This window comes from Barbatula barbatula (genome assembly GCF_947034865.1).
Source record: "Barbatula barbatula genome assembly, chromosome: 15".
In the NCBI taxonomy this organism is placed as follows: Eukaryota; Metazoa; Chordata; class Actinopteri; order Cypriniformes; family Nemacheilidae; genus Barbatula; species Barbatula barbatula.
Window position 1 is genome coordinate 21653510 of NC_136778.1, and position 144179 is coordinate 21797688.

Here is a 144179-nt window from a genome sequence, read left to right on the forward strand (position 1 = left end):
AATCATCCTCCGGTTGGTTTTTGTAACAAGTCATAGATGGGGGTAAAGGAGACAGAGGGGTTAAATCAATATACTCAGGCAAAACAGGGTACAATGGAGCATGCGGCGGTGGGGGTGTATGACACGGCGGTGGCAGTTCTTCCAAAGCCTTTTCTTTAAAAACATGGTCACGTCTATTAGCTTCCCTCTCCCATAACTCTAAACATTTACACGCTTCATCATATTTTTCCCTTTCTTTTTTGGACATTTTAAATATGTCTTTTTTCCCCATGTGTTCTCTTATTTTCTCTAATTTTGTGGTACTAAATGTACCGTTTTCTGGAAAGTTAGCTTTTTCTTTTAAATAGGGTACACCTTGTAAACTTCCCGTTCCCCACCTTTTCCTCATTTCTCTGTATGTTGGTTTATCCATATTCATATGGGACCTTCCTTGTCCCATTTTTAATTTAGAGTAGTCACTTCTCTTTTCAGACTCTTTAAAATCTATCTCGATTTAGAGTAGTCACTTCTCTTTTCAGACTCTTTAAAATCTATCTTGATTTAGAGTAGTCACTTCTCTTTTCAGACTCTTTAAAATCTATCTCGATTTAGAGTAGTCACTTCTCTTTAACCAGACTGTTTAGCGCTAAGTAGTCTCCCCTTTCCTTCAGACTGTTCAGAATATTTTCAACTCACCGTTTTTCACTTTTGTGCCTTGCAATGAGTTCTTTTGGGATCACGTCAGCTTGGAGTCCGGAGTAGAGTTCTCTCGTCCCTGTATGGGGTTAGAGCTGGATTTGCTATGTCCAGGATGATCAGTCAACTCTAGTCCGTTCTCCGTCAGCCTTGTGATCCCATACCTCGTCGCAAAATTGTTTTGGAATTTTCTTATTCCTTAATCAAGGTGAGTCAATTTTGACAAACGCAATATACAGAGACATCAGGTACTTTGCAAAGTATTTTATTGTCGTTTAATCTGCATCATAAGCAATGAGCATGGTGCAGAGCAAAGGCGCTCTTTCCTCCTACACCCAGAGTATATATATGATTACGTGAAACCCCCTCCCTTTGCCCCCTAGCCAGAATCCCGAGAAGTGATGCCCGTTATTCCAAACAGAACATATTGGCCTCTGCTCGAGGGCAAAGGCAGAGTGGTATGACGCGTATAGAGAAAAACATGATAACATAGAGAAGAAAACATAGATAAAAACTTCATAAACATCTAGATAGACACATCAAGAAGCTAGACTAGAAAATTTCCATTACACATGAATAAATGCTTCTTGAGAAACACAGTGTTGCTTCTTTGCATGCATCAAACGAATTGTTTCTGGCTATATGCATCCATGCATCAGTTTGAGAGGGGTGGAAATGGGACACTTGGGTGAAACAAAACTGCCCCAAAAGTACCCTCACCCACTTTAAAATTAATTTTTTTCTAACTCAATTTTGTACATTTCTCAGATCAGATTTGAAATTCTCAAAACTTCTTGTTCAATCCTTACATCATTGTGTCACTTGTGCACATCAAACAAGCATTTTCTCATTTCTTTGAACAAGTTGCAAATGCTTTGGTACATCCATGCAAATGATTATGACACAATTCTGTGCAGATTCCTACATTATCAATTGCTTATGTCATGTTGATCAAAATGCATTATAATGGGTCTCTGTTGAATAGTATAATCCCCCACAACATTTAAGCACTAGTTTTACAATATAAAGTAAGTATACCTTAAGTAAACAGTGGCATTTTATTTTACTCAATTTAGTGTTTTGCATTACTATATTCTTTCCACATAGGACTGCAAGACAACTTCACTGGGTTGCAGACGGCCCCTTTTCACACCTAAACAGTCTTTTGACACTCTCTACAGGGATCTCATCCCTGAACAACAGAGGGGTCAGATTGGAGATGACCTGCCAAAGTACATGTTAGTTTGGGACAATGGCAGTTTCCATCGCTCCAACATCATCAGACAATGGTTTGCGGCCCACAACAGGATGCTGGTGGAGTTCCTCTCACCCTACTCTCCATTCCTTAACCCCATTGAGGAATTTTTCTCAGCATGAAGACTAAAAGTATATGATCACCAGCCGCATACACAGATGACCTTTCTGGCTGCCATGGATGTAGCGTGTGATGAATTCAGAGCGGATGCCTGCAGTGGCTGGATTAGACACTCTGAAAGATGATTTTCACGCTGTATTGCAAGAGAAGATGTTCGTTGTGCCACAGACACTCTGTGTTCCACGCTTACATCCTGCTTGGACAACCTATGCCCTCTTACATCTGGACCAGCCCGTGCATCCCTGTCTGCCCCCTGGTTATCGGATATACCACGTGAGCATCGCACCAGCCTCTGGTCAGCTGAGAGAAAATGGCACAAGTCAAAAGACCATACTGACCTCTCTCTCTACCAGTCTCCTCTCTCTACTTTCTCCGTTGACGTCACCTCTGCAAAAACTGATTATAACCACTCGAAGATCAGCAACTCTCCTGACTCTCGCACACTCTTAAAAACCTTCTCTGCTCTCCTCTGTCCGCCAGCTCCCACACCTTCATCGGAGTTAACGACTGATGATTTTGCATCGTTCTTCGTGAAGAAAACTACCGCCATCAACAGCCAATTTCTACACCACCATCACCCGCCTTTTCTCCTGTCTGAAGATGATGTTTCCAAGGTCATTGGTTCCAACCACCCTACCACCTGCCCACTGGATCCCATCCCCACCCATCTCCTCCACGCCATCTCTCTAGCAGTTGTGCCTGGTCTGACCCACATCATTAACTCTTTGCTCACCACTGGGACATTTCCCACTGCTTTCAAAGAGGCCTGCATCACACCGCTACTGAAGAAACCCACTCTCAACCTTACACTGCCAGAACACTACAGGCCGGTGTAGTGTGTGAAAACGCATATCTTCCGTCAAAATGTAGATGACTGATTTTAACCTGTAATTCTTTTCTGTCTTCTTAAAAAAAATGTTTACTTACCTCACCATTCTTAGCTTTGTATACTGTGCTAGGCTTTAATGGACTGGATTTAATGCACTTATGCATTTTGTTGCCTATATTGTTATAATTGCTTCCAATGTTTCCTCGTCTGTAAGTCGCTTTGGATAAAAGCGTCTGCTAAATGACTAAATGTAAATTTAGTGAAATGTGTAATGTCATGTGTAATGTGTAGTGTGTGGCATTGAAATTTTAGAATGTCTATGTAATCATGAATAAATGCTTCTTGAGAAACACAGTGTTGCTTCTTTGCATGCATCAAACGAATTGTTTCTGGCTATATGCATCCATGCATTAGTTTGAGAGGGGTGGAAATGGGACACTTGGGTGAAACAAAACTGCCCCAAAAGTACCCCCACCCACTTTAAATACAGTTCCCTTTCTGTCGGTCTCTCGACGTTGTATCGACAGAATGGGGTTTGACTTGAGAACCTACCTTATCTGACTGACTTGAACAGGCCAATGAAAATTGGCGAAGGAAATTTGCATGCCGGACTCCGCCCCCGGATATCCGGTTATAAAAGGGAGCCGGCGTGCCGCATTCATTCACCTTTTGTTCTTCGGAGCCTTCGCATCCTGATGCTGACGACTTCGCAGATATTCTCTACGTGTTGCTGGTCTTACGACGTGGTGCAGCGGACTGTCCCTTTTCCTGTGACTTCCCCTGGGCGTCTCGGCAACTTCCAAAGCGTCTCTCTAAAGAGCGAGCCCTTTTCAGGCCTTAGTGTTTTTCAGCGCGGCATGTCCCGCTGTGCTCGTGGGTGCGGCGCACTCATCGAGGAAGGAGACGGACACGATGTCTGCCTCAGGTGTCTGGGACCCCAGCACGCTGAGGCAGCACTGCGGGCAGATGGTGATTCAGACGTTGCGGTCACGGGTAGCTGTGTTCTTGCGAGAATCAGCCGCCACCTCGAGTGCTTCCCGTTCTGCGGCAGCAGCGGCATCAGCCCTGCCGTCCGCTTCGGCGAGCACCGAGGGTGATCGGGGAATTACCGTGAGCCTCAATCCATCAGCCACCGGCTCGCGGACCGTTCACGCCCCGCCTCGCTCGTCTGACCGTCCCGGAAAAGGCGGTACGCCGCCTTGTTTCTCCGTCACGTACTCGGACACGGGGCGTGACGACGATGAGATGTCGCTCGCAGCATCGGAGGGCGACCTCTTGGCATCCGACCTCGACGATTCCATGGAGCTTCCTCCACCGGGGGGTCGAGCTCAGGATGAAGCGGACATCGAGATGTCAGCCATGCTTTCCTGGGCCGCCGCGAGTATTGGGCTGCAGTGCACCGCACCGCCTCTTCCCCAACGCTCGCGGTTGGATACGTGGTATCTTGGGGCCGGCCGTGACTCTAAGCCACGGTCGGCACCGGTACCATTCTTCCCGGAAGTGCATGAGGAGCTCAGTCGGACCTGGAACGCCCCCTTTTCGGCGCGTGCACGTCAGACTAGCTCGGTCGCCCTGACTTCCCTCGATGACGGGGCAGCTAAGGGCTATGTCAACATCCCACAGGTGGAACGTGCAGTCGCGGTGCACCTGTGCCCGCAGACAGCTGCCACCTGGAGGGATCGACCAAGGCTCCCTTGCAAGGCTTGTAAGTTTTCGGCATCGCTGGTGTCGAAGGCTTACAACGCTGCGGGTCAAGCTGCCTCGGCTCTTCACGCCATGGCCATCCTGCAGGTCCATCAGGCCAAGGCGTTGAAGGAGTTGCACGAGGGAAAGTCCGACCCGGGGCTAATGCAGGAGCTCCGCACTGCCACTGACCTTGCTCTTCGGGCGACGAAGGTGACGGCGCGAGCCCTGGGTCGTACGATGTCCACACTGGTGGTCCAGGAGAGACATCTTTGGTTAAACCTTGCGCAGATGCTGGACGCTGAGAAGGTTCGCTTTCTCGACGCTCCCATCGCGCAGGGTGGGCTGTTTGGTGATACGGTCGAGGACTTCTCCCAGCAGTTCTCGACTGTAAAGAAGCAGACGGAGGCGATTAAACATATCCTGCCCCGCCGCGACCCGGCCGCCTATCGTCCGTCGAGGTCCCGCGCGGCGTCTGCTTCCCAGCAGCCCCGCCCCTCTCCGACTCAGACTCCGGCCCCAGCGCCCCCTGCACAGGCGGCCTCCCAGAGAAGGACGTCGAAGAGGAGAGCACCATCCCGTCACCAGCCTCCGCGGAAGCAGAAGCTTTCCTGACGGGGTGAACCCAGGGAGATCGAGTTCACCGGGCCCGACCCAAGCAACTACATCGCTAGAGGGTCGGACTGGGACGGTGCCTGCCCCGTCCCAGCAACACCAGCCGGGCCCTTTTCAGGGCCTGGTGCCCACTTTCTCACAAAAAGAGCTTTCTCTCTCCCTGGGTCTTTTTCACAGCCGCTCTCACCTTCCGCAGGACGGTGCTCGGCAACCCCACGTTGTGTTTCGGCGAGACACACGGTTGGGTGTAACTCTCAGTGGCCACCAGCACCCTCAGTCAGACGGTGCGGTGTGCCGCGATATCGCCCGACAGGCACCTCGGCAGAGCCGCTCTCCTCCCCGGGGTCCCCCCCCCACGACGAGGGAGCCGTACTGCCAGCCATCTAACCACCCCCCACGGGGGCAATGAATCAGATCGAACCTCTGGTCCCCCTGTCTCGGTACCTGGGAGCCTGGTTGGCTCTTCCCAGACCAGCACGGTGGCTAGAGCGAACGATCCGTCTCGGCTATGCGATTCAGTTCGCCAAACGCCCACCCAAGTTTCGGGGCATTCTCTTCACCTCAGTGGGAGGGGTAGATGCTCCCGTGCTTCGGGCCGAGGTCGCTACCCTTCTGGCGAAGGGGGCGATCGAGCTCGTCTCTCTGGCCGAGATGTACTACGGGTTTTACAGCCCGTATTTCATTGTCCCCAAGAAAAGTGGCGGGCTGCGCCCCATCTTGGACCTGCGTACCCTGAACAAGCACCTACACAAGCTGCCGTTCAGGATGCTAACGCAGAAGCGCATTCTGACGTCCGTCAGGCGTCAGGATTGGTTCATGGCGATCGACCTGAAGGACGGGTACTTCCATGTGTCAATCCTCCCTCGTCACCGGCCGTTCCTACGGTTCGCTTTCGAGGGACAGGCATATCAGTATCGCGTCCTCCCATTTGGTCTGTCCCTGTCTCCTCGAGTCTTTACGAAGGTCGTGGAGGCCGCCCTCACTCCCCTCAGGGAGCAGGGGGTGCGCATACTCAACTATCTCGACGACTGGCTCATCTTGGCGCACTCGCGAGATCTGTTGTGTACACACAGGGACCTGGTGCTCCGGCACCTAGACCATTTGGGGTTACAGGTCAACCGAGAGAAGAGCAAGCTCTCCCCTGTGCAGAGCATCCTCTTCCTCGGTATGGAACTCGACTCTGTCTCCATGACTGCACGTCTTTCTTCCGAGCGTGCCCAGTCGGTGCTGACCTGCCTGAGGAACTTCAGGCAGCAGTAAGCGGTCCCACTGAAACTTTTTCAGAGGCTCCTGGGACACATGGCGTCCTCGGCGGGGGTGGTCCCCCTCGGGTTGATGCACATGAGACCGCTACAGCACTGGCTACAGAGCAGAGTTCCTTGGAGTGCGTGGCACACCGGCAACAGGCGCGTCACGATCACGCCCTTCTGCCGGCGCACCCTGACCCCATGGTCTTCAATGACCTTTCTGCGGACAGGGGTCCCTCTTGGGCAGGTTTCGAGGCGCGTCGTGGTGACGACAGACGCCTCCCTGCAGGGTTGGGGTGCTGTGTGCAACGGGCACGCAGTGTCGGGTCTCTGGACGGGCCCCCGCCTGCGCTGGCATATTAATCGCCTAGAGTTGTTGGCGGTGCTGCTTGCACTGAGGAGGTCCCTCCCCTCGTGCAGGACAAGCACGTGCTGGTCCGGTCGGACAGCACGACTGCCGTGGCATATATCAACCGACAGGGTGGTATTCGTTCACGGCAGCTATCGCAACTCGCCGACGCCTCCTCCTGTGGAGCCAGCAGGTGACCAAGTCTCTGTTAGCCACTCACATCCCGGGCGACCTGAACCAGACAGCCGATGCGCTCTCTCGTCAGTCGACGCCCCGCGGAGAGTGGCGGCTCCACCCCCGCGCAGTCCAGCTCATTTGGGTGCAGTTCGGGCAGGCACAGGTGGACCTGTCCCTGGACACCGCCCATTGCCCGCTTTGGTACTCCCTGACCGAGGCCCCCCTCGGCACGGATGCCTTGGCGCACAGCTGGCCGCGGGACAAGCGGAAGTACGCCTTCCCCCCAGTGAGCCTCATTGCACACGTCTTGTGCAAAGTCAGGGAAGAGGAGCATCAAGTGCTACTAGTTGCGCCTTACTGGCCCAACCGGACTTGGTTCTCGGAGCTAATGCTCCTGACGACAACTCCCCCCTGGCCGATTCCCCTGACGAAGGACCTTCCTTCTCAGGGGAAGGGCGCGTTATGGCATCCGAGACCAGACCTCTGGAACCTCCATGTCTGGCTCCTGGACGGGACGAGGAGATCCTGAGTGGTCTACCCACAGCGGTGGTGGAAACCATTACTCAGGCTAGGGCCCTGGCCACGAGGCGGTTATACGCATTGAAGTGGCGCCTCTTCTCGTCCTGGTGTTCTTCTCGTGGAGAAGACCCACGGATATGCTCTATCGGGAGCGTGCTGTCCTTCCTGCAGTCGAGACTCGAGAGCAATCTCTCCCCTTCCACGCTGAAGGTGTATGTAGCCGCTATTGCCGCTCATCACAAACCAGTTAGTGGGAAGTCTCTGGGACAGCACGACCTGGTCATTAGGTTCCTGAGGGGCGCGAGGAGGCTGAATCCAGCCCGTCCGCGCTCCGTTCCCTCTTGCGACCTCAATGTGGTCCTGGCGGGCCTCCAGAGGCCCCCCTTCGAGCCCCTCGGAGATGCCGCTCTTTCTCATCTCTCGATGAAGACGGCTCTCCTAGTGGCGCTCGCTTCCATCAAAAGGGTAGGGGATCTACAAGCATTTTTCGTGGCCACGGATTGCCTAGAGTTCGGGCCTGGTCAATCTCACGTTATCCTGAGACCCCGGCCTGGCTACATGCCCGAAGTTCCCACCACTCCCTTTCGGGACCAGGTGGTGAACCTGCAGGCGCTCCCTTCTGGGGAGGAAGACCCAACCCCTTCCGTGGTGTGTCCAGTGCGCGCGCTGCGCCTCTGCTTGGACCGCACGCAGAGCTTCAGGAGCTCTGAGCAGCTTTTTGTCTGTTTTGGGAGGTCAGCACAAGGGGAGGGCTGTCTCCAAACAGAGGTTGGCGCACTGGATCGTGGACACCATCAATGGCTTACCGATCACAGTCTCCCGTGCCCGCTTGCAGTGAGGGCACACTCCACCAGGGGTGTGGCCTCCTCGTGGGCACTGGCTCAGGGCGCCCCTCTGGCAGACGTATGTAGAGCTGCGGGTTGGGCTACGCCCAGCACCTTCGCGAGGTTCTACAGCCTCCGCGTGGAACCGGTATCAGCCAGAGTCTTACGAGAAACCGCCAAGAAAGTCCGGCAGCCGGTGGGCGTACGGCTGCGATAGCGCCCCTCCCTAGGTGAGACGCGGCGCTATCTAGCCTCCCCTCTTCCCCCCACGTGGGTGAAGAGTAGGCATTCCATCCATCACTAAGCACTCCTTGGCGGCGGGCCCTGCCTCCCTTGGCCTGTTTCTGAGCTCTAGCAGTGACTCAAACAAGGCCTAGTGCTCCACACGTAGTAACCCCCCCACAGGGCGGTGTCTTCTCATGAATGGCTCTCAATCGATGGCCCATGACCTCTCCCAGGTGTACTTCACCTGCTCGCGACACCCTCTCGTGTCTGCATGTCTCCCACGTGCTCTCCCCTATCCGGTGAGACCGTGTGTGAATCTCCACTAAAGCTCCTCCCTGCGGTAGGAAGTGGTCTCCGTAGCGAGTTCCCTCAGGGGGAATGACGCTTCCCAGTGGCCCTTACGGTGCCGGGCGGCTTCTCGCTGTTTAGAGAACTAGGCCGCCATCCGTGACGGCCGGTGGTAGGGGCTCCCATCTTTTTTAGAAAGCTCTGGACTCCTTCCCTTCCACTGGAAGGTTACAATTCTTGCTAGCGCTCACGTCTGACACGCCCAGGCCAGTCAGCGTCGCTTCGCGAGGAATTGTGACGCGGCACAGCGCTGTGGCGTTTTCCGAGGAACCCCATTCTGTCGACCCAACATCGAGAGACCGACAGAAAGGGAACGTCTCGGTTACGTATGTAACCTCCGTTCCCTGATGGAGGGAACGAGACGTTGTGTCCTTCATGCCACAACGCTGGCCGCCCGCTGCAGCAGTCGGGGCAAGATCCTCAGGCTCCTCAGCACAAAAGGTGAATGAATGCGGCACGCCGGCTCCCTTTTATACCCGGATATCCGGGGGCGGAGTCCGGCATGCAAATTCCATTCGCCAATTTTCATTGGCCTGTTCAAGTCAGTCAGAGAAGGTAGGTTCTCAAGTCAAACACCATTCTGTCGACACAACGTCTCGTTCCCTCCATCAGGGAACGGAGGTTACATACGTAACCAAGACGTTTTCTTTACGAAGAACGATGCAAAATCATCAGCCGTTAACTCCGATGAAGGTGTGGGAGCAGGCGGACAGAGGAGAGCAGAGAAGGTTTTTAAGGGTGTGCGAGAGTCAGGAGAGTTGCTGATCTTCGAGTGGTTATAATCAGTTTTTGCCGAGGTGACGTCAACGGAGAAAGTAGAGAGAAGAGACTGGTAGAGAGAGAGGTCAGTTTGGTCTTTTGACTTGTGCCATTTTCTCTCAGCTGACCGGAGGCTGGCGCGATGCTCGCGTGGTACATCCGATACCCAGGGGGCAGACAGGGATGCACGGGCTGGTCCAGATGTAAGAGGGCATAGGTTGTCTAAGCAGGATGTAAGCGTGGAACACAGAGTGTCTGTGGCACTGTTTGTATTCAAAAGAGAGAGTTCCTCAGAGGGGGGGAGTGCAGACAAGACAGCAGAGGAAAAGCAGGAGGGAGGGACCGTAGGTAGCGCCGGAAAGTGACCAGCAGTAAGACATCTCTGTCCTCTGTCCTATGAATTAGCACCAACCATCGCTCCAAAAGAAAGGCTCCAGCGTTTTTCAACTATAAAACAGGAAGATTTAATTCAACTTATCGCAACCTCTAAACCTACAACTTGCTTACTAGACCCCATACCAACTAAATTATTAAAAGAGTTACTACCTGTTGCAATTGAGCCCATCTATAACATTATTAACTCGTCAATTAATCTAGGCCATGTCCCAGGTCCCTTTAAGATGGCCGTCATTAAGCCTCTTATCAAGAAACCAAACTTAGATCCAAATGAACTAGGAAACTATAGACCGATTTCAAATCTCCCATACCTGTCTAAAATTCTAGAAAAAGTAGTGTGCACCCAGTTGTGCTCTTTCTTACAAAATAACGACATGCACGAAAAATTTCAGTCAGGCTTTAGATCTCATCATAGCACTGAAACTGCGCTCGTTAAAATTACAAACGACCTGCTTATAGCATCAGATAAAGGTCACATCTCACTCCTGGTCCTGCTTGACCTTAGTGCTGCGTTTGATACCGTAGACCATAACATACTTCTAGATCGCTTACACAATTATACCGGTATTGAGGGACAGGCACTACAATGGTTTAGATCTTACTTGTCAGACAGACATCAATTTGTCCATCTAAATGGGGAATCATCCTATTTAACGCAAGTAAATTATGGATTACCTCAGGGATCGGTTCTGGGACCCGTGCTGTTCTCCATATACATGCTTCCCCTTGGAAACATTATTAAAAAACATGGAATTAGCTTCCATTGCTATGCAGATGATACTCAGCTATATATCTCATCAAGACCAGATGATTCCTCCCAGCTACCCAAATTGGCAGAGTGCATTGAAGATATAAAACATTGGATGACCTGTAATTTCCTTCTTTTAAATTCTAATAAAACAGAAATATTACTTATCGGACCTAAGACACGCAAACCGAATATTTCTGATTATAAACTGCAAGTTGAAGGATGTACTGTTACTCCAACAAATACAGTAAAAGATCTAGGCGTTATATTAGACAGCAACCTGTCATTTCGAAATCACATCTCAAATGTCACAAAAACAGCCTTTTTCCACCTAAGAAATGTTGCCAAGTTACGAAATATTCTGTGTGTTGCTGACGCAGAGAAGCTTATTCATGCATTTATGACCTCAAGACTTGACTACTGTATTGCGCTACTTAGTGGTTGTCCTGCATCATCAATAAACAAACTACAGTTAGTTCAGAACGCAGCTGCCAGAGTTCTAACCAGGACCAGAAAATATGATCACATAACCCCAATTTTATCAACCCTTCACTGGCTACCCATTAAGTATCGTATTGACTTTAAAGTTCTTTTAATCACTTATAAAGCCTTAAAGGGTTTAGCCCCTACCTACCTAACAGAGCTTCTATCATACTACAACCCATCACGCTCTCTAAGATCTCAAAACGCAGGACTTTTGATAATACCTAGAATAACTAAATCCACCAAAGGGGGTCGAGCTTTCTCATATGTAGCACCTAAACTCTGGAATAGCCTTCCTGATATTATTCGAGGATCAGACACACTCGCCCAATTTAAATCTAGATTAAAAACGCATCTTTTCAGCCAAGCATTCACTTAATGCAAATATGCTAAATAAACCACCAGGAGATGCTGACATTAGATATTATTTTACTAGAATAATTGGATTTTTTATATAAAACACCATGTAGTGTGTTTTACCCTTTCTTGGGTTTTTCGTTTTTCCCCTGTAAAGCTGCTTTGGAACAATGCAAATTGTGAAAGGCGCTATATAAATAAAAATTGAATTGAATCTGCGTTGTCTGGAGCGGTGAGGTCGGGGTGACAAAGAAGTGATCAGACGTGTGCAGCGGAGTGACATGAGAGTGATGAGTGGAGCATTTCTCAAATCATCCTTGACATTTGCAAAACAGTAAGTGCATTTCTGGTTTTGATTGTTTGATTGCAAGATACGGCACATGATTCACGTTAACGCTTTTACTGTTTGTACAATAATTTATTGACAGACAGTGTCATTGCGATGCAGACAGGAAAAGACAGCACTGCATAGCACAAACAAATGTAGACATCTGAACATAAGACAATCTCCTTAGGGAAAACTGTACATGCAGTGCAGTGGAATTACAGTGCAGTCTTCCTACACCTCCTGACGTTCCTGTCTTTTGGGCAACGGATTCTCATCCACATCACAACAAATATCTTCTCTTGCGATACAGCGTGAAAATCATCTTTCAGAGTGTCTAATCCAGCCTCTGCAGGCATAAGCTGTGATTTCATCACACGTTACATCCATGGCAGCCAGAAGGGTCATCTGTGTATGCGGCTGGCGATCATATACTTTCAATCTTCATGCTGAGAAAAATTCCTCAACGGGGTTGAGTAGGGTGAGAGGAACTCCACCAGCATCCTGTTGTGGGCAGCACACCATTGCCTGATGATGTTGGAGCGATGGAAACTGACATTGTCCCAAACTAACACGTACTTTGGCAGGTCATCTCCAATCTGCCCCTCTCTCTTGTTCAGGGATAAGATCCCTGTAGAGAGTGTCAAAAGACTGTTTAGGTGTGAAAAGGGGCCGTCTGCAACACAGTGAAGTTGTCTTGCAGTCCTATGTGGAAAGAATATAGAAATGCAAAACACTAAATTGAGTAAAATAAAATGCCACTGTTTACTTAAAGTATACTTACTGTATATTGTAAAACTAGATCTTAAATGTCGTGGGGGATTATACTATTCAACAGAGACCCATTATAATGCATTTTGATCAACATGACATAAGCAATTGATTATGTAGGAATCTGCACAGAATTGTGTCATAATCATTTGCATGGATGTACCAAAGCATTTGCAACTTGTTCAAAGAAATGAGAAAATGCTTGTTTGATGTGCACAAGTGACAATGATGTAAGGATTGAACAAGAAGTTTTGAGAATTTCAAATCGGATCTGAGAAATGTACAAACTGACTTAGAAAAAAATGTATTTAAAGTGGATGGGGGTACTTTTGGGGCAATTTTGTTTCACCCAAGTGTCCCATTTCCACCCCTCTCAAACTGATGCATGGATGCATATAGCCAGAAACAATTCGTTTGATGCATGCAAAGAAGCAACACTGTGTGTCTCAAGAAGCATTTTTTCATGATTACGTACACATGCTAAAATTTCAAGGCCACACACTACACATTACACATTTCATAAAATTTACATTTAGTCATTTAGCAGACGCTTTTATCCAAAGCGACTTACAGACGAGGAAACATTGGAAGCAATTATAACAATATAGGCAAAAAACATGCATAAGTGTATTAAATCCAGTCCATTAAAGCCTAGCACAGTATACAAAGCTAAGAATAGTGAGGTAAGTAAAACATTTTTTTTAGGAAGACAGAAAAGAATTAGAGGTTAAAATCAGTCATCTACATTTTGACGCAAGATATGCGTTTTCACACACTAAACTGGCCTGTAGTGTTCTAGCAGTGTAAGGTTGAGAGTAGGTTTCTTCAGTAGCGGTGTGATGCAGGCCTCTTTGAACGCAGTGGGAAATGTCCCAGTGGTGAGCAAAGAGTTGATGATGTGGGTCAGACCAGGCACAACTGCTGGAGAGATTGCATGGAGGAGATGGGTGGGGATGGGATCCAGTGGGCAGGTGGTAGGGTGGTTGGAACCAATGACCTTGCAAACATCATCTTCAGACAGAGGAGAAAAGGCGGGTGATGGTGGTGTAGAAAATTGGCTGTTGATGGCGGTAGTTTTCTTTACGAAGAACGATGCAAAATCATCAGCCGTTAACTCCGATGAAGGTGTGGTAGCAGGCGGACAGAGTAGTGCAGAGAAAGTTTTTAAGAGTGTGCGAGAGTCAGGAGAGTTGCTGATCTTGGAGTGGTTAAAATCAGTTTTTGCAGAGGTGACGTCAACGGAGAAAGTAGAGAGAAGAGACTGGTAGAGAGAGAGGTCAGGATGGTCTTTTGACTTGTGCCATTTTCTCTCAGCTGACCGGAGGCTGGCGCGATGCTCACGTGGTACATCCGATAACCAGGGGCCAGACAGGGATGCACGGGCTGGTCCAGATGTAAGAGGGCATAGGTTGTCCAAGCAGGATGTAAGCGTGGAACACAGAGTGTCTGTGGCACTGTTGGATTTCAAAAGAGAGAGCTCCTCAGAGGGGGGGAGTGCAGACAAGACAGCAGAGGAAAAGCAGGAGGGAGGGACCGTAGGTAGCGCCGGAAAGTGACCAGCGGTAAGACATCTGCGTTGTCTGGAGCGGTGAGGTCGGGGGTAACAAAGAAGTGATCAGACGTGTGCAGCGGAGTGACCTGAGAGTAATGAGTCAGCATTTCTCGAATCATCCTTGACATTTGCAAAACAGTAAGTGCATTTCTGGTTTTGATTGTTTGATTGCAAGAGATGGCACATGATTCACGTTAACGCTTTTACTGTTTGTACAATCATTTATTGACAGACAGTGTCATTGCAATGCAGACAGGAAAAGACAGCACTGCATAGCACAAACAAATGTAGAAATCTGAACATAAGACAATCTCCTTAGGGAAAACTGTACATGCAGTGCAGTGGAATTACAGTGCAGTCTTCCTACACCTCCTGACGTTCCTGTCTTTTGGGCAACGGATTCTCATCCACATCACAACAAATATCTTCTCTTGCGATACAGCGTGAAAATCAGCTTTCAGAGTGTCTAATCCAGCCTCTGCAGGCATCAGCTGTGATGTCATCACACGTTACATCCATGGCAGCCAGAAGGGTCATCTGTGTATGTGGCTGGCGATCATTTACTTTTAATCTTCATGCTGAGAAAAATTCCTCAACGGCGTTGAGTAGGGTGAGAGGAACTCCACCAGCATCCTGTTGTGGGCAGCAAACCATTGCCTGATTTGATTTGATTTATTAATGACCACACAGCCAAGCTGGTGGAATTTGTTTTCAGTACAGCTCTTTGGTACAGGTTCCAACATTACATTAAACAAACAATAAGCCTATAAAATAACATACATATACATACAGACAAACACATAAATACACAATTACACATAAGTCGTCGTGCTCAATCCACAGTCCTCAGCGTTCAGAGTTCAAAAAGTTTATAGCAATTGGGATGAAACTGTTTTTGAAGCGAGTTGTTCTGGAGGCAATTTTCCTGTAACGCCTCCCAGAGGGCAGTAGCTGGAAGGCGTAGCGTGCAGGGTGGGTGGTATCAGAAATTATCTTGTGGGCTCTGCGTAGTATCCGTTTGTAGTAGAGTGATTCAAGGGATGGTAGTGGTGAACCAATGACTTTGGATGCTCTGTTGATGATGCGCTGTAATTTCTTCCGGGAAAGTGAGTCAAGACTGCCATACCAAACTGTGATGGATGAGGTGAGGACGCTTTCAACGATGGCCGTGTAGAAGCGGAGCAGGAGATGAAACCTTACTCTGAACTTCTTGAGCTGTCGGAGATGGAAAAGTCTTTGCTGGGCTTTTTTGTAGATATGATCTGTGTTGATTTTCCATTTGAGGTTGTTGCTGATATGGGTCCCAAGGAATTTGAATGTATCAGTGATAGAGATGGGTTCACCTTCAATGAGCACAGGAGTTTTGGGGGATGGTTGACGTCTTAGGTCTACGATGAGTTCTTTTGTTTTTGATGTATTGAGTAGGAGATCATGGTCTGTACACCAGGGGCCTCATGTATCAACCTTGCGTTCGCACAAAAACTTTGCGTACGTCAGCTTTCACGCTCACGGTCGGATGTACTAACGGTGAAATTAACGCGAGAATGTGCGTTCCTCCAAGCCAACTTCATGTCTGGCGTACGTACATTTCTCATTGTTTTTGTCCGTTGGCGACTCTTACAGGCAATGAAGTGAAGTTGTAAACATTACACAATAATTTGTTCTACAAGTCTATCACACCACCACCTGTGGGAAGCATTGCTATTAATTAGCAATTTATAAATAATTGACATATATTGTCACACAAGCCTTATGGGATTATATTAATTATATCAATTATGCAATTAAATAAGAACATATAAAAGCATACCGGTATGCAAATTGACACAACCCTTAGTCTATGGCAATGGCAGCTTTGGCTTTATTAGAGGACATTGCTAATGGCAGAATCCGAAGAGAACGAGTTTTTAGGGACCACAATGATTTCCTTGCTCAGGATGATGACTGGCTTATCAGCCGTTTCAGATTTCCAAGGGCTATCCTCTTGAAGCTCTGTGCTGAGTTGGGTCCGAATATAGAGAGAGAGACAGCAAGGAGCCACGCAATACCCGTTCCCTTGCAGGTGCTGACAACACTTGGTTTTCTGGCAACTGGTTCTTTCCAAAGGGAACTGGCAGACCGCTCAGGAATAAGCCAGTCGTCTTTGAGCCGCGCAATGCCAGCGGTATGGGACGGGATCATCCGCATGTCTACCAGGTATATAAGGTTCCCATATGATGCAGTTGACCAGCCAAACATTAAAACGCAATTTGCAGCGATAGCCGGTTTCCCTAATGTAATCGGAGCGATCGACTGCACACACATTGCTATAAAGGCGCCATCTGAAGAAGAATTTGCATATGTGAATCGGAAACATTTCCATTCAATAAATGTGCAGATAATATGTGATGCACAAATGCGCCTAACAAATATTGTGGCAAGGTGGCCTGGGTCAACCCATGATTCATACATCCTTACAAACAGCATGGTTGGGACGAGGCTCCAAACTGGCAGGGTGCGTGATGGGTGGATTCTTGGTAAGTGATGCATTTAAAGTTATGCTTTATATTATTGTATATTATATATATTTTTTGCATTTAATTATTGAATAACCCTTCAGGAGACCGCGGTTATCCACTAAAGACGTGGCTTTTAACCCCCCTCACCAACCCACAAACTGACCAAGAGCGCAGATACAATAATGCCCATTCTCGCACTCGGTCAGTTGTAGAGCGGGCGATTGGGCAGCTGAAATGTCGGTGGCGCTGCCTTGACAGGAGTGGGGGGATGCTGTTATACCGCCCTGACAAGGTGTGCCGCATTGTGCTGGCCTGTGGTGTGCTGCACAATGTCGCGCACAGGCATGGCATACCACTTGGTGAGGTGGCAGCACCGCCAGATGACCCTGACCCAGGACCAATGTATGTGCAGCCCAACCAACAAGCTATTCAGGCCCGTCAACATGTGATTGCAACAATATAAATGGTAATCGGAGTTCATTTTTTGACCAATTCCTTTAATGAGTGGCTTATGTCTGTGAGTGCGTCAGTGATATTTTTAAGGTGACTGTTGATTTCTCCGATGGCCATAACGATTTGCTGTTGTGACTCCAAAACAGCATGCGTCAAGACGCGGCCAGACGGACGGGCGTCAGCACTGGTGGGAGCACTGGAAACACTGGGCACAGTGGGCGCTGGCTGCTCAGGAGGGGAGGATTCCGAGTGCGTGCCAGTGGATGTTTCAGCTATTGCACCATATGAGTCTAAATAAACACAGGCACATGTTAACTTTGATTTGAGTCCGTTCCATTTTTAAGGGGCACACGCATTTGCCATAAATGCAATGGATATGTAAAATCTCTGGTGTAGTTTTGGTCAACTACATTGCATGCATTTGATAATGAAAAAGGCTATATATACCAAAGTAAAAACAAATGAGAAATTGTTACCTTCGTGGCAGTCCTGTAGTGAATCTGAGTCTCCCACAGCAGCAGATACCACTCCAGAGAGTAAAGTGTCACCTATAATTGAGGCAACTCTCTGCTCAAAGGGTGTTAGTTCATCGACCCCTTTACCACTGCCTGTTCTGCCCACACTTTGTCGGTGCGCAGCAGTTCTCCGTTTTACGTCCACCTTAATATCAGACCATTTCTTTTAAGGTCATTTACAGTGCGACTTTCAGATCCCACCGCATTGACGGCTCCAGCCAAACTCTCCCACTCATACTTTTTCCTTTTGTTGTTAATTCCGGAGGACAAAGTTCCAAATAAAATATTTTTTCTGGTTTCTACCTCCGATAGTAGCACCTCCAGTTCACTTTCCGTAAAGTTTCGTTTCTTGCCGCTTGCTTTAGCCATTTTCTTACTGCTATCGTTTGCCAAAGTGAACTCATTACCATATTTAAATTGATTTAATTAGGGGAGGAGACTGGGTGGGGAGTTGTGCTCAGGCATGTGCGCTCAATTCTACGTTAATTGGGATGTACAAAGAGAATATGCGTGGGATCCTTCGTACGCAGAGATTCATACATCTGTTTTTTTTTGTGCGTACGCACATTTACAGCTTTGTCCGTACGCAATGTTATAGTATAATTTCAACGCAAGTCTTTGTAAATGAGGCCCGAGGTCACTGCTTGGTTGATCTGTGCACGGTATTCGGTTTCTTGGTTGTTGGTGATGAATCCTATGATGGTGGTATCGTCTGCATATTTATATAGGCTGACAGAACTATAGTGTGATGTGAGCTGGTTTGTGTAGAGAGAGAATAGCCAGGGTGCGAGAACACAACCTTGGGGCGTGCGCCTGTACTGAGGAACAGAGGGGAGGGTGTATAATTGTTAATCTTTACCCTCTGTTGCCTGTTCCAGAGAAAACTGTAAATCTAGTGACAGATGCATGGGTCGATATTAATGTCCAGTAATATATTAAACAGTTTGGCCGGGTTTATTGTATTGAATGCAGAACTGAAATCCATAAACAGGATGCGGGCATATGTATTTGCGGACTCAAGGTGGTTCAGTATGTGATGAATTGCTAAATTGACGGTGTCCTCAACTGACCTGTTGGCTCTGTATGCAAATTGGAATGGGTCCATGAGGGGGGTGGTAACGGTTTTTTAGATGATGCACTCAAATGATTTCATGACTGCTGATGTCAAGGCAATGGGCCTGTAATCATTGAGGCAGGAGATGGTCTTGGTCTTGGGAACCGGGATGATAATGAATTCTTTGAAGCACTTGGGTACTAAGTTTTGACAGAGGGAGGTATTGAAAATGTCGGCGAAGACCCCAGCCAGTTCTGCAGCACAGTGGTGGAGAACGGTGGGGCTGATGTTGTCAGGACCAGGGGCTTTATTCCTCTTAATTCCCCTGAAGGTGCTCCTCACCTCCTCCTCGCAAATGGTAAGGGGGGGAGGGGAGACGGGGGGAGATGGTGGTTTGGCCGGCACCTGCTCAAACCTCCCATAAAAAAAAGTTGAGTGTATCACAAAGCTGATTATGACCGTCAGGTATGGGGGTGGGTTTCTGTTTGTAATTTGTCATGTTTTGAAGCTTTTTCCAGATAAAATGTGTATCATTAGAGGTGATTTGTTCTTCTAGTTTAGTAGCATAGTTGGATTTGGCTTTTCTTATTGCAGATCTCAGTTTGTATTTGGAAGCCATATATTGTTCTTTGTTTCCTAATAGATGAGCTGCATTTTTCTCCTTTCTTAACTGTTTAATGTCTTTGTTAAACCACGGTTTGTTGTTATTATAGCATTCAAATTTTTTTATTGGTATGCACAGGTCCACACAGTAATTTACATATGACGTTATTGCGTCGGTGACGTCATGGAGATCGCCTGCAGCATGGAAAACTTCCCAGTCTGTGCACGCGAAACAACCAAAAAGTTTTTCGATGGCCTCAGGGGACCAACACCGGACAAATTTAGATGGTGTCTTGGAGGATTTAACTTTTTGTCTGTATTGTTGAATTAGCAGCAAAATTGCATGGTCGGACCTCCCCAGCGGAGCCCTCAGGAAAGCACGGTAAGCCTCTTTAATGGTGATATAGCAGTGGTCCAGAGTGTTGGTCCCTCTGCTGGGGCAAACTACCTGCTGATGGTAGCCAGGGAGCTCAGACGACAGATTAGTATGGTTAAAGTCTTCGAGGACAATGACTGCTGTGTCCGAGTGTATATTTTCCACTGAGGAGACGTAGTTGGCTAACTCGGCTATGGTGGTGATAGCGTTAGCCTCAGGTGAAATGTACACACAGATCATGATTACTGACGTGAACTCCCGTGGGAGAAATGATGGTCTACATTTGACAGTGAGGTATTCCAGGTGAGGTGAGCATACATGTGTGAGTTCTGTAGAATTTGTACACCAACGTTGATTGATCATTATGCAAATACCACCACCTCTGCACGACTTGTGCGATAGTTTGGGTGATCTATCGGGACGGTGTAATGTGAAACCTGAAAGTGTTACCGCTTGGTCAGGTACTGATTGATCCAGCCAGGTCTCTGTCAGGCAGATGGCAGAGCAGTCACTGTAGTCTTTATTGGTTTGTTACATAAGTTGGAGTTCATCCATTTTGTGCCGGAGGGATCTAACGTTTGACAGCAAAAGGGCTGGGAGCGGTGGCCGGTGAGGGCGTCTCCTGAACCTAGCAAGGGTTCCTGAGCGACGGCCTTTTTTGGTCGGCAGCCATGGTGTTGAGTGGCTTGATATGTTTAATTCCTGTAATTTCTCCAGCAAGGATGTAGAAGGACCTAGATCACTGTGAGAAGTGTGTCTTCGGTTTAGGAGCTCCGATCGGGTGTACTGGATTAAGCATGACACTTCACAAACAAGTAAAGCAAATATTAGATTGACAAACAGGAACACTGCTGGTACTGTGGCAAGCCTCACGGCGGCCATCTTGAAGTTTTACGGCGGCCAATGGTGATGATGTTGGAGCGATGGAAACTGACATTGTCCCAAACTAACACGTACTTTGGCAGGTCATCTCCAATCTGCCCCCTCTCTTGTTCAGGGATGAGATCCCTGTAGAGAGTGTCAAAAGACTGTTTAGGTGTGAAAAGGGGCCGTCTGCAACACAGTGAAGTTGTCTTGCAGTCCTATGTGGAAAGAATATAGTAATGCAAAACACTAAATTGAGTAAAATAAAATGCCACTGTTTACTTAAAGTATACTTACTGTATATTGTAAAACTAGTGCTTAAATGTCGTGGGGGATTATACTATTCAACAGAGACCCATTATAATGCATTTTGATCAACATGACATAAGCAATTGATAATGTAGGAATCTGCACAGAATTGTGTCATAATCATTTGCATGGATGTACCAAAGCATTTGCAACATGTTCAAATAAATGATAAAATGCTTGTTTGACGTGCACAAGTGACACAAGGATGTAAGGATTGAACAAGAAGTTTTGAGAATTTCAAATCGGATCTGAGAAATGTATCAAATTGACTTAGAAAAAACTGTATTTAAAGTGGGTGGGGGTACTTTTGGGGCAGTTTTGTTTCACCCAAGTGTCCCGTTTCCACCCCTCTCAAACTGATGCATGGATGCATATAGCCAGAAACAGTTCGTTTGATGCATGCAAAGAAGCAACACTGTGTGTCTCAAGAAGCAGTTATTCATGATTACGTAGACATGCTAAAATTTCAAGGCCACACACTACACATTACACATGACATTGCACATTTCATTAAATTTACATTTAGTCATTTAGCAGACGCTTTTATCCAAAGCGACTTACAGACGAGGAAACATTGGAAACAATTATAACAATATAGGCAACAAAATGCATAGGTATATTTAATCCAGTCCATTAAAGCCTAGCACAGTATACAAAGTTAAGAATAGTGAGGTAGGTAAAACAAATTTTTTTAAGAAGACAGAAAAGAATTAGAGATTAAAATCAGTCATCTACATTTTGACGGAAGATATGCATTTTCACACACTACACCGGCCTGTAGTGTTCTAGCAGTGTAAGGTTGAGAGTGGGTTTCTTCAGTAGTGGTGTGATCCAGGACTCTTTGAACGCAGTGGGAAATGTCCCAGTGGTGAGCAAAGAGTTGATGATGTGGGTCAGACCAGGCTAAACTGCTGGAGAGATGGCATGGAGGAGATGGGTGATGATGGGATCCAGTGGGCAGGTGGTAGGGTGGTTGGAACCAATGACCTTGGAAACATCATCTTCAGACAGAGGAGAAAAGGCGGGTGATGGTGGTGTAGAAAATTGGCTGTTGATGGCGGTAGTTTTCTTTACGAAGAACGATGCAAAATCATCAGCCGTTAACTCCGATGAAGGTGTGCGAGCAGGCGGACTGAGGAGAGCAGAGAAGGTTTTTAAGAGTGTGCGAGAGTCAGGAGAGTTGCTGATCTTCGAGTGGTTATATTCAGTTTTTGCAGAGGTGACGTCAATGGAGAAAGTAGAGAGGAGAGACTGGTTGAGAGAGAGGTCAGTTTGGTCTTTTGACTTGTGCCATTTTCTCTCAGCTGACCGGAGGCTGGTGCAATGCTCACGTGGTACATCCGATAACCAGGGGGCAGACAAGGATGCACGGGCTGGTCCAGATGTAAGAGGGCATAGGTTGTCCAAGCAGGATGTAAGCGTGGAACACAGAGTGTCTGTGGCACTATTGGTATTCAAAAGAGAGAGCGACTCAGAGAGGGGGGAGTGCAGACAAGACAGCAGAGGAAAAGCAGGAGGTAGGGACCGTAGGTAGCGCCGGAAAGTGACCAGCGGTAAGACATCTGCGTTGTCTGGAGCGGAGAGGTCGGGGGTGACAAAGAAGTGATCAGACGTGTGCAGCGGAGTGACCTGAGAGTGATGAGTGGAGCATTTCTCGAATCATCCTTGACATTTGCAAAACAGTAAGTGCATTTCTGGTTTTGATTGTTTGATTGCAAGAGACGGCACATGATTCACGTTAACGCTTTTACTGTTTGTACAATAATTTATTGACAGACAGTGTCATTGCGATGGAGACAGGAAAAGACAGCAGTGCATAGCACAAACAAATGTAGAAATCTGAACATAAGACAATCTCCTTATGGAAAACTGTACATGCAGTGCAGTGGAATTACAGTGCAGTCTTCCTACACCTCCTGACGTTCCTGTCTTTTTTTGGCAACGGATTCTCATTCACATCACAACAAATATCTTCTCTTGCGATACAGCGTGAAAATCATCTTTCAGAGTGTCTAATCCAGCGTCTGCAGGCATCAGCTGTGATGTCATCACACGTTACATCCATGGCAGCCATAAGGGTCATCTGTGTATGCGGCTGGCGATCATATACTTTTAATCTTCATGCTGAGAAAAATTCCTCAACGGGGTTGAGTAGGGTGAGAGGAACTCCACCAGCATCCTGTTGTGGGCCGCAAACAATTGCCCGATGATGTTGGAGCGATGGAAACTGACATTGTCCCAAACTAACAAGTACTTTGGCAGGTCATCTCCAATCTGCCCCCTCTCTTGTTCAGGGATGAGATCCCTGTAGAGAGTGTCAAAAGACTGTTTAGGTGTGAAAAGGGGCCGTCTGCAACCCAGTGAAGTTGTCTTGCAGTCCTATGTGGAGAGAATATAGTAATGCAAAACACTAAATTGAGTAAAATAAAATGCCACTGTTTATTCAAAGTATACTTACTGTATATTGTAAAACTAGTGCTTAAATGTCGTGGGGGATTATACTATTCAACAGAGACCCATTATAATGCATTTTGATCAACATGACATAAGCAGTTGATAATGTAGGAATCTGCACAGAATTGTGTCATAATCATTTGCATGGATGTACCAAAGCATTTGCAACTTGTTCAAAGAAATGAGAAAATGCTTGTTTGATGTGCACAAGTGACACAATGATGTAAGAATTGAACAAGAAGTTTTGAGAATTTCAAATCGGATCTGAGAAATGTACCAAATTGACTTAGAAAAAACTGTATTTAAAGTGGGTGGGGGTACTTTTGGGGCAGTTTTGTTTCACCCAAGTTTCCCATTTCCACCCCTCTCAAACTGATGCATGGATGCATATAGCCAGAAACAATTCGTTTGATGCATGCAAAGAAGCAACACTGTGTGTCTCAAGAAGCATTTATTCATGATTACGTAGACATGCTAAAATTTCAAGGCCACACACTACACACTACACATGACATTTCACATTTCATAAAATTTACATTTAGTAATTTAGCAGACGTTTTTATCCAAAGCGACTTACAGACGAGGAAACATTGGAAGCAATTATAACAAAATAGGCTACAAAATGCATAAGTGCATTAAATCCAGTCCATTAAAGCCTAGCACAGTATACAAAGCTAAGAATAGTGAGGTAAGTAAAACAAATTTTTTTAAGAATACAGAAAAGAATTTAGGTTAAAATCAGTCATCTACATTTTGACGGAAGATATGCGTTTTTACACACTACACCGGCCTGTAGTGTTCTAGCAGTGTAAGGTTGAGAGTGGGTTTCTTCAGTAGCGGTGTGATGCAGGCCTCTTTGAACGCAGTGGGAAATGTCCCAGTGGTGAGCAAAGAGTTGATGATGTGGGTCAGACCAGGCACAACTGCTGGAGAGATGGCGTGGAGGAGATGGGTGGCGATGGGATCCAGTGGGCAGGTGGTAGGGTGGTTGGAACCAATGACCTCGGAAACATCAACTTCAGACAGAGGAGAAAAGGCGGGGGGTGGTGGTGTAGAAATTTGCCTGTTGATGGCGGTAGTTTTCTTTACGAAGAACGATGCAAAATCATCAGCCGTTAACTCCGATGAAGATGTGGGAGCAGGCGGACAGAGGAGAGCAGAGACGGTTTTTAAGAGTGTGCGAGAGTTAGGAGAGTTGCTGATCTTCGAGTGGTTATAATCATTTTTTTCAGAGGTGACGTCAACGGAGAAAGTAGAGAGAAGAGACTGGTAGAGAGAGAGGTCAGTTTGGTCTTTTGACTTGTGCCATTTTCTCTCAGCTGACCGGAGGCTGGCGCGACGCTCACGTGGTACATCCGATAACCAGGGGGCAGACAGGGATGCACGGGCTGGTCCAGATGTAAGAGGGCAGAAGTTGTCCAAGCAGGATGTAAGCGTGGAACACAGAGTGTCTGTGGCACTGTTGGTATTCAAAAGAGAGAGCTCCTCAGAGGGGGGGAGTGTATACAAGACAGCAGAGGAAAAGCAGGAGGGAGGGACCGTAGGTAGCGCCGGAAAGTGACCAGCGGTAAGACATCTGCGTTGTCTGGAGCGGTGAGGTCGGGGGTGACAAAGAAGTGATCAGACGTGTGCAGCGGAGTGACCTGAGAGTGATGAGTGAAGCATTTCTCGAATCATCCTTGACATTTCCGCCCGGCACCCTACACGGCCGGGCAGAAGTGCTCGTCGGCGGCGTCGAGATCGTAAACAAAGGCAGGGGAAGCGCAGAGGTCTAGGAGCTAGGCTAAAGCTAACACCACACCGGCTCTCTTTACCCAGCATTTTCCTTGCTAATGTTCGATCATTAGTGAACAAAATGGATGAGATTCGACTCCGCATCATCAACAGCAAAAGACTTTTGAACTGCAATGTCATAATCTTCACGGAAACATGGCTACACAGCGGTATACCGGACAACGCTATTGAGTTAGCGGGCTACAATACACACCGGGCGGATAGATGGGCAGAGGAATCCGGTAAGACAAGATGAGGTGGATTGTGCATTTACATCAACAAAGCTTGGTGCACGAACTCTGTTATTGTCGGGAGACACTACTCGGCTAACCTTGAGTTTCTCATGGTTAAATGTAGACCGTTTTATATGCCACGGGAATTCACTTCCACCATTATAACGGCAGTTTATATTCCACCGGATGCTGATGCCAAGCTTGCTATGAAAGAACTTCATGCAGCCATCAGTAAACAACAGACTGCTCACCCGGAGGCTGCATTTATTGTTTTTAATCACTAAAAAAACTTAAAGACAGTGCTCCCTAAATTTCATCAGCATGTTTCCTGCCACACAAGAGGAAACAAAACTTTGGATCATGTTTACACAAACATGGCTGAAGCTTACGCCGCGACCCCCCTCCCCCACCTGGGTCAATCTGATCACCTTTCTTTGTTCCTCACCCCCAAGTACATTAATCTCATTAATCGTGTGAAGCCATCAGTGAAGACCATCAAGGTGTGGCCTGCGGGGGCAGAGTTTTCACTCCAGGAAAGGTTTCTACACACAGACTGGAGTATGTTTGCTTCTCAGGCCACCAGTGGCTCTCACACGGACATCGACAGTTACACCTCCTCTGTATTGGACTACATAAATTCCACCATTGATAGTGTCACAACCCAGAAGCAGATCACCACGTACCCTAATCAGAAGCCATGGATAAACAAGGAAGTGCGCCTCCTGTTGAAAGCACGTAACACTGCCTTCCGATCTGATGATGCACAGGCCTACAGTACTTCTAGGGCAAATCTGAAGAGGGGCATCAAAAAGGCCAAGCACTGCTATAAGCTGAAGCTAGAGGAGCATTTTTCTAATTCTGACCCTCGACGCATGTGGCAGGGCATCCAGGCCATCAGTGACTACAAACCCAAACACTCCACCCCCATAGCCACAGATGCCGTCTTCCTGAACAAGCTTAATGACTTTTATGCTCGCTTTGAGAGAGACAATAAGGAAACAGCTACCAAGCTGACACCCTCTGCTGACCACCCAATCATCACACTTACCTCCATTGATGTTCACACTGCACTAAGCCCGATCAACGCGCGCAAGGCTGCTGGCCCAGACGGCATCCCTGGTCGTGTACTCAAGGCATGTGCGGAACAGCTTAGTGGGGTCTTCACGGACATCTTCAACCTGTCCCTCGCCCAAGCAGTGGTTCCAGCATGTCTTAAATCCACCTCCATTGTGCCCATCCCAAAACATTCGAACCCGACATGCCTTAACGACTACCGCCCTGTAGCACTCACACCCATTGTTATGAAGTGCTTTGAGCGGCTGGTCCTGGCACACCTAAAGGTCTCCCTACCACCCACACTGGACCCATACCAATGGACCCATACCAATCGCAACAATAGTAGCACGGATGATGCAGTGTCCATGCCGCTGCACTCTGTGCTCACACATCTGGACAATAAGGACACTTACGCATGCATGTTGTTTGTAGACTTCAGCTCTGCTTTCAATACCGTCATCCCTTCCAAGCTAATCGTCAAACTTGGAAACCTAGGCATCAACAACCCTACCTGCAACTGGATTATGGACTTCCTGACGAACAGGCCTCAGCTTGTTAGGTTAGGCCACATCTGCTCCACCACCACCACCCTCAACACTGGTGTACCACAGGGCTGCGTACTGAGCCCCTTTCTCTACTCCCTTTTCACCCTCGACTGCAGGCCTGTGAACGGATCTAACCCCTTCATCAAGTTTGCAGACGATACAACGGTGATTGGCCTCATCAGCAACAACGATGAGACTGCATACAGGGAGGAGGTCCGGCACCTAGCCACATGGTGCTCAGACAACAACCTGCTCCTTAACACCTCCAAGACAAAGGAGATCATCGTGGACTTCAGGAAGGTGAAAGGAGGCACACACGACCCCATCAACATTAATGGGATGGCTGTTGAACGTGTTTCCAGTTTTAAGTTCCTGGGGACTCACATTTCGGAGGACCTGTCCTGGACCACCAACACCTCATGCCTGGTCAAGAAGGCTCTTCTTTCTGAGGACACTAAAGAAGAACCAACTGTCTTCAACTATCCTGGTGAACTTCTATCGCTGCACGATAGAGAGCATCCTGACCAACTGTGTCACAGTCTGGTACGGGATCTGTTCTGTTGCTGAGCGCAAGGCACTGCAGCGGGTGGTGAAAACAGCCCAGCGCATCACAGGGACTACACTTTCTCCAATTGAGGACATCCAGAAGAAACGCTGTCTGCGTCGAGCTCGCAGCATTCTCAAGGACTCCTCTCACCCCGCTCATAGACTGTTTACTCTCCTGCCTTCTGGAAGGCGCTTCCGGTGCCTCCGTACAAGAACCAGCAGACTAAGAAACAGCTTTTTTCCCAGAGCTGTTTCATTATTGAACTCTGCCCCCCCACCGATTCCACTACCTCTCTTACCTTGAACTCCAAGCTGCTATAACATTGTTTATACTGCACTACAGGGCTGCATGCATGACTGAACTGTACACACCAGTACTTCATGTTATCTGCTCTACTGGACTGTTTACACACGCACAGCATCATTTGCAATCTATACCGCTCACTTGCACATCTGAAATATGCTCATTTGCACTAATGGACCACTTTCATAACTGCACTAACTTATCTACTGTCTGTAACTCTATTAACTGCATCTACTCATCTATTGCACTGTAACCTCAATAACTGCATTAACTAATCTACTGCACTGTAACCTAATTAACTGCATCTAATCTAATCTAATCTAAACATTTGAAAAACAGTAAGTGCATTTCTGGTTTTGATTGTTTGATTGCAAGAGACGCACATGATTCACGTTAACGCTTTTACTGTTTGTACAATACTTTATTGACAGACAGTGTCATTGCGATGCAGACAGGAAAAGACAGCAGTGCATAGCACAAACAAATGTAGACATCTGAACATAAGACAATCTCCTTAGGGAAAACTGTACATGCAGTGCAGTGGAATTACAGTGCAGTGTTCCTACACCTCCTGACGTTCCTGTCTTTTGGGGAACGGATCACAACAAATATCTTCTCTTGCTATACAGCGTGAAAATCATCTTTCAGAGTGTCTAATCCAGCCTATGCAGGCATCAGCTGTGATGTCATCACACGTTACATCCCTGGCAGCCAGAAGAGTCATCTGTGTATGCGGCTGGCGATCATATACTTTTAATCTTCATGCTGAGAAAAATTCCTCAACGGGGTTGAGTAGGGTGAGAGGAACTCCACCAGCAACCTGTTGTGGGCCGCAAACCATTGCCTGATGATGTTGGAGCGATGGAAACTGACATTGTCCCAAACTAACACGTACTTTGGCAGGTCATCTCCAATCTGCCCCTCTCTCTTGTTCAGGGATAAGATCCCTGTAGAGAGTGTCAAAAGACTGTTTAGGTGTGAAAAGGGGCCGTCTGCAACCCAGTGAAGTTGTCTTGCAGTCCTATGTGGAAAGAATATAGTAATGCAAAACACTAAATTGAGTAAAATAAAATGCCACTGTTTACTTAAAGTATACTTACTGTATATTGTAAAACTAGTGCTTAAATGTCGTGGGGGATTATACTATTCAACAGAGACCCATTATAATGCATTTTGATCAACATGACATAAGCAATTGATAATGTAGGAATCTGCACAGAATTGTGTCATAATCATTTGCATGGATGTACCACAGCATTTGCAACTTGTTCAAAGAAATGAGAAAATGCTTGTTTGATGTGCACAAGTGACACAAGGATGTAAGGATTGAACAAGAAGTTTTGAGAATTTCAAATCGGATCTGAGAAATGTACCAAATTGACTTAGAAAAAACTGTATTTAAAGTGGGTGGGGGTACTTTTGGGGCAGTTTTATTTCACCCAAGTGTCCCATTTCCACCCCTCTCAAACTGATGCATGGATGCATATAGCCAGAAACAATTTGTTTGATGCATGCAAAGAAGCAACACTGTGTGTCTCAAGAAGCATTTATTCATGATTACGTAGACATGCAAAAATTTCAAGGCCACACACTACACATTACACATGACATTGCACATTTCATTAAATTTACATTTAGTCATTTAGCAGACGCTTTTATCCAAAGCGACTTACAGACGAGGAAACATTGGAAGCAATTATAATAATATAGGCAACAAAATGCATAAGTGCATTAAATCCAGTCCATTAAAGCCTAGCACAGTATACAAAGCTAAGAATAGTGAGGTAAGTAAAAACATTTTTTTAAGAAGACAGAAAAGAATTAGAGGTTAAAATCAGTCATCTACATTTTGACGGAAGATATGCTTTTTCACACACTACACCGGCCTGTAGTGTTCTAGCATTGTAAGGTTGAGAGTGGGTTTCTTCAGTAGCGGTGTGATGCAGGCCTCTTTGAACGCAGTGGGAAATGTCCCAGTGGTGAGCAAAGAGTTAATGATGTGGGTCAGACCAGGCTAAACTGCTGGAGAGATGGCGTGGAGGAGATGGGTGATGATGGGATCCAGTGGGCAGGTGGTAGGGTGGTTGGAACCAATGACCTCGGAAACATCAGCTTCAGACAGAGGAGAAAAGGCGGGGGGTGGTGGTGTAGAAATTTGCCTGTTGATGGCGGTAGTTTTCTTTACGAAGCACGATGCAAAATCATCAGCCGTTAACTCCGATGAAGGTGTGGGAGCAGGCGGACAGAGGAGAGCAGAGAAGGTTTTTAAGAGTGTGCGAGAGTCAGGAGAGTTGCTGATCTTAGAGTGGTTATAATCAGATTTAGCAGAGGTGACGTCAACGGAGAAAGTAGAGAAAAGAGACTGGTAGAGAGAGAGGTCAGTTTGGTCTTTTGACTTGTGCCCTTTTCTCTCAGCTGACCGCAGGCTGGCGCGATGCTCACGTGGTACATCCGATAACCAGGGGGCAGACAGTGATGCACAGGCTACCGCCATCAACAGCCAATTTTCTACACCACCATCACCTGCCTTTTCTCCTCTGTCTGAAGCTGATGTTTCCAAGGTCATTGGTCCCAACCACCCTACCACCTGCCCACTGGATCCCATCCCCACCCATCTCCTCCACGCCATCTCTCCAGCAGTTGTGCCTGGTCTGACCCACATCATCAACTCTTTGCTCACCACTGGGACATTTCCCACTGCGTTCAAAGTGGCCTGCATCACACCGCTACTGAAGAAACCCACTCTCAACCTTACACTGCTAGAACACTACAGGCCGGTGTAGTGTGTGAAAACGCATATCTTCCGTCAAAATGTAGATGACTGATTTCAACCTCTAATTCTTTTCTGTCATCTTAGAAAAAATTGTACTTACCTCACTATTCTTAGCTTTTTATACTGTGCTAGGCTTTAATGGACTGGATTTGATGCACTTATGCATTTTGTTGCCTATGTTGCTACATTGGCTTCATCCTGGCAGCTGTAACGCATTCAATCTAAAGCCCAGTTTTTACTTATGCGTGGAGCAGCCTACCCTACGACGCAGAAGTGTAAATGAAAACCGGCATGAAGCCTACGGCCTAGAGGCTGCGTCGGACCTACGCCTGTACCAAACAAGTATAAACTCGGCTTAGAACAGTAAATGGCTTTTTTGATAGGTAAGGTTCTCCAAGGGGGCACAGCTATGGTTCCACAGGTAGATGAGACATCAGCCACTCTTCGAAGTATCTTTCAAATTTTACACCAGAATGGGTAAACTAAAGGACATTCAGAGGTCATGCGTAAATAAATCCCTTCTTCTTGTTGCTTTTCCAGCATAAATGATTTATACCAATCCCTTTCCTTTAGAGCCTGTATGATGTTATAGCATTTTGTAATGAGTAAATCTCCGATAAATGTGAAATGTTTAAATGTATTATTGTAAATGTTCAAAGTTTGAATAAAATACATGAAAAAAAATAATGGTAAATTAATTATTTATTTTATATAATAATAATGATTGACAACAATACAGAAAACTAATGCTTTTTTGCACGCATAAAATATATATTTTAATAATAAAATAGCACACAATAACATGAAAGGGGCACAGGTCGTTTCCAGGTTTTTATTTTATATACTTAGGCTATTTCTTATCTAAAAAAGGGCATGCAGCTTTGCCATAACAAACATACAATAGCGATGACATTTCAGACATTTTAGTGATTTTGAAGGCCCCGTGTTCGAGGTCATCACTATATAGTATTGAAGAATAAAATGTTAAACGGCCTACACAAGAAGAATCCATTGAACAACTTGTTGAAAACTCTAGCTGCAATGTAGTTTTTCACCACCAAACGTGTCTTTTACAGAAATGCTGATACGATTTTAAATTCCCCGTTCTCTCCCCAATTTACATTTATTTATTAAGCAGATGCTTACATCGCATTTTTGATTCTCAGAATGTGCAATCTTTGGAATTGACCCCATGACTCTGGCGTTGCTAGCACCGTGCTCTGTTAATACATGTGAGCAGTCATGAGTTGAAATATGTAACAGTAAATAAAAAGCTCCATGTAATGATAATGCACATGTAGAATTATTGTTTTTTTAGTTGTCAAAGTTTGAATCAGTGCGAGACTTAACCTCTGATGAATGTGTAAAGTATACTTGTATAAGCATGTTACCATTGCAATTTCTATTCAAGAACATTACTACAGCAGGGGGCAGTGCTTCTTCAGTTTTAGATATAATCCATTACTCTGAGTGAGCTGGATAACATGAACCACTTTCCTAATAATATCTAAACAATTAAAATGTTTGAATTATATATCAATTTACACGTGAGGATCATGACAGCCTTTGAAATAAGGCTCCTAATAAAAATCACAGTTTTACGGACCTCGTGCCATTCAAATCAATAATTCATTTATAGGTTAATATAACCTTCTTTTTATACACTCAAAGGCTAACTTCCACACTATAAATAAACAGGCTAATATCTGACAATCTACTATATAGAATGGTATGTGCCTAAGCTTTAATAAACAAAATAAAGGTTAAATATATTTTGAAACACTATTAATGTATTTAAAATATGCCAAAAATACTGAATCACAAACTCAGCAAAAATGTGTTGTTGTTAGTAGAAGTTCTCAATGGCTGGTAATTTACACATTAAATAGCCAAATTTCAAACCCTGATAAGAATATTGTTATTATTTCATACATAAATGCTTAGCATGCATACTGTATATCGCCCACCGGGGGTCATGGTCGATCAACACTCCAACTAGAATTTGTAATCTCTTTGGGTAATATATAGATTCGGATTAGGATGAATTAATTTCATTAGGGCTTTTTCAAGCGAATTTAAGGAAATCGAAGAAAACCCAGTAGACTAAGATTTCAAGAGTTATATCTCAATATTACGGTTCATACACTAGCCGACTGTATAGTATAGTGGTTGGGTTCTCCGGTGATAGACCCGGGCCGAGACCGGCGCGCGTGTTCTCACTGAGTCTGCGCGTGCCCGAGGCCTGTAGGAGGCGGTTCAGAGAATAACGGAGCCGAGATCATCATCACCATCCCGGAGCTGAGGCCCAGCGAGCACACGCTTCAATCGAAACAGAAAGATGAGCTCATGAGTCTGATCGCAAGCGTGTGCTGCGTTCGATTCGGGGATTTGAGATCAGATCCAGACGTTCGGCCGAGTGACTCCAGCGGTAACGGCGGCGGCATGAGCGCGTGAGCTGAAGCGTATGCATCCGGACAGGACGCGCGTTCTCGGAGCCGAGACCGATCTAAAGCTCACGGGTTCACCGACCATCTTTCGCTACATGTGACCGAACCGAACCGCCCGAATCCATCGGCAGCTTCACCAGCGGGCTGCGCATTAGCACGGTGAGAAAACACCACATTTCACACGAAGAGCAGACGGGTTACGTTAATAACGAGACTTCCGTGCTGATGTCATAGGAGCCGCTTTTACAAAATCTGGATTTGTGTTCGGATCCGGTTCGGGTGTGTAACGGGTCCGTCAAGGACTTAAGTCCAAATCTCATTAATAACCCGCATCAACCGGACTCCGGTCACTTTACGTGCAGGACAGATTGTGGAAACTGATTTAAATATCAATATCCACAACCAGCAAACCAATCACTGAAATACATCGACTGTAAACGAATTAAAGAACGATGAGGTGACCGTTAAACGGAATTAATGACTGGAGTTCGCCTTAGCTTAGCATGCTAGCACATCAGCGCGCGACCGAAAGATTTCAACCTTTTATTATTCAGCAAGATCTTTATTGTCATATTTTGTTTATTCGTATGTGTGTATTGTGAACGTTAAACGTGGTAATGTGTTGAGGAGATTGGCAATGCTGAGAAAGCAGCCGTTGAAACGGCACGTAACGGTAGCATGTTAGCCGCGTTAGCGCTTTATTCAGTCTCCCGTTTGAAACATTTGACCCTTTATTGATAGGATCTATTTATAGTTTCATTATAAGACCGATGAGTACAAGTCATGCAGACAGAAGTGACTTTGTTTGGGTGCGTTAAACTCTATCGGGACCGGTTAGCATGCGATCAAACCGTATTTGTATTAAATGCGATCGGATGTAAGGTATGACACGTATTATCGCTATGCCTGTAAATTAACCTCTTGAATCCAGACATATGCAGCGTTTATCCTGGTAATCTGTAATGAAATGCTGTATATTGGTCACGGTTCCCTAAAGTAGTTCCTCCTCACATGCCATGCCCATCAGGCAATAGACTTTCATTTCTACCAAGAGTTGGTCATTGTTTGCGTTTCATGATTTACAGATATCAAAGTCTAACTTGATGTCAGTGTGGGCAGGCACATTCATATTTGAGTTCTGTTCGTAAAGCAGCGCACAGGCGTTTATATCGCCATTCATTATTTCTAGTCAACATCTGTCCTTTGGGCAACTTCATGTCTTGTGATCATTGGCTTGACATAAACGTGCTCCTTTGCTTTCTTTCCCACAGCCAGGACAGTTCAGAATGGCTCCTCACCTGGACGCGGCCCGCAAACTGGCCTGGATCTTGCTGAAGTCGCTGCTGCGTTTCATCTTCATGTTTGTCAATAACTGTGTCGCGATCCCGTCCTACTGCCTCTACCTGATAGTACTGCAGCCGTTGAGACTTCTGGATGCCCCCACGTTTTGGTACATCGAGGGGGTCATGTTCAGATGGTTGCTGGCCATGGTGGCTTCATGGGGCTGGTGTGCAGGTTACACCGGTAAGACCGGATTTATTTTTAATAAAAAAATCGTATTATTCAAAGTTGAACTTTAATTTAGAAAGCTGAGGAGCGTTGTGCAGTGGTCAGGGCTTTGTGTGAAGAGTATCTCTCCTAACAGTGCTGCTAAATTCCAGTTTGAGGTGTGAAACGTCTTTGATTTGTGGTTCGGGGGAGCCTTGGACTGGGCCAGCATCTCACCCAAATTTGACTTTTGAGTGTACTTCTATTGACCGTTCGTGAGTCTTTATTGACTTGCACAGCTTAGTGTTTACTGTTTTTGTATTTGAATGAAATAATAATGTTCCTCTTTTGCTTTTATGAAGTGTACACGCTATTACCAGCCAGAACCAGGGTCGGGTTTAGGAAGGGCATTGCCTCCCCAGATCTTTCTCGTGCCCCAAAATTTCCAGCTGACAATTAAAATGATGAAATACCTACTATGTTCTTGTTTGTATTAGATATATTAAATAATGATCTGTCAATTTAATCACAGAGAAATGTAAGAAATATGCATGCAATGAACTATGTTGTATATCTCTCCAACCAGAATATATGATTGACCCTAGTTGAGTAAGCCTAGAGCCTGGCGAGAACCTCATGGCACACGGGTGGTCCTTTTTATAAAAGAAAGGAACAACCTACCTTTAGAAATTACGATTACACTTTATTTACTACTGTTAATTCTGCATCACTTTTTGTACACATTGTTCTTCACCTATCAAAAGATGAATTGTGTAAAGAGTAGGGATTGGGGTGGGCGATATAGCCTCAAAAATTATATTATCACAATAGTTCAAGAGTAGTTGCAGTAATGATATGTATGACGATATAGAAAATATATGGAACAACGTCGTATTGGTGATTGCCGCTGGCAGGCAGCAGTATTTATTAGCGCAAATAAAATAAATGCCTTTTTACATCCTTTTATCATAATGTGCCAGCAGAAGCATTATAGTGCAAAAGTAGTGACTGGATGTCCTGATCACACTTTTTGTGCCCCCGATCAGAGTCCTTTTATTTTGAGGATCTGCCGATCCAAATCCGATACTTGTATTTTCCTAATGCTATGTGCTTGTCTGGGTATATTAAAGGTTATTAAAGGGGAGATAACATGGCTAAAACTAATAGTACCGTTTGTTGCAATTTGTATACACAACTTAAGGTTTAAAAAACGCTGTATTTTCCACACACCGTGCATGTTCGTATCTCCTCTTTGCTCCGCCTCTCTGAAACGTACAGATTCTTTAGAAAGCTCATCGCTCTGAAAAGCAAGGTGTGCTATGATTGGCTAGTTAACCGGTGCGTAGTGATTGGTCGAATACCGCAAGCGTGTGATGGAAATGTAACGTCTCTTAACATATTCGGAACATCAGGTCCCAAAGCAATTGTACCGAAAGGTACGCCCACCCAACTTGCATAAACATTTGGGCGATCTTAGTCAAATCATACCATTAACTGACATATATTTGTGGGGGTGTGGTTAGACGAGGCGTTTCAGGCACATCTGGGTGAGCATTCGCTTTTAGATAGAATGAATCTTTTGTTCCAACACTTACATTTTTGCAATTTTATGTGTCTAATACATGCATGGACAATTTATAACACAACACAAAGATAAAAAAAATTTGGTGCCATATGACCCCTTTAAAATATTACTATTTAACAGTTCAGTATTCTTTAAATGACCCCAAACATAATGACAGAATTCGTCTTTTCAACTAATTCAAATAACAGGATTAGATTAAACATTAAAATGGCCTTCTTTATCAATAAAGTATAAGGTAAGGTAAACTTTATTGTCCCTGAGGGAAATTTGTCTTTGGCTTCACCACATGCTGCACTATACAAAAACTCACAATCACATATACACATAATATACATCATAAATAATAATTTATGAAAAGAAGAGACTAAAAGCATACATTTATGCTTTATATGCTTTTATTGCAGCTGGACAGGAGTTTGTCCTCATCAGGAGTCAGAATAACAGAGCTTCATTTGACACTACCTCACAACTAAACACTGCACTCTGTGGTTCTCGCATATATATCTTTGAAATAAAGTGAAAACCGCATCTCTGTCGTGTTAGGGGACAGCCAACAGGCAAATACAGCAGATCCCGATCGGGTAAACTATGCCTCGATCGGCCCCCGAACTTTGCGATCAACTCAGGACATCCCTAGTGACACGGTCACTAATTTCCGTCCACCATTCAACAATGACGAATCATTTCATTTAGTTATAGCCTATAATTTCCTCTGGTTGAACAACTTCAGCTGCACAAATTAAGTCTCAGAAAATGTTATATTAATATTCAGATACTGTATATCGGCCAATATATATATGTTATCGGCTGCCAATGTATAAGAATTATCAGTTGTCGGTTCGATCAAAATTGACATATTGGTGCATCCCTAGTACAGATCACGGATTATGTTTTACCGAATTTTATTGGTCGGTCAAGGATAAAGTAGTTAAACTGGTTAGCATTCAGCTGCCGTAAGGTTCATACCTCTGAAATGCCTATAAAGAACATTGCTTCAATTCATTCTTATCTGTCATAATTAATGCCAGATAAACGTCAGAGTAACATTGCTGTGAGTTGAACATGTGGTGATTAAGATAACAAATAACATTTGCACATGGAAAGTGAAGAATGCAGTGCTTTGAAGAGCGATCGCCCCGATGCCATGATAACAGTTTTAGGGGTGATAACGGGATTGATAGCCACTGTCTGAGCTGGAAAGAAATGTGGATGCTAAACCTGTTTGGTGTAGCTGTTTTTTTGCTGAGCAGTTATTCGTCGGCGATTGATGTATTGTCTTTTCTTTATTCTTCATACAGCAAGCAATCAAGGCAATACATGAACTCACACTTCACTTTTCTAATGTACGTTGCCATTACTTCATCCATCCATATATTTTCTCTCTAAGTCTTTAATAAAAATATATTGACTTGTTCTTCCGCCGCAATGATGTCTCTTTGCTGATGTATGCGAGTCTGCGTTGAAAATAGACGTAACCCCACCCTTCCAACCACCTGTCATTTAAAAGCCACATTAAAGTAGCGTAACAGCAGCAAACACAGGGAACGAATCGATTCACAATGGATGAAATAAATTATTTTGAGTCTGGTTTCAGGTTTACCTAATGCTGATTGGATGCGTGTCTCATGTAAACACTCCCTACGAACTCATCGCAATAGTATATAATGCAGAAGTCTGAAGATGCAGTTGTAACTTCTTAACTTGATACGGCGTCTTAATGCAAAGCCTTGTTTGGGATGCTTTAAAGCATCGCACACAAATCAGTTGGTTGGAATATTATAATGAAAAACATTTTGATCTTTGTAGTTTAAGATGAAAGCAGTTATCGAAGCCAATGGTCTCATCATCAATGTGGCGACAATACACATACCGTGACCCGTGCTTGATTCCCGGCTCGAGGCCTTTGCCAAACCCGTCCCCTCTCTCCACCCTGTTCTTTCCAGTCCTCTCATCTTAAAAAGAGCTGTTTTATATACATTCTAAGGCCATGCAAAAGCGCTGTTTATAAACCCTTTGTCGCCGTGAATAAGCGTAAGATTTTGCTGTAGGTCTCCGCTGGTGGTTAATGCCCGAGTGTAGTAAATCTACACTTTGCTGGAAAAGTGTTAACAAACTATTGCGCAGCGCAAAAAAACCCATGTAATCCGCCATTGATGTATTTATTTCTCCTTCGTTGTGTTTGCTACACCTAATACACATGCGCACAATGTCGTTTTCTTCTCCTTGCGTACTTCTGGGTTTACACGGAAATGAGAACGCTGTGGTTTTCAAAAACTTGCACTTTGAAACACGTTTTAAAAAGTTTGCATTATCAGTCCCCTAAGACGCCGTTTCCGTACATAAACATAAACTGTTTTGTGTAAACGGCCCCTAAATCATAAACAGCTTACAGACATCTTCTAGACACCAGACGTATCGCAGTTGAGCGTAGAATCAAAAAATGTCTTGCAGATGAAGAGGTGTATGTGTGAACACACTGTTCTGTCAAAATTGTAAATCTCTTATGAAAAAGTTACATGTAATTCATTTCCCCTTGGAGTTTTCGATTCGTATGTAATTGTATGTGCTAATTTTGCTGTAGTATTGGTTATTCTGTTTGGTGTGGACTGCAGCTTTGCATTTTGTTTGCATGACTTCTTACCACATGGTCTCCATGACCAAGCTCCTGTATTACATGCAAAATCATGCAGATTTGCGTAGAAAATATGTTTTGCTGATACGAGAGAATTACAGCTCGATCACTGTGCATCCAGTCTTGTTTTAAGCAGTTTCAGTAAATAAACTGCACAGCGCTGTGCTGTTCTTGTAGATCTGAGTTTTGCACTAACTGGCTGCAAATTAGATTATGAGAGAGACGATGTGGCTCAGCGGCTTGATCTTGTGAGCCGGTCTGCTTTGATGTCCTGATCTGTCTGAGGTCCAACTTTCATCTTCTAAATAGCACATTGCTGTTGTTGTCGTAGGGGGCAAATAAACTGTCTAAAAAGTGATCGCATGAGCCATTGTGAGGCAATGCGTTTTATCTAGTACTTTTCATTTTTTCTTAAACGATTTGCCGCGATTAATCACATCCAGAACAGAAGTATGTGTTTACATAACATGACATATGTCTGTGCAAGGGATGAATTTCCCTAACGGAGAACCGACGCTCATTATCCGAACATTAAAGGTAAACTGATAAGATTTTAACTTTATATTTGAATTAATCTCATTTTGAGGGCTACGTCCTCCGGAGGTCGTGTTTGTCAGCAGCATACGCCTTCGCATGCGACGTCCATAGGAAACAGACTTCGAAATGAGACGCAGCTACAGTCTACGAGGGTCTGTGACACGTTCAAAATTGCACAGAAAAGAAAATGTAATGACATCACGGCGTAAAATACAAACATTATTTATTACTTATTCATATTTCACATTTGTTTTTTTACATCATGTCTACAAGAAGGCAGGGAAAATGACATTTGCTTTTATTATACACAGCCCTTATGAAACGATGCTAAAAATCGAAAACCAAACGAATATAAAAAACCTTAACGTCAGATAGGTTGATAAGAGACATATTCATTTGCGCTCCTGTGTACATCTTCTGAACGTGCATTCAGTGCAGCTGTACACATCTTAACAATTTCAACATGTTAGTTTTCCATCAACGAGTGGGAAAAAGTAAAAAGATTATGGCAATCTGAATAGGAAAGCCAAGGTAGGTTTGAACCGTTTGTTTCAAATGGAGTGGTTAAGGATAATACACAACTGACTGAAGTTATAACTGCAACAAGAGCTTTCTTTTATATTTAACTTTCTTATATTTTTTAAGTTTTCATCATTTACTGTTGTTTATTTAATGTAGTGTGCCGTTTCACTGATGTCGTTTTCACAAATCGCGCATTAAACATGGACGGATGTTTCATCCTCAATATTTCAGATATCCTATTTCAAAAAAAGTATTTAAATAAGGTCAATAATTCTCTTCCACTTGTGATGGGGTTGCTACACGCAAATATAATAATATAAATATTATTTATATAAATAATATATATTTGCCAACCACCACACTACCACTAAAAAGCTGCCACCGTCAAAGCCCTGATCTATAAAGATATAGTCCTGGGTACATGCATTTCTGTCACTTGAGTTTTTCAGTTTGTGTGGCAGCACTTTACAACGTCCAGTGTGTAATCGTAAGAGCCCTGCTTGATGTCCTGAAGTCTGTAAGCAAATACTCTTTGTTTATAGAAGGTCTAGGGGTTCTTTTTAAGCAAACATCGTATCTGGTCATGTCAGGTGCCCTCAATCGTTTGTGATCTTTGACTCTGGTAACATCAGGCCATCCGTGCCAAGACTCAGCATGACCTCTCGGAAAGTGCGGTTGAGTTTCCGTATCTTCACAGGCTTCTTTAAAAACAGTGCAAAGTACAGAAGAAAAGTGGAACGAGGATCTTTGACCTGCTAACCAGCAATCTTCTGTCTTTTATTCTAGTGTTGCTTAATTTTATTGTGTTTTTTGATGATATGAATGTCTCAGTAATGTTTGTTTCTGTTGGCTGTAGTAACAGAATGGGGGGATGATGTCGGGCCGATGTCTGAAGAAGAAGCCATGGTCATAGTCAACCATCAAGCCACGGGTGATGTGTGCACTTTGATGATGTGCTTGCAGGACAAGGGCACGGTAAGCGCTCCTCCAGTTGGGCTGGGGTTTGGGGTATTGCTTTCACTAAGGTTATGTTGTAAATATCATTTTTTGTCACATATTTGTAATCAGGTGTTGAACTCTTTCTTGTCCAGGTTGTACGAAAGATGATGTGGTTGATGGACCACGTTTTTAAATATACCAATTTTGGAATTGTGTCCCTGATTCATGGAGATTTCTTCATCAGACAGGTAAGTTGTCACTAATATCCGTCACTTTTAATGAAGACCCAGACAAGCTTTGTGGCTCTTCTTAGTGCAAAGACAATTTATTAGACACACACTTACACCTACAGGGCAAAGCATATCGAGAAAAACAGCTGGTTTACCTGAAGGAACACCTGGAAAAGTATTACTACAGCAGAGACAGGAAGTGGATCGTGCTGTTTCCTGAGGGCGGTTTCCTGAGAAAGAGGCGAGAAACAAGTCAGGCCTTCGCCAAAAAGAATGACTTGCCTCACCTGACTCATGTTACACTGCCACGGTTGGGTGCCACACAGGTCATTTTGAAGATCCTGGGACCACAGCAGGAGAATGGCATTCTGGGAACAGAGGGAAGTCCACCGAGTCAAAGTAAGAAATCGCATAATCGTATGTTTTGTTTTGTTTTAGCTCAAGCAGCTTTATCCGGCTTTGTTTCCCAGGCTTCTCTGCTTGCAAAAAACTAATTTGGTTTGACAATTGTAGTGCTTTACTCATACAAAACCTTTGTGTTTCTGACACACAATTTTCGTTATTATATGTCTGTGTACTGTACATATTTGCTTTGTATGTATAAACACATACACGTATATATTTAGTAGGGCTGTGCGATATTAATGAAAAATGTGATATGCAATAGCATGCAAAAAAATGGGATTAGGTATGCAACGATTATAGATTTTGTGAGTTACCATAAAACTATAAGCCTAACAGCTCTTTCATAATAGTCAATCACTTAGTAATAAAATTAGAACAAATTATGAAATTATGAGCAATAGCACAAATAAATGTAATAAAGCAACACACAAATAAAACTAACAGTGCTTTTTAGATGTTTCAGGTTGGTCTTACTGTTGTTATTAGAAACAGAATAAAGTAGTCAAATGTTAAATAACACTTCATAGTCTTCACATTGTACTGAAATATAGATCAAACCACATTAAAGTTATCAAAGTTGATCAGTCAGGAGCAGTGAGTCCGTTCTTTCTTTGTTTATTGTTGTTTGCTGAGCATTAAAAGGATATATTTATTATGCTGCTGTCCCTTTAAGAGCTAGCGCAACACGGATCACACGGTTCCACTGTTCATTTACAGCACTACGTAGGGCAACACCGGTATTCGGTATGAACCGGTATACCTCCCCAGCACTTATGTACTTGTACGTTTATATAAATACAAAATAAATATGCCCAGTTCTGACATGTATTGTGTGCAAACAAAATTTGATCTGGGTGCGATTAATCGCTTAACAGCCCTAGTTCACATTAACTTGCATTGCAACACATGTGTATATTCACAATTTGATACATGATCGCATTTTTACTGTAAATAAAGATGTGACTTCCTTTAATTGATGAATAGCCATTGAACAATTTTGATACTTCACTTTATTATTGATTCATTGTTCCGATGTTTGTTGTACTTCCCAAACAACTTGGCTTTCTACATTAAACTTCCTTAATGGCGCTTATGTGTCATTGTCAAATAATGAAGCCTGAATTCTGGCAGGCTTAAATAACCTAATACAAGATAAGATCATATAAATAAATACATGCAAATGACTAAATGCTAATGTAAATATAATGACATGTAGTTATTACTAATATCTCCCATTTAATATGCGGAGACAGGCATTATAATCTCAGAATATATTTAAAGTCGTGCTCACATACTTGAAAAAAATGTTTAAATGTCTGAGATTATGTTGCATCTATTGTGTGTTTCTTTGGTTTTGTTGTGTGTCTGTTTTCACCTGAGCTTCATCATAAGCGTTTCAGTGGCCAGGTGACTAAATGTAAACTCCAATGACAAATGAACTGAACTCTTCGTATATAGAATAGATCAGCAATAAAAGTTAAAATGGTTACCGTTCGGTTGAAATTGCAAGTGGTTTATACGATTTTAGTAACCGAGCGTATCAAAGGGCAACTGAGAATGTATTGTGGAACAAGTTTAATGTTTATTTACAGAAAATCATAGGAACATTGATGTGTCTCCCTTCAGGTAACAAACCTAAAGGAATCCAGTGGGTTATAGATATGACTATAGCCTACCCTAATGCTAGACCAATCGATATTCAGACATGGATATTTGGTTATAGAGATCCAACAGTCACACACGTGCACTACAGGTAAGAAACATTTCCTCATAAAGCAGGTAGTGTTGTGTTTGTAGCCTACAAGTATATATTCTCTGACTACTTGTTTTGTAACCATGTCAATCGTTTATCGGATGTATTAAATTACGACAAAACACCTATAAATACAGGAGTAATATATTTAAAACATACAAAATCTGCCATGTTTTTATTGACAGACGTTAGGTCACCTAGGGCTGATAAACGTTTAACTGTGATTAATCGCATCTGGAAGGAAAGTTTGTGTTTGGATAATATATATCTGTTTACTGTGCATATTCATTTTGTATTTATAAACGCATAAAAATATATAAAAATCAATGAATGGTTTTATAATTGAAATAAGATCATATAAATACATACATGCAAATATTGATTGCAAAGATGATTTACTCGGCCATTGTTAAACAAGTACAGTGCTTAAAGGAATACTTTTCCTGGTGCTCTTGAAAACCTTTGGTCGCATATGAGAGAAAAGTGTTTCCTCCTTCCTGAAAACTCATGGAAGCAGTAGAATGGTCGTATTGACCCGTCGAGTATAGATTGACAAATTCTGGATGTGAAACGTGGATCAACGCGACTGGGGTCCCATCTGATGTGCACATGGGCTAAAGGCTGCGTCAGAATCGGTCAGACAGTGCACCAGTATTAACTTCTCTTTCGTGTTTGAATGAACAGAAACACACAAGATTTTGTAGTATTTTTGCCAGCACAGTCTTCAATGAGATAAATAATGTCTTAAATGTGTGCAAAGAGTAGTGAAAATAGGAAGCGCTTTACACCTGCTTAGAGTTCCAGCTCTTAAAGGGGCCGCGTTCTTAAACATGCTGCTGTGACTCCTGTCACTAATGTTAATCAAAGAAGAAAAGATCAATGTGATTTTGTAGCTTAAATGAGTCGTCTTCTGTATTTCATGTATTTAAGACTGTAAAGTGTTTGAGAACTTTATTTTGTATATTTCCTACCTGTTAGACCTGTTTTTTTAGGGCACACTTATAATGATTTTGATTAGAAGAAATGTATTTTATATATAAAGACATCAATTGCAAAATTCTGGCTTTCATTCATAAAACGATGCTGTTGAAGAAATGTGTTGTTTCTACGTTCATTTGTAGAAGTAAATGTACACAATGTTAAAGTATATTTAAAACATCAAAGCTGTGTGTGGTTAGTTAGTTAATAGATTGACAGCACTAAAATAAACTTGTTAAACAAAATAAATAGTGTATGTTTAAGTTCATTACACGTGTGCGATTAATCGCAATTAATCACATGAAAAGGATGCAATTAATCACGAATAAAGCCCTAATTTTAAAACAACTTAGTGGCCAGTAAGGTCATTTTCATTGATGTGTTCTGCCGTCAGACATTAAAACAAGTACATAATAGTCATTAAACGCGACTCATTAGCGCTGTATGTTCAACAGCAGTAACTAACGAATTGCCACATTGTATGACAAAATAATCATAGACACATGCATTAAAAGAGTGGTTATTTTACCAAATATAACAGGCTAACACACTGTGCATATTTACAGAAGTATGATCATGTTTTTAAGTCTAAGCATTGACAGGTTTGGGGAAACGCCATTTTGTACTTACTGACAAGTGATCTGCGGTATAGTAAATGAGGGATGCACCGAATGTTCGGCAACTGAAAATATTTGGCCGAAAACCGCAACAAAATAACCATGTTCGGTATTCGGACGAATAAGTGAAATGGCGTGCGACGTTATCAGGCAGCAACCAGCACTGAGAGAGAGAGGGGGAGAGCGCAGCAAACATGTCGGCAGCATTTTTAAATGTCAGAGAAAGACACAGCACGGAACTTGCCGAGCCGGAGTAAATCTCCGAATGAAAGCGTCTTTACCGGTCGGTAACTTGAGTACTTCAGACTGGAGCGGGCGGTCCGACAGTGTAGCCCCTTTGCCCGCGAAGAAATACGACAAGCCATGTGGGGTATTTGGCAAAGTGTTTCATTTTTATTCGGCTTCAGCCAAGAAGTTTTATTCGGGTGCATCCCTATTGTAACTTGAATGTGCTGTTTCTCCCTGCCACTCATTCTCTGCACAAAGCATATTCAGTTTGGTTTATCTTGCAGTGCTCAAATGTATTTGGTTTTCTCTACATCTCCGCTCTGTTTGCGTGTGCACTCCGTAAAAGGTCATAAGCTCTTGCACATTTGTCATGTTATTATATTTATTAACGTTTAAAATCGATTCGAACAATTTATTTTCCTCACGCTCTAGTCACTAACACACTGCCTTTTGTGTTGTGATGGGTCTGGGATTGACCCAGAACATTCCTTCAAGCATTCCTGTGAGTTTATCGGCAGGTGGGAGGGTGGTCACACAGGGTCAACAAACTGACTTTTTTTTACACGTCAACAGAGATCTTTTGTCCATGCTTTTGTTCTGCTGTATGCTGATTCAGTGGGAGTCCAGACGGCAGAGCTGTGATTTATGAGCTCTTATACTCTCATCAGCTCACTGGCTGCAGTTTTATCTCCACCGCTGCCTTACAACAGCTTCACAGAGAAACACAAGTGTCGAGTTAATGATGGTTGGCAGAGTAAGCAAATTTACCCAGCTCTTCATTTGATGCGTTTTGTTGGTTGACCAACATGAAAGAAGGTTCCTTGTGTCTGTCGTTTACGTTCCAGATTCATTTTTGCACACACATCCAGGCTTTATTACACCAAAGCAGTTTTAAAGGAACAGTTCACCCAAAAATGTAAATTGTGTTATCATTTACTCGCCCTCTGTTTCTTCCAAACCTCTATAAATGTCTTTGTTCTGCAAATCATGAAGGAAGATATTTGTCAGTAACAGATCTTGTCCCCCATTGACTCCCATAGCGTTTATTTTCACATCTATGGCTCTAAATGTGAGAGGATGTGTTACTGGCATTCTTCCAAATATATTTCTCTGTGTTCTTCTGAACAAAGAAATGTATACAGTGTTGGAACAACCCGAGGGTGAGTAAATGATTAAAACAGAGTTTTTCTTTTTTGGGTTAACTGTTCCTCAACGCAGCCAAAACTGGCAGCGGCTCTTCTATAAAATGGCAGCTTTGTGATTCGTTCAACTGTCAAGATGCTCGTATGTCTGAGCCGATAGCATTAACCTGTTTCCCTCTCTCCGCCATGTTCTTTCCCGTCCAATAAACGCATCAAAAGGCCAGATAATATTGTAAGAAGATGCTAGTATAATCTAGCCATAGTTCTGATACACTTCAAGGTCATGATCACCTTGACACCACTTGAGTCGCAGCTCATTTTGGCGACTCTGATTGGTCATTTTGAACAGTGACTCTCGCCAAAGTGCTGAATGGCTACTGTTGCTCTTTCACACTTTGTGGCCTGGGGGAAAGCGCCAAGGGTGATGTATATCCGTCGTCACTAACTTTAGTCTGATTTGAATTCTGAGTGACTTTGAAATGGCCTGAACAGTGAACCGTCTGCTATGTGTAGTCTGGATTGATGCAAGAACACTTCTTGTTCATTTGAGAGCTGAGACAGCTTGGTTCTTTTACTCCGATATTTTCATGGCAGATCAAACACAATGAGCTCATACATGTTCAAACAATGTGTTTGCTCTTTATCTTTAGTTCGTGGCACCTTGGTTTGCATAGGAACATAGGTAAGAGTTGACTCCTTAGTAATGATAGGGTTGGGTCGATCTTTGTTTAATACCGTTGACCGATTGTACAAAGATTGTAGTGTTTATAGCACAGTTTTGCGAAATGCTGTTGTAAACTTATTTGGTTTTGGTTTTTAGTAGATAACATAATGGTGTGACAATTTCGTCAATGAATGGCTACATAGTAGTGTAAAGCTGTTTTCAACTTTTGGTTGAATTATGGAGTGTCACGTTTGTACCTGTAGTAACTCAATCTGCTCTCTGTATCTTTATAAACTCTGCATGCATTTAAATGATATTACATTTCAACCCTGGTGATAAACTCATGGGGGTCATTCCTACTGTTCGGTGCCATTTGAATCCCCAAAACAATATGGTATATTTGATATTAAAATGGGATTATAATATTATAATTACTCACATTTTAGTGCATTAACGGTCATGTCCTCAGTCATGCTTAACTTCAGTTACAAATAAAGAAATGAAAAAAATGCTACACTTTTTATTGCCGTTGTATAGCCATTAGGAGTGTCCTTGACTACGGATTACCATAGTCGAATCAGAAGAGTCACGTCTTGCCTATAGTCGAATAATAAGTCGAGTTGCGCGTATGTGGGGTCAACACCAGGTGGTTAACAAGGGTACAGCGCACAGTGCACATCTATAATTTGTTCGTTGAAAAGTTTGAAAGTTAAGTAATCTTTAACTATTGAAAAGTAGGTTTGGTACATGATTTTCAGAGGAAAAAAAGAGAAGTAATCATTACCTTGTTTTCTGCAGTGAATGTTTTCATATACAAGCAGATGTCCTCTTTTTGCCTTTTGTTTCAGTCTTAGGAAATGTTATATTAATATCTAGATAATTTATATCTGCCAATATATTGGTTTTGGGGTAAGTTGTGGCCTGGTGGTTAGATCGTTGGGCTTGTGATCAGAAGGTTGCCTGTTCTAATCTCAGTGCCAGCAGGTCATGACTGAAGTGCCCTTGAGCAAGGTACTTACCCCTGATTGCTCTGCAGTAATGTGCCACTGTAAGAAAACTACTTGTAAGTCGCTTTGGATAAAAGCGTCTGCCAAATGAATAAATGTAAATGTAAATGTAAATGTTTTCAGCTTCCGATGTTAAAGAATCATCGGTTATCGGCCAAATTTGGCTTATCGTTGCTTCCCTTCGTCTGTTATTGTCCAAGCTGTTATGTCACATCCACCCCGAGTTAGAGAGAGAGAGAGCTGTGCTGGTCTCAGGGAAGGTGCACTTCCCGACCTCAAGAGGTGCTCTAGCGGCAGGGCACCAGACTCTCATGCCGGAACGATGCAGGTTTGAGGTCCCCGAGTAGCAGCCGTGTATCAGGATGTTTCCTGCACTCTCAATGCCGGGAATAAGCGCCCGCACGTCTCGGCAGAAAACTCTGTTACGCTTGTTATTGACACAATGTGCACATGCTGTGACCGATTTGAATGAGCCTGAGGATGAACAATGGGATGTTTGAGACGTTTAAAAGAATCTAATTGTGGATAAGTTCAGGGAATATATCTGCTATAAGACACCGCTGGATCATTTAAAATCCATTCACACAGCAAGAATGAACGACAGGCGAATTCTCTTGTTAAGTTTTATTTGAAGCTGTCTTTACGTTGTTTTGTAAACGTGCGGCAAAGTGTCATTATTACAAACTAAAATCAACAAAATGACTTAAAGGCCTTTCGTTTGGCTTTAAACTCTACAAACAATAAAATATATACTTTTTCTCACAGTATAATATATAAATAGTCTTGACATGCACATTTTCTGTTAGTTCAAATGAATTCAGTGTATTTTGCTCTGTTGTATTCAGAGTTTAAAGACGTCTTGGCATCAGTCAATAACAACACTTCTCTGCCAAATCTGCTGTCCTCTGCATTTAAACGCACAAGCAGCATTTTAAGACTTTTCTTTAGATTTATTTCACACATATTTGTGTACAAACGTAAACGCATTAAAAACTGTTCTGCAGATTTTCCCAAATTTTAGGGTGGAATTAACAAAAATGGTCCTGCTTATGAGGGAATACAACTTGGGGCAAAACCTATGAGAGGGAAGATTTACACGCGACAGGATAACTAAAAGAATGTGATATAAAGATGAAAGTTAGTGTTACGTGACACATTTGTCTGGAGCCCTGTTATACATGTTTTCTGGTTACCTGCAAGGAGGGAATTGGCAAAATGGAGGCTCTTAACAATTAGACTTATTGCTTTAAAATTTCCTTTTGTTATACAAAATGAATAACAATGTGTAATAAACAAAACATGACTTTTTTGGATAATACTAGTTTAGTAATACTTCTGAAATACAGTTGCAGGATAAAGTGAGGTACATTTTAGCATTTTGAAATTGTAAATATTGCATTAGCTATTATTAATTCTAAACACGATAATGTTCTGTTACAGGAGGGACATTTGGCCTGTTTTATATAGTAAAAATATCAAAATGATGTTTGAGCTAAACCAGTTATTTATCTGACAGTTTAACAAGCCCTCATTCAACTGAAATGATAAAATCATGGAAAGCTTAGCATTTCTTATGGAAAGTTATTGCTTTGAAATGACACCGAATAGAAGGAATGACCCACGATATCAATTCATATAAAAGATATCATGTGTATTTATATGGCGTCGCTCAAATTATGATGATCAACATCAGAAAAATGAAATGAGTGTCAGTAAAGGGAGCTGGTGGTGTGAAGGCGATGTTTAATGGGAGATCTTGTGAAGGAGTCTTGAGAGAACCAGCTGCGATCTGCACTGTAAGCACATTTACAATACGCGTGAGCTTCCCGAAGTCTCGCAGATCTCTGGCTAGGTCTTTGGTTATGTATAATATGACACAAATGTGTTTTGACATCATTATTCACTGACCTGCGCTATAAAGCTTACAACTCGCAAAAAACGCCTAATAATGTTGAGGTCGAGAAAAACTGGGAGTGTGTGATCATCTTTATGGTGTTAAATGATAGTAGTGTGAACACACGACCCAGCCTATAGATCTGTGCCATGCGTGTATCTCAGGTGACTTGCATTCCCCTGGCGCGTATCTCATGCTATTGCCTGCCATTTTCTGGAATTTGTCCCCTAGGGCCTTATTACTCCACACCTATTGATTTGTGTGTGGTAGATGGAAAACGGGTGGGGATAAACAAGTCAAAAGAGAGATAAGATGTAGTCAGAGATGAATGTGCAGGTTCCTTTTTGTTTCTATCAGAGATATGGAAATATTATCATTATCAGCTTATCAACAACTTTGTAAGGTTAAATTAAATTAAATATGAGTACCATACTAAGCCAGCATTGTGTTTATGTGACACTTATTTGTAAATAAGTAAGTGGACATGAAATATTGATTTTAAGAATGATTTATATTGTGTCCGTTTCACCGTAATGATCGACTAACTGTAATTTACTTATAAAAAGTGTATTTAACCCTTATAACAGCGTCCCGTCTCCACGTAGCGTTAGTGATGCAGTATTAAGTGAAAGCTCTTATTTATTTACACTCCGGAGAGTTCATAATTCGTCATTATTTTGTAATAATTTGTCAGTTTCCTCCTTTCAGTACTGTTTGTTGGTAAGAGATGTTTACGTTTTGGGGTTTGCACAGGCAGCGTTTCAGGGTGTTGTTAAACTGCTAGTGGCAGTTCATATCAGCAAAAAAGCTAAGCCTGTCAGTGTGTTCAGCAAGGTAAATAGCTGAGCTCTTCACTTCATCATGCTATCTGTGGGAGATCCGAGGAAGATTGATGAAGACTCCTCTTTAGTGCTTGCATTTTCATTTCTTAGGTCTTCTTTGCCTTTTTCAGGGGGGTTTGGATGTTGCAAGTTGTAATTGAACATGTTGACCCCGCATGAGCACCGTAATGTGTCGGAGAACACATTTGAACTGTAACGCCATATTAGGGTGAAGAAGACAAAATATGCAGGAGCAATATGAAAACCCGATTTTAAAGAATAGTCATACAAGCTCCGTGTGTTTATTTATTCTGTCCAAAACAAATTGAGGCTGACGAGGAAAGCTTTCCAGGGTTCTTATCCATATAATGCACTTAAACGGGGGCTGTTGGTTACAGTCCAAATCATATTCACAATAAGGGTGTCGTCTAGCGAAACGAATGGTCATTTTCCAAGAAAACTAAATTATTCTATACTTTGTTAACATTAAAATGTAAATGTCATGATAAAGTTAACTATTCCTTTTAAGAGCTGACTGTCTTTTTGATAGTAGCTCTAGAATGCACGTATCGAACCGGTCTGTTTGTCAGATTGTATAGCTTATTTAAAATGTCAAATTAAAACATGATCTTGTTTGTAGACAATTCAGTCTTTCCTCATTAAATTCCATCCTTTCAATAGAACACGATTTTCTAAACTAAAGTCAATAGTAGGAAAGATACAATACACGATATGGGGTTTACAATACAATAGTATCGCAATATATTGATCAGAAGTCTTTTTTTCACAATTTCCAATAACACACAACTATTTATAAAATTGACAACATTCAGGGTTTAAACGAATCTTTATGAACTTTAAAAACAATAATCACTGAATAATAAAACAATTTTAACAAAGAATTCCAGCTGTGCGAATGTGACATTTTAATGTCAAACTTGTAAATGTAAATGTATTTATTCTCAATATATTGAATCATGAGTTTATATTTTAATGATATAATTTTAATCAAATGATAGAGTCCAGACATGTCCAAACTGTCTCAGTTTTCGGTTTTAACGGATGGAAAAATTGGACTTGAAAACTTAATGGATGTGAGAAAAAAAAGGATGCAGGTTTTTGATAGACGACATACTTTATTGGATTGCTGGGAATTTAAATGTACAAACCAGAAGCAATTATACCCAACTAATGGAGAAGCGATGGCTTTTCATCGGCCATAAAGTAGGTTTTCTTGTTGCCCATTTATGAGGAAAATGGGCCGTTATGGATGTGACAATTCACTTACATGACTAAGAAAAACAATAAGAGTGATTCACCATATTGACATGATCTGACCTATCAGTATGGATAAAAACTTTGGTTAAAACTTGATTGATTTTCATCTTACGATTGACGTTTGCATGAAATTGCCCCAGAATTAAAAGGAAGAGTCAATCTTTCCAAACACATTGACAGGTCACATGCGCAGCTCAACCAATAGGATATCGCCACAGGGCTACAATACAATTTGACAGCTTCTGAAAACACAAACGTATGTTTTTACTTTCTAAGTTTCTTATTCATCTGTAATGCATTAACCATAATTAAATGTACGTTTTAGGACATACGCTATAAAGGATGTGCCAGAAGAAACAGCTGCTCTGACAGATTGGCTGTATCAGCGATTTGTGGAAAAGGAGAAACTTCTGGATCACTTCTACAAGACAGGTAGCTCGACAAAACCAAAGTGACTGAAATCTGTTAGCTGTAAATATTCATCATGCGCTCAAACTCTCTGTCCATCCGTTATCTCGCAGGAACTTTCCCTCCAATGGACGGCCAAAAGGAGACGGTCTCCCGAAATATGACCCTCGACAACGTCTGGCTGCTTCTGGTCCAAACGTTCGCCTTCGCCTCAGGCTACATGTGGTACAGCATTCTACTTCACGTCTACTGCTGGTTCTTCTAACGGCTCTGTGGAGATCCCAACGTGCTGGACGGAGGAGGAAAAGCCAGAGACCACGAGTCCAGATCGCCGTTCTCCTCTGCCGGACGCTTGAATGTACCCGCAGAACGTTTCGAGCTGCTGTTTTCGATCACGGCCCACCCCATCCTTACTACGGACAGACATATCCACCCGATCCCATCTGCCCGTGCAGACATGCGTTTATCCTTTAGATTTGCATAGAACCAGTACAACATGTTTACACATGCGCGCTCACATGCAGAGAGAAAATGATGCACATCTAATTGTTTACTCATGCACATGTGGTTTCGTTTTTACTTACAATCAAAATTAGGCTCAGGAAAAAGTCAGAGATAGATCTCTCACGTCTTTCATTTCCACGTATCGCCGCGTGAGCTCCCCCACCCCTTCTGAGACAAACACCAAACGGGATGACAGATTTTTGTTCCAGAGACTTCTTTCCTGTTTGGAAGAGCCTCCTCTGGCTTTCTTTGCACTATGAATCCTCGTCCCCTCTTCGGTGTGAGCCGACCCCTTATCGTTTCTCCTTCATGGCTCTTTTGTCTCGTGTCGACTGGACGCTGTTTTTCGCGTGTATTGTCAGTATTGAGAGATGGTAGAGCGATTGTGAAATTGTTTACACTGACCGAGCACCTGGTTTGGACGTTGTCGTTGATGATGACGGGGAAGTCATTGAAAAAAAAGGAACCTGGTTCTCGTTTTAATGTGTTTAAAACATTACGGAGCCATGATAAGAGTCATTTGATAAGAGTCAAGTGTCATTTCTGGACTGTACACAATAGACGCCATACAGACACGTCTACGTGCACCCCACGACTGCCACACAAAAGACATCCAATAGGAAAATCGCAGCCCCTCATCTCCAAAGTTTTACAAATATTTAAGCCATATGCTTATATCTTCGGGTTGAAGGGGGGCTGACATTCTACTGACTGAACTTCATTGTCCTGAAAAAAAGATTTTAATTTTGTTCACTTTTCTGTTCGTTTAGGTCGCATTTCTGTAAACGTGACAGCGTAACCTGCCTGTGTGATTGTGTGACTGCCCTTTTCCTTCCTGTGTTTTAGATGCACATACTGTCTGGTTGCTTCATGTTCTATCAGAGTGTTGGCAAATATCTGTTTTAACAGTCGAGATTTTATTTAGTTGAATTCTTCTTTAACCTCGTTGTGTGTTTAATCTTGTACAGAATGGAGTCCAAGCTGTAACGTCGTTGAGTTTAAGCTTTTTTACTTTTGAATGTTCAAGAATGAAGGCAGACGGTCTCTTCTCGAGCGATCGTGTGACCCTTATTTTATGTTCATCAGAACAAACGGCGTTTCTGCTGCCGGACGGAAGGAACTAAATTTTTTTGTGTCAAGGCACAAAATGTTTTAGACTAGGTTTTGACTATCTTGAGGAAAATGGATCCGAGCTCATGGAGCTGAAAGGAAACGTTTTCCGCAAGCTTGAGACAAAATTGCTAAAAGCATCATGTTTTCCATGCGTGAAATCGGACCTGTTTGTGTGCGTGTACTGGGAGAATGCCACGAACGAGTCATATTTGTGCGCTCCTCGTATCGAAAGAGAATATGGGTGGTCCAGCAATAATGTACTAAAAAAATGCCCATGTTGTGGCGCTTTAAGGGATCGAGGCTTAGATGTACAAATTAGATATTTGTAGTTGAAAACGTCGCACCGTTTTATCACGTCCCCCTCGACCTAAGCCATGTCACCTGTGAAAGTGATCTTTGATTCCATAGCTTGCCAGACTGAAATGTGAATGACGCCACGAGACTTAAGCGAAAGCCAAGTTAGATGCAGACTGCATTGGGAGCAAGCTACGTCACAGTGAACCTCACCGCCAGGAGCTCCCTTCAGACGTAAGAGACATTGGGTCCCTCGCCTCCTCCGCGGTGTCTGTCCAATGGAGATGTAACATTGTTTTATTAAGTATGGTTTTATGTTGAAAAAAAAGTGAGATATCTATATATTAGCAATTTAACCAAATTACGATAGAATGGTCCATACATTTCATTTTGTACTCCCGTTTCTCTTCCTAGCTACCCAGCCATTTTACAACACAAATTAATTGTGCTGGAATAAAAATCATGAGCAGCAGTGACCCACAGACTCTTCTCTAAGTGTTATTGATCCGAAGCATTAGCGTTTGTTTAGCGCTGTTGGTGTTCGTAGACGTGGCATCATTCGCTTCGGCTTTCTACAGAAAGAGCTGTTGACTTTCGCTGTTGAAAATAACATTTTTCATTTGATTCATGTGAAATGCGTTTTTTTTAAATCGGACTAAAAATGTTTAGGTTACTGTAAATGTTCAGCCCTGTGAATCTTTAGATTGATTATAATTCCAATGAATGTTTTAATGTGTTATACTGTACTTTTAGGGTTTAAAACCATTAAGACTTGTTATTTGGTTTGGGAACAGGGTTATGAAACTCAAAAGAAATGCTTAATGAAATGGGCTTTGTAACATTCTGAGGTGGACAAATAACAGTTCCTTAAGGTTAAGCACCTTTTCTCCAACTAAAAGGATGAGAATAAACGAAATATTCTTAAAGACTTTACTGAATTTGAAAAACAAAGTGCAAAGATGTGGCAGGAGGGAGTCGCCTGAAACAATACTGAACTGAAGCATTAGTGTCTAGGTGTATAAATATAAGAAAACATGACTGCAAACTAGACATACCACACAGATATTAGTCCAATAATGATCAAAACTCTTCCACTCTGACTTTGAACAACAGGGCTTTTGGTTTTTTGTCTCAACGAAGCTCATCCATGAAGGGGTGGCATGGTTATAAACCGGGGCAGTTTTCTGGCCGTCTCACTGACAAGGTTCACCTCCAAAGCCATACAGGCCAAAGCAGAACATACTTAAGCTGCGAGCCAACCACGAGGTCCAGAGAGTCCCAGGGCACATATAATAAAAGCTGAGCAACAGAGCCCCTCAGCACACGTGGTACAAGGTGACTACTAGGCCCTCCGTGTACTACTAAGTTGTCTCATGTTGGCCTTCCATTTCATACCTTTTCTTGATTTGTTTAGCCAAATAAAATTTGACATGTTTGTATTAGTCTGTCTAGACTTCTGGGCATTGGCTGTATGAATGGGACCTGTAGGAATGCCATAAACCAGAACAAATCCCTGGTATACACGGGCACACCTGGCCAATAAAGCTTTTAATGCTATTCTACATTTTTTACGTTGAATATGAAGTCTGCTTGTATAAATTGTGCCGTAGCTGAAGTTGGTGATCCGACCTTGCTCAAATATTAAATGTATAACTTTGTATTAAACTAGTGTTCGTGTATATAGTACTAAAGTACCATAGTAGAAAAAGAAGATATTTTGAAGAATGTAGGACAGCAAACATGGGTACAACCAAGTCAATGGGATCCAAGAACTGTTCGGTTACAAGCATTCGTCAGAATATCCTCGTGTGGTCAACCGAACAAAGACATTTATACAGATTTGGAATAACTAGAGAGTGAGTAATTCAAGTAATTCATTTTTGGGGCCAACTATCCCCTTTAATGTGACGTTGTCGAGCTCTAAGATGATGTCAGTAAATACGTAATGGCTGGTTTGTAGCTTTCCAAATGTTGTAATTGTTATGAGGGAGATTTTGAAACTAAATTGCAAATAAAAGCACTTTTACAGGTCGACTGTATACAAACAACGGTGTTTGTCCCTTCGCAAGATGCGAGCTTCATGTCAACTTTGACCCGGCCACACCCGATCACAACTGTTAACTCTCTGCTGGCACCGCGTGGACCAGAATGCAACGCGCAGCGTGAGTTTAAAAACCAAAAACATTACAAATAAACGAATGGCGGGTCTGCGTTTGGGGGTTTTAATTACACGTGTTAAATAAGCACACTTTATTAATGTGTCTATAGAAAAGCAACGTCGGGGTCTGTGTTAAATCTGAAAATCTATTTTGATTTAAAACTTTAAGGTGAAGTGTGCCTTTAAAGCGCTCCGCCGCTGTTCCCGGGTTTTCTCGCGGTTCTTCGATGCTTGGCAACGTGCAAGCGGTGTAGTTACGTCGACCAATGAAATCAGCGCCAGCGACAGAGCTCAGCCAATCAGAACCCAGACTTTCAGCGCACGTTTGAAATCCGGTGGTTTGTTTCTCCTCAACACAAACACGGAACTGCGGCGCATTTAATTGCGAAACACGTGTAAACAACTTCACGAAAGTTCAACGGTGAGTAGCGTTAGATTCACGTATGTGCCCTTCCGTGTTTGTAATAAGTGAACGTGTGAAATGATTGAGTTGTGTTTGTGTGTAAGATGCCATCGAGGACTGAAGACTATGAAGTGATGGTCACGATAGGATGCGGCTCTTATGGAAAATGCCAGAAAATCAAGAGGAAATCAGATGGAAAGGTCTTAACAGTTCTGGTTAAACTTACCTTCCCAGTGCACGTGGCACGGTTGATTGTTGTGACAATAACCGGATGTTATAAAACATCAAAGTGTGCTCTTAAATAAAATATGTAAATATAAGTTATTATGGTAAATGTTGGCATTAGCATAGGCTTAAAAGGCTTATGGCATTACATTGGAAAGCATGATACCAGTTAGGGTTTATTGGTTGATTGTAATTTTCAACCTTTTCTAATCTATATGTAATTTAAGATGTCATTAACTTAATAAGTTATTCTTAAATAAATGCATGATGATGGACTTTTCTTTCCTTCTGGGTAAACCATCTCTTTAACATTGTAGCCAATGACGTGCAGCCAGTTATCCCATGTGATCTTTCTAGATTCTAGTATGGAAGGTGTTGGACTACGGCACCATGGCTGAGGCGGAGAAACAGATGCTGGTGTCGGAGGTCAATCTGCTCCGTGAGCTGAAGCACCCAAATATTGTCCGATACTATGACCGAATTATAGACCGGACAAACACCACGTTATACATAGTAATGGAATACTGCGAGGGCGGAGACCTCGCCAGCCTCATCAACAGAAACGTTAAAGAGAGGTACACAAAGATATAACTTATGATAATGAATGCCACGGTCACGGGTTCCCATCCCAGGGCATGTACATACTGATCTGCTTAAAACATAATTGTGTTTTCTCTTCTACGCTTTTTTTTGTAGGCGTTACCTGGAGGAAGAATTCATTCTGCGAGTTTTGTCCCAGCTGTCCCTGGCATTAAAGGAGTGTCACGGTAGAAACAACGGTAGCAGCACAGTTCTGCACCGTGACCTGAAACCCGCAAACATCTTCTTGGATGTGAAACAGAACGTGAAGCTTGGTGATTTTGGTTTAGCTCGGATACTCAACCATGACACCAGTTTTGCTAAAACATTTGTAGGGACTCCATACTACATGTCACCGGTGAGTATACTTTCATCTCTTGCTGTTGTCACTTATAAGCGGTTTATTAAGTTCATCGCAGATATATGAAGAGTTTTTAAACAGGTTTTCCACACACTGTCTTCTCTAGGAAAAAGTAATAAAGACGATTTAGAGGAACTGGATAAAATATTACCACAGGGAGTCTGATAAGGAGACTTTTTTGGGTTCCCAGGAAAAGCATATGTGCTCAAGGGTCAAGATCACATGGAATGATGTTATTATAGTCATCAGTGGCATAATGTTCTTTTCAAGATGTGGTGCTGGAATAAGTCCCAAATTTCCAAGCAAAATCTCCTGAAGCTTTAACATAAATAGATGTTCATGTCTTGACATACATAGAAAATAAAAAAATGGATCTAGCACTATTTCTTCATAATTTTTTATTATATAATTAAGATTGTACTCTTTTATTAACAGGAACAGATCAATTGCATGTCCTACAATGAAAAATCGGATATATGGTCTTTGGGATGTTTACTTTATGAACTATGCGCTTTATCGTGAGTATATATATATTATTATTATATGTTTTATAATGTGCATTTATGACTTAAAAAAGCTCAAAATTGGATTATAAACAGTCACAAATATTTAGAAACGTTTAGTTTTGGTGTGCACACTGAGTTCTGAGTCTGTTTCACAGTCCCCCGTTCACGGCATACAACCAAACAGAGCTGGCTGGAAAAATCAGAGAAGGAAAGTTTCGCAGAATCCCGTACCGATACTCTGAGGATCTGAACACACTTTTGACGAAAATGCTCAACTTAAAGGTAAGTTCACTCCTGGCTGGAAAAGTTCTGATGTCTAAAGGAGAGAAAGGGTAGTAACTTGTGTCTGAAGGTCAAACTTCATGGCCAGTAGATCTAAAATCCATCAAAGAATGTTTTTATGACCGAACAGTCGTTGCTGTTTTCAGGACTACCTGAGGCCTTCGGTGGAATCCATCCTGCAGAACAGCTTGATCTCTGCTTACGTGGCTCTGGAGCGCAGAAGACTTCAGGAGAAACAGCGGCGCAGGTCGGCGGACGCAGAGCAGCCCGGACAGACGGAGGCGGAGCTGCGACTAAAGGAGCAGGTCCTGCGTGAACGTGAGCAATCACTTAAAGAGAGAGAGCTGCGACTGGAACGTGAGTGACTGTTTTTATTTGTGCATTACAGGCCCTTTGATAAATAAGATTAAATCATTTAGCCGACCCTTTCTATACGCTCCAGCTATGCACTTTTATTAGAATGCATGTGCTGCTAATCGAACCCCTGACCTTTCCATTGTGAGCGCAATGCTCTATTGATTGAGCTACAGGAACTTAACGTCCATAGGGTCTTTTGTAACTATCACTTATTGGCAAAATCTCTTTTTTTTTCAGAGAGGGAACAGGAGCTGTGTGTCAGAGAGCAGCAAACGAATGAAAAGCTGGCCAGGTAAATATACACCCTCCTTTACTGAGCCGGTCATGTCACGCATAAATGACAGAATTTGTTGTCTCTGCACTTCCAATGCAAATATAATTCAAGTTGTATAAAAAAGTATTTCATTTGTACTACTCGGCTTTCATTTTGTCTTAACAGAGCCGAGAGCTTGTTGAGAGCCTGTAACCTGGTGCGCCAGCAGAGGGCGCCATCTGTACTCGTTGCCAGTGATGCAGGTATGCCATTGTTTTCGTATGAGAAAAGTTCAGGCAACATTTTAAATTCTCTCAGACATTTAGACTTTCAGGAACTCTTTTTTTCAGCTGAACCCAAACCAAGTTTTCTGTTTAGATATCCTGACACCGTGCGTCCTTATAATTTCCAACATATTGGAGCACATGCATCATAAAAGTACTTTCAATGACTCCAGCAAGTTAATAAATGTCTTCGGAAGTGAAACAATAGCTGTGTATGAGAACGCTTATTAAACGTTACTTGTACCCAAATACCCAGGTACGAGGGTTCAAGTCAAACATGGCACGACAACACTTCAATAACTTAAAATCTCATTGATTCTCGAGCATCTCGTGACTAGATGTCATCGGATATTTGTTGTTTTGCTCGCTTTTAATGCCTCAAGTGCTCACAATTATTGGTCTCTCTAAAACTACCCAACAATATCTGTTAAAGCTGATAGGTGCAGTGTGCAAAGAAGAACAAGGAAAGCATGACTCAGCTGAAATGTAATAGCCTAACCTTATTTGGGTGATGCAACAAATTCCGTAATGAATACAGACGTTTAGGTTTTTATTATTTTCTGTCAGTTTCACTTTGAATGATATTTATTGTTATTCTGTCCGTCAACAGAAAATGAAGAGAACGTGTCTCCAGGAAAGAAACGAGTCCACTTTGCAGGTGATGGTAAAGAAAACGGCAAACCTGTTAAGTCTCTAGAACATTGTCACGTGAAGAGGCATCAGTGGGCTAACATGCGAGTCCAGGCTGAAGAGGATCGGCTCCACCCAACAAAGCCCAGAGAAATGCAGGGCATTCGCTAACCTCGCATACGTAACAAAAGAGCAATTTACTACTGATAGAAAAGAGGCTTTTTAGCAATGTACATTACCGCTTGTATTTATTGTGTATAGTGCAAAGTTAACTGTCTTAACTTTTATTTAATGAGTTTTAGATGGATGATTGTATTAAATAATGTACTGTATTTCTGCGCTCAATAAAAACTCCATACGTTGAAATAAAAGAGGTTTTCATTTCGATCAAAATAACAATAAAGATTCGAGATTAACACCCCAGTCAAGGGACATCCAAAATATAGCGGCTTGGTTCTTTTTTTATAAAGGGTGGTAATTCTCTCTCGGTCCCTGGATCTCAACCAATCGTGGGCGGGAAGGGGCGTGGACACGACGAAACTGGTTCCGTGTGGAAAGTTCGCCGGTCCGAGTGCAAAGTTTCAACCGTCTGCAGACGAGCAGCAGCGTCGGGTAATAAAACCGAACCGGTCCCATTCACGCGACACACGAGCATCAACCGAGCGAGTCCAGCGATGGCATTTTAACGCCGTTTATAGATTACGCGTTGTTGTTTTGTGTTCGGATAACGGAGAAATCATGGCCTGCGCTCCGAACCGGGTCCGCCTGCTCTGCATGCTGTCGCTCACCTTTGGATTTTTCATCGTGGAGGTTGTGGTCAGCCGGCTCACGTCGTCTCTTGCGATGCTGTCGGACTCTTTTCATATGCTGTCGGACGTGATCGCGCTGCTCGTGGCGCTGGTAGCGGTGCGCTTCGCCGAGAAGACCGAGTCCACCAACAAGAACACGTTCGGCTGGATCCGGGCCGAGGTGATGGGCGCGCTGGTAAACGCCGTCTTCCTCACCGCGCTCTGTTTCACCATCATCCTGGAGGCCCTCGAGCGCTTTACCGGGCCCCACGAGATCGAGAAGCCCTGGGTGGTGATCGGGGTGGGCGCCGCGGGGCTGCTAATCAACCTTCTCGGGCTCTGTCTCTTTCACGGACACAGCGGAGGCGGCGGACACGGCCATTCTCACGGGGGACACGGCCACAGCCACGGGGGAAACAAAAAACACAAACACGGAAAAGCCCGTAGGTCCGAAAAGCTGGAAGACTGTCAGTCCGCGGGAGAAGAGACCAATAATCTGGTCGGGAATCACAATTGCAGCCCAAACGGCGTTAATCCGGAGCGGAGGACACCCGGTAAGATCGGTTTTGTTCTTCGTGAAAGCCCGAGCGGTGGTCAAATTAAACCCTTCCGAGACTGAGCCATGGGCGCCACAAATTTTGTTTAATGTTATTCCGTAGTGACCAAAGATTTGCTTCGGTCTGCACACAATACCCATAGCTTAACCATGGTATTTGCAGCAAAACATGGTTAATACACTAACCGTATCAAAACCACTGTTCATTTTCTTTAAGGTAGGCCTGTTCACACCAAGAAACCCCCTTTTAAATGCACGAAATTACCGGGGTCCATTCCACAACCATATTGATTAAGATACAAAGGAAAAGATCACTTTCAGATCAATAAAGTCCCAGTGAAATAGAAAAACGACAATTCTTATTTTTTCATAAAATATAGCAGCGTTTATAGTAAATAGCTTATCAGTGTGACACATTCCTTTTAAAACCCATCTACCCTCATAATCTTCAAAAAGAATCTGAAAACGCATTTCCGCCCTGAAATTACTATCCATCTCAAATGACGTAATTTAGACGGCTTGGGTGGAGCATCCGTTAACTCCTCCCCTTCAACTGTCAGCCTGCTGCCAGTTTCATTTCAGAAGGGATACAGCTTTAGATGGAATGATTTTCCATCAGACGGACATGATGGAAAATACATATAATACAATTACAACAAATTACATCAGCTATCGCCTACACCTACCCCAAACCTAACCTTGCAATGATAAAAAAATATGAATCAACAGTTTTTAGCGTGACAAAAACGATGCGGTATTGAATTGCACATGCCCAGTGAAGGTAGCTGTATCCCTTCTTGTTATAAGCATTCGCGGGGCTATAAAGCTGATGAACGATGAAACATTGGCATTTGGCAGCCAATTATACATTAAAAGGGGCTCGCACATTCCTTCAATGCCGTTTTAATTCGTAAGGATTTTGACATTTGACATATTACTGTAATTACAGTAAATAAATGACATATACAAAATAAAGGTTAATTTTATTTTAACCGATTTTCTATAACATGCTTAGTTATTAGCGCTTAGCTTAGCATCAAAACACACTTGAAAACGGTACACATTATTATGAACCATCAACTGTTTACGATTAAAACTACTACAAATTCTTTCCTGTAGCTTGTTTTGGCTCTAATTTGTAGGATTTAATGGTGTTGCAGTTACAACTCTCATTAAATCCATTGGAAGGTTCTGACGGTTTGTGTTGGTTTTCAGCAGAGTCACAATAACTGTAGTAATTATGTATGTAGGTGGAAAGTACCACGGCTCATTTCTGTATAGGGATGGTCAAAAATCAGTCTAACCAGTTCAGTCTCTGGTCAGCTGGCAGACAACACATTGTTTGTTTGATTTATCCGAGTGTTTATTTTGTTCAAGTATGTGCAACAGTGTACAACCTGAGCTTTTGCATAATTACATCAACTTTTTCTTATTTCCATGGATTCAAAACAATGTGTTGGCATAGCAATCAATTGCCAGTAAAGTACGAATTTCTTTCTGTGCTCGTATCTGCTTTTACTTGATAGCAGTCACTCCATCATTACATCTTTTAAAGAACAACAGCAGATTATTACAAATGCTTGTCAAAACAGCTGCTGTGCTTATCTGGAGGAATTTCAGCTGAAGCCGTGTCTGCTTGTTCAGGACAGCGTGAGATGAGCAGATGGGTTACATCACCCCCAGATATCAGTGAATGATCAACTCACCATAGATGTATCACATGGATTTCTTTTATTAATTAACACAATCTTAGGTTAACGTGGGAAAAGTGCAGCTTTAGTTGCACGAGTCTGAGGTCAAATGTGCTGTTTCTAAACACTAATCGTCATTTTTGGTAAACTTAGAAAAACCTGCTCGCATTGAAAAACTTAGTAGTAAATTGTGGTACACACTTTAGAATGTTATAGTTCACAGCACTATTACTACGTTATAAAGTACTACAGTGTTTTATATTGACTAGAGTGAATTGATGAATTGTAATACATACATACTTAAACATTTACTAACGGAGGGGTCCAAAACATGTCTACAAAATGTACTGCAGCTTACTATAGTAAAGTCTACTAGTGGTTTATTTTGTATGATAAAACAGATAGTTGTTGATGCTGATTCCTTATCAATATATAACGTGTATCAATGCACAACACCCATTACTGATAGCAAACGTTCTGTTACTGTATGGTGTCGGTTATTTTGCTTATTGCTTTACATTGACAAACGTGTTATTTATTTAAAATAGTGATAGGCCTTTTATTTGGGATCGTTTCCATTATTTGTATAATCTGCCGATACTTTTTTCGTCATACAGCAGTAGTATTTTGTTCATAAAAACAGCACTTTGATTTAAGAACAGCATTAGACAGAGATGTGATGTGGATGAGATACAAATATAGTTTCGTAAGTTAAAAATGCCTTAAAAATTCCTTTTTTAAAGCTATATTTAGCTGTCGAAGATTAATGTCATGCGTGCATCTTTTCTTGTGTTTAGGTCTGTATTGATCATTAACTAATCAATTTATTTTCGAATATATTAATTCATTTTGTAATATAATACATTTTTTCAAATTTATCGGCATTTGCGTCGTCGTCCAATAAAAAAACTCATATCGGTCAACCACATTTAGAGTTGTATCGTGAATGACGCATTCCATATCTATTTCCGTCTGTTTTTCAGAGGTATGTCATAGCCACAGCCTGGATTTGCAGATCAACGGCAGCGCTCCGTATGAAGAGCTCAGCCAGGACGCCGCCTCCCAGCTCAACATGCGCGGCGTTTTCCTGCACGTCCTGGGCGACGCTCTCGGCTCGGTGATCGTGGTGGTCAACGCCCTCATCTTCACCTTCGTGTGGAAGCCGTGTGAGCCCGGCGCGCCCTGCGAGAACCCTTGTGTCAGTTTACATTGTGCGGACCTCTCGCTTGCCCAGAATACCAGCAGTCTAGGAACCAATCACACGAACGTAGCAGGGCCCTGCTGGGTGCTTTATCTAGACCCTACCCTGTGCGTCATCATGGTCTGCATCCTCCTGTACACTACGTACCCACTGCTGAAGGAGTCCGCGCTCATCCTGCTGCAGACCGTGCCCAAGCAAGTCGACATGCATCGGCTCAACGCCGGCCTGCGCGACCTGGAGGGCATCCTGGCGGTGCACGAGCTGCACATCTGGCAGCTGGCAGGCAGCCGCATTATTGCCACCGCCCACATCAAATGCCACGACCCCACCTCCTACATGGACGTAGCCAAGCGCATCAAGGACTTTTTCCACAACGAGGGCATCCACGCCACCACCATTCAGCCGGAGTTCGTCACCATGAACTCCGGGTCTCGTGCCTCACTCTGCGAGCTATCCTGCAGGACGCAGTGCGCCCCCAAGCTGTGCTGCGGCGCCGCGGATAGCTCGAAGCAACTCGCGGGAGTGTCGGAGCAAAAGAATGCTACCGAGTCCAAAACCCCAACGGCGACCTCCGTTTCTGTCACAACGTCTCTGGAGATAATCAGCGAGGCCGTGGAGAACACAATCAGGCCTGACGGTGCGGTGATGAGCACTAGAGATATGGAGTCATCTTTGTGAGACAGTTTATTGTCTCGGTCATGGATGCCGTGATAGACTGGTCTCTACTGTGCTGTGAGAAGACCTGAGCCCAAACACACTCATTGAAGATCACACACACACACTTCACAGGCATACAGACACTGTCAATAGGCTGGAGAGGAAGGCCTTCTGCATGTGTGTTTATCGCATCGTCTGATTGGTGTGTCCGTGCCAAAGCTTCTCTGTATACACGGTGTCAGACACTCACTTCTTTCCTGTGGATGTAATGCAACAACATGCAATTTTAAAGTCCAGCTCTCGGACCAAGTAGAAATGCCTGGACCAGTATTTTTTTCTACTCATCTTTTATCTTTCTCGTTCTATTGTTTGTTTTTTTAGTCGTCATAATCAGCCTTTCCATTTTGTGAGAGATGTCATAATTTATGTATTTAAGTTATTGGTAATTAGAATTTTTTCAATATTCTTTTTTGGTAATATTAAAAGGTGAATTTTATTTTGCCTCTCTCAGAACGAATGATCTATGCTCAGAGTATTTTTAGATGTGAAGTTTTTAAAGATTGCTGTTAAATCTTTCACTCTTTTAGACAAACTGTTTTATTGGACATCAGAAAAGGTGTCAACAGTATTGCACCAGGCCTATAATTCCAACTGCTGTGTGTTAGCACTGAACCTAGTCAGAGTAGGAGCTAGACAACCCTCTATTGTTGTTTTTATATTCAGTTTGTGTTCTGTTGTTCTGTCAATCAAAACAAGAGGTGAAAATGCTGTCAAACATTTCAATGAGTGCAGGGGGTTGATGAGGTTTTGTTCACGCTGTTGTAAAAGTACAGGGACCTCCTCGGATTTGTGGCGACTGTGCATGACCAAATATAATTTTTATAATAATGAAAGCTTTGATGGAGAAACCAAGCAATTTTGTGAACCTTGAGACAAGGGAGTTTGTTTTTGAAATAGGGAACGGGCACTGGGCGTTCCTTTAGGGTGTCGCACAATCTTCTCAGTGGCCTTTATTGGAAAAACGGCGGAATTTGAACTCTTCACTACACTATTTATACCTGCAAACTTAAGCATTTGGTAATATATGGGAGAAAATATGCAATTTATGAAACACGTGGAAATGTACTTTATTATTTTAGTTATTTAGTCACTTTCTTAGAAACTCTAGAGGAAATGTAAGCTTACAATATGTATGTGCAAACAGAGTGTACCACTGGGGACTTCAAATGTACTATGCCAGCTGAAATGTTTTTGATATGTTCCTGTCAAATGTGTTCTTGTGAATTAAACATTCTTGTTTGGTAATATTCAACTCGCTCGTCTTGTCTCTTTTTGAAGCAATTTTGATTTTAAAAATAGTTATCAAATATTTACTGCCTTTAGAAAGAAGTAGAACGATTTAATGAATAAAGCATCTGCGTTGAAGTGTTCATTTAGGCCTTGTGAACTTTAGCATATAAAAGCTATTTAGTGGCCCAGTACTGATCCCTGCGGGACACCAGACTTAACTAGAGCAATTAGACTAAAGCTAACAAAATGCCAAAGATCAGACACGTACAACTATTTTTGAAAAAAATATGAAATTATAACTTTGTATGAAAATAATGGTGAGTAGCTGAAAAGTAATTTTTTGTTAAAAGTGATGTGATCGAGATAGAAGCAAAACTTTTACTTTCCAAATGTATATCCTAAAATTTTGTTTTCTGCTTTCGGTTGTAAAATTATTAGTTGTTATATATAATATTGTGATAAATATTTACTTTCAGCAAATCTTTTACCCTAGGTTTTCAACACCACCCCCCTGGGGAACCTCTAACACTTACTGTCAAATCCTCTATGACTCATTAACTCTGTATGATAGCTCCTGTCGGTAAATTTATAGCAATAGTGAAACTCAAAACACTTCAGCCTGGATGGATTATACTCTTGTTTATTGTTAAAGTGATAGTTCACCCAAAAATAAAAATGCTGTCATCATTAACTCACCTTGGAGTTGTTCCAAACCTGTATCGATGTATTAGTTCTGTTGAATGCAGAAAACGATAGTTGGAAGAATGTTCACATTTTCAGTTCTGGGACATCATTCACTACCATAGTAGAATAAAAATATTGTATATTATTTATTCTGTTGAACACAAAATTTGATATTTTCAAGTATTTAGTAAAGCAAACTTTCTTTTGATCTTTGACTATACCATTTAATTTAATTAAACTATGTTAATGATGCCCCAGAAATAAACATTCTTACAAATATCTTTTTATTTGTTCATTAGAAAAAATGTATACAGGTTTGGAACAACTTGATGGTGAGTAAATGATGACAGCATTTTCATTTTTGGGTGACCTATCCCTTTAAGGCTAGATATTGTTTTACTGTTGCCTTCCTCAAAAATTTTCCCATCATTTTTCTTTACTGGTGTAAGGTCCATTTACCAGATGGCTTAAACACATTGCACAGTGGAACTCTTTTCAAAGCTAGGCCATAGTGACATTTTTTAGGTTTGCAATAAACTAAGCGAATAAAGCTGAAGAAGACACCAGTAAGAAATGTCTCTTTGTCAAATCTGGTTCTGTTTTAAGTAAAAGACCAGAGAACATGAAGCCAGTTGCTGCAGAGTTATGATTGAAATTCAAAGAACAATAGAGAGAGAGAAACAGGTTTTACCACTGCTAGATTAAAGCCATATGCACCCAATAATCCCTAACAGCAACATTAAAGCCCTGTCACATGACAGGACCTCCATCCCTGCTCATATAGCCATATCACTTTCTTCTCAATTCAAATCTAAAGAACAAAAACAATCTGTGAAATCCCAGAAACCACCGCAAGCTGAAGTGCAGAATGATTCATTCCATATTTGATAAATAAATAAATATGTACTGGACCTAAAATGTACATAAAATGGATATTCACACCATTTTAAAAACATGGTCATGTTCATGCGACCTAGGTCCTGTAATAACTATTAAAAATGTACTGTATCTCACAGGAATTTGTCACTATTTTACAAGGTGGCTAATTCAAATTCTTATTCTTACGTTTCCTTACAGTGTCCCTCGGCACCAGTGATGAGGAGACGGGCTTCAGTGTTGCTTTTTCTATCTTTATTAATCATACATTTTGGACGACCCGCATTGCATCAACTCAAAGTTAGCCACTTTGTAAAATAGTCAGATATGCCAGCGTGTGATTGTGATTTTCATATCCGCATAAAAGCTGACATCGAAAGTAGGCATCAGGAAAAAATATTTCATTACTTACTGTAAATAATGAGAATTGTAAATGAAACGCTAAATCTAAGAAATTGCTAAGTGTACATTTGTGATATTTTTAGTGGCAGCAAAATCGCATCTTAGATATTACGAATATGTTGATAGCTGTAAACCACCTAAATCTCTTTTCCAGATAAATAGCCTAACAAGACATTTACATTTAGGCATTTGGCAGACCCTTTTATCCAAAGCGACTAACATTGCATTATGCTATACATTTATACAGAGGTATGTGCAATCCCCTGGGATCCAACACACAACCTTGCGTTGTTAACACAATGCTCTTACCACTGAGAGACACTTTATTCTAAAAATGATGTACGTGTTTGTGTTAGCGGTCTGTGTATCTGATCTGTCCTGTGTTGCCGAGGAATAGTTTGTAACTAAGAAGATAAGGGGTGTGGCCTCTGGTACAGTAGAAGTCCAGATCAAAAGAGAGATTAGACTTCACCACCAGCAGAAATCCTCAGTCACCTGCAGACTTTGATCACACGCTGAGTTCAATAAGTACAACATATTGTATAGCAGGTAACGGAGGTGTCGTAACATCAGTTTTCACGTGCTGTTATGTACCATACGTAAATTCCTGCGATTCCTAAGCACTAAATGTACAATGACTTGAGGAGCCAAGACAGAAATCCCTACAGTATAGATGCATACAGTATACATTTATACACATGTGCAAACACCAATATAGTTTTTCTAGTGCTTAAACAATCCAATAATTTAGACTATAATTCGACTGTTCACAGAACGATAAAGTCATAGATTTGTTACATATATATGGAAACAGCTTATTCTGTTGTACTTTAAAACACACAGCTGCAAAAAAGGCCATGTCAACATTTATTTCAGTTTTTCAGAATTGACTATTTATTGGTGTGTCTTTAGGTAAAATGATCATTTTTGTTTCATTCCTTGAACTACTAACAATATTTCAACCAAATTTCACATTTATTTTCAGAAAATGAAAACTGGAGAAACAGGTGAAAATATTTCTACATGTATTTTGAACAGTTTTCAGTCTTTCACATTGCTGTTGGAGGACTTAATGTCACTCCTGAGGTTTGATTTTGTTGAAATTCAACAGACGCTGGAATTTACATTAGAAAATGCAGATTAAATAAAAATTTGACTTTAACTTTTCTGAGGCGGTATTTTGTCCTTTATATGATAAGATCCACGCAGGTCACAGGAGAAACATCTAGCTACAGAACCTCGCCCAAACCTCACGCGTTTCTCTCACAGCTGGTACAAAAGAAAGAGATGAAGACAACAGCGCAAGATCACAGCAGGACCGTAGAGTTTATGAAGATCAACATGGGTGAGTCTGAAGAGATAAAGTGAAAATGAACCCAAGCACAGCAGGGATCAACTGCTGGTAAGCCTCGTGTGTACTTCAACAGAACAGAACAGACGGTGAAATATTCCTAAAGGGCTTTTTGTGCAGTTTTTGTCTTGAAAATAAGCAAGAAGTGGTGTGAGAGAAATGTAAATAGCTGAGAGCCGCTAATACTCTACTTTTTGCCATTTTGAGTAGACGCTTAAATTCAAACATGTGGCCAAAACTATTAAAAACACCACCAACCTGCTGACTTGACACATGAAACATCAGCAAAAACAAGACTGAGGTTACTAGTTATCAGCATGTCATTGCACTGGCCATAAACACATGAATCTCAATGCTCATTCCACAAAATGATTATCTGAGAATGCTTCAAAGAAATGCTTTTTTCTTCATTTTCCTAGGTGAGTCAGAATCTTTGAGTTTTTAATAGTAAGGATGAGTGGTCCTCCTGGAATATGACTCTAGATTCCACATTAGAGATCCGTCCACCTCTGCCTGATCTCTCTTACAACCTCAGACAAGCGAATTGTATCAATTTCGTGAAATACTGTCCAGACCCAGTTCGCAATGTGGGAATTCCTCTCCATTATCAATGAACATTATCAAGATCAAGCGCTCCATCCAGGATCATAGTTTAGTTTAGACGCTACAGTTCCATGAACAAAGGAATAGCTTGTGTCAGCAAATGCCCATCCAAGATGAGATGATCAGCATTCACACTTCCTTCTTATAGACGGACTTGCTGTGTTATGATTATGGATTTATTTGTATTGTAAGAACATACTAATATAATAGAAGCACAATTGAAGAGACGCCAGTACTCTTGCTGACATTCTGCGGTGACTTTAGAACATTAAGATCTGGACATCACAGTCAATTATTGCAACGCAGTATCACAATGCGTGTGATGAATAATAGTGACAGACAGTGTGCATGTGACATGACTCTTCCTGTCTGTGTTCCGTCTTTCGTGGTCCAGATCCTCCTTTTAGGGAAATTCCTCTTATACAAAAGAAAAGTTGCTGGCACGTGCCATTAAGACATTTATATTACTGATCTGTGGTTTCATTTTCACTGCAAGACTGAGGAAATGTGTCTGTCTATCTGGATTCACAACTTGTTCATTTATTTTCTCTCAAGCAAAATATGGAGATTTCCAAACTGAAGACTTGTTGTTGTGTACGTGCGGTAAAAGTCTCCATCTACTGGTGAGGAGACAGAAAAACACCACTGTAAGCCAGTTAAATCTGTCACCATTCATTCACCCTCATGTGTTTGTAAACATGTGTGTGACTCTTTCTATGATATTTTGTGGAAATGTCTCAGTGGTGTTGCGTTCATACAATGGAAGTCAATGGGTGTTAGTGTTGCTTGGTTGTCTTCAAAATATCTTCTTTTGTGAGAAGAAACTCATACAGGTTTGACACCAGGATGAGTAAATGATGATGGAATTTTCACCTGTGAAGGTAAAATAAGTGCATATGTGTATGTAAACACATGTGAGATAAATCGCAAAACGTATGCCCTTATGTCATCATCATTTGAAACCGCAGACTAGGACTACAGCTAAACCGATTCGGGGGAAATGGACTTCCAATATTCACTTTCTCACATTCTCTCGACCACAGTTCATTTACTCACCCTTAAGTTGTTCCATACTTGTGTAAGGTTTGTTGTTCTGCTGAACACAAAGAATGTTCAATGGAAGAATGTTTGTAACTAAACAGATCTGGGGCACCACTGACTACCATAGTAGGAAAAAAACTAGTAAACGGTGAACTGTTTGGTTACTGTCATGATCCTGCCCTTCTTGTGGTTGTTTTTCTAGTTTGGAGTGACAAGATCATGACCGTCCCGTGTCTTGTGTTTGTGCTTGGAAGCAAATGACCAGTGTTTGATTCTTTGCGCCATGTGCTCACCTCTCTTGCATTTTAGCCCCGCTCCTTGTTGTCTTATTCATTGTCCCGTTATCACACCCTTCGCCTGTTGCCCTCGTTACGCCTCTATTGTTCCTCTACTCTTTACAGCAATATAATACATGTGCACTTCAGAAGTGTGATCCTTCTGTGTGCATTTGACTCCTCGAGAGACCGAACAGAGTGACAGACATCATCTATGTCATGGATTTACAGAGACATCTGCTTGGATTTACTCCTTCCATCTGCTTGCCTCTAGTCCACATGATATAAATACGTCTGCGCCAATCCGTCTTATCTGTACAGAAAACTTAACATCAGTCTTTTTTTTTATAGCAACATATCCTAATAAATACTGGATCACTGAAAATAAATGACAAATAGTGTATGCTACATTTTTTATTGTTTATACATGCAAAAGCTATATTGAAGTATATACACATTGTTGAAAATCTTTATTGAATTACTCTCATTGCCATTCCAAACCTATATGATTTACATAATTCAAGTCAGCTTTATTTATATTGCGCTTGTTTTTACAATTTTCATTGTTACAAAGCAAGCAGTACAAGAAAACATTGACTAAGCAAAACATATAAGGTTATGCAAGTCAAAACACCGATCAAATATCAGACAGACTATAAATTCCTATATGCGGCAAGGCAAACAGTGCAAAACAGTATGCAAACGGTGGCGAGGAACCCAAAAACCTCAGCGGGAAACAGGCCTAACCCGGGGATTCCAGTTCCCCTCTGGCAAAAGCTGCAGCCTCTGCACAAACTCGACAGTGCTGCACAACAAGGCAAAATAAAAAATAATTTCCTCGCCAAAGGGCAATATAAATAAAGCCGACTTGACTTGACTTTCTTCTGCAGAACACAAAAGAAGATATTTTGAAGAAAACTGATAACCAAACAACATTGATCCCCATTGACTTCCATTGTGTGAACGCAAAACCACTGAGACATTTCTTAAAACGTATTTTGTATTTCACAGAAGAAACATACATATACAGGTCATATACAGGTCATATACAGGTTTTAAACAACATGGGTGTGAATAAATGATGTCAAAACACAAAACAGAAGCACATACAGTATGCAACCTTCTCAAATAACAGTGAGAAAACATAGTGAATATAACTGAGAGAAAGCAGTAAATGTTGTGCCTTTCAACAGATATCTCCTGTTCATCACATGACATCGTGGCCCACACATCCTCATAATCTCTTTATGCATCACATGACCCGCCCCCCCTCCTCCCAGCCTGGCTGGCTTTGGAACTGATGATGCATGCAGCCGAAGAGGCTTGGGAAGCATCGCTATAGCAACCGCAAACAGAGGGCCACTTCAGAGCAAAGCTCCGAGAGAAATGTGACCTGGACCATTACCTACAAGCTCTGCAAGACAGGATCACATCTTCTGCCAAGGTAGGACATACACAAATGTGAAAGAATGAGAAGAAATGAGGAAAGAGAGCAGAGAGGAAGAGTGGGTGTTTGAGATTATGAGGCTAATGAATTGAAAACATTTTGAAAATGAATGGGGATTATTTCTGGTGGTGTCTAGAGACGCTAAGGATAGAACTTACAGGGTTTTTTGGTACAGCACTGTAGCCACAAATACCACATGTTACCACAAAAAGATCGGAAATGAACTCATCAAAAAATGTTTTTGTGTACAATCTGTGCTTTGTGACATTGTAATTGTCATTTGTTGTGATTTACAATTTTCATTTCAAGATTGAAATCATAGTGAAATCGGTTATCAAAATGAAACTTTAATGTTATCTCAAAACTGGATTTGGAGACTTTTGCCTGGATTTCACAGACTGGGTCACACATATAACCCTCAACATGAATACATTCACAGAGAAACAGTTCATTGCTCACGGGATCATGCTTTATAGCTCAGGAGACGTACAGTAATTGTGACTTCATTATTTGAATTTGTGGAATATATAAAGTATCTATCAACTTAATCACAGATCTCCTAACATTTCTTAGTAAAGATGAGATTCTAGTATAATTTATTCATTCTCATGCCATACAAAACCTGTATATGATTCTTTCTTCACTGGAACACAAAAGAAGATATTTTGAGAAATTCAGTGGAAGTCAATGGGGTTGAATGTTGTTTGGTTGCCAACGTTCTTCAAGATATCTTCTCTTGGGTTCTACAGAAGAAAGAAAGTAATGCCGGTTTGGAATGAAATGCAGGTGAGTACATTATGAAACAATATTAATTTTTGGGTGGAAATGTTGCTGATTTAAAGATCAATCTCTTTCGTGATTTATTTCCTATGGTGGGTTTCTCTGAAACTGGCCTTTCATTCTGATCCGTTTCTCATGTGTTGAATGCCAGTCGCAGTCCTTGAGGTGTATTCACAGTTACATTGACACTGAAGGCAAATGGTGTTTCTTTAGCAGCCCTCAGTAATACCGTACGCAGATTCTGTGTCTAAAATGAGCTCAAAGCTGTGATGTCTGTCAGCTGTCAACAGCAACTGTTCAGGTTTAGGCTTTGCTACATTTAACCTCAACATCAGATAACAGACATAATGTTGAAGATCATAAAAGCTAAAACTGAAGTGTGTCCAATTTTCATAAAAGTCCCAGAAACCCAGCCCCAGATAGCGCATACATCTTGGAGATGTCAATCTCATGTCTGCATGTTGATTGTTTGCTCATCTGCAATAGTCTGCGTCTCTGATAAGATGCTGTAGAAGTTGTGGGTATTTCGGAACGTATGTAAAACTGCCTTTTCTAAGACGTCCATCAGACGTGTTTACACATCTTACAGACGTACCTGTGCTATCTGGAGCATCTGTTCTAGACACGCATCCTTCTTCCATTGCATTCTGTACAGGTAAAAGTGAGCAGCTGAAGGAGGCAAGCCCATAATCGAGCATGTCTTGGTTCAGCTGGAGCGACCTGTACTATCGGAGGCCCCGGCGCGAGCCGTCTGAGGTGGTAACAGACACCCTGATGCTGGAGCTGAGCTGGCAGATGAAAGAGGTCGAGCGACTGCAGCTCGAGCACGACAATGAATATCGGAGGCTGAAAAGTGGCGTAGACTACAGCTGGCTCGTCAGCGCCCCCCGCAGTTCCTACGATATCAGCCAAGGAGAGAGACTAGGCCTTGAAGAGCTGTGTAGTAAAGTGCCACCAACACATTGTGGATCTGTAATTCAAAGGTGAGGAAGATGGTCATAACGACCTGCTTGTTGGGCCGGTGGTTGTGCGGACTGGGCCGTCTTTGTGCTGTCTGGGTTTTCCCTCGATGGACACGTAAGCTGCTCTCAGCGTGACATCAGATTATGTGTTACACGCTGAAGTGATAATTGTAAATCACACAGTCTCATGAGACGCACACCTGATCCCAAAACTAATGCTCTTCCCCGTAGTTAGGTGTGTCGCAATAGCATAGCAACCTGTCCAAATTTCACCCCCTCACATGATCCGTGCCGTATAGGTGCCGTAAGTGATTTATTTATGGTCCCATGACCTACAAGAAGTGAAAATGGTTTCCTAAATACACCAATAAAACTACACACAGTCGTACAACTGTTACTTTACATTCAGTTACTTTCTGTTTGTCGTACGAGTGTAACTTTACGTCTCTTTGTTGTGTAAGCATTACTTTCCGTCTCTTTCTCATGTGACATGTTTACGCCTGTTTGTTGTACAATAGTTACTTTAAGTCTCCTTGTTGTGTGAGCATTTTGTTACAATTGTTTTTTTAACTCGAAGCGTTATTTTTTTACAAGCGTTTTTCACTTTATGTTTTACTATTCACGTATGTTAAGTACGTTACAATAGTAACATTATGTCTGTTTGTCATACAAGCGTTACTTTACATCCGTCTGTTTATCGCATGATCTTTACTTTACGACTCTTTGTCATGTGAGCAACACTTTATGTCTGTTTGTTGTACAATAGATATTTTTTGTCTGTTTGACATATAAGCATCGTTTGTTGTAAAAGTGTTTTTTTACACCTGTTTGATGTAAGAGCGTTACTTAATGTCCGCTTGTATGTCTATTTGTTGTGTTAGCATTACTTTATGTCTGTTTGGTGCACACTAGTTTGTTTTACAATAGTTACGTTTTGTCCATCATACGAGCATTACTGTACACCTGTTTGTGGTACAAGTGTTTTTTACGCCTGTTTGTCTTACAAGCATTGCTTTACATCTCTTTTTTGTACAATAGTTACTTTTTATCGTTTTTTCATTTCGTACAAGCATCTTTTTGTCACGTGAACACTATTTTACATCTGTTTGTTGAACGAGACTTACTCTAACGCCTGTTTGTCGTAAAAGTATTACTTTACGCCTGTGTGCTGTACAAACTTTACAAGTATTATTTTGTACGGTCAGTGTAATGCCAAAAGTTTTATTTTTTAATATATGTACATATATATATAAATATATAACTTTTTAAAATATTTGTTTTTGCCTTTTGAAGTGACAGGAAGCTAAGAGGGTGGGATCGGGAAAGGACCACAAGAAACCCGGGTCGGCCAAAACGCAACCACGACACATGTCGGAAAGAAGAAAGATTAGGAATATACTGATTCGTTGGTTTAGTTAGGAAGATAAGGACTTTGCTAGGAAATCTTTTTTAAGACTCGCTTAGAGCATCTTAGTGTTTATATTAAGAGCGCCCGTCTGAGAGGTCGCTGCTGAATCATTTGTTTGTGTTTGATCTCACTGGGACACATGACCCATCTGAAAAAATGTTTCCCAAGCAATCCTCATTTGAATTGTTTTATGTCAAAGCACAAAGTTACATTTTTTATGACATAAAGCAGAATTTTCTTTCCATTCCCAGGTTTCGACAGGTGCTGATGGAGAATGAGCCTGAGGTGCAGGAGGTATCCGGATTCTTCCGCACAGTGCTCTTGGACACCCTCGATCGTGCTGAGGAGGAGCAGGAGGCTCAACGTCTGTCCCAACAGTGGAACAACAGACGCTCCATCAGTCTGTCTCTTCTCAGTTTCAGGTCACGGGTGCGGATCAACCCGTTCAGCAGCACCCTGGGACTGAAGAACACCTACAGCTCGGAGGAGGAAGGTGTCGATGTTAAGACTGTGTGTGGTGATGTTGAGAAGGGCAGGGCTCAGACAACAGAGAGGGCGCAGCGGGTGTGGAGCACGCCGGAGTTTAGATACAAGGGCATCAATGCTAAAGCTTGAGTGACGTGTGAGGGGATCTGGTCAAAAGCTGCCTGGCATTTACTGTGATGTATATTTATTTAAGTGAACGACAAGTTGTTCTTATAAACCAAGTGATAACATCTAAAGGGCATACAAATGTTGTAGTCGCACCCTTAAGTATAGCGTTTGTCATTTTGTGGCTGTGTATACATGCAGCAAACAGGCCATTATATGGATTACACTGTGGGGTTTTTTAAACACTACAACTACACATACAAATGTTGCATAAAACAGGGATGATTTGAGAAAATAAAGCACACAAACCTTACAAACAAATGTCATGGAAATGCATTCGAATTTATAAGGTCCATGACAAAACGATGATGTAAAGACAGGTGTTGTCACGGCCATTAAAGAACTATCATAACTATTGTTTTCTTCTTCTAATGGTTCTATTGACATCTGCAATAAAAAGGTTTTCAAATATACAGAATGTTTTAAAATGGGTGTATTTATATGATTTTTTATATATACCGTATCACTTGAAATACAGTCAATAACTGTAACAGATGCATTTCATGCTAAACATTGTTTAATTTCTTCTCTTGAAAAATAAAGATAGTTGATATTTGCCTCTAGATATTGTTGCTTTGAATTTGAGATCATTTTTATGCACCATTTTAGAGGTGGGCGGAATGAGTCATTTGATTTCACCATAAGGATTTATTTTCAGGTATCAATCTCCCATTGTAATTCAATATTTTATTCCTCATTTGTCTTAGATTGACTCCATTTATTTATTCATCACATTTCATTTGAATGCTCACCATATCTAGGCAAGTTATGAAAATGTACCAAATACATAAAATTAAGTTCTGACAATCAGATTTATCTTCTGGATATATCATATGTATACAGTAGGAAGATAGACAACATGAATAACAATGAAGTATGAATACATGCACAAACAATGACATTACATGTATATGACTGGTGTTATAAACTGGTGTTCATGGGGTCTGTACTGTAGGTCTCCGTCGCTCTTCACTCTCTATTAGATGTGTGTGTTGAATCTCTCATATATAAGTGTGAGCACAGCCTTTTCTAGCTTGAGTGTTTTCCTTCTGCCAAACTTAAACTCTATCAATAAGCATACATCAATTTGTAAAAAAGCCCTAGATTTATAATAGTAAACATCCAATAAATATTGGACAAAGTTGGTAATTGGTTTCTATATATCTTCTAGAATGATAATGTACATCATTGTGGTATCAAGATCCATCCATCCATTTTCTTCCGCTTATCCGGGGCCGGGTCGCGGGGGCAGCAGTCTAAGCAGAGATGCCCAGACATCCCTCACCCTAGACACTTCCTCCAGCTCTTCCGGGGGGACACCGAGGCGTTCCCAGGCCAGCCGGGAGACATAGTCCCACCAGCGTGTCCTAGGTCTTCCCCGGGGTCTCCTCCGGTCGGACGGGCCCAGAGCACCTTCCGGGGAAGGCGTCCAGTAGGCATCCGTAACAGATGCCCAAGCCACCTCAGCTGACCCCTCTCGATGTGGAGGAGCAGCGGCTCTACTCCGAGCTCCTCCCGGGTGACCAAGCTTCTCACCCTAATCATCAAGTAATCAAGATGGTATCAAGATGTTTTTCAAAAATAAAGACACACAGACTTTTCACAGTATCACGGTATTATAAAGGCGAATCATAAAAGGGCTGTTTTCAACATTTGCTTATGGCAACAATGAATTCTGCCTAGATACAATTATCATGGAAAACAAACTGAAAAACAATATAACCCAATTACAGAGGTAAATGTACTATTTTTGTACTACTTTATTACACGGATGTATCAAACAGATGTACTATCAGAATTTTAAGAAATTACCCGTTGAACAAATGATATATTCACATGGCAGCCTTTTCTCCAGCCATTAGGCCATGACTGCCTACACTGAAATGCATGCTCAATGCCCCTGGTCCCGTATGGCACAACATTACAACACATTACCAAAGAACAATTCTTGAAGGGGTCACAAATAATACAGTCAAAATTGTACTTATAAAGATATGTGAAAACAGAGGAAAGCCTTGCTACTATCATTATTGTAGCATGGAGACTGCGTCATTCTGGTTATATTCAAATTTTCTCTCTGATTCAATGAAAAAGCTTCTTCAAAACTATTTACTATTAATGTTTTTTTAAGTTGTTTACAATTAAGCCATCTACATGCAATGAAATTTAAATGCAGTGACTGTTTTGTGAAAAAGATATATAAAAGAAGTCTTCATACATCTACATAAAGAGGTTTGCCTCCGCCAACAAACTATGTTCATGTTCAATACACAAACATTCAGTAACAGTAACAGATTCTTAAATTCAATGTGTTATACTCGTCTATGAGTCGCCTGAGTTTCAGTCAACTGAATGTTTAGCTTATCAACCGCACACACACTGCACAAAATAGATGCTGAGAAAACGAGGACAAAGAGTGTCTGAAATTTCAAGGTCACAAAATTGTCACTAGTATGTGCGTGACTGTGTGCGACACGGGACCTGCCCTGATAGCACACATACTGTACATCTGCTTACGTCTATCACATTGAACTTCAAGCAACATGGATTCTGTGCCTCTCCACTCTTCCTCCAGACTCTGGGACCTTGATTTCCAAAGTAAATGCTAAATCTACTTTCATCTGAAAAGAGGACTTTGGTCCACTGTGTTTTCAGAGGTTCACAGTCAACGCATCGGGAACTTTTAGAGCACTTCATGCGTCCTTCTGCTGTCAAGCTTTAAGGAGATGCTGATTTCATTTTCCAGCAGAACTTGTGTAATTTTTTTTTAAATAATAAATAAAAATCCATAGTCAAACAGGGAATTGAGCAGGGATCAAATACAGTAGCTAGGATTCGATTCTTGGAATCGATTCCCAGACCACGAATTGGAATCAAATAAATTCAGAATCAAACAGCCCTACTTGTACTGTGTAGTGCAGTTGAGATGAAAGGGGAAAGCAGGCAGTGGGCCAAACCACTGTGAGGCAGGGGAGGGGGAACTCAACTGTTTCTAAACTTAAAACGCATTTTTTGCATTTCTTCTTCCTAATGTGTAACTGAGAAACAGCGATTTTGCACATTAAAGGAACAAATTACCCAAAAATTAAAATGTCACTTTGTTCAAAAGTTGTGTGATGTTCCTAAATTAAGCTGACTCGTGACACGGTTCTTATGAAAACAATGAATGTGAATGACACCATTCAGCTTCATTGTATGGAAAAGTTGAGTGTAAACTTTCTTTTGTGTTACATGGCAGAAAGCAAAAAAACTGGTTTGGAACAACCCGAAAGTGTGTGAATTACAGCACATTTTTCTGTGAACTAGATCTTTATCTTTACACATTACGCTTTAATTCTTTCTCTTCTCTTAGGAGGTTTAATCATGACTTACTTGAGGATTATATCAAAAATAAAATGCGACACACCATTTTTTGTACAACTTTAGTAACACACAACATCCAAGCTACAGTCTTTTTGTGTATTTTTAAATCAGAAATAAACATACATTGCAGTACACAAAATGTAAAATAAAAGGGGTTATGTCAACCATTTACATTAAGAATTTCTGTTAAAGAACTGTCAATGTATAACATCAGCACAAAGAACATTGTAGTTGAGGATGGTCTCTCCCTGAGTGGTGTTCAGGCTAGTAATGGAAAAACAGAAGTACTTCTGCATCAGACGGTGGAGTTTAAGAACTCTAGCAGTTCGGCTCTGTTTCTGTCCCTCTGATTAAAAAAAAAGGAACAGGAAAAATAATGATGTATGAATTTATGTACAAGACGATTTTGTATCACTGGATTTGATCCGGTGTGTTTATTTAATGCACATGCACAGCGAAGAACCCACCTGCTTGTCCTTCTTTGACTTTTTTACTTTCATTTTAATCTTCTTTCCTGAAATCATACTGTACTTGCCGTTTTTCTTCTTTTCCTTAAGATACTGGGAACAATAGAGAACGTATTTAATGGCTTCATTACTCAATGTCAAAATAAAAGCGTGCATCACAGTGTACACATAATAATATATATAGACGGTACCTTTGAAATCTGAACTGGTCCACAGGCATCATCATGGTCTTTGTGCGCCTTAACTTTCTTACGTTTGCGTGTCTTTTCCTTCTTTACTTTCTGTTAGTAAGAACAGTCAAAACGTGTTTTATTAGCGAATATAATAAACTGCTGCTTCTTAATATTAATCCTCATTTATTACATCAGTCACTACAGAGAGTTTTTAGTTTGTTGGTGTCTATACCTCAAAATAAAAGGTATAATCTTCTTCAAAGCTGTCATATTTATTCTACATATATTGTTGATATAATATTCAGCAATCCACATTCCCCTGCATAACTTGTATATAACACAGTATAATTTGTATTTAGCACATCCGTACATACAATCTAATGCCTATCGTGCTTTTGTTTAATATTGTCCTTTAAGTCAAATGTGTATTGCCTCTCACAAATTTATTTTTACGTTTTGTTACCTGTGACTTGTCACCTGTGTGTGCACTGGACAGCTTCTGTCACTAAGACAAACTCTTTCTGAATCTGATTTACCTTTTTTCCATGCTTCTCTTTTCTTTTCTTTGAAGATTTTCTTCGTTTTGTACAAGAATCTAGCCATTAAGCAAAAAATGAAAAAGGACATCCGTTTAGGTTTCTCCTATCTGATGCATTATAAATCATAAAACAATTTTAATTTTTTTTCCTGTTTGCTAACCCTTTAACATTCTCATTAAGAAAAAAAACTATGGAAATTGTTGTTTGTTTTTCTATTTCTTTGGAGCAATTTTATCACTGACACAAATAAACTCGAAACTTACTTTTTTATTTCATAGCAAGCAGTCAATTTTAGCTTACTTTGCCTACCATAAAATGACAAACAAATGGATTTGCAGTGCATGTTTTACATCGACGAATGAATAAACTGTACTGAACTTGTAATATTTCAATCCTGTAACTTGTTATACATTATACAGTATGTAAGAGAAACTTACCTGAGCTACTGGAGCTGGACTTACTGCGTGATGAAGCACTGCTGGATGAAGACTGTGAGGAAGAGGAGGACGACGAAGATGAGGAAGAACTGGATGATGATGATGATGAGGACGACGACCTGCTTCGGCTCCTGTGACGTTTCAGATTTTCTCTTCCTGTCAATGCACACATTTGAAAAACTGTAAATAAATAATGAATAATAAAAAATGTATCTGACTAACACACAGCAGGTGTTCACCTCCGCTTTCAGATCCTCGTCTGCTTTTGGCACTTGACTCACTTCTCACTGGATCGTCCACTTTGGCGGACTGAATGAGAAACACAAAAGTACATGATGCTCAAAACTGATGTCTCGTTATGCCAAAGACCTAAATGTATGCTCTGGGCGATATATGTATCTGTCACCATCATCACAACAGCACAAGTCATGTACACTCATCAAAATGACTAACGTTAAATGCATTGTTGACAAATAACTAAAAAGTCGAACACAGAGTTAATAAAACAAAGCTTGAGCCCAGAACTTTACCATGTTTTTAAAGAGCACTCAGATTTTCCCGATGTGAAAACAGCAACAACGGCATAAAAATGCATGCAATAATCCTTCTCGTGTATAATCTGTTGTGAGAATGAGGTCGTGTAAATATAAATACGCTTTTCTTTTCATTTCTGTGCATAAATAGCTGCGCTTCAGTAAAATAAACACTACTGCGCGGCCATTTTACTCATCACCGTCACCCATACGTGAACTGGTCCATCCGGGTTCCTTCGTCAGCACGCGTCTGACGCCGATACGTCGACGTCGCCGCCATATTGGACCGGGCAAAACAGCACTGCGAGACGCGGCATCTTCGATTTTTGGTCGACATCTGTTTCAGTGACCTTGGATCTTCATAGTTAGACTCGGAAAGGTTTATAACTTAGGAATTGAGAAACCCACGCCTCATCGAGCCGTCATTGAATTCACTTTTCTTTGGGTGAATCACTGTGAAGACGTCACACATAGGTATTATAGTTTACTGTACTTTGAATCATATTGCGATTTATATACACAGAGTCAGTCGTGAATTCCTTTCGGTGCACTGTGTTGGAATATAACACTGTGTTCAATCTGTAAAATGAGTCATTAGACATATTGAAACACTACAATAATAGTTTTCTGCCAGCAGAGGGAGGAGCACTTTCAATTTTGATATTCTACTTACAAAAAAGTTCAATCGTCTAGTTAATGTTGTCACAAGTGAAAAGTAAAAGTTTTGTGATAAATTTATTAAAATTTGTGTTCGTATTTTTTCGTGTATCTAGTTGAAGTTAAAGCTGGAGGATTTCAAATATGTGAATCTATTGTGACGACTGTGAGTGTTCAGGTGTTTTTAGGTAAGACGCTTTCACTTTCTTAAAGTAACTCCTTGAAAACTTATTTTTACTTTGACATTTCTTTGATATTCATCGTTCATGCATAAATAATAAACATCAGACAAATAAAATAAACAAATAAATGAATATCAATAAATACATTGTTTGATATTTATTTATTTATTGTTTTGTGTAGCGGTGTGACTCTCGAAGTCTCATCATTTGTGTTAATATTGTGGTAATGTAATATTGTGTAGTTCAATTAAAGGAGCTGTTTCTTCAACACTCAGTATTCATTCATCTGAATTATAGTGGCTGTTTATTCCCTTCAATTTGAAATGATTGTTTCTGAATGTCATTTACGTTCAGTGTCAGATCAGATGGATCAGATTCACCTCTTCAGCTCCGAAACACAAACGTCCACAGATGAAGATTTATCTCCAGTACTTTCTGTAAACACTTTAATAGTAAACACTTACATAATAGAATAAATGTAAATATTAAATCTGTTCTGTGTAGTTCAGTTCAGCAGAAGAGATCAGATTCATAGGTCAGCTTTGTATCCAAGAACATTTACCGGTCTATGAATCTGCCTTACGAATTTAAGAGTGGAGACACATGGTGTGAACTCGGGTATATACAAATTATTTGTGAAACATGATAATAAATAATACATATTTTGTAATCATGTATTTTTTCGTGACCAAAAGAAAATTCATCATCTCACTTAAGGTCTTTGAACAAATTTAATATGCGTTTTTCCCTATTTGGCACTCGTTTGTAGATTAAAAATATCCATAAGATTTAAAACTCTACCACATGGTTGAGATGTTGTTTATGGTAAAACTTGGTTTATATATGCTGTAGGTTTATATTTTATCAGTTTTTCAATGATAACTTAACTTTAACTTTAATAAAGGTTGATACCATGTTTAAAGCACACACATGTATATTTATTTATAGTTCAATTTATAATAATATTCACACTTCTAGTTTTTGGTATATTGTGGCCATATACTGTATAATATCCGGCCATTAAATTCAATTCCTAAGTCTAAATTCATAACAATCATAATAAATTCAGCAAGTTTCAGTGAATAAATTGTAATGTATACATTTAATAACAGTTGAATGTATTTTGCATAACGGGACGTATGCACGAATTGTATGTGCATTTGATTTTATGAATTACCAATTTTACTTTACGTGCAATGTGTCAGTAAATTCAGTGGGTAGCACTGTTGCCTCACAGCAAGGTTCAAGAAGGTTCGAACCAGGAGGCCTTTTCTGTGTGGAGCTTGCGTGTTGTCCCTGTGTCAGGATGGGCTTCCCCACAATCCATAAACAGCAGATCACAGGGTAGGTGTAGGTCATGTAGGTCATTTTAAATGTGTGTGACCTGTGATTTACTGGCGATCTAACCAGGGTGTTTTCTGACTGTGGACCGAGATGCTGGGATAGGCTTCAGACCCCTGTGACCCTAAGTAGACAATTGGCATTAGTTTCCACATGGTGACATTAGTTTATATTTTGAAAAACAGCTGTCTTGTTTGTAGAGAAGCAAAGCATTACTCTGACCCACTGAAATCCAAACGGTTGGATACAAATGTTTAGTATTGGGGTCAGGGTTCATGTCTGAATTATATTCAAAAATACTACTAATGTTCTACAAATGTTTATATGAGGAACAGATAGAAATATTTCAATTTGCATCCTTATGATCAACCCTACAGATCCTCATCTCGTCACAGTTCAGCCACAATTTTTCAGAAAAAAAACCCTATTCGCTGCCTTAAATGGTTTAAACAGTGCCCAATGTGTGAGCTGTATGAATTAAGATTTTTTTCATTTGTTTGGCCGTTTTTTTGTACATATAGCCTACATGGCTAAAATGTCTGCCGTATAATATTTCTATAGCCTGATGAAATAATTAGATTAAAACATTTCTTTTTCATTAGGCTATTTTTGGTGCCCCCTCAGCACTTGGTGCCCTACACTACGCACAGCGCTAATGCGCATGGTGGGAGCGGCGGCGCTGTATACAGTCATGCATTTTCATAAGCACAGATTTCAATGTGTTAAATAAAATCCTAATTGAATGCAAAGAGTTTTGAAAATGGGAAAGGGTGTCAGATCTGCGAAGAGCTCCAGCTCTTAAGGGGGCCGCATTCTTAAACCTGCTGCTGCACACACTACAATTAATGTTAAAATAAAGAAAAAATCATTGATGTAATGGAGTCATCAGTTGTAGTACTAATATCAGAATGTTGGCATTCATTCATAAAATGATATTGTTAAAGAAATAATTTTTTTAAATTGCAAAAGTATATTTAAAACATTAATCTTATGTGCGATTAATCGTGATTAATCACAGATTTTTTTTTTATTAAATAGATTTTTTTAATCGATTTACAGCACTAATTTAAACACAGGGAAACATTATGTGACAGTAACATTCTCAGTTGTCAGAAAATATTCCCCCATCTATCATGCACAAATTTAGAACTAAACGGCTGAAAATGTCAGAACACACCTGTTTTTGGGGTAAAGAGACAGCAGTGAATGTATGAGACATTTATGAACTGTGACTTTTATGGAACTCAGGGGGAATCGTATCTGACAGCATCTTCAATCAAATACCGAGTCAGCAATGTCTAAATCTGGCACACCCTCATAAACTCTCCAGGGGCAAAGCTGCTCTTTGATTATGACTTGGATGTTCTACATTTATGCATTTAGCAGATGCTTTTATCCAAAACGACTTACATTGCATTGTACTGGGGTCGACATTCTCTAACCACTGAGACGTGATTCACCCACCGTAAGCCGTGGAGGCTACCGAGCAGTGTGGACAACTGATGCTGTCCTAATGCTACGAGCTCACGTGAACAGAGCAGGTAAATATTATGTAGCAATCTGGCAAAACGTAAGTTTATATAGTAACAAATGAATCGTATTTGATTGTGCATGGATCATACAGTTTCTGTAAAACGCTGATGAATTATGTACTCTATATCTTTTAGACTTAAAATATCAGTTTTCTGCACATCACTGTGCCTGTTTTTGAGTGCTTTAGTTATGAAGTTATGATAATTGATTTATACATTTTGTGCTGACTGCTGAGCCTGAGAGTTGTATTTTCATACCCACCGGGATGACATACTTGACTGGTTATGCCAGGGCGAGTGACATCATTACGTCAGAGCGTAAAATAATCTTCGGTCTTTTGAACCGGTTTATTGAAACTAACTGTTCGAAAGAGCCGGACTTCCAATCACTAGTGAGTAATCTTGGTGCAGGAACCTGCGTTCGTGCGATGTTTCAAATGGTTTGGCAACTGTAAGCACGTAAATAAGCACGGATATGTGTGGACAGTCGAAAAAATGTGATATAGGCAACACCTCCAGTGTGAACTGGGCTTTAGTCATTTAACAGACGCTTGTATGCAAAGTGACTTACAGAGAGTTCATGGAACAATACAGCGATATGTCTTACAGGAGCAATATTACAATGGGTGCTAATACCAAGTTTTTAACTTGTTGTTTTTCCTCCAGTTAATTACTTGTTAATGGTAATTCGATTGACAATCATACATATTTGAATAATAATCATCAGTGATCAATTTCAAAAACATTCATCAGTTATATATTAAATGTTAATTTATAATTAAATTAAATTGCTTTATTAACACAAAGAAATGCAGGCCTACATGCAATCTGTCACAGTGTGCAAGCCTTTAATACAGTTCTGTGTTTTATAATTTTACATTCAACTATGAATATTTCTATGCTAGTGTCATTATTCCTGCACACGGCACAGGGGGCGTCGCCAGATACCTTTAAATCTAAATCTGCTGTGCCCCAGTATAAATAAAAAAAACAACCCGTGGGGGTCAAGACAACAATTTTATAGTCCGATCAAATTTAAGATAAACTCAACTTATTTCAAGTTAAGGGGCTAAATAAACCTATAGAAACATTATATTGAGAGCAACTATACTAATGAGATTCATTCATGAATATAAACAAATTCAAAGATTTGGGAAAAATATTTTTTTAAGGCTACATTTCGTTTAATAACATATGAGGTTCTGTTGTTGTTCTTTTGATATGATTGATAGCATATGCGTGTAATATTAGTAATATCAATATTCTTCTGATTTCAAGTGAATATGCAAATGAGAAAATCAAACAAATAAAAACAATAGCTTGATTTCAAAATAAATTGATGGTATACAATGAATCGTATAAATGACAGTAAAAGTTTATTCCATTCACAGACCTTTGAAATACATCCAAGTGAAATTTAGACATTCAGAGACACAAAAGTTAAATTAGTAAAAGTCAGCTTGCAGTGAGACAAATGCATTTATATGAATGTTTTCTTTAACGTAAGAAAAACATATTGTTCAGAAGTCTCATCACGCGGTGACTAACCAATCACGTCTGCTTATACTGCTGCTGTGAGGTCAAGAAATGCAATGAAAGACATCTTCATACAGATCCTTTCACAAATGTATTTGCTTGAATAATTATATAATATTAATGTATTATCAATTGTGAAAATGTGTAAAAATATTAAAGTTTTCAATTATATTTGTTAGTCTTTCAGGATACAATTGTAAAAAAGCTTCTTTTAATATACATTGTATAAAAGGGTTGTTACTGATAACAATAACAAGCAACTATAGTTGTTGCAATGGTTATATTGGGTGGATTTGGATGTGAATTTGCACAAACCTTCCTTGTGTTTAAAAGCTTAATATAAACAAACATAAAATACAAACAGTGATGACATAATTGGGTCTGTGAAAAGACAAAAAAGTTAGATAAAAAACAACTGGGCTAGAAGTCTCATGTTGGCTCAGATTTGTGAGGTGTTTTCATCAACAACTGAGTTTTACTTATAACTCATTGTAAATGACATTTTCTGTACTATTCTGTAATTTTACCAATTTACATTTTATACCTAATGTCTCATGTTGAAAGGTTTTGACACTTTTGTGGGCCACATGAGCTATGGAATTTTAAAATATCTATAAAACGCATTTAGGAAAAAACAAATCTAACAGAACTGGACATCTGCCCATACATACTGTATAACTGTGTTAAAGATTTGACTAAGTGGTGTAAATGCTGATGGTTGAGAAGCCCTGAGGTGCATAATGGTCTGGTTTGAAGCCTAAGCTTCGGTTTTGTTCTTGGAATAATCGGCATGAGCCAAGTGCTCTTCATTCTCCTCTTCTTCCTCGGGAACCTGCATGTCAAACGTAACTAAAATCACCAACTTGAAGACTTTTTTAGCATTTAAAACAAAAAAGTTCATGTTGACGTACCTCCCAGTAGACGGAGTCATCGAAGCATTTTTGGTCCGGTGGTTGTCCCCAAAATGGAAGCTTCATGATCAGACCTTGAAAAAGTTTTACAATTGATTCACTTTGTGTTTTGTCATTTATTTAGATCATAGTACATCAATATTTCACCAAGAATTAAAAGTTATTCTAAGATGTTATACAAAATGTAAGTGACTTTTCATTCATTTAGGAAAATGCAAGGACGCAACATTCTTTAACATTTTTCTTCTTGTGTTCAACGGAACAAAAGAAAGTTATACAGGTTTAAAATATCTTAATATTTGAGTTGAATGTTGACATTTTTCGTGGTGAACTAGCACTTTACATTGAAATTGAATTCTCATTAAATTTTTTTTGCAAATGTACCCACCTGTGATGAGCCCACCCACCAAAGCGAAGCCCAGAGATGATGCTAAACCTCCAGCCTGATGAGCTGCTGACACTCTGCAATAAACAAGCACAAATATAGTAATAAAATACCTTTTTTTGCTGTACTAATGAAAATACCACAAACTAAAGCGCAATGAAAAAATAGAGAGCGTATAAAGAACAGTCAGCTGCTTACGTACCCATCCTTCCTGTGAAGTGCTGCCGCCACGATGCCAGCGAGTCCACCTAGGATGCCTGGCATGCCGTGTAGGTTATGCACGCCACAGGTGTCTTGGATTCCCAGATTGGAGGCGAGGATAGGCTGAGGAAACCAAAGAAAGAATATGGATTCACGTGTCATTTGAACTGTCATGTGTCATTAGCGATGATTTATAATTCATACAGTGAGGAACTTGAAGCCGAGGGTGGAGATAATGCCTGCCACGACTCCGATCAGCATGGCTCCGAATGGCTGGATGTTCATGTCTGCGCAGGTTCCAACGGCAACACCCCCTGCCAGCGTGGCATTTTGAATATGGACCTGTGCAAAAAAACACAATAGGTTGAGTCATATGACCCCAAAATCTGAGATGGGATAAATCACATCTCTCAGAATCTGGTGGTCTCACCATGTCGAGTTTGCCATTCTTCTCAACCAGACTGGAAGTTGCGTAAGCGGCGAGAGCGCAGGCGGCCAGAGAGAAATAGGTGTTGATAACAGCTGTGATTTGAGCGTCGCCGGGTTCAGCGATGGCAGAGTTGAAGCTTGGCCAGAACATCCACAGGAACACCGTGCCTACATACACAAGAAGAGTCAGTGTGAGAGCCTTCAGACCCCATGTGAACCTTTGATGGATAGAATGAACCAACTTTCATACCGATCATTGCAAACAAGTCTGAGTGGTAGACCGATCCATCATTATCATGACCATTACAAAGACCCGGGCGATAAAGCACACGAGCAACAGCCAAGCCAAAGTAAGCACCAAATGCATGAATGGTCATGGAGGCGCCCACATCAGATGCCTGTTGAAAGAGGAAAATGTGTTTATTCTCTATATAAAAAATGTATATTAAAGTTGGTATTGCTTAACGGAACACAAAAAATGATCTTGAAGAAATGTTTATACACCATACCATAAAGTCTCATCTTAATAATGTTATTTCTAAAAGTCTTAGGACGGAACCTCATGGGAGACTATTTCAATCCAGAGTTTTTTTCTGTAGAAATTCTTTTGACATTGGACTGGAATTTGTATTTGTATTTGTATCTTTTGTATGTTTTATTCTTTTATTGTGTTTTTTGTTCTGTCGCTGTCATTCTGTTGCACTGCGGAACTTCTGTCACGAAAACAAATTCCATAAATGTGTGAACATACCTGGCAATAAAGCTCATTCTATTCTATTAGGCCACCACAATACATGCAATACAACACATAATGATTATATAATGTAAGAGAGACCACTCTAGTTGCTAACCAGAAACCCTTCTGGCACTTTGAGAGGTGGGGAGCATTCAGGACACTTTTGTTATGGGAATACTGGGTGTGTACATGAAGTTCATCCTGCCAACTTTAGGAAGGAGATACAAAATTGCTTTTTCCTTTATCTTTGGTCAAGCTTCCTTTTATGACCAAAATGATCCCACAGGACTCGGCCTGACAGGAATTCAGATAGCGAAAATGATAACGAAGATCTGCTGCCAATATTTGAACTCACAACTTATAACATTTTTCACTTCAAATTCTGTAGGTAAAAATGGAGAGTTAGACACTACATGGGGTGTCCCTTCATTCACAGAACTATTCACAGCTTATCTGTAACGTCCTCACTAGCTGTTTAACATTGAGACGGTAGGAGGAAAATAAGTGTACATACCCCAATGACTTCCACAACCAGATGCTCATTGATGCAGAAGATGGTGATCTCCATCAGGGTCATGATGAGAAGCTGGACTGGGCTGGTTTTTCCCAGAATGGCTCCGAATGAGATCAGAACGGTCGCTGTGCTGAAGTCAGCGTTTATCATGCTGTAAAGAAGGAATGATGGGATACATCACTATCAGAATTATCACTGCTTGAGCAGATTTCATGAGATTATCTCAAACATTTCTATTTGAATATGTGTTACCTATTGATTGAGACTCTTATTTTTCCATCATGCATGTGCCAGAAGTTCTGGAGGAGAAGACCCCACTGCAGACCGAAGGCGGCCAGCAGCAGGTTGATGCCCACACTGCTGAAACCATATCTCTTCAGAAAGGTCATCAAGAAACCAAAGCCAATGAAGATCATCACGTGTACATCCTGAAACACTGGAATAAAGGGATAAAGAGCTGATGAGAGGGATGTTCATACTAGTTTCTAAAGCTAGGGATATTATAGGACTCAGAAATAAAACAACTTTTTTTTAATCCTTGTGAAGATTCATAGTGAGTTATTATGACTAATCATAGAAAATAAAGAATTAAAGTGAATTAGAGCAGCTCTATATAATATAGTAAGTCTTTGTGAAGATTCATAGTGAATCATGGTTATTTATTATGAATAAACATTGTGAATCGTTATGAAGAATCATATTGAATCAATATAGACAATCTTTGTTTCTACCCGGTGAAGATTCATAGTGAATCACTATAATTAATTCTATTTAAGTGTCATGACAAATCATAGTGAATCATTACAAAGAAATATAGTGAATTAATATAGAGCATCTTTGTTAATAATTGTGTAGATTAATAGTGAATTGCTAAAAAGAATCACGGTAAACATTGTGAAGAATCATAGTGAATCGTTATGGAGAATCATAATGAATCATTTTCTATATTAATTCACCATGATTTATCATAATAATTCACTATATTCATGGTGACATAAGGATTTACTAAGATTGTCTATATTGGTTAACTTTGATTTTTCATAATGATTTGTTATTAGTATTATTATTCTTCACAACGATTCACAATGAATCGTTATATAGATTCATGATTCTTCATGATGATTTTCAATGATTCTTTATAATGACTCACTATGGTTCTTAACATTGATTCACATTAAATCCTCTCACGGATTTACAAAGATGCTCTATATTAAGATTTATCATTATAATTCACTATGGTCATTTATACTGACTCACTATGAATATTCACAAGGATTTACTAAGATTCTCTATATTGATTCACTGTGATTTTTCATAATCTTTATAAATCCATGAGAAGATTCATAGTGAATCACTATGAAGTACCATACTGAGTCATTATGTAGAATCATTGTAAATCATCATGAATCATAGTGAATCAATGTAAAGATTTTAGTAAATCCTGGTGAAGTTTCATAGTGAATCATTTTGAAGGAATAAAAAATAATAAATAATAAAAAATCTGTTCTTTTATATAGTGAAAGCTTAAAGCAAACAATCCGTCAAGCTCCAAAACAACAAATGTCCCTGTAAACCCAGTCCATGTGATTCTCGTGCTGAAGTCGAGTAAAATATTTCCTTTCTGTTCAAGCTCAGGTTTCAATTTTGATGTATAATGGCATACAAATAGTAAACATGTTTAAATAGCACTTCATCTCTGCTCAGCATACAAAGAGACTGTTGTAGAGTAATTCCTGGAAACATTGGCGGAAACAATTGAATTACCCTCGTCTTTCTACATCTGTGTAAAGGTTTTGCGCACTTCTCTCTATAAAGCACAAGTCAAAAACACCATTAGTTCAACACACGCTATTTCATTCACTTCACATGACTAGTCAGCATTTAAACCTATTCAGATCAGGATTACACACATTCAATTAAACAAATGAAATGAAATGCACGGTATGAGGACACATGCTGGATCGCTGCTGGCCTCTGCCATCTTTCCTCATGGTAAGGAAGCGGTTTTGTTAGACTGAAACTCTACGGAGAAAAGATATGATCCAGGACACCAGATTCATCACACCACACAATACAAAGCATATCAACGGGCCCGTGGATAATGATCAGACACATTAACGATTGTCAGGAAGTTTAAAAAAAGTCTCCGTCCCAGGAGAGACAAGGGGAACTGTAAAGAGCGGACCGCCGAAAGGTGTGGTACTAGCCAATGAATAGACGAACATTACGGCTTCCTTGGAATGCTTCTGGAAACCCTCCACCCATTCAATTATCCACATGAAATCTCAACTCGCCAGCGGATAAACCCAAATATCATCAATCATAGTGCTTATGCGTGACATGTGGTCAAGCCATCAAGATACCAGACGGCCCCTGTGAGGAGCCAGCTAGCCTTACAGCTGAAGCACTTTGATCAGGTAAAAACGAGTGAATTTGCCTGCTGTCTGTAGGATGTCTTCATTTTATAATGTACTCTGCGTTGGCGGCAAGCCGTACACAAATACAGTAGACACTGTATGATGATACAGTAACAAAACAGACTAAACAGGAAAACTTCAAAGTCAGTCTTATCTTGTTACACAAGCCATCTTCAAACAAACTAGACGAACGTGATCTATTATTGCATAATGCTTTCTGTTATCACTGACCATTTTTGATCAAGGTTTACCAAAAAAAACGTACAGAAAGGCTTCTTTCATGAAATGACCACTCCAACATGATTTGCACCAGCTTCAAGCTTGTTTTTCTGGTAAAGTTACTTGACCAAAGAAGTCCTGCTAGCATCCAACGGCTAACCTTCGTGAGAACATTGTTTCGCAATGTTGTTCTGTTTCAAATCTTACTTTGATAGCTGTCGAGCCATTAATGCAGATAATGTTCAAAACCAGTTAAAGGTCAAAGTTTATCAAGCCTTCCTCTGATCTTTCCATCGATCTCGAGCGACACGTGTTTACAGTGACGGGGTCGGCGAGCTACAGAACTTTCTAGCAATTTTGAAAGAGTTTCACAGTGTCGGTTGAGCAAATGCGCACAATCCATCATCCTGTTGGCTTGTACAACAAACAGAATCAATTTGCCCGTGAAAGTTTTCATATGGCTCATGTGCAACAGATTTACCGATAAAATCTCAAAGGCGCATGCTTCTTTTTTCTAATGGGTGGAAAGTTTCCTCTCGATGTGAACGACCTTATTTGATTTTGTTGCTGCTCATTTGGCACATGGTGACATAATTCGGCCATGTTTGTTATCTTTGTTGCCAAGATCAAAATGCCCTTTATTTTTATTTCTTTGAACACTTCCACTTATTTCTGGAATGCTTTCCATGTGACCCCAGCACAGAGTGACAGGTGGCCTACATTTTCCCACAAGATAGAAACATGTGATTTTGATTTTCATTTCCTGTCTTCCTTTCATGGCTTCAACCTCTGAGGTCACGATCCCCGGGTGGCACACAAACCTTTATTAACAACAGCAGGGAACAAAATGAGCGGTAGAATATTATATGTCTGATTTCATGTTGATCTTAAGAAGTCTTAGCAAACATTTACTAAAAATGTTTTTTGAGGACAAGAATTCGTAACTGTTGTACAAGGAGGCTAATTCGTACGAACTCATACAATGTGAATCATAAAAAAACAACACTGAAGCCCCGCCCCTTACCCCACCCATAAACTTGAGCGAAAGCAAATCGTGCTAAAACAGTTTTAGCAAAATAAAGTGGCGAATCGAAAGAGCGATTGATTACAAATTTAGAGGGATAGTTCACCCCAAAATGAAAACATTTTACGATTATTATTTTTACGAATTTGTAAAAATTATTTTATTAAACAAATTTGAAGAGTCGATTTGAAACTTTGCAGGCACCCTAAGACTAATCTTTCATGTTCATACTCTCCACACCCCAGGCATGGCTTGAGTCCAAACCGTGTCCAAGCAGTCATGAGTGGGACATAAAGATAAAAACAAAAACATGCATTTATAAAAATGCATGTTATCTCGGTTACGTCTGTGAAGAGCAGAAACAACAGCTAAAGCCAACTAACCAACATCAGCATTTCAACTGCTTATGTACTTAAGAACCTAAAATTGAAATGCATTTACAAACTGAAGAAGTCCAATTTCTAATTCAACCTACAGAAAATCATGTTAAGAATATAGCAAAGTAAAGGGATGGTTCAGACACAAATTCTGACATTTTTTCATTCTCTTGCCCTCATGTCACTCTTTCGTCTGTGGAACACAAAAAAAGATATTCAGAGAAATGTCCCAGTGGTTTTGTGCTCATACAAGGGAAACTTCAATGGTTTTTGGTTATGAACATTCTTCAAAATATCTTCTTTTTTGTTGAAAGTCATACAGGTTTGACGTGACATGAGGATGAGTAAATTATGAAAGAATTTTCATTTCATGTGTTAGGTCCACATGATCTTCATCAACCTCTCCTTGTTTCTCTCCTGCGTGCGGCTTTGGCTCCTCTGTGCAGGGAGTATTTTTAGAGATGTGCGTGCTGAATGAACATTAGTGGAATACTGATGCCAAATTGACCTCACATTCAGCAAACGCTGACGCGTAAGACACGTGAAGCTTGAAACTCAATTACAAAGCTGCAATTTTTAAAGAATGATCTAAATAGCAGTAAAGCCAGCAACATCAAACAATCTATCTTATTGCTTTAACATTTGTGTAGCAGTCACAAATCTAAAACCTCAAGACTAAACAGTTGTATAACAGGCCATATGAATGTATTCTCCACTGCACCAGTGGAAGATAAAGCATCATATAGTATATACTTAGAGATACTTACTAGGGTAGAGCGTCATTGGACTTTCAGGATGAGTTGTATTCCCTTCAGCATGATGGCCATCTCCGTGTCCATGGGCATCACCGGTGTCATACTCCACAAACAGAGCGTACAGAACAATGGTCACTGCTTCCAGTATCAGGGCCAGAATTGGGAATTTGAGCCTCATGTTGGTGGCGTACGCTGGCATACTTTAACACTTTATCTGCTCGGCCACTCTTCTTGTTTGGGGCCCTATCACTCGATTCTATCTGTGGCTTGTGGGGGCAGTGCAGAAAGTTGCCTGTGGTTTTGAATTGGCTGCAAATTTCAGAAAGACCAATGACAAGGGAGACACCCCCTTTAACACACACACACGCACTCACAGGGAAACATAAATAGAAGCACGGACGGCGTAAAGGTCTTCTAAGAGAAACAGCACATTTATATACAGGATACTTATATTGTTATGGTTATTTTCATAACATGATATACATTACACATTTCATTTTGAAATGTTTATTCAATAATGTAAAAAAACACAGTTTTTAATAATGTATAAATATATTTAACTCAAACACTGTATTTATAAACATAAACCCGCCGGTTGATTTGTTTCTGCATTGCTGTGGATCGGGTATCTCAGTTCCTCTTCTGTTTTTTCTCCCTTGGGTTCTCATCATTTGGGTTGAACACACCCTTTAACAAACAGGTGCTGCTCTTAGTGCTTATTTTGCACTGAATGAAGACAAAAAGAATCTTTCAATATTTTGACTGTTAGTTATCTTGTAATAAAATTTTCAAGGAAATAAAAAACCCAAGTTTGTTTTCTATTTAACGTTATGGGGCGGTTTCCCGGACAGGCATTAAAAAGTGAATGTTTGGCTGAAAAGATGCGTCTTTAATCTAGATTTAAATTGGGCGAGTGTGTCTGATCCTGGAATAGTATCGGGAAGGTTATTCCAGAGTTTAGGTGCTACGTATGAGAAAGCTCGACCCCCTTTGGTGATTTAGTTATTCTAGGTGTTATCAAAGTCCTGAGTTTTGAGATCTTAGAGAGCGTGATGGGTTGTAGTGTGATAGAAGCTCTGTTAGGTAGGCTATAAGTGATCAAAAGAACTTTAAAGTCAATACGATACTTAATGTGAAGTCAGTTAAGGGTTAATAAAATTGGGGTTATGTGATGGTATTTTCTGGACCTGGTTAGAACTCTGGCAGCTGCGTTCTGAACTAACTGTAGTTTGTTTATTGATGATGCAGGACAAACACTAAGAAGCGCATTACAGTAGTCAAGTCTTGAGGTCACAAATGCATGAATAAGCTTCTCCGCGACAGCAACACATAGAATATTTTAGCATTTAACAACATTTCTTAAGAGGAAAAAAGGCTGTTTTTGTGACATTTGAGATGTGATTTAGAAATGACAGGTTGCTGTCTAATATAACGCCCAGATCTTTTTCTGTATTTGTTGGACTTGCAGGTTATAATCCGAAATATTTGGTTTATGTGTCTTTAAAGAAACCTTGCTGTGTACATCTTGAGACAAAACAAACGCACTGATATACTTTAAGAAATGCCAGTGCAAGTTGTTTTCGATCAGACACCTCTAACATGTAAGTTAGTCTGGGACTAGGCTTACTAGGCAGTTTTGTATTATTTTATAAGGTGCCCAGTTCATATGAATTCATGCAGTCTCATTTGTTTTAATAGAATTTCAAAGACAAATTCCTTTCTTTCTTTCCCTCCTATGACATACGGCTTTCAAAAAAAAGGAGGCAACTGAGGAGAACAATGACACCTTTGCCGATGTGGCATCCATCAGCTTACCAACAATATGTTGCATTTTAGAGGCACCAGGTATCCATGAAGCACATTTACCTGGTGCCTTTTGAGAGAAACAATGACGGGGTAAAACAAATAGGGGCTGACTATGTTCAGGTGCAGCACCATATATTGTATTACTTCATATGTATATTGGAACAAAACTGTAAAAATAATTAACAGAAATATATTTTTAGCAGGTGATGGAGCTTGATGCTGATGTGAACCACCATTACATCTTTGTTGATGAAGTCATCACCGTGGACGGAACATCATTGGCCAACAGGCCACTGTCCAAGTGCCTGGACAACGTGGTGGAAACATCTCCATGTGCGCTATCTCTGAAGATGGTGTCATAGGACGTAGGCCATTACTTGGCTCCTATAACGCTGCACCATCGCATTGAGTTACTCAATGAGGTTGAGCGGCCTGTCAAGGTGAAGGGGTCACCTATGTAATTGTGTGGGATAATGTCAGGTTCCACCATCCAGAGGTTGTTCAAGCATGGTTTCAGGCCCATCCCAGATTCATGACCCTCTACCTGGCTCCATATTCTCCTTTCCTCAACCCTATTGAGGATCGTTTGTCAGTATGGAGGTGGAAGGTCTATGATCGCCACCCTCCTTCAGGCCATGGATGAGGGATGTGATGACGTCAATGACGAGAATCTGCCAAATGATCAAGACAGGCTTGATCCAAATGAATGTAATGTGTGTGCACTAAATGTTATGTTTTTTTATTTAAATGTTTACATTATTGAAAGTAATGAAAAATAAAATAAAAACAAATTTGTCCAAATGATTGGAGAGGATGTCTTCATTGATCCTTCACTTGATTACACATAGAAAGATATTTTGGAAATTATAGATTTTATTTTATTGAATTATTGAATTTTATTTTATATTTTTATTTTATTTAATGATTTTTATTTTATTTTATTGAATGATAGCCCTTCCTTGAACCGCCACCTTAACGTGGTGGAGGGGTTTGAGTACCCGAGTGACCCTAGGAGCTATGTTGTCGGGGGCTATATGCCCCTGGTAGGGTCTCCAAAGGCAAACAGGTCCTAGGCGACGGGTCAGACTAAGAGTGGTTCAAAAACCCTTTATGATGTTCAAAATAACAAGGACCGTGACGTCGCCCGTTATGGCGCAACCGGGGCACCACCCTGGAGCCAGGCCCGGGGTCGGTGCTCGTATGCGAGCGTCTGGTGGCCGGACACCGGGCTCAGCTCGGGCGGCAGTCGGAGGAGAGTGCCTCGACAGCCCGATCCCTGGACACGGAAGCTAGCTCTAGGGACGTGGAACGTCACCTCGCTGGCGGGGAAGGAGCCTGAGATGGTGCGTGAGGTTGAGAGGTTCCGACTAGAGATAGTCGGGATCACCTCTACGCATGGCTTGGGCTCTGGAACCACACTGCTCGAGAGAGGATGGACACTTCATCACTCTGGAGTTGCCCATGGGGAGAGGCGGCGGGCTGGTGTGGGTCTGCTTATAGCCCCCCAGCTCTCCCGCCATGTCTTGGAGTTTACCCCGGTGAACGAGAGGGTCGTTTCCCTGCGCCTACGGGTCAGGGTTAGGTCTCTCACTGTTGTTTGTGCCTACGGGCCGAACGGCAGTGCAGAGTGCCCGACCTTCTTGGAGTCTCTGGGAGGGGTGCCGGAAAGGGGACTCCGTCGTCCTACTGGGGGACTTCAACGCCCATGTCGGCAACGACAGTGACACCTGGAGGGGCGTGATTGGGAGGAACGGCCCCTGATCTGAACCCGAGCGGTGTTCAGTTATTGGACTTCTGTGCTAGCCACAGTTTGTCTATAACGAACACCATGTTCAAGCATAAGGGTGTCCATCAGTGCACGTGGCACCAAGACACCCTAGGCCGCAGGTCGATGATCGACTTTGTGGTCGTTTCATCTGACCTGCGACCATATGTTTTGGACACTCGGGTTAAGAGAGGGGCGGAGCTGTCAACTGATCACCACCTGGTGGTGAGTTGGATCCGATGGCAGGAGAGGAAGCTGGACAGACTCGGCAGACCCAAACGTACTGTAAGGGTCTGCTGGGAACGCATGGCCGAGTCTCCTGTCAGAGAGATCTTTAACTCCCACCTCCGACAGAGCTTCAACCAGATCCCGAGGGAGGCTGGAGACATTGAGTCCGAGTGGACCATGTTCTCTGCCTCCATTGTCGAAGCGGCCACTCGGAGCTGTGGCCGTAAGGTCTCCGGTGCCTGTCGAGGCGGGAATCCCCGAACCCGGTGGTGGACACCGGAAGTAAGGGAAACCGTCAAGCTGAAGAAGGAGTCTTATCGGGCCTGGTTGGCTTGTGGGACTCCTGAGGCAGCTGACAGGTACCGGCAGGCCAAGCGGACTGCTGCCCGGGTGGTTGTGGAGGCAAAAACTCGGGTCTGGGAGGAGTTTGGTGAGGCCATGGAGAAGGACTATCGACTGGCCTCGAAGAGATTCTGGCAAACCGTCCGGCGCCTCAGGAGAGGGAAACAGTGCCCTACCAACGCTGTTTACAGTGGAGGTGGGAGGCTGTTGACCTCAACTGGGGATGTCGTCGGACGGTGGAAGGAGTACTTCGAGGATCTCCTCAATCCCACCGTCACGTCCTCCATTGAGGAAGCAGAGGTTGAGGGCTCAGAGGTGGACTCGTCCATCACCCAAGCCGAAGTCACTGAGGTAGTCAAGAAACTCCTCAGTGGCAAGGCACCGGGGGTGGATAAGATTCGCCCTGAGTACCTCAAGTCTGGATGTTGTGGGGCTGTCTTGGCTGACACGCCTCTGCAGCATCGCTTGGCGGTCGGGGACAGTGCTTCTGGGATTGCAGACCGGGGTGGTGGTCCCTTTTTTTAAGAAGGGGGACCGGAGGGTGTGTTCCAACTACAGGGGGATCACACTTCTCAGCCTTCCCGGGAAAGTCTATGCCAGGGTACTGGAGAGGAGAATACGGCCGATAGTAGAACCTCGGATTCAGGAGGAACAGTGTGGTTTTCGTCCAGGCCGTGGAACGCTGGACCAGCTCTACACCCTCTACAGGGTGCTGGAGGGTTCATGGGAGTTTGCTCAACCAATCCACATGTGTTTTGTGGATTTGGAGAAGGCATTCAACTGTGTCCCTCGTGGCATCCTGTGGAGGGTGCTTCAGGAGTATGGGGTCTGTGGTCCTTTACTAAGGGCTGTCAGGTCCCTGTACGGCCGAAGCAGGAGCTTGGTTCGCATTGCCGGCAGTAAGTCGGACTTGTTCCCAGTGCATGTCGGACTCCGGCTGCCCTTTGTCACCGGTTCTGTTCGTAATTTTTATGGACAGAATTTCTAGGCGCAGCCAGGGGCCGGAGGGTGTCAGGTTTGGGGACCACACGATCTCGTCTCTGCTATTTGCGGATGATGTTGTCGTGTTGGCCCCTTCAAACCAGGACCTTCAGCATGCACTGGGACGGTTTGCAGCAGAGTGTGAAGCGGCTGGAATGAAAATCAGTACCTCCAAATCCGAGGCCATGGTCCTCAGTCGGAAAAGGGTGGCTTGCCCACTTCAGGTTGGTGGAGAGTTCCTTCCTCAAGTGGAGGAGTTTAAGTATCTCGGGGTCTTGTTCACGAGAGCGGGAAGGATGGAACGGGAGATTGACAGACGGATCGGTGCAGCTTCTGCAGTAATGCGGTCGATGTACCGGTCCGTCGTGGTGAAGAAAGAGCTGAGCCGCAAGGCGAAGCTCTCAATTTACCGGTCAATCTACATTCCTACTCTCACCTATGGTCATGAGCTTTGGGTCATGACCGAAAGGACAAGATCCCGGATACAGGCGGCTGAAATGAGCTTCCTCCGCAGGGTGGCTGGGCGATCCCTTAGAGACAGGGTGAGAAGCTCGGTCACCCGGGAGGAGCTCGGAGTAGAGCCGCTGCTCCTCCACATCGAGAGGGGTCAGCTGAGGTGGCTTGGGCATCTGTTACGGATGCCTACTGGACGCCTTCCCCGGAAGGTGCTCCCGGCCCGTCCGACCGGGAGGAGACCCCGGGGAAGACCTAGGACACGCTGGTGGGACTATGTCTCCCGGCTGGCCTGGGAACGCCTCGGTGTCCCCCCGGAAGAGCTGGAGGAAGTGTCTAGGGTGAGGGATGTCTGGGCATCTCTGCTTAGACTTGCTGCCCCCGCGACCCGGCCCCGGATAAGCGGAAGAAAATGAATGAATGAATGAATGATAGATTCTGTAATAGTTGGGTAATTTGAAGTTTTTTCACATGCTAACACGCATTGTTCAATACTGAAGTCACATTTTCAGAACTCTTCACACATTCAGCAAAACAGAAGTCTGTGCAGTCCAAACTGTGAATTATTGATTATTATAACCTTTATTTAACCAGGAAAAGTCCCATTGAGTTACAGTAACTCTTCTCCCAGGGAGTACTGGCCAAGATAGGCGGCCAAAAAGTTGCAAAGAAAATAAAACTACTTATCGTAGTACACAGACTATACACATGCATAAAACATTGTATTTAACTTAAATAAATACAGACATATAATTTTAAAGGTACCTAGTTAAAACCATTACACCGTTCAATCAGAGTTTACTTTAAAAGGTTTTTAAAAATATTAATAGATGGAAGTGATTTTAAATTTAAGGTGTTTTGGAGTTCATTCCAGACTTTTGGTGCATATGATGAAAAAGCCTTTTTACCAAATTCTGTTTTTGTGGATGGAATAGTTAAATATATATTCTTGGACTACGTTGTTCTGTAAACACTGTTTTGGTTAATAAGTAAATTTTAAATGTAAATGTGTAATTTACCCATTAGTGCTCTGGCAATAAAAAGGGAGAGAGGGAGGGCCATTTTACAGTTTCATACAGAATGCAGTGGTGAGTCCTAGCTGTTGCATCTGTAAGGACACGTAAGGCAGAGTGATATAATACATCTAATTATTTTAATAAAAATGAGGTAGAGTGGAAATTAAATCACCATAATCCAAAACTGTTAAGAACGAACTGTCCACCAACCTTTTCCTTGCTGAATAGGGAAAGCACATCTTTAGTCTAAAATAAAATGAGTTTTTTTAAAAGGCTCTCAATATGGACCCCAAAAGACAATTTATCATCAATCCAAATGCCCAGGTATTTGTAAGAAGTTTTCATTGCTTTCAGACAAAATGCATTTAGTGACCACGTTTTTAAAAATTCACATTTACTTTTGTCATTCATACTCTACAACCTGTAAAACACTATATACAGCATGTTCAACACATCTTTCAAATGCTAACACATTGCTTGTGAAATGGTTAAAACCCCATTGACACAGAACAATGACACATTTCATGCACTTCTGCAGTAATTATTTAAAAACTAATATATTACATAATACTTAAGTACATAAGCAGACAATTAAATAAAATGATTTTTTCTTGAAAGTTTTAGAGAGAGGACTAGAACCCTCACAATTATTTACAATGAACGAACAACTACCCATGTTGACATTTTATCTTTATCTTTAAATCTTTATCTATTTTTTACAGTTATTATCATAGCAACCCTGGAATTTCCCTTTTGACTGTAATTGTTGGTATTATATTAAAATGGCAGCATTTCAGATTACATTTTGTATAGTACATTCAATACAGTAAAGTGAAAATTGGTTATTCTTTATAAAATAATGATTCATTCAAACTTCAAAAATAAAAGTCCATCGTTTATGTAATGCTCCTTGTTGTTAGTGTTTTTAGTTCAGCGTGTTATGGATGAAAGGCATGTTTTCGAGTGTTACGTTGTAATGAGCTTGTTGAGGTGTTTTGTTGGTCTGAGTGAGTTTTGGAGGTGAGATGAACTCTTTGGTCATGTTGGTAATGCATGTGTGAAGAGTTTTGAAATTATTGCTTCAGTACTGAACAAGGCTTGTTAGCAGTTGAAGTTTATTGCCTTATGTCAAAAACTGTGTAATCTGTCTTTTACAGATCTGTAGCGTATTAATTTCAGCACTGAGGCCTAAACACGTATCTTGTATTGTTTGCTATTAAATGAACTGCTTGTTAAAAGTCCTAAACTGAAAGAAGATCATACTATTGTGTTTCGGTGATTGGAATTACTAGTACCAAAGCGAGCAACAAAAACTGTAATTATGAATTTAATACTGGCAATAAAAATGATGTTGGACCTTATGAACCATGACCATTTAACACACCAATTAAAGCTTCAGTTTGCACAATCTGGCACCACAACAGACCTTCAGGACCTCAGCAGTTCATGAAAGATGTTTTTCCAGTCCAGATGTACCGTGTTTCGCTGATTCAATCATTAACCAGTAGCCTCATTTGAAGGATCTCTCCAGTGTCCGTGTTTCATATCTCCAGCTCTTTTCATGCGAAGGTCTCCGGGTTTTCTGACCTCAGGAGTAAATCACAGCCCGGCCTCCGGTGTTGACTGCTCAACAACCCTCCACCGCTGGCATCTCACGATTCTCACTTGTAATCGTCCATACATTTCAAAAAACGTCATGCACAATGCAACCACATTACATAGCTGATTTGGGTTGTGTACTGTATGTCTTTATAAGTTCTGTCATCGTATACGTTCACTCCATTCATCATTTTACTGATAAAAGAACTGCAGATTTGGGGGAGTGTGTGTGACATTACCCAGTACTGCTTCTCCGTGTGGGAAAGGTATGTCTCTATGAGCCGGGTCTCCTATATCACACAGCATTCTTCTGTCAGTACACTGGATCCCAGCTGATTTAGTGTATCCTTCCTAGAGCAATATCAGCAGAACATCGAGACGCTTTCCAGCGTGTCCAAGACATTACTCAGAAAACATGTTTAGTAAACGTGAGGTGTACCATTTCAAACATTCGGCTTGATGTCCATGCAAGGAATGTAAGGTATTGAGGTCACAATGCTGGTCAACTTGATCTTTATAAACAATGAAAACACTTAACCCCTGACCGCTCTTTCCATTAATGATCTTCTGGGAGTTCATTAGAATGAAAACATTGGTGGAAAGTTTCCTTTCTTTACTCAACAAAACACTTGACTCTGTAAAATGTGTTCGGTGCCATCACAAAGATACGTAGTCTTAAAGTACTGTACACCTAAGCAGGTAACGTGTTTTCATTGTTGACAGTTATTTCAATATCAGTTTGTACACTGAAAGTATAGTTGTATGTTTTGAAGTGAACTTCAAGACTTTTTCTATTTCCTCTAGACTTTAAAAAAGTAATATTAGAAGGAATACTGAAGTTACTTTTATGCTTGAATGAAATGGAAAGGGGACTGGGGCTGTCAAGCTCCAAACGTAAAAAAAATTCACTGTAAAACATTTTGGTTCAACTTAACAAAAGTGACCTAGTGGCCTTTAAATATAGAGTTCATTCAACTGAAGAATAGTAGTCAACAACATGAGTTTGCACCCAATTAAGTTGACATAACTCAACATTTTAAGGCAACCAGGTAACTTATATATGTAAGTTAACCAACAAAAAACAACAATATATTTTTCAGTAGCAAAGTTTCTTGATAGCTTTGTGTTATGGAACAGACCCAAAAATATAAATATGAATGAATTATTACTTATTAATATGAATAAAAAACATGATTTCATTCACTGAAAGAAATCGTAAGAGAAAAGAACAGCTTGGACATTCTGCTAACGTCTCTTGTGTTCTAGAAAGAAGGTCACACGGGTTGGATTTTGGATTGACATGAGGGTAATCACTTTGCTTGAACTATCCATCAAAGTTCCTTTAAATCCATGCAGGGCAGATTTAATGAGACGGCACTCAAGGAGAAATCCCTTGAAGGAAATCCATGGATGAAAAGTCTTATATAGTCCAGAACTTTAGAATGTCCGTCGCATATTTATCATTGCCTAACAAAACAAGTGCATTCTGCAGCTCATATTTTCTGCGTTTGCGTGTCTGGGGATGGCAGCTGTCCACAGATTCATCACGGCATGCAGCTCACAGCTGCTCGACAGCATCAGTGCATGAGCAACGCCCCCGCGCCCCTGCGTACTCGAAGAAATATTAGGTTTATTTGGAAATACAAGATACTTTAGATACGTTTTTTTTCCAAAAGAGGCCTTTCAGATTCTATCTGCTTCTGGAGTGTTGAAGTCCCCGGTGAAGAAAATATTGAGTGCAAACACGCATAAGAAACTTCTGCATGCTTTGAGACCCAGGATGATTTCCAGACATCCAACAGATATTGTACAATACTGTACAAAGACGGCGCATTTGATGTGATCTGGAATAGTTTTCAGAGGATGCCTTCCCGACAAACCCAGTGAAATCTCAGACCTCCTTTTCCTCAATTCATAATCTTGACTGCTCCCGCTATCGTGGATAAGGTGTGGGAAATGTCCTATCGGGCAATTCAACGATGCTGAAATACTTGGATTATAAATCCTAGTCCTATTAAGCGAATCTGAACTTTTTTTATCTGCTCAAAAATGCCCATTGAATGAAACAGATTTGACTCATACGACCCTTTATCTTCTAAGTCTATTTAAAATGTTAAGGCATAGTAGACCCAAAACTGAACATTCTGTCATCATTTATTTACCGTCATATCAAACCTGTATGTGACTCTTCAGTGCAACACAAATAAAGGTATATTTGAAGAAATGCCTCAATGGTTTTGTGCTCACACAATGAAAGTCAATGGGGTCCAAGGTTGTTCAAACACCAACATTCTCGTGGTGTTGGGGTGAAAAGTTCCTGAAATGTTATTTTTGGTTCAACTTCACCATGTCTCAGGCAAGTGGACGTTGAGTTTTCAGGTCAATGTGAATATCAGGTCTTGTTGTTGGACCTCAGTCTGAAGATTCCCGATGCTTCTGTGCCCTTTCTCAAAGGCACCGCACCCTCATTTCCTGTGGTAGGGGGCCGTGGAAAAGCTTGTGCTCTCTGATAAGGGGAGCAGGAGGGAAACTCAGAAATGGCCTGTAATCACAGCGCTGGATGTTGGTAATCAGGAACAATTCAGCATCTTGTTTGCTTAGCCATTTGTTTGGCCGGTAGTAGGTAATGTTTAACAAAAAACACTGGAAAGTCATTATATTGTTTTGTTTCAACGTGAGTGATATAGATATTACATACATTAATGTTCAATCTGTTATTCATATCCAAGAAAACAGGTGTTTTGACAGTTTATAATGGTTATAATGGTTAAGGCAGGAGACTCTCTCGGAGACTACATACAGCCACAGAAAATAATAAGAGACCAATTCAAAAGATTTTTTGTCTTTCTTTATATCTTAAGGTACAGTATGTGTTAAGGTAAAATTATCAATTCAGTTTCATTCTGTAAACTACTAACAATATTTATCTCGAATAAAAAAAACGTTTGTTTGCATTTATTTGCAGAAAATTCTAAATAACAGAAAAGACGTTGTATATATTCTTTTTACCTCAAATACTGCAAAACAACAAGTTCATATTTACACTGAAAAAAAGTTTGTTGGAATGACTCAATTTAATCATGTACATGTTAAGTTTTTTTAAAAACGTACTTAAACCGCGTGGAACCGATGCACATGATTAAATTGAGTCATTACAACAAACTTTTTTTAAGTTTACGTTTAAGCAATACAACAGTAATATTTGTACATGTATTTACGATATGTTTAAAGTGATGAGCTGGATTTTTCATGTGTGTCTTGTGATGCTGTCAATTCATCTAAAAATGAAGTTTTATTTATATAGTTTTATTTTATTCATAATATTTTTATATCGTTTAAAATATTAAATATTTAGTTTTGTTCAAAACATTTATTGTAGTGTTTAAAAACTGAAACAGGAAGTTCTTCTGAACCAGCTTTGTTTATGACTTCCAAAGTGGTCTATGGACCCCAATATAAAACGTTCTGACCCGCCTCTGGTTTCAAGTTCAAACACACATTGAACAGCAGCATTTTCATGCAAAGCAAAAGGATTCCTGCATATGTGTTTGACTTTTTGTCTGGTTTAAATGTGTGTAGGTATCTGTTTTGCAGTAGAGATCGCTTGTGAGAGCGCAGGGTCTTGATTTAGTGTTGCATTGGTCTGTCAGAGTTCTCTGGTATGTGGAACAGACACTTTATTGATGGTGAACAGAGGGGCGTCTGCCTCACTTACACGCAACACTTCAGCTGGGGAGATGAAGTCGCGGCTTTGGGTTTGTTGCCATGGAGATTTTCCTGTGTAAACAACTTAAGAACACATTTGAACAATGTTATTAATACTTCACAGTACAAAACTTTTAAGTCACAGTCATTGTCAAGAAATGCAAAAAAATCATTGCCTGCTCGATGTTCCAAAAAATATTGTACATTCACATTGTGTACATGCAATGCACATGTTGTCTTAAGAAGAACAACATCCACATGTCAGTGGATCTTTACAATTAAATGCTGGGATGCATTTTCATTTTTGTGCATTTGACCTTTATCTAAGCAAAAGTGCAGGTGCAGAACCGGCCATCTCCATCTGAAGGACTTGTAAAGCGACCAATCACAGTTCGGTTTGTTTTTAGGTACACAATCTGTGCTGTGTAAACATCACTCTCCGATTGCAAGAGGTGTACGCATCTGTGAATCTCTGCCGAATATGGTGTGATCTTTTACCGTGCTGCGTATAACAAAATCAATAGGAGATTCATTATTAAAGTATTCATTGTATAGATTCATGCATTTGCATACTGTGGCTGTTTAAAATAATAACACAAATACAGTAATTCTGTGATCCGGTAAGGGCTCGAAATTGGGGCAACGAGGGGGAGTGGAGCCCATGGATTGAATTTCAAGGGGGGCAGATTCCTCACCTCAAAATTTATAGGATTTCCATCTTTTATAAATAGCCTCCAAACGCTATGCACATTTCATACATGCATAAAGAGGGGTCTTCTGGTTTAGAAATATAAAAGATCCCCCCCTAATGAATGTCTAGCAATGGATTTGATAAAAAGAAGCAAGGCCCATGTCAAACCTAAATATCAAATCCCATTATGTGTTTATTTACTTTCATTAACCAATGTGAGCGAATGTGTATCCTGTACAGACAAGAGCGGAAAAAAAACTCTCTTGCCATTTCCTAGTTTATCTGTTGAACTTCCTTGTGTGGGAACATTGCATTACTATTGTGTAGACACAAGCGTATACTATAGTAAAACTATGCACATTAGTTACATCAGCTCTTGACTTTAATTCATTTCTTCTCACGCTAGAACTTGGCAACACATCTCTGCATGAAAAGTAGCAGCCACATTTAAATCAAATGTTTCTTAGAGAGTAAAACATGAGATAAAATCTCCAAATTCTTTTTCCTCAATTACAGAGATAACAAAATTAGAAGCTTGTCCCAGTCTGCCGACAGCATGAAATGTTTGATAAACGTGTAGCTGAACCTTGAAGTTCCATCCCATTTGCAAAGAACTCGCAAAGCATCCCTAAGCGTTTCAAGAAAATTGCATTGAAATGTTAGTTTGAAATATCTGCTATCTTCAATGAAACTGAGCGATGTTTTAGTTTCTGCAGTGTTGGTTTCCTTAAACTAGAGCTAATGAAAGAGAGTCAGTCCACCCTTTCCTCCAGGGCTTTAATCAATCTGCCATTATCATCACCACTTTGAACCGCTGAATGATCGGCTCCAACTAGCCTGACAAAAGAAAGAAAAACAGGAAGTCAACATTTAGTCATGCAAATTGCAAAAAAAAAACATTCTTTTCAGATTCATTTCAGTTTAGTGTTCTGTATTGGCATGACATATAGATCACATCAGAAAACATAAAAAACAGCGCTGCCCAGAAAAACTTACTCTTTCAGTTCTTTAACATCCCTGAAAAAAACAACTAAGCCCATGATTTCCTTATTTTTTGTGTCAAGTTTGGCAGATTTTTTTGTCTTCATTAAAAAACATAAATCCTACCAGTTTTTTTTTGTTATGCATAGAAAGAGCAAGGGGTAGTTGTTAGTATGCGAGTCTGAAGCCAGTGCAGATTACACACGTGTGTGACCGGCCTGTGACCTTTTTTCGCTAAAGAACAAAGAAGAATTAGATACGATCATAATAGCAAACAGATTCTGCTGCATGGACAAAAAAATGCATTATTTCATTTTTCAACCTGAGAAATGTCTGTGTCAAATCAAAGTTGGATTCAGAGAGACAGCTGTAGAGACCCAAGAGCATCATTATTTATATGAAGTGCACTGTCATGGCACATATCAAAGAGGCCTAAAGAGTCATGTGATGATGTGGGAAGCATGTGCCTGAACTGAAATGTGAATTCCATTTAAAAGGCATGGCTAGTAAATGGCTTGCTTAAGTTTTAATACACTTTATCCCAAGCAGCTTACATTTTTTTGAGGTACATTTTATCCACATGTGCTCTCAAAGCCGTGACCCCGATCATGTAAAGGTTTGAGAACCATACACGAACAGTATACTCCCCTCCACATCCAGATGTTGAGGTTTTCCCCACAGACGTGCAGAATTTGAGTGAGAAAACATTTTGGCCTGTTTCTGGGGATTTGAGCATGCTTACAAAGTTATTTAACATCACAACATTCTATTGTTTATAAGTTATTAACAAAACATGAAAGCGACATTATACAGTACATATTCATTTAAAAAAAATGTAAACATGAATTGACGACAATATAAAGTGAGAGAGTAATTTAAAAGTACATGCTTTCTTATGTAATGCCTTTAGAGGTTTGAAAGTTTTCACTCTTCTGGGCCTTGCTTTGAATATTCACTAGGATGCAAAACATTGATATAGTCTGGCAACCCTCACAAGAGTGCATATGACACTCATGAAACTATAGTTTTCATCGTCATGTTACAGGAAAACCCCAAATATTTAGCTTCCATCTGAAGAATAACTGTGAAAGTCTTCTACTTGGTGATAAGAAGGACAGAATGGCACAGTCCGTGTTATCAAACAGAGCACATGCATCTTCATTCCAGACCGTTTCAGCGGCTATCTGTGTGAAAAACAATACAGACGAGTTTAACCTCTTTATGGTCTTTATCTAGACCGCCCGTTACTGCAGCAGGAATATAGATGGTGTTTATGGTTACACGTATGTGCGTTTATACAACCGATCAACTCTCTCTGCTTGTTGTCTTTCGAACATAAGCAGTGGCGTCCATAAATTAAACCAAGATAAACTGTATATATTAGGGTTTGGATGAATATTTTTAATGCTATCTTTATCAACATTTGCATTGTTGCAAATGCTCTTTACAGAAAAAAAACATTTCTGCACAAACACTAACGAAATGAAAATTCAGAAGATGTATTAACTCAGTCTCAAGTCTACGGCAACGGATCAAAAATGTTTGACACCATATTGCTCTTCAGAATGTCATCAAATTCCAAGCTGTGAGGTAAACGCTACTGGCTATTTAAAAAGGGAGGGGCCACTGAATGCATCACGCCTCATTTCCTGTTTCAGAGGAAATAGTTAAAGGTGCACATTTCAATGCTTTTGTTAGTAGACATCCAGTGAACTGTCAGTGACCTGTGGCAAGGTACAAAACATTTAATGGTGAAGAAAGTGTCATGTAAAACAGCATTTTGCATAGGGGCTCAGATACTTGAAACGTAGATATTTAGAATCGTTTCCAATTAAAAAAAATTAATTTGGTCATCTACACTCACATTCGAGTTGTTCCAAAATCTCTAGAGTTCCTTATGACATTTGAAAGAATGCTTAAAACCAAACAGGAGGAAAATTTACCCATTTATTTTGTTGAACAAGACTGCATTTTGAAGACTGTAGGACAGCAAACATTTCTGGGGCACTTTTGACTACTGTTATATATTTAGCCTACTATGGTTTACTTTTTTTTTAAATTCATTAAATTAATATTTGAAACCTCTACACAAAAACATTATGCGTTTGACTTCATGTGGTGCCACAATAACCAACAGGCAGATTCAATTCAAAAGCAAACCCCAGTGTATGACTTCAAATCCCTCTCCATACTTGTCACCGGCCTTCCGGTTCTTGTTGCACAAAATGTTGAACAAGCTTTTATTGTGGTCACATGATTCCCATTTCATCAGACCTGGAAATTGAAGTGTTTAGTCACAGGAGAGTTTGAATGAAAACATGATTTTAAAGATTAACTAGCGTGAACGTGGCAAGCACTCCTAGTGAAAATTCTTCAGGAAATTGTCAATCTTGAAGTCTTCCAATAAATTGTCAGCAGCAGAACATCAATGGTTCCCACCTGTCTAGTCCAACCATATTTAAGTACCACTGAAAAATATTGACTTAAGCATTTCATTTGTGTTCACTCATGAATTGACCTTACACTTCCAAATAGATTTTTAATTGAATTCATGCCAGTTTACCAGACAATAAAAGTGATCATGTTTGTAGACTTAAAACCATTTATTTAAGTTGAAATGCCATTTAGTGAATTACCACAGCAGTTACAGTAGAAACCAGTACATGCGTTTATAGTAAAATTAATTGGGCAATTTTACAGTTGAGGTAGTAAGCTTGAACCAAAAGCAGACCAAGTTAAACTAAAAAACTGACATGAACAGAGTAGACGTGATGACATTTTAAATTTGTACTTTCCATATCAGGTGGAAACTAACTGGAGTCCGATGTCTACATCAAAAGAATTGGGCCTATAGACACATGCTGTGGTTCGTCCTTTGTGAAGTCTGAGCTTCTGCGAACTGTTGGAGAGAGACAGGGCAAGGGGTCACATGTAGAAACGCACCCATAACCAAGATTAGATTTCTCATCGGTTACCTCGATTGGAGTCGCCTACACTTGGATTTCCTGGAGCCGTGCACTGTTTGAAACAGCTTCTATCACCAGCGCCCTCAATGTGACAAATGGCAACATCACAATGAACATAAACCTACAAGGAGAATAAGTTATTGAAGTTTAAATTACACTAGACCTTTAAACAAAAGGTTCATACGTAAAGATGTTTTTAGGTGCTGCCATTATTCAGCAATACAAGTGCAGTCTTTATAATATTAATTCATAAAATGCACAATTTTAAATGCTTGAAACTAATTCGTTACCCGTCTAGCCAGTGTGGAACCCTGTTCAACATCAACGTTCTGTTCATCTGTGAAATCGAAGGTTTTCACCTCAAATCTCTTGAAGTGCTCAGGAAAATGTACCCTGTCGTCTGGCATTACACCAAGAATAGTGGTTTGTTCGGGGTCTTTGGGACTTGCACAGCTAAAGAGAGTATAATCAGAACCGCTGTAGGATTTCTCTCACGCAGAGTGCTTTAAAACTCACCCATCAACTATTAAATCCCATCTAGGATTGGAGGTTCTGTCTTCGTGGAGTGTTGCCCAGCAGTTTTCCAGAACGACTGCCATCCTGGAATCTCTGGAATGATCCATACCCACCTCAAAATAAAGAGGCTGTTTTAGAAACTTCAGAACCGGGTAATCCTCATCGTGATAGAAGAGCCTATAGACCATATCTTGATGGGTTAGATAAAAAACAGGTTACAAGCTCAGATCGCTCATACATGCAATGCTTAGATATACAGTACATTAACTTTTCTAACATGTGAAATGAATAACCTTAACATAGAAAATCAATGGATTTGATCGTAAAACGAAAGTCGCAATGCCATTTCTGGTGAGCTTGTAAAGTATACAAAAGTAGTTGTTCAACAACTTGCAGCACAATGCGATTTTTGCCACCAGTTATAAATATTAAATCAGAAAAAGTGACTTAACAGATACAAATCGTTGCCAAAATAGTCTCAAGAGGAACGTTAACATATTGCCAACTGCAGGATCATCAGCCAGTCAGAGAAACTGAAAAGCCTGTAGACTTTGCACACTAGTCTCAATTGGATGAATGCTGTTGGAACTAATACTTTGAAAATTCACATTCAGATAGAATGTCTGCACGACTATTACATTTACCACAAGAAATAACCATTTTATATCCAAGGATAAGGTGGCGCTATACAGAAACTGCATATGATTGTGACCCCAGTTACCAATATGCATAAGAGCACTTTACAAGACTGCCATAATACAATAAAAATTCCAAGCAATGTTAAAGCTTTACATACCCTGAGAGAGTCTCAGCTGAACAGAGAGTTCACCCATCGCGACATCTGCACTGGGCTCATTAGACAGTGCGACGGATTGGAATACCACACTCCGAGTGGCATTTGCTGTATAGATGCAGGACACTGTGATACTGAAAAAAAAGTCAGTCACAAGTCCCCGTAAACAAGTTGTGATAGTTTTGACTTGGACAAACGATGAAAAGGAATTTCGAAGTAGAATACATGGTTGGCATCTTCACTGCGAATTGATTAGATTTATAAAACAGCAGTTGCATTTTGAAATTAAACTGGCAGCAGAGGTTACACACAGACAAGCATCTAATGGCTGAAATACGCCACAAGACTAAATCAGATTTTTTTAAACTAGACTTTATACACTTGCAGACTTGAGTTTCAAATAGAAGCCCAGAATGAGAAGCTAGGCAAAAATGTAAGCAAAAGTCCTGTAATGCATTTTGCCTTAACCTGCATCATTTGAGAAGGCAGAAGTGCATGTTGACATACATTTTCACCATTTACTACAAATGCTGCAATATTCTTAATTTCACTGGGAGGCCATATTTGCTACACCTCCAGACAACAATCAGCCATAAAACAAAGGCCATCTTTCCAGGTAACTTAGACTTCATCCAGCTGCTCACCTGTACTCTTTTTGTTGTTGTGCAAGCGATTCGTAGATCTTCTGCAGAGGTTCATCATGCTTCAATGTCACTTCATTCTCATACATGATGGTTTCCCCAACAAACTGAACAAGCACAATGTTAGACAGTGTACAACAACAGGAAGCACATGCATACAGTAGTCTCCTTCCAGTACCGTTCTTGAAGTCCCACAATCGCAGAGAGCAAAGTGAAAATAAGCAACGTGGTCGTTGTAGTAGAAGGGTTTGCAGGTCGGGTCTCTCAGAGACAGTTCACTGGGTTTCAGATCAGGTACAGATTCCAGTTTGGGTAGAACTACAGTCATTGTGCCGTTAGAAAAACACTCTGGTTCCAAAACAAATTTATAAATCAGTCATTAATCCATTTCAAAACAATCTGGAAGTGTAACAGTAAAGTAACCAGTCAAACTGTAAAAAAGGCACGATTGCAAAAAAGCAACAACCTAACAATGGTTCAAAGAAAGGACAGGTGAGGGAGAAATCTTGAAAGAGCCAGTCATTCAATGCATCTTGGATTTTCACATCAACCCTTCCCATGATTCCTGCCAGCTGAACAGACTTTGAGAACAAGAAATTAGTTAATTCACTTGGTCTTATATCAATGCTGTGATTGTCGGTGTTGGACAGGTTTGACATTTTGTCGAGTACCTCAAATACCACATCCGTTGACATCAACGGAACATCAACAATGAGATGACTGTCATTCTGATGATGTGTGTACTGCTGTAAAATCTTGTCGTCGAGCTCCCTTTCTCCCAGTGTGATCCTTAGTTGGGAGTGTGGAGTGCTGCCATACTCAACATAGATTTGGAAACACTCTTGTTTGCATAATCCTCCTGCTTTAGGGAGGACTGCAAACCGCAAAAAAAGCCATGTTAAAATAAACCTTAACATCAGCATAACAGTTGAACAGTTCTGCAGCCTAGTGGCCATCACATTTCCTACCCCGATCTCGTATTCAAGAGAATTAGCCAAATGTTCAGAAACCCAAATAGCTTACAGAAATCCTGTAATGAAGCTTCTAGGACTACGGATTGCAAGAAAGTTGTTCGTTCTGGCAAGATGACGAATTCAAAGATGAGGGGAAGAGTGTAGGTTGTAACACCAGGCTGAATATTCTGCACAGAACAATCATGTTGGGACATTAATGCAGCCATCGAAACAAGAGCTGAAACAGGACAGCACCCAAACGTACCTTCTGGACATTGGAATCAGAGAAGGACACTTGTAGAGAAAACGCTTTGGTGCCATTTGGGTAGCTGTGCTCCTGAAGACCAAAACCTTTACGAATGACCTCAGAGATGCTCAGCAGCTCTGAGCCGAAGGTGATGTTCCACAGCTGCACATCAGGCAAGTAGTAACCCACCAGGACATCAAACATCTTCAGCGTCGCTTGAGTATCTGAGCACAAACAATTCTCATGGAAATTAAGACAACCCTTCTGAACCCTAACCAATATGTTATGCCATTACTCACTGTCAGTAATCTGGGGCATCCAGGGTATCAGAGGGGTGGTTATGGGGAACAAAACCTTATACGTTGTGTTATCCAGCCCCTCGTTCCACAGGATTTCCATCATGGGCTCTATGGTGTAACTGATGTGGTAGCACTGTGTTTGAACATGACTCTGTAACAAATTCAGAAGACATGTTACTATGCTTTTTACAATTTAATGAAAGTAGAGGAAAAAATTCCCCAAAAGCAGCAGAAACACCCAACCTTGTAGTACCCATCAGGAGCACCGATGGGAATCTCAACTACTATATGGGACTCTGTGAAGGTCATGGTGTAGTTGCGACTGTCCATTTCTGCAGGCGTAAGTCTTCTGCCGTTAACTCCCAGGTGGACTTCAAAAATCTAAACTCCAGAGGACACCAAAGGGGCGATGTGCCAAGGAACACGCCAAGTAATCATATGACCAAACACAGCAGCTCCATCTGAGATCAAACCAGAGTACATGGTCTTCACAACTTCACATTAATTTGCATCCAATCTCAATTAACTGTAGATCATGTGAATTTGTGTTACTTTGGGAGGTTACCATTCATGACACCCAACAATGATACCTGCTGCAAATAACATGTGAAAGGCTCACTTGTTGGACAGGCAGCTGAAGACTCAACTATAGTCATCATCCATAAATCTCGGTACAAGACAAGTGACTTAAACACGATCATATCCACATCTGCAACCTGTCACAGAAGGACATGTCAGACACTAAAATAAATGTATAATGGCATTCAGAAGGATTCCTACTTTTTGCATGTAGTTCTCAGCCATGTTGTACGGGCTTCGCATCACCAGCCGCGTCGGAGAACTGTTAAGACTATAACCCATTCTTAGAATGTCCTCTTCATCAAAGGTCCTCTCTTCAGGGGTGAAGAGAATTATTTTCCAGAGTTCCAAGTTAGAAACAACTGCGGGCTGTAAAACAGAGCATTGTGGCAGCAATTGTGTAGTGAAAATCTGATATTGTGAAAGACCTAGAGGCCACAAAGTGGGAGAGGATGAAACTAATGCAGATATTTATGGATCCTTTTTGCAATGACACAAACCAGACGTACCCACTGTTCTAATGCGGAGTTCTTTTCTGGTATTGCATTCCTTACGGACACCTAATGGAACGCGAATTAAAGACAGGAAGCAAAAACACATTCCGATGTCACATGACATTTCAGAGCACGGAGAAAGCAAAGCAGTTGCAAGCAGAATGTGAAATCTTTCAAACCCAAGCTATGATGCATACTGACCACTTAAGGAATGTCTCAATTTTCCATATTCAAATATTGGTATTTTGAGAAAAAAAAAAACACCACTTGCCTCCATGAAGTTTGCCTCGCACAAAATCTCACGCGACATCATTTTATGAGGGCACGATTTGGTCACTTCATGGACAGTCTCAGAAAAAGATGGGAATTCATACAGTTTAAACTGTAGGGCTACAGTAAATTCTATGTCACCCTATACAAAAAAAAAGTACAATTACATAGTTCATGAACACACGCATGCTTTCAATTACAATCTACCCACGGTTTAATCCACTACCCGTGTGATAAACAAAAGATGAGCTTGTTAGAACAACGCAAAATTGATAAGGCATGTACCTTGTTTTGGGTAAAACAGCTCTGCCGGGAGGCCGAGACGATTGTATTACCCCAAGGATCAGATTTCTGAGTGTAGCCACACTGAGCTGCCAGGTAAGGTGTGAGGAGTACCGTCTGTGTGTCATCTGAAAGTGTCGAGCAGACCTGAATTGAGTCACAGGTGTGCCAAATCATTGACATACAAACAATGGGATACTGGCAACTTACTGACTGCATAGACCCCTAAAAGACCTCTGGTACTCCAAGAACCGAGGATGGTAAACTGTACTCTATTGTCAAGGCATTCAGCATGAATTCCATCTGAAACCAGAAATGGCCTATAAAGCATCTTAAACATTTTAGACGCCTAAAGCTTGGCTTACCTGCTAAAGTGTCTGCATGAATGAACACAGCGGGTAACACAACAAGCCATAAAACCCTAGGAGCGTAACACAAAGGCTTAAACACACTTCTCATGCTGAATTAAAAGACATCACTGTTACACCACACACCATGTTTCAACGCGTCCCATTCTCCGTAGATGTCGTAGATCTGGTTTAACGGAGAGGAAGAAGCGCTCCGGCTTATATATGATCAGCGCGTCTCTGCTGATTGCGCACAGGTGATGCGCGTAAAGATAGCGCGCTCCAACTGCGCCTTCACCAGACGGCGATCTACTGCCAACGTTCAGCTGCAGTTGTATGACTTTCTGGATACTTCACACGTACGTATGGTTTGGGTGATATACTGTATTTATTTGGACACCATCAGTTCAGTTCGCACGGGTGATATTTTATTGATGTGGTTCTGTATTGAGTTTTGTCTGATTTCTGTTTCTTGATATAATAACTATTATTCCAATGGAAAAAACGTTACAGTATCAATAACTAAGTCTGTTTGAGAAGTTTGAGAAACAAGTAAACTTGCATGCTTTTTCCGGGTGTCTGTTTGTTTGTACTTACGTAAATAATAACTTCTGATGTTTTTTGTGTTTCACAATTGTTTTACAGTTTTTTTGCATTTTGCAACTGATGCATTTTAAATGTCAATATTATGGCGTGGAGGTGGGAGGCAAAATCTTTACTCAAGTAATAGTACAAGTAACAAGTAATAAGTAGAGAAATTGTTAATAGTAAAAGCAAAAGTCACTTTTTTTATAATAAAGTAAAAAAAAAGTATGCAATGAAAAAACTACTCAAGTAGCTATTACTTAGTTACTTTGTATCTGATAATACTTTTCATTAAATCAATATTAATGCCAATGTTTATATATTATATTTTAATTAATATTTTTGATTATTATTATTATTATCATAAGTAGATATCTTTGCAATATACACACAGAGACTCAAGAATAGACAAATGAAGAGACAAGCATTTTTGTAAATTTCATCTAGTCTCAATGTCAATGAATAATAGATCATGTCCAACTAAAGTGAGTTTTGCATTTACAGTGCATTTAACTAAACTCAGAGCATTTGCTAATATGATCTATTACATCTCTAGTGAAATACAAACTGATTTTAGACAAAACTCTCATTTTGTATCACATGCGTGAGTTAAAGTACCCACTTTTCAATTGAATTTAAAAGCCAAATTGTTACAAAAGTGTGACAACTTGCCCCGACTCATATTTATGAACAGTCCTGAGAATTTAGTTGAGTTAAATTCTAATGGGTATGTGTCCTAAAGCATGTGTTAGTTAAGACAGCTAATATAAAAATATGATTATTGGACACACATGGATTTTAGGCAATGTGTCAATAATTTTTTACCGCATATACAAAATCTAGATAATGTAGCGGGGATTTGTTCTTTGTGTAGTCATGCTTTGAGTATTGTTGACATAACTAGCCTTACACTTTTTACCATTTCTTTAGATAATGCAAGGACACCTTCCTGGAGTTTCCTGAAGTGACTGAAATAGTACCTCCACCATGGTGTATGGACCAGTTTTTCACCACAAGAGCATTGAAGAAGATCTGGTTAACATCAACGTTGGAGGTATCCAGCACAAGGTGGAGCGCTGCGTTCAGCTCCGCTTCCCGAACACGCGCGTGGGTCAGTTAGTCCAGTGCTGTAACGTCGCAGCCATACTGGAGCTCTGTGACGACTACAGCCCCGCCGAGGGGGAGTACTACTCGACAGGAGCCCACAAGTCTTTCACTGCGTCCTCAATTTCTACCGCACGGGCCACTTTCACGCTTTGGAGGAGCTCTGTGTGTTTTGCTTCATTCAGGTGATGGAATACCTGGGCTTTTGTGTGATGGATCTGGATGTCTGCTGTGTCGATTGGTTTCTGGAGCAAAAAGACGTGAAGGAAGAGAATGCTGAGTCTGTTTGTGATGCGTCGTCCGGAGCGGTTTCAGTCGTCGGGGATGACATGGAGTTTGAGGGCACGTGGTGCTCAGATATGCGAAGGTTAATGTGAAGATCCCGCTTGAAGATCCCAATTACTCCAGAAGTTCGAAGGTCGCCGCTGTGTGCTCGTTCATGCTCAATCGTGGCCATGTGTGTCCACAGTGTGCCCAAGTTCAGGCACATTGATAGCAAGTATTCTGCCTGTTTAGAGTTTATCTGCATTATTTTCTTCTCGGTGGAGGTCACCCTGCGAGTGGTCGCTGCTGCTTCCCTTTTGGGAAATCCTTTGAATATGATCGACATTGCTTCCATCTTGCCTTTCTACGTCATACTTGCCTTCGAAGGTTTTGACGAGGAGGACACTGAGGACACCCAAGGTCTGGTCAACATCGGATAAGTGGTTCAGGTTCTCCGGTTGATGAGGGACTTCAGGGTCCTAAAGCTCTGCGAGACATTCAGAAGGCATGAGCGCTTTTGTGGAAACACTGAAACATTGCCACCATGAGGTGCGGCTTCTCATTCTTTTCATTACCCTTGGAATATCATTCTTCTCAACGTTGATCTACTATACCCAGAAGGAGGACGCTTCGACCAAGATGTCTTCCCCTCCTTATTGTTGGTGTTGGGCCATTGTTTCCATGACAACAGTAGGCTACGGGGATGTGTATCCACAGACAGCGGCCGGGAGGATTGTAGCTACCCTTTGCATTCTGAGGTCTGCTGGTTGTTTCCGTACCCGTCACCACAATCATGAACAACTTTTCTAAATATTTTGAGAGAAATAATGCAAAAAGGTGACTTTAAGCATCAAGGAAATACAAACTTTGCCACTTTACCGATTGCTTCGAAATGTAAGTTGTACAGAACCAGAGACAAAAGTATTATGATTTTTATCCTGTGACTACCAGATCTAAAGGTCATGTAACCAAACGCACTTATACCAGCAACATATACAACAGTATATAGTATATAGTACGAGCTGCTAGGTCTTTTATTAAATGTCTTATTTATTCTCTGTACAGCACTTTGTTTGTGTAAAGCTCTTAATCAAATATAGTTGGATTAGATCGGATAGTAGGTAATGTAATAAACCTGGACATGGTGATCAGGTTCCTGATTTAAAGTTTAATGTCAAATTTACATTAAATATTCATTTAGGGAGAAAGAGGTCTGTAAGACATTAAACTGGCACAGCTATGTTTATACTTGCACATAAATGACTGTTGACGGCAATGACTGACCAATCAGATTCAAGTATATCAGAGGTCTGTGACTATATGATTTTACATTTTCCAATCACTTGATCACATACTGTATCAACTCCGGACTGTAGAATAGAAAAAAACAGCATGGATTGGAAATGGATCACTTTTCCTTTCAAATTGGCACATTTTATGGTCAAATGATCAAAGAAAAGCAGGCAGAAGAAGATTAAACAACAAAATACTTTGTTTTCTTCAAAAAAGTTTAATAGGAGTTCTATGTACAACAATTGATCATAGGTAATATTCAATTATTCAAAGAGGCGGATCGATCAAATCTGAAAATAGGTAAAATACTGAAGCAAAACTAAGACAGCAGAGGAAGGACAGACCTTTCATATAATCCTCATCTGCCAAAAACCCCAACAGTTCATATTTATAGATATGAATATGACCTGGAAAATTGAAAACAAAAAGCCAAATGAATTGTACAAATACCAAACTACAGTATTTGTAAAATGCCAAAACAACTAACAGCAATGAAACATCAAATCATACATTCATTGTTTTACGATCCGGCATGCTGTCATATCTTTAAAATAATCTTGACAAAGTTGAAATTAAAACCCTATTTAAATGAGGCATATATTCATTTATTCATATATGTATTTTCTTAAATAAATAATGTATATTTGGCATTAGATTCATCCTCGTTATTGATATATTTAATGATTCAAAACAAGTCAACAACTCATTATTATAGCCTATTTCATACTTAACAAGAGGTCTCACTTATTACAACCACTTTACTTAGATGTGCTGTAAAACATAAATGAAAATCCCTCCCCTTAACAAATAAACCATGATTATTATTCTGGTAAACCTTTCGGGGGAAATAAATCTGCCTGGAGACTCAACAGACCCCATCGTCCTTAAAGCATCCGTTAAATAAGGACCATTACTTTTATACGTAACCTACCAGCAAAGCAAGGATGTCAAATGATGTCCGTCGTGATCATGTAATCCTTCAGGTTATTGCTGGAAAGGCAGCGAAACATTCAAACGTCTACACAGCCCAAACCACATTCGGCTGCCTACAATACTACCACGATTTCTATACAGAGAAGCCTGGAATAGGTTTAACAACAAATGAACGGGACGGGAAGGGGAGAGAAGAGCTGATAAATCATCTTTAAGCAGTTATTTTGTAATCACTGTTAGGCCAGAAAATGTATTCGTGACAAAGGCGAACGGTGAGGCCTTTACACTATTGACCACGTTGTGTTTATGTCTGTGTTGATTGTCGTGGTAAAACCAGCCTGCGCCTCTATGAACCCAACTCTTTGACAAAGTGAAGCACCAGTTTTTAACCTCTCAAATGTCTCATTCATGGATGTTTACATTGTTTCACATTTTCAGTTTCAGTAAAAGAAATGGCAGCATTGTTCATAGAACAATAGCCGTCGTTGCATTATTGAGGATCTGACCCTCGAAGAGGAGGATCGTAAACTAGAGAAACCTATTAAAGGGCTTCCCTGCAGTGCGGTAAACTTCAAGTGGCAGCGCAGTATGTTTTTTTCTCATGGCGTATAGTGTTTAACGTGTCATTTTTTATATCATCGGCGGCCGCAACTTCAAAGCAGAATATTTTGAGGGCGTATGGTGAGTAAAGAATTAGCGAATTTGTGTTACAGTTGATTTGCCATCAAGAAACTAAAAAAGTGTCCCAACTTAAAGGAACAGTTCACCCAAAAAAATAAAATTCTGTTATTATTTACCCTCGAGATATCTGTATCAATGTATAAGTTCTGTTGAACACACAATAAGATACTCTCAAGAATGTAGGAGAGCGAACAGTTCTGGGGCACCATTGACTACGTAGTTGTACTATATCAATGGTGCCGGAGAACGGTTTGCTAACAAGCATTCTTCCAAATATCTTTCTCTGTGTTCATCACTACATAGACATTTATACACACGTGGAACAATTTGAGGGCAAGTAAATGAAGAGAGATATTTTGTTCCTTTAACCAGACCAGCAAGACCAGTGCCAAACAAGCATAAACCAGATCATGCTTATCTTTTCAGCAGGGTTGCAAAGTCGTTCCTTAATAAAAGGATTTCACAATAAATGGGCATAAAAAATACTTTCCGTTAATAAGTGTCTCTTCTGAAATTCAGAAAGTCAGACTAGAGCTGCTGCATAGTAGAAAAGCGGGACAGATCGCTCTGTTTGCTCCGAACCTGCCACGGTAGCGTCCTGCCGTTGATACCATGCGTTAAGAGGTAATAACACCACGCGCCTGCCATTTATTTTTACACTATTGCACCTTCTGGCAAGTCTGGAAAGTGTGTGAGCATGACGCTGGCCAAGAGCGTCGGTCTAATACTGTATTCGATTTTGTAGAGATGAACGAGCCCTCTTGAGTCTGTCGTAACAGATAGAAGTCAAAACTGAAGTAATCTGCATCGAACGCCTTCCTAACTCTTCAGGCTGCCCGAAAATGCCAACAAACTCATCCGTAGAAACACGTTTGTTGGGCAATGTGAACTAGCCTCTGGACCTCAATCCACGGCTGTAGCTATCACGGTGTAGGCTGGAAAGGATTCGGGAAAGGCCCCACAACTTTTTTTTTAAGTAGGCCAAAGCAACATACAGTACAGACAGAGGGTCCGGGAATCCTTTAACCACAGCCGGCTTCCACGTGGATCAATCATTTCCCAATATTAATACTCGACACGTCACCATCACGCGGTCCTGCTCAAACACAGAACTTGCACACAACAATCCAAGAGACGGAACTCAAATTGTCACAATATCAGTCATCTGCTGGTCAATGATCCACCGGTCATGCGTCGACACCTCCGGGCTATAAAATGATTTGAAATGCATGAAACGTCCCAAATCACGTCAAATACTACAGCAGTCCTTAAATGTCATGCAAATCGTCTCCTTCATTATAAGGCACCTATGGATGTTTCCACCTTTTATAAATCATTGAAATCTGCTAGATCTCTACTCAAATAAAAAACAACAGACACATGGCACGTGTCAATCGATGGCACTCCATTTCTGAAATGTCTAAAACTATTTACATTTACACAAGCAGCGATACATCTATGCCACGACTTTTCAGAACGACCCCGATGCAATATTCTATGACGATATCTTAAAACAGGGCTGACGTTTGAGGATTCGGGTAATGTTCTCTTAAAGGGACGGTAACTGGAAAAAGAATAATCACTTCATTCATTTATTCAACGTGGGCTGTCAAAAGCATTGAAGTATCATTGAAATGTAGTGCTAAACTGGTCTCCCTCACTGAAGACATTCACAAATTGACTGATATTGTCAATTTGAGTCTGTTGCTTAAACAAAGTTATCGTTTGATTCAGCAAATATAATGTAGATAATATTATGCACTTTTATAATACTTTGATGGTGCGTTTTGTCTTTTTGAAAAGTGACAGCCCCAGTCTCCATTGACTTCCATTATATGCAGAAAGAGGTCAGGACACTTTAAGTCCACCTTACAAAAAATACGTTTGTAACAAAAAAGAATTGTTCGGCGTGTGTGCAATACCTTTAAATAGGGCTAATCTTACAGTATAAACATGAATGGTCCAGACCCAAATATTTAATAAATAATTGAGGAAAAATACATCTGTCCCATGTCACATTTCAACCGTTATGTATTTCTATAAAATGTGCAAGATGACAACCATACTTCTATGTGGCAGCAGCAGTCGGTAGCATGATGTCTGCAAAAACTTCATCAGAACGTTTCCACATTTAGGACAAATTTGGATCTGTACCAATGGGAAAGCTCTGGTTGTTTTCTTTTGAACGTTCTGCAAAACCACAACAGCAATACTGAGCCACAACCTCATTGCACTACACTACCCATTAAACTTTATCTTTCTTATAGAGATCATCACATTTCTGCTGCTTACCCGGCACCTCCACTGTCTCCTTATTCAACATCTTATTTTCTCGCTCGGTACCCAAAGCTCTTGACCACAGGTGAAGGTCGCACAAAAGATGGTCCAGAAAATGAAGAGTTCACCCATCTGCTCACCCTCATTTCATTCTGAACAAAAATAAAGTTAAACTGCAGATTTCTATGCTTTTTCATAAGTTCACGTGTTGTATTTCAAATCTTCCAAAAGCAGAGCCAAAACTGGACTTAAAGTAATAATTCAAGCTCTCAAATATACTTTCATATTGATTTCAGCTGTAGCAAGCAAGAATTTCTTGCAGTTTGGTCAATTGGAGGGTCAAAGTGTAGTAAACTTTTGAAGCAGCATAGATGGTTTCAAAGCAACAACATACAAATGTTACTGCGCATTCTTTTGTGGTCCAAACGTAACTTCCGGTACACATCGGCAAAGAATAGAGTCCCTGTAGATTATTTCTGATAACAAGCAGAAGAAAAACAAGTAAATTACAATAATCTAAAGTATTATTTGGGGTTACTAGTAGAATAATGTTTCCTTGGTTAAGCTTAAATGCGACAAAGTTACACGATCCATTTACTTTATACAATTAAAAAACAACAAAATGCAACAAATTGTTTATTTAATCAAATGTTTATACAATAGAATAAACATTTTAATAGTATTTATCATAAATATAAATAAAATATAAATAGTTAAATTATTAGCCAGACCAATCAACAAACCGGAAGGTAAATTCGGGCCAGGTGCATGTGTCCGATAAAACCGTTTATAGATCATTGTACTTCCTTAAAAACGACAAAATGTTTCAAAGCGTGTCTGAATGACGTAAGGGTGAGTAAATGATCATCTTTGTGTCCTCCTAACCCAACTGTAAGATCAACACTAACCAATACATCCGCTATTCCACAAAAAACGGTTTGGACTGAATTGATCTCCACTATGAAAACGTTTGTTGGCGTTTCTTTACCGTTTCATTTTTTGCAAGAGCAGGGCAGTACATTCACAAGGCTTTTTGCTTAATATGCTGTAAGGCTGCCAGGTAAAGGAAATAGCTCAAAAGCTGGGGATTGCCTTCCGAGTGTACAGTAAGCAGCAGTTACGCTATAAACAGCACTGTTAGCGACGTAGCAAATGACCTGCGAGATTACGCTCGGAACATCTGAATCATTGTCATGCACAGATGTGGGGAAATTACAATTCGACGTTGTGCCAGTAATGTGATAAATAAATGCAACTGTCGTGTTAACAAGCGAACTAATGTAAATAAAAAGAAAATCGCTGCCACCCAACCAGCTCCGTCTGTCCCACATCAAGGTCTCGGCCTGCAAAGCATTTTGCACGAATGCTGAAAAGTGTGGTATACAAAAAATATCCAACGAAAAAGAAACGTGTTTCTTTTCTCAACCAGTGCCGTAATGCATTGAGACACTATGTTAAACCTCCCTTTAAAAAGTCCACAGGTGGTTCATAGTGCTGTGCAGAAAGGAGAGGAAGGGGCATCTACGTTTTAGAGTATAAAGCAGCACCATTTACAGTAATATTATTAAAGTTTCTTATGCACCTTTATATGTCACAGACTACCTTGAGGAAGATTGGCGTTATAAATACTTCTCTGTAAATGTTTTAGTGTGAAACCGACGGTCGAGCAATGAGAGTCGAAGCTTTTACTGTATGACTGAATGATGTCAAGACCTTTCTCATGGGCTGACTCATAGAATAAAAGGATCTAAAAGTGCAGATTAGTCCGGGATTCGACCTAACCTTTGCCCTTGGTCAAGCCCTAAAACTCAACTTCAGAAGCAAAACCATCATGCAATCGCTGCCGGAACAATATCAAGAGGATCCAGATTGAATTATACCTGCTTTGCACAATGTTATGTAAAGAGACTTTACGTCATTCCGTTTTCAGAAGCCAAATCCAAATTTTTCTTATTTCAAATCTAAACCGTCCATGTTAATTCACGTTTAGAGTCCCTTTTTTGCATGTTCTGTTTGATGAACTGATAATGCTGTGACATTTATTTTGTGCCAATAGTAAAGAATTCACTAGGTTTCCCTGTCTTCGCCGCAGGCTATGCTTTGTTACCGCCTCTAAACGTTCTTAAATTAAAAACCGGCCTGCAGTAGCTTCAGGTCTTGCAGTGCATATGCTGCTGTGACCCGTTTGCATTGAGGCATATATATTTATATAAATCCACCACTGTTCTCAGCTCACGGCAGACGTGCGTTGTGAAGGACGTCAGATGCATGTCGGTGGAGGTCTGACATGGAGCAGAATGGATGTACCCTGTGAAGCGTGTTTGGCGTAGCTTGACGCTCGCGTGTGAGTTTCATAAGCGGGTTTGGGCCTCTGGGATGTAGATCTCTATACTGTCGGCCCGCTCCGTGGCCGAGTTCTGACGGAAAGATGCAGCCCGTTTCGCAGCCATGAGCCTGCGGCGAGCCTCCTGTCTCTGACGGTCCTGCAGGTCTAAGGAGCGCTCGCGTATGATGCCGCGACCTTTAGGAGGCCTCTTTGACACAGGAGGCGGCCATTTTCTTTCCTAAAAAAGGAAGAGTTGCATGCATTACCATGTGCATTGAAATTGTGAACATCAAGTTTCATTGCAAGAAAACTAGTTCTCAGATTTTTATTTCATTAAAAATATCCAAACATTCTTATTGTTATATCCAAACATTCTACACTTTTTATGAGATTTCTTTTAAATATAATAAAGCTAAAATCTGTTTTTATTATTATTTTTAATTAATTTGGTTAAAAATAAACAAAAATCAGTTAATGTACACATAACCTTACTCTGATTTACAATGTTATCACAATGACTTTACAAATGCAGCTTAAAAATATATTGAAAACGATATATTATGTATTAAATATTAATACAAAAATAATATCAATATTTATTATCAATTATATTATTTATAATTATTAAATGTTATAACAATTTATATTGTTTGAAGCATAAACCTTGCAAAAGCTGTTTACATATTTAACGTGTTAAAAAAACTATTTGCCAGATGAATGAAAATAAGTCCTATGTCATGTAATGCAAGTTTGTTTCTGTATTTTTAGTAGCACACAAGACAAAACTACCGATTAAGGAAATGATTTAGCTTCTGGACTGTTTGACCCGACAGTCAGTGATGCACTGACCTTCTTCTCTGGACTCTCTACCATCCTCCAATCATTGCTCTTGATTTGCTGCAGCTCATCAAACTTGGCAGTGACATCATCGATGGAGAGCTGCAGGAGGTCCCAAAATCCAGCCAGGTCCTGAGCTGTGGGCCGAGGCATGGCACTAGGGTCCTGCACAAAACCACACCCGAACAAAATGAGTGATAAACAGTTAAACATCAATCATCAAAGCCCTTAAAAACAACAACATGAGAAATCAAATAATAATGCTGATCACTTTTGTTTATTACTGTGACACAAAACTAGAATTATGAGATTCATCAGCAGAGGTCACTGTAATCCAACTTTGCTCTAAACAACTAGTATCACGGGCGTTAGAATTAAAACAGCACTATAAAATACCGAAATACCTTGAAGAGACAAATTGTTGTAGGTCAATAATACAAACATGTTTTACTTCAATTACTATCCTCATATCCACAAATAGCCAAAATGTCTATATGTCCTGTATTTCATTTAAAAATAAAAAAAGAAGAAAAGGAGTACACATCTTTCCGTCTGTAATTTACAATCAATCTTTTACTAAGTACATTCATTTTTACAGACATTTCTGAAAAGTGAAACTGAAATGTAAATAAAACATTTTTCGTGTATTTTGTCCTGTAATGAAAGCATCATTTGGAGTTTCAGCATGGTGTTTGAATCACAGCACATACATGTAACGTTAACATGTTTAATGTCAATCATTTTCTAACATTTCAAAATTGGCTAGCAAACATTTTAAAGTCTATTTTAAAATATTTCTAAATCATTATTTTTAACTTTTCAGAATATTAAAACATTCTGCTCTGTTTTTTCATATTTTAAATAAGCTTTTAATTGTATAGTTATTTTAGCAATTTTGTTACATGCTTTGTTATAATATTGTTACTTTGTATATTTTATATTTTTACATATAAGATTATTGGTAACACTTTACAATAAGGTGCTATTTGTTAACAATTAGTTATGTAATGCATTAGCTAACATGAACTAATAATGAAAACACTTCTTCAGCATTTATTAATATGAATTCATGTTAATTTCAGCATTGACTAATACATTATGAAAATCAAACATTGTCACTGTTAACATTGGTTAATGCACCATGAACATTGTCAAGGATTAATAAATTGTTCGTTGTAAGCTAATGTGAGCTAATGCATTTACTAATGTTAACTAATGGCGCCCTATGGTAAAGTGTTACCAGATTATTTTATTTTTACTGTAGTTTTCTGTTTATGATTATAATTGTAGTGCCTTAAACTTATTTCAGTTTATTTCTGACATTTCTGAAATGTTCATATGTTTTATCTTTCCTTTAATGTTTAGGCCAATATTTCATCTGATTAAAAAAAATGGCTTTCAAAGTTTTATTTTAGTAAGCTAAAGTAACCTTGGTTTAAACGTGATTTCCCGGCCCTGATTTGTAGTGTGGCCTAAATTTGTAAACCCCTTTGCATGCATCATAGATTATTTTCTTTAAAATCACATCAGTCAGTTATAAATCAAGCACATTGAGACTCGTTGTTATTGCGCTCAGATGTTGGGTTTCGTGTTTAGGAAGCTCATGCTGTGGAGAACAAGCCAGTCTCAGATTGAATGTTTTACAGCATCCATTATTCCACAATCTCCAGAGAGAGATAGAGATACACGCAACCGATCACTGACAATAAACAAACCCTTTAAAGAGCATTAAAACAACTAACAATCACAGACGAAGATGTCAGTTACAATTACACTAACAGCTCATGAAGTGTGGGATTTAGACTAAAATGATACTGACAATTCAACAATTGCATGTGTTATTTAATGTAGGACTAATCATATTGTATTTGCAACAAAAACAGTGAAGCTTTGGGATGTTCATTTATAAGGTAAATATTCTCATGAACGCCTTCTGATGTATAGTCTGTTAGAAAGGCTAAATGAATCTGTTTCGACAGAACTGGTTCATGCAGATGTGTTTATGTTAGAAACAAGCATTCACGTATATCTCCTGGGAATAGCAGTAATGTCACGTACCAGATTTTGCTGACACAACCAGTAAAACTGCTGGAATTTCTGGGACATGAGGAGGTGAGCACTGCCCACAGCACTCCGGATCTTCCCAAGAACTACAAGACATTATTAGATTGAGATAGATGAAATGAAAAGAAGTGAAACTGACTGACTCCACCAACTGTGTGTGTGTATGTGTGTGATGAGTTCTGTATGTTTCTGTGATGTCCCGCCCACTTACTCTCCTCTGACAGGTCGTGCTCCTCTGCTTCACGCTCCATATCTTTACACCAGCCCTCCAAGCGTTTGGTCTCACTGTGGAGAAGCTGCATGAACCAGCTGCCGTCACGCCGGAGGGGCGACACGCGGCCGGGTTCGGCTGCTTCGTGAGCGGGTTCCACCAGCCAGGGTTCGGGCTGCGGGCTGGACGGCCCGCTGGAGGGTCGGTAATCCTCGCGGTAACTGAAGAGGCCCTGCGTCCGTACGGTCCGCACCACGTTGTACTGTGTCGGTGTACTGGGTTCTGAGTGCCGCTGGAATCCTCCAAACTGCAGACTCTTGTCTTCTGTGGAAGGAAACCCCTCCAACTCCAAATCAGCTTGAACCGCAGTTGTCACGCTGTTGGACCGTTTAAAGCGCCCGAGTCTGAAAGAGCACAGACAGCAGGTATAACAGCATATTTGTGCACGGTCCCTTGTGTTTTCCAAATAAGAAAATGTAATGCTTGGCTTAATTTTATCCATGTTTATTTAACTTTTCATCAGCCTTTTCAGCTTCATTTGCTTTGCTCAGCTACCGTTTTACAAATAACTATTCATTTACAATGACCTTTTTTTTACTCCTGTACTAGTTTCATGACATTTAGTTTAAATGAAAACAAGTTGGAAAAAAAGTTATTATAGTTTTGTTTTCAGTTCGAATTAACATTCAAGTTGTCTCTCAGCGTGTTAGGAAGACTCTAAAGCAACACTGAAGATACAGGTATACCTGTGATTCCTAAACTACACCTGAGGAGGTTTCTCCTACGTGCCATGTTAACAGGTGCTGTCCACGGCGGTGGCGCTGAATGAATGGATATCGATTGCTCGACAATCAAGCAGTATGGTCATTTATATCAAAGCTTCTCAAACTTTGGGTCATAAGGAGGCTCACGCAAAGCTGCTTGGTGTTGCGGTGCATTAAAAAAAGTTTATTCAAGCAACTAACAATTACACTATCATTAATGTACACTAACTCTCTCTCTTCTCTCAACAGGTAGTGGTCTAGCTTTTGTTGAAACTAGTAACTTTGTATTAGCACCTATCGTACTATTGCGGTATGAGATACCTTTCATTATACCTGTGTTTGGGAACACCTGGTTTATATTGTCATAATACAGTATATGTTGCTACAAAAAACACTTGAATTTGAAATTGAAAAACATCTGAATTTAGGGGCTGCTCCGTTGAGTTTGTCTTGAGTTAGTTAGACCAACAAGATCTAAATGCTGCTGAATTTTGCTCCAGTGGCAGGCGACATTTTTGTAGAATTGTCTCATCTGATATGGTCGCCAGGGGACTAAAATGTTCTCTTATGAAATGTGCACATACACTAACTGGCTCCATGAATTAAATTATATTAAATTGTATGTGTGAAATTAAACTGCGATGTATAATGAACTGTCATAGTTAAGAGCGGCCCAGAGCAACCTTACGAAAGTATACTTAAACAAGAAGCTTTCGGGGAACACGTATTTACGATAAGGCGCAGCTTAAGGTATAACTTAAGAACGACGTAGCGTTAAGAAGGTCAAGCAGCCCAGAATTTTAAATGTTTTATGGTAATTTTCAGTAGATTTTTTAGCACTTTTTGAGGCAAGTTTTTCAAGTAATATTCAGCCCTATATTTTATTTGGTTTAAGTAAATAGAAATGTTTTAATAGTTACAATATTCATAAACTAATAATAACAGCCTTTTATGAAAAGAAAAAAACACATTGGGCTTACATGTAAAGAGCCCAATCTTGGTTGGTTTAGCATGGTTATGGTTAAAATAAAATAAAGTAAAATAAATGGAAATAAATTAAAAATATAATATAATACAATACAAAATAAAAAGAAATAATAAAAAAATGCATTTCCTTTTTTGGTTTTCGATGCACGGTGTAGTGTTTGTATAATTTGAAACATCGTTGCTCGTAATCCTATCCTATTTGCATCTTGAGTGAAAATGTCATTGTTTCCTATGAGCCTGATGTGAAAGAGTGGACTGAGACAAAACACGGAAGCGATCGTGCACACAGTGCAATGTATTTAGTAAACTTACCGCTTCTCATCCTCCACCTGGATGCCTACAGAATGATACTGTGGGAGACCTTTACTGTCTGTTTCAGAGTCTGTGGCTGCTTCCACCTGAAGAATGAATGAGTAAAGCAAGAGAATGAGTGAACAATATATAACAAACACTACAGGTATTTGAGGCATTTGAACCAGAGCAGTAAGAGAATTTAGCTGCAGGCAACAAATATGGGGCCAAGCACAAACACGGCTCCCTCAGGGATTGCACCTTTACACTCTTGTATGAGTCATTTCAATATGCCAATGTATTGTCAAGACACAATTCCTAATATTAGCGTGTTCATGAACAAACAAATTTCAATGGAGTTTTTGTTTTATGGTGGTTCTCAGGGCAAAAATAAATAACAGAGAGGCATGTAAACTATCGTCATCGCTGAACTTGACATGGTCCAAATTTCAGTAGAAGATGTTGAAATGTTAAGGCAACTCGGATCATTTGGTGGCATTCGGAGAGATTGTACATTTCATTACTTTTCATCATACTGTACACTGCAATGGGATGCAATAGACAAGACAACTACACAATGGCAGAAGAATAAAAGAGAACCGAACAGATAAAATAAGAGCTTCACACCTGTTCTTGGCCTTTAATAATAGAAGTGTCATTGCAGTGTTAAAGCAATACAATGTGTTGTGGAATGACCAGATGAGAAAACAAAAGCTTGAAGGCACACACACATATATTCTTTCCTTTGTCATTGTTAAAAACACATTCCTAACCAAATTCATTTCCCTATGTTTTACTCTAACTCAGCTTACTCTTGATTCAACCCTCTTAAGGCCACAATGGTAATTTCAATGTTTCCTCCAGATTCTGCATACAAATGTATGAATCCTGTACCAATGCATTCAGACTGTGATTTTAGACACTAAATCAAAACATAACGGATGATGGATTCAGTTGGTGTGTTGAGCAGTTTGGCAATTTATCACGGTTAAAAATGCATTTTATTGATGCAATTTGGCACATTGGTTCAACGGTTCATTTCATTGAGCGATTGGGCAAAAAACATCTCTGATTTGTATCATTTGTTAGTAATCCAAAATAGGTCACGGTCCAATATTCTTTATATAGAAACATTTTTTTTTTCTTTGAAACGTTATAGTGAATGTACAATATCAAGCTATGAACTGTGAATATTAATATCACACATGCAAGAATGTACATTTCAAATATTCAGTTTGAGGTCTTTTGTTAAGCATGGATGTAATGTCTCCAATGCAGAGACGTTAGTGACCTGTAGCTGTAAAATATCCATACTCGCTGTTTTAGAGCGAGAGGGCTTGTGCACAGTGTTGCTTTTATGATGTGAAATGTAATTATTAATTTAAATCAAGTCTTTGACATTAAAAAGGACAATATGCTATGGGTCAGATTTACTGCAGCAGCACAACGCCCTCTTTTGGCTTAAAAAACGACTGTATTTAAAGACACATTACATATTTACAGTATTACATTAACATTTTTACTTTAACTTCCAAAACACTCGGGTTTAATACACTCAGGTTATTGAAGTGTTTTCTGTCATGGTTCTGCCCTCTTGATTTCTAGGCTAGTGGCAGAATCATTACAAAGCCGCGTGTTTTTAGTCATATGCATTCTCTCCGGTCTCGTCTTTGGCCCCGCCCCTCCCTTGCCGTGTGTTTACCTTGACCTGTCTTGCCCATTGCCTACCCTATCTTGTTTGTTTGATGTTGTGTCGTGTTTTTAGTAAGTCTATTTTTGCCCCCCTTGTGGGAAGTGTTTTGTATTGATTTTTTAGCATCCCCATCGTGGGTCTTTGTTTTTGTCTTTATTAAATCCTATTTGTTAACCCCTTCACTGCTGCCTGCACTTGGGTTCTTCCTCCTTGCAATCCCTGACAGTTATCATGAATAAAATTGTCATACACTGATGGTTGTTAGCGTTTTAATTACAGCCTATTATCGCAAGGCATATCAGCTGGCAAACCATTTGACAGGAAAGGCGTAGTCTATTTAAAGGGAATGAATGATATGGGGAGTTCGGTCAAACTATGGCAGCGAGTCAGTTGTCTTAAATCAAAGATGGATCCATCCGTGGACCCAGTTAATTGGTGTATTTGCACAATTTCTTTAGAGAACATCCCCTGGCTACCATGCACCAAATTCTACAGAAATTTGGCCTGCCACGAGAGCAAATTCTGTAGCTCTTGCATCTTGTTGGACCAGCTTTGTCGAGATACCCCCTCAGCCCCGAAAATCAGCTGCTACATCGTCTTCGTTTTTATGCCGTGGGGAGTTTTCTGGATGTGTTTGGGGATGAATATGGGCTGAGAAAGACCTCGGTGTGATGGTGCATTCACTCAACTTCTACTATTTCTAAAGCGTTTCTTTATAATAAACATTGTTTTCTCAATACTTTACCCACTCTATAACGCAAGGTAGAGCGAACAATCGATTCTCGAGGCATCCATATGCACTTAAGAAGGTTTACCTTAAGTAACCTCAAAAGGTATAGTTCGGGGGAACACGCCTAGAAAAGGTATAACTTGAGTTAAGGTGTACCTTATAGTCTTCGTAGCACGCCAAGAGACAACGTTATCGCGAAACGCAGTCCAGATCTGTATATTGCCATGGATACCCGATGTACTGTTCCCATTACTAAATACTCAAAATATGAATGGTTTTCTCTCATTAACATGTCATTTTGCTTCAGAAGACTTTTATTAACCCAATGACGTCATGTGGTCTAATTAAATGTATTACAAGGTAATATGATGCCATTTTATTATTAATAAATAAAGATTGAAAATTATGAGTGACTTTGATTTAATTTTATGTAAAAACGGTTATTTTTCTTACATGGTAAACAGTACTGAGTTCCGGATTGAGCTAAATAATTAATTGAAGCGTTTATGTAATGTGATTCAGAATGCTAATGATCCGTAGCTTTATAGGTGTAATGTTTTCATCATTTAGACAGTGACTGGGGTGACCGTTGGTCATGTCCTCAGAGAGCCAAAGCATCAATAATCTTTGTTTTTCAGGGTCATTCTGCAATCTCACCCTCTCCGCCACAGAATCGGGCATATGAGGAGTCTTTGTGTGCACTTTCAGGATGGCTGAATCACTGTCTGAATGCTACTGGCTATTTCTGGATTCCAGGTGAGACACAAAGCAATTGCCTTCAAAAATAAGAAGACGACCAACTATTCGAGTAAAAATAAACTAAAACCTGTAACAACAGCCCTCGGCATCAGTGGAGAAATGTATTAATGGTGGATATCTATTTAGTAGATTAAGACTTGATGCAGTACATTACAACAAAAGACCAAGGAGAGGCCTGACCTGTATCCCGATGGAAGAGCGAGGGGTCTTGAGGTATTCCTCAGCTTTGGACACCAGGATGGCTTTATCACAGGTCTGTACAGAGCTGTAACTCCCCGCAGATGTAAGACGCTTGGTGTCCATGGCTAGGGTGACAGCCTTAGCGCTGTCCAGACTGTCGACAGAGCTGTAACGCATCCGGCCTAAGCTGTCCGGCGCCCAAAGCCCCCCACGTGGAAGCCGGCCTTCATGGTAAGCGTCCTGGGTTGATTCTGTGCTGCTCTGTGCTGTTACGGAAATCAGCGGCTTTGTGGTAGAGCGTGGAGGTACAGGCGGAGGAGTCTTCTTGTAACCGGGTGTATAAGTCACTGCCGCTAGAAGGGAACAGATGAACAATCTTTGAGGGAATATGAAGCATTTTCATGAAGAGATGTGACAGGTGCGAGATTACGTATTTTATGAGATTTTCATTTTAATAATAAGCTGCCAAGATCATTTCTTGGCATAATGTTTCAAGCAGTTCTGTGTAGTGATATTGGAAGTAAACTGGAAGTAAAGTTGCAGTCTCGTGTACCTAAAGATGACGTGCTATCATATACTGTTCATTACACAAAAACTTCTACCGTTTCAAAAGTCTTATAGCGCAGAGGTCTGATCTACTTTAGTATGGTTCTGTTACGAGCTTGACAGACGTCACCTGTCATTATACTGTACAGTACACTGTAAAAAAATCTTGTAGAAAACTGTAGCAGCTGAGGTGGCAGTAAAAAAAAGAAGCAAAATGACAGATTTTTCCTATAAAGTTAGAGATTTCATCACATGGTTTACTTTAACATTTGCAGTCTTTTCTGTAATTTGATGATTTTTACCGTTTTTTTACCGTTATTCTAAAACACCTCTAAAAACAATATAATTCTTTCAAATTCTAATGTTTTTGCATCCCATGTGAAAAATCTGTAATTAATGTCAGAAAATGTATGTAAAATTACAGGGTTGTTTTATAGTGCATGTGAAGATTTGTCGCACATATTGCTGTGTTTTATGTAAATAAATTACTGTATAATATCGTATGTTTGGATCTAGAGGCAGGTAATAAAAAAATAGTCTAATTTTAAGTGTACAGATTGGGGTAACTATTCCTTTTCATCACAAAACAGCCTGTCTTGTTTGAGTATCCCGAACCAAAAGTGTAAGTCTGACCAATAGCAGATGGGGGAAATGGGTTATTCAAAAGAGCCTGTTTAAATATATTTTTTCCACTGCGTTTCGTGGCCCAGAAATGACACATTTCACCTTTAGATGAATGACAAGTCAGTGTGATTCAGCAGCGACTGCAGGACTTCTGTATTTGCCAGTATGGGGCAAAAATAGCACCTTATTATGGTTAAGTGTAGCGAGTGCAAAACAGCCATTCACATATGAATGTGCCACTCAAACGCTCAGGCTACAAATACTGGCCTCTTATGAAACTGCTAAATGAGTCACGAGCTGGAGAAAAGAAAGTGGGAGAGAGTCGTGTGATTCATACAGAGGAGTAAAACGGATCTAAAAATAGCTTTTGGGATTGTGTATATGGGGAACACAATAATCCATTCATGACCTGCTGTATTGATATTCTCTGCCATAACTCATGTTGAACACTTCATCAGTAGATATGAAACTATATCTCCCACAGCAACACAATATGACTCATCTTTGCAGACACTAAACTCAGATAAATAATACATGATATCAATTCTAAACGTGTATCTAAAAAGCATAATATTTTGGCACTTAATGAACAAGTTATTGGTGAAGAAAGGAGTTTGTAAAACATTCAAACTATCAAGAAATACAGTTTTATCAATTTGTTCCAAATACTGTATGTGTATAAAGGAATAGCTCCAGCCAAGGCAAAATTTATAATACTTAAAAAAATTAATCACTCGGTTAAATGTATTATTATTAGTTAATGCAACATGAATTACAAATTTTTCCGCATTTATTTAAAATCAGTTTGCAGTGGAATACACAAGCCACACCCTTTTTTTTCTCAATCGATATTTTTCTCTACTCAGAATTGCGTCAGAAATAGGGAAGGTGTGACGATCGGGACTTCCAGTTCACTTTATAGTTCATAGTATTGTTCATGTTAGCTATTGTTAACAATTTGTCGCCTTGCAGTTAAAAGGTTGAATATTACATTTTTTTTAAATATTGAGTTATTCAAATCATGTTCTGGATAGATCAAGTATGGATAGTATGTCGCTGACGCTGAATAACACGAGTGACACCAGATGACTCTAAACCTTTAAATGGTAGCTCATACATATTTTTAGACATAACATTTTTAATGGTCAATATTAATTTATATTCTCAGCCTTCCCGGGAAAGTCTATGCCAGGGTACTGGAGAGGAGAATACGGCCGATAGTAGAACCTCGGATTCAGGAGGAACAGTGTGGTTTTCGTCCAGGCCGTGGAACACTGGACCAGCTCTACACCCTCTACAGGGTGCTGGAGGGTGCATGGGAGTTTGCTCAACCAATCCACATGTGTTTTGTGGATTTGGAGAAAGCATTCGACTGTGTCCCTCGCGGCATCCTGTGGAGGGTGCTTCGGGAGTATGGGGTCTGTGGTCCTTTGCTAAGGGCTGTCAGGTCCCTGTACGACCGAAGCAGGAGCTTGGTTCGCATTGCCGGCAGTAAGTCGGACCTGTTCCCAGTGCATGTCGGACTCCGGCAGGGCTGCCCTTTGTCACCGGTTCTGTTCGTAATTTTTATGGACAGAATTTCTAGGCGCAGCCAGGGGCCGGAGGGTGTCAGGTTTGGGGACCACACGATCTCGTCCCTGCTATTTGCGGATGATGTCGTCGTGTTGGCCCCTTCAAACCAGGACCTTCAGCATGCACTGGGACGGTTTACAGCAGAGTGTGAAGCGGCTGGAATGAAAATCAGTACCTCCAAATCCGAGGCCATGGTCCTCAGTCGGAAAAGGGTGGCTTGCCCACTTCAGGTTGGTGGAGAGTTCCTTCCTCAAGTGGAGGAGTTTAAGTATCTCGGGGTCTTGTTCACGAGTGAGGGGAGGAGGGAACGGGAGATTGACAGACGGATCGGTGCAGCTTCTGCAGTAATGCGGTCGATGTACCGGTCCGTCGTGGTGAAGAAAGAGCTGAGCCGCAAGGCGAAGCTCTCAATTTACCGGTCAATCTACGTTCCTACTCTCACCTATGGTCATGAGCTTTGGGTCATGACCGAAAGGACAAGATCCCGGATACAGGCGGCTGAAATGAGCTTCCTCCGCAGGGTGGCTGGGCGATCCCTTAGAGATAGGGTGAGAAGCTCGGTCACCCGCGAGGAGCTCGGAGTAGAGCCGCTGCTCCTCCACATCGAGAGGGGTCAGCTGAGGTGGCTTGGGCATCTGTTACGGATGCCTACTGGACGCCTTCCTCGGAAGGTGTTCCGGGCCCGTCCGACCGGGAGGAGACCCCGGGGAAGACCTAGGACACGCTGGTGGGACTATGTCTCCCGGCTGGCCTGGGAACGCCTCGGTGTCCCCCCGGAAGAGCTGGAGGAAGTGTCTAGGGTGAGGGATGTCTGGGCATCTCTGCTTAGACTGCTGCCCCCGCGACCCGGTCCCGGATAAGCGGAAGAAAATGGATGGATGGATGGATGGATTAATTTATATTTGAAATCTTCTGAAATATTACACAGCACGCTTCTGGGAAGGAGAGTCTCAAGTTTACAACAAGCCTGATATTTGCAATAGAAACTATTCAGACACATCTACAGATAATGACACCACAGCAAACCCCTAATGAAAAGAGTTTGTGTTGTTTTTTAAGTTGTCATTTTGGTCAAATAAACAACTTGATAATTGGAAATAGCACTTTGGGTTTGTTCTTCTGCCAGAGAGACAACGGGCTGTCCATTGATCTGGTTTCTTGGAAACCGTTTTCTATTCCCAAGAATACCAGACAAGTGCATGACATCACACAAAGATGGCAGGTATTATCAAAACCGTGAATCAATAGTGGAACAGGAGAAACAACATTCTTCCTGTCACAGAGCTGGATCGATATTATGGTTTGAGATTCATAAAACACGAAGGGCAGAATGTTATTCACTTGCATACACTATCTGCTTGTTTCAGTCTCACTGAATTTTTTTTGCAAATAACTTAAAGCTCTACCTTAGTACTGAACTGAGTGTTGTGTTTTGGTGGATGTGACTCTTTGGTTCTTGAAAATGTATAAAGCTCCTGTTGATGAAACCTAGAAAAAAGTCATTTGCAGGCCCATTTTCGAAAACATCTACATTTCTAATGGATAGTAAGTCACGGCCCTTCATTTACATTATTATAAAGTGCACTTGTGTTCTGCATTACAAACATGCACAAGTCATTTCTTTTGACATGCGGACACCTGTCACATGAAAAAACTGAACCTTTTTATTAGTTTACACTCAAATGATCACATGTGAGAATATAGCAGTGTTAATGTGTTGGTTATTTTGCTTTTGCTCGTGGTAAAGCGCATGAGCTTGGGAACTACTTGTACGTGTTAAACGCCGTTTTGTGCATTTTGATGCCAGCTTGAATGGGTTATAAAACTTTGAACGTGACTGTTTTCTCAACAACAGATGTTCGGCTTTCATTAAAATAACTATTCCGTGCATGCGGTGCGTGATAAGAGACAATTAAATGGTAGCTCTGTGATTCGAGAGCGGATTTTCTGCATTACAATGACAACATTTTTTAAGAGGGCTGATGGGTATCAGGTCAACGTCAATGCGGGCGTAATATGTGCTTGCTTTGTTCTGGAGGATATGCGATGTAATGTGTCGCTTCATTTTCAATGCAAGTTTTGAAACAATATCAAATTCATAAAAAAATGAGGCTCGCTGTAACATCTCTAAATGCGTCCACGTGACTTTAGCGAGGGGCTTTACCTGGGGTGGGGGGTTCTGTTCGGTCCACGCCACAGGCAGTAGGGAGACGAAACTGGATCCCTGAAAGGAACAGTTAAGAGTCATTAGCAGAGATACACATCCCGGGTTCTTATTCAATCAAGACATCTTAAACAGTGAATTAGACAGTATTATTCAATCTGACACCAGCTTTTAAAATGATTCATTTCTTCACCAGAAGTGAGTTTAATTTCATTATTGTAAGCAAATGGAAAACACATTTTGAAGTTACAATCAGTGGTGTCAGATTGTTGAAAGTATACAGTACATACATTTAAAAGTCACATGTATTTAAAATGACAAAAAGGCCAGTACATCTTATCATGAATCGATTGAGCTTACGTTGCACATTAACATTTCTTCTGAATGGTTTTCTCACCAGGACTGAATGTCTCGTAGAGATCAAGAACAATATTAAAACTCAATTTTCTCTAATGTTATGTTTAGATATTATCTTTGTCTATTCAGTTACCAGAAAGAAATTTGGCATGTGGTCAATTTCGCATTCAGACAGTAGGAACACCATTCAGAACATGACCAAATATTGCATAAAAATATACAGTACACTTCAAGACAATTTCATTTTAAATACATTTTAGATTAAAAAATGTAAGTGGCTAAAAAATGAAAAAATTATAACTAAGCAATTATTGAAAAGTAAAATAAACAATATGGAGTGTTAAAAACGATCAAAATATATATTTTTGCTAATCGTCGAAACAAATGCAATAATGACTTTACAAAATGACTTTACGAAACACGGTGAAAAACTTTTACCAAAGACGTTCATTAAAAAAATCATAAAACATAATAGAGACTGATTGTGAGTGCTCTTGTTAAATATGACCATTCAAATGATGGATGAAAACGCCCACATGAATAAAAAACAGTGCTAAACAATTCAAATAAACAATCCTCCAGTTTCAGAATTCATCTCCAGTGCCTTCATGACTGGAAAGGCACAAGTGGCAGTTCATTTACTGAAGATTCCAGAACGTCCCTTGATCCCGAACTTTTCGTCTGGGTGCTCCTGATCATGTGCGAATGGGCTCTTGCAATATGTTTATGATAGCATGGGGGATTCAATGATATGAAAGAAGAAAACTCTAAATCTGATACCACTATTATTCATCCATCCTTGCATGATAGGATACACTACCTAGCAACAAGGTTATTTTACTTTACTTAAATTAAAACTTTAAAAAGTTTCTGTTCATTGAAATCAGATACAAATGTGGCCTAAAAAGTATTGGAAAACTTAAACAAGTGAAACATTTAAATGTACGAATCTAAAAACAAAACTTAAATAACTCCGCCCAGCACAGTGTACTCTTTAAATACTGTGCATTTTAAGCATCAAAATAAATCGTGCATACAGAAAATTAGTAAGTAGTAATATGACAGTATGCTATTTTTTGAGCAGCTAATCGAATTAAAACTTGATCACATTCGAAGCTAAAATTTGACAAAATAAGAGAGAACTAATGCCTTAAAATGCTGCTTTTGTTTTTACATTTTGTCTCATTTCTATCATTGCAATTAATTGTTTAAAAATATTTCCTGAATGAATGAATGAATGGATGGATGGATGGATCTATGAATGGATGAATGGATGGAGATCTTTAACAAATGATGATAATTTCTGTAGGGCGGGTGGAGAGAGGGACGACTATCATGTCCAGTCCATCAGAACCCGGCTGGCCCTGATTCTCATTTCATGGAGGGGAACACGTGTTTTGTCGTGTCGGTGGTGATGTAAAGGTCTCAACATACATACATACATACAGTGGCAATGCCCCCATGAATGCAGCGTGGATGTCGTCATACAGTCATCAGTTTAAAAAAAACTTTCCACACATGACATCCCGGATCCCATGATGCTTCATCGACTTACTGCCTCTTGCACTTAGTTGCTTGTGCTGTCATTACATAACCATTATGAAACAAGATCTTACATTATAATGAGATCTTACAATCCATCGTTTCATTATAATCGATTAAATATTATTTTAATTTACTTCTGCTACCCAGTTATTCAAATTTGGAAAATGTCTAAATGGTTGAAAAAATCTGAAAACTTTTGTGAATTTCTTATTTATTATATTACAATCAAAACTAAATATCAAATAAACAAAATGTATAAATTTGGTAACAGGGTTGAAAGTAACAGTCACATATGAAGTCTTAATTAAGCAACTATTAAATATTATTGCAATTTTTATTATAGTCGTTCAGTCGAGCTGCTTTGTTACCAAATGTTGGAAAACTACGGAAGAAAGGGTTTATTTTCAGGGCGTTTAAACTCATTGTTGTAATATTCTCGTTGGTTGAACGTGTTTCTCATTACGTTGGACTACTACAGTTACAGAGTTAAAATGTCCATAAAATTTAGACAAATGTGTTAAACATGCACAATCCCCTGTGAATTCAAATTAAAACCAAACACTCAAATAAATTAATAATAATGAACTACTGAAATGTTGAAAACATATAAATGAAATAAAATATATGAATAAAAGGTTAAGTGTGTCAAAATTTCCCTTTATTTATGTCATTAATGGTGACCACAGAGTCCAAAAATCTGCCTCAGTCACACTATACATGCTGTTTGAAAAAACTTCACTTATTTGCACAAAAAAAGGTTCTAATGTTATTCCACCATGACTCTTAGCTACAGCAAGCTACATTTTACAAAAGAGGACAAACCGATGATGTGAAATGAAGCACAACAGGTATATTACAGAAGAGCCCTGTCGACCTACCGTACATTCTACGCCCCCCAGCTAAGCTACGGGCCCCTAAAACGAAACAAAAGGGGTGATAGCTTAGTAAGAAGAAAATGTAAAATAAACACAGAAATAAAAGAAGAAACGAATTCAGCAGTATAAAAGATACACAGCTGTCCCTGACCCATGCATTGAACCATGCGGTCTCTGTAATGCGGATGTGTTTGTGTATTTATGTTTATCAAACAAAGAAACAACAAACAAACAAACACACTTAGGCGAATTCACAAAGTATTTTCGTGCAGTTGTTGTTTGTATCAAACCGTAGCTACAAAATTGTCGTGAATTTTTGTTAGGAAATTGTATCATCTCTCATTGTATATGAAATTCTGTCATGTTTTCAAAGCTCTATTTCCCACAGAGCTGCTTTATAAAAACTCAATTCTAGCCTATCTCTGTGAACATGAATAAAGTGAATTTTAATCTTTTCAATCACAAAGTGATTATTACAAATATGTCAATTCATCATTGTGCACAATAGTTCTTATGCAATAAGGTCCAAAAGTTCCTGACCAGCAATCGCAAGCAAATCATAAATCCATGCTCTCATATTGACTAAAACAGTTTATGAAAATTGAGCCCTTCGAAATCTACTATCCCAACTATATCTGTTTACATACATTAATATGAGAGGGCCAACCTAGGCCAAAGCAACTGAGTTTAATAACGTTATAAATGTTTTGTTGTACATGCAAAAAAGTCATCTCCCTTTTTAGTCAACGAAATCTTTTTGGCTCAATGCAAGAGTTTAAATTAGGTTTCAACATGAGGGGATACGCTTGTTTCCATTCACCACTGAGTAAATATTAGGGGGCCGAATTTGCAAGTTTTAATGTCCAGAGTCTGCACCCATGGTCCAGTGTCAAGCACACTTTATGCAATTGTGGTGTTAATCCCAATGAGTTTTGGGCCTGTTATTTAAAAAGGAAATTCATTCATTCAACAGTAAGTAGACGTATAGCTAAGGATTGATTGAGTTACTGTTACTGTTTGTTCAAGCAGCAATAG

At 40.8% G+C, this 144179-nt stretch overlaps 9 protein-coding genes across 10 annotated transcripts; 5 read left to right on the forward strand and 4 right to left on the reverse strand.

Annotated features, from left to right (window-relative positions):
* Positions 1–32574: 32574 nt before the first annotated feature.
* lpgat1 (lysophosphatidylglycerol acyltransferase 1) lies at positions 32575–54575 on the forward strand. Its single transcript, XM_079475322.1, has 8 exons — positions 32575–33219; positions 34332–34584; positions 40681–40799; positions 40916–41011; positions 41116–41392; positions 43025–43151; positions 52106–52212; positions 52302–54575. The coding sequence occupies exons 2-8, from the start codon at positions 34347–34349 to the stop codon at positions 52451–52453; spliced, it is 1116 nt and encodes a 371-aa protein (XP_079331448.1). The 5' UTR covers positions 32575–33219; positions 34332–34346; the 3' UTR covers positions 52454–54575.
* A 306-nt stretch (positions 54576–54881) lies between these two features.
* Positions 54882–60574, forward strand: nek2 (NIMA-related kinase 2). Of its 2 annotated transcripts, XM_079475320.1 has the most exons (11): positions 54882–56261; positions 56427–56678; positions 56765–56860; positions 57243–57460; positions 57582–57822; positions 58261–58343; positions 58487–58613; positions 58760–58970; positions 59208–59262; positions 59410–59486; positions 60118–60574. In XM_079475320.1, exons 3-11 carry the CDS (start codon positions 56765–56767, stop codon positions 60306–60308), a joined length of 1299 nt encoding a protein of 432 aa, XP_079331446.1. In that variant the 5' UTR covers positions 54882–56261; positions 56427–56678; the 3' UTR covers positions 60309–60574. The 2 variants fall into 2 exon arrangements, with proteins under 2 accessions (XP_079331446.1, XP_079331445.1); XM_079475319.1 differs by having other exon boundaries at positions 56250–56678.
* Positions 60575–60637: 63 nt separating this feature from the next.
* slc30a1a (solute carrier family 30 member 1a) lies at positions 60638–66342 on the forward strand. Its single transcript, XM_079475318.1, has 2 exons — positions 60638–61479; positions 64156–66342. The coding sequence occupies exons 1-2, from the start codon at positions 60876–60878 to the stop codon at positions 65049–65051; spliced, it is 1500 nt and encodes a 499-aa protein (XP_079331444.1). The 5' UTR covers positions 60638–60875; the 3' UTR covers positions 65052–66342.
* Positions 66343–72833: 6491 nt separating this feature from the next.
* Positions 72834–77362, forward strand: rd3 (retinal degeneration 3, GUCY2D regulator). Its single transcript, XM_079475324.1, has 3 exons — positions 72834–72996; positions 74435–74762; positions 76401–77362. Exons 2-3 carry the CDS (start codon positions 74476–74478, stop codon positions 76762–76764), a joined length of 651 nt encoding a protein of 216 aa, XP_079331450.1. The 5' UTR covers positions 72834–72996; positions 74435–74475; the 3' UTR covers positions 76765–77362.
* Positions 77363–79586: 2224 nt separating this feature from the next.
* Positions 79587–82564, reverse strand: LOC306905011 (uncharacterized protein). The gene is made up of 7 exons (XM_079475325.1): positions 82310–82564; positions 82019–82088; positions 81780–81935; positions 81340–81398; positions 80822–80911; positions 80631–80723; positions 79587–80509 (listed from the first exon to the last, which is right to left on the reverse strand). Exons 1-7 carry the CDS (start codon positions 82310–82312, stop codon positions 80459–80461), a joined length of 522 nt encoding a protein of 173 aa, XP_079331451.1. The 5' UTR covers positions 82313–82564; the 3' UTR covers positions 79587–80458.
* A 4814-nt stretch (positions 82565–87378) lies between these two features.
* Positions 87379–95824, reverse strand: rhag (Rh associated glycoprotein). Its single transcript, XM_079474522.1, has 10 exons — positions 95541–95824; positions 90989–91172; positions 90737–90887; positions 89737–89884; positions 89488–89654; positions 89262–89399; positions 89059–89180; positions 88860–88933; positions 88472–88545; positions 87379–88392 (listed from the first exon to the last, which is right to left on the reverse strand). Exons 1-10 carry the CDS (start codon positions 95725–95727, stop codon positions 88318–88320), a joined length of 1320 nt encoding a protein of 439 aa, XP_079330648.1. The 5' UTR covers positions 95728–95824; the 3' UTR covers positions 87379–88317.
* Positions 95825–111675: 15851 nt separating this feature from the next.
* On the reverse strand, positions 111676–115971 carry zpax2 (zona pellucida protein AX 2). The gene is made up of 13 exons (XM_079475615.1): positions 115754–115971; positions 115511–115661; positions 115230–115435; positions 115035–115152; positions 114683–114885; positions 114478–114592; positions 114190–114359; positions 114015–114118; positions 113374–113504; positions 112578–112767; positions 112352–112514; positions 112071–112182; positions 111676–111994 (listed from the first exon to the last, which is right to left on the reverse strand). The coding sequence occupies exons 1-13, from the start codon at positions 115838–115840 to the stop codon at positions 111924–111926; spliced, it is 1821 nt and encodes a 606-aa protein (XP_079331741.1). The 5' UTR covers positions 115841–115971; the 3' UTR covers positions 111676–111923.
* LOC306905179 (uncharacterized protein) lies at positions 115754–117673 on the reverse strand. The gene is made up of 9 exons (XM_079475616.1): positions 117630–117673; positions 117501–117556; positions 117346–117438; positions 117139–117263; positions 116855–116995; positions 116599–116649; positions 116291–116458; positions 116130–116226; positions 115754–115971 (listed from the first exon to the last, which is right to left on the reverse strand). Exons 1-9 carry the CDS (start codon positions 117647–117649, stop codon positions 115892–115894), a joined length of 831 nt encoding a protein of 276 aa, XP_079331742.1. The 5' UTR covers positions 117650–117673; the 3' UTR covers positions 115754–115891.
* Positions 117674–119054: 1381 nt separating this feature from the next.
* Positions 119055–120276, forward strand: kcns3b (potassium voltage-gated channel, delayed-rectifier, subfamily S, member 3b; the record flags this gene model as incomplete). Its single annotated transcript, XM_079475466.1, is given in 6 exon segments — positions 119055–119256; positions 119259–119538; positions 119641–119872; positions 119876–119923; positions 119925–120190; positions 120192–120276. Coding segments are annotated over 6 exon segments (1113 nt in total).
* Between the last annotated feature and the right edge of the window lie 23903 nt (positions 120277–144179).

Coding starts and splice junctions, on each gene's coding strand:
- rd3 (XM_079475324.1), top strand. CDS start 74,476: ATGTCTTGGTTCAGCTGGAGCGACCTGTACTATCGGAGGCCCCGGCGC. Junction 74,763..76,400: donor TGTGGATCTGTAATTCAAAG/GTGAGGAAGATG, acceptor TTCCATTCCCAG/GTTTCGACAGGTGCTGATGG.
- LOC306905179 (XM_079475616.1), bottom strand. CDS start 117,649: ATGGGACGCGTTGAAACATG. Junction 117,557..117,629: donor ATGGGACGCGTTGAAACATG/GTGTGTGGTGTA, acceptor TTACGCTCCTAG/GGTTTTATGGCTTGTTGTGT. Junction 116,996..117,138: donor GCTGTTTTACCCAAAACAAG/GTACATGCCTTA, acceptor TTTTTTGTATAG/GGTGACATAGAATTTACTGT.
- slc30a1a (XM_079475318.1), top strand. CDS start 60,876: ATGGCCTGCGCTCCGAACCGGGTCCGCCTGCTCTGCATGCTGTCGCTC. Junction 61,480..64,155: donor TCCGGAGCGGAGGACACCCG/GTAAGATCGGTT, acceptor TCTGTTTTTCAG/AGGTATGTCATAGCCACAGC.
- zpax2 (XM_079475615.1), bottom strand. CDS start 115,840: ATGGACAGTCGCAACTACACCATGACCTTCACAGAGTCCCATATAGTA. Junction 112,515..112,577: donor TGGGATTTAATAGTTGATGG/GTGAGTTTTAAA, acceptor TACTCTCTTTAG/CTGTGCAAGTCCCAAAGACC. Junction 111,995..112,070: donor TGTAGGCGACTCCAATCGAG/GTAACCGATGAG, acceptor TCTCTCCAACAG/TTCGCAGAAGCTCAGACTTC.
- rhag (XM_079474522.1), bottom strand. CDS start 95,727: ATGCCAGCGTACGCCACCAACATGAGGCTCAAATTCCCAATTCTGGCC. Junction 89,655..89,736: donor AGACTTGTTTGCAATGATCG/GTATGAAAGTTG, acceptor TTGTGTATGTAG/GCACGGTGTTCCTGTGGATG. Junction 88,393..88,471: donor ATGACTCCGTCTACTGGGAG/GTACGTCAACAT, acceptor TTTGACATGCAG/GTTCCCGAGGAAGAAGAGGA.
- nek2 (XM_079475320.1), top strand. CDS start 56,765: ATGCCATCGAGGACTGAAGACTATGAAGTGATGGTCACGATAGGATGC. Junction 56,861..57,242: donor AGAGGAAATCAGATGGAAAG/GTCTTAACAGTT, acceptor TGATCTTTCTAG/ATTCTAGTATGGAAGGTGTT. Junction 59,487..60,117: donor ACTCGTTGCCAGTGATGCAG/GTATGCCATTGT, acceptor GTCCGTCAACAG/AAAATGAAGAGAACGTGTCT.
- lpgat1 (XM_079475322.1), top strand. CDS start 34,347: ATGGCTCCTCACCTGGACGCGGCCCGCAAACTGGCCTGGATCTTGCTG. Junction 34,585..40,680: donor CTGGTGTGCAGGTTACACCG/GTAAGACCGGAT, acceptor TGTTGGCTGTAG/TAACAGAATGGGGGGATGAT. Junction 43,152..52,105: donor GTCACACACGTGCACTACAG/GTAAGAAACATT, acceptor TGTACGTTTTAG/GACATACGCTATAAAGGATG.
- LOC306905011 (XM_079475325.1), bottom strand. Junction 81,936..82,018: donor ACGAGGATCTGAAAGCGGAG/GTGAACACCTGC, acceptor GTGCATTGACAG/GAAGAGAAAATCTGAAACGT. Junction 81,399..81,779: donor GTCCAGCTCCAGTAGCTCAG/GTAAGTTTCTCT, acceptor CTTAATGGCTAG/ATTCTTGTACAAAACGAAGA.